General features: G+C 44.3%; 4 protein-coding genes across 5 annotated transcripts; 2 read left to right on the forward strand and 2 right to left on the reverse strand.

Annotated features, from left to right (window-relative positions):
- Window positions 1–13076: 13076 nt before the first annotated feature.
- Window positions 13077–36504, forward strand: LOC110534323 (sodium/hydrogen exchanger 9B2). 2 transcript variants are annotated; one of them, XM_090187172.1, is made up of 13 exons: window positions 13077–13515; window positions 22346–22678; window positions 25712–25892; window positions 26555–26725; window positions 28278–28420; window positions 28840–28967; window positions 30633–30808; window positions 31292–31398; window positions 31586–31735; window positions 32261–32369; window positions 32538–32674; window positions 33167–33350; window positions 34246–36504. In XM_090187172.1, exons 2-13 carry the CDS (start codon window positions 22577–22579, stop codon window positions 34302–34304), a joined length of 1647 nt encoding a protein of 548 aa, XP_090043298.1. In that variant the 5' UTR covers window positions 13077–13515; window positions 22346–22576; the 3' UTR covers window positions 34305–36504. The 2 variants fall into 2 exon arrangements, with proteins under 2 accessions (XP_090043298.1, XP_036789294.2); XM_036933399.2 differs by having other exon boundaries at window positions 13080–13515; window positions 22281–22678.
- A 2344-nt stretch (window positions 36505–38848) lies between these two features.
- Window positions 38849–43876, reverse strand: cisd2 (CDGSH iron sulfur domain 2). The gene is made up of 3 exons (XM_021619113.3): window positions 43162–43876; window positions 40498–40712; window positions 38849–39959 (listed from the first exon to the last, which is right to left on the reverse strand). The coding sequence occupies exons 1-3, from the start codon at window positions 43262–43264 to the stop codon at window positions 39870–39872; spliced, it is 408 nt and encodes a 135-aa protein (XP_021474788.1). The 5' UTR covers window positions 43265–43876; the 3' UTR covers window positions 38849–39869.
- Window positions 43877–46154: 2278 nt separating this feature from the next.
- On the forward strand, window positions 46155–66717 carry suclg1 (succinate-CoA ligase GDP/ADP-forming subunit alph). Its single transcript, NM_001160498.1, is given in 9 exon segments — window positions 46155–46195; window positions 49249–49349; window positions 51089–51205; window positions 51366–51578; window positions 51731–51788; window positions 53104–53187; window positions 56283–56434; window positions 62872–63060; window positions 66227–66717. Coding segments are annotated over 9 exon segments (975 nt in total). The 5' UTR covers window positions 46155–46161; the 3' UTR covers window positions 66254–66717.
- A 57527-nt stretch (window positions 66718–124244) lies between these two features.
- On the reverse strand, window positions 124245–128102 carry LOC110534325 (uncharacterized). Its single transcript, XM_090187173.1, has one exon. The coding sequence runs from the start codon at window positions 128100–128102 to the stop codon at window positions 127311–127313; it is 792 nt and encodes a 263-aa protein (XP_090043299.1). The 3' UTR covers window positions 124245–127310.
- Between the last annotated feature and the right edge of the window lie 16077 nt (window positions 128103–144179).

The following is a 144179-nucleotide window of genomic DNA, read 5'->3' on the forward strand; positions in this document are numbered from 1 at the left end:
CATAGGATTTATGAACTGATATACAAAACAACATTTGACGCATCAATCAGTGCTTTTCATTTTAAGATGTTATAGAACATTTGCACTGCAAACGTAATGCTCAGTATATGGTACATTCAACTGTCATCTCTGTGCAGACCTCCACGCAGAAACAGAATCAAAAGAGCATCTCGAATGGTACTGTCAATCTGTGGCTTGTTTTTGGAGTCAGGTCCAGGAATGGTTGTTATGTCATAATATCAGGTCGCATTTGGAACTGCAAACTGTAATGTTGGGGGATTTGAAGGACCACAGTCCTTCAATAGGAAATATCATGTTTTTTTGGTGGGGCAATTTTGGCAGAAATGTTGCAGATTGGGAGGTTCAAGTCCCTAGTGAGACAACATGATAGAATGGAGGGATGTATTTGAAGAGGAAACGGTAGAATGATTATTTACTGGGAAAGATGGGTTGATATGTGGCTGTGTGAAGGTATGACTGAATGATGACTGATATAACTGAATGTGGGAATGAATACATATACAAAGTATATGGTCCTCCAATCGGGTGTGAGGGTGGGAATGTGATTATTGTATGTTTTGTGTTTAGTTATTTATATTTAGTGTTTTGGTTTCACGCTGTGAGCACTGTGTGTGCTGGTCCTGGTGGCGCCCTGACGGCAGTATGGGTCAGGTGGGGACAAGGCACCCACTGACCAGAGCACCCAATGAGGGGAGCGGCCATTCGTATTGTCAGTATTATATTGTTGTTTTAATTAAAATTATATATATATATATATATATATATATATATATATATATATATATATATATATATATATATATAATTTCCCATCCACTCATGTTATTCTCTATGACATAATTGTCAGCTCAGTGTAACATTCTAAAATACAGAAGTAGGTTATTTCTTTCCCAGGAAACTGCACTCTGTGCACATTTGTATTGCTGCCCAGGACAAACACCATGTTCAACTATTCTTGGCCTACAATTTAAACCACAATTAGTTAATTAAATGAGGTGTTAGTGATGGCTGGAACAATACAATTACATTTGTCCATATTCTTTATCTCTTAAATTTGCTGACTTCAAATAGTTATCTTAACATTGCTTATTTTTTGGTGTACCATCTCACAATCTTGCAGGCAAAGGAATACCCAATCACTTGGCAGAGTATGGATGAGGATGCCCTTAAAAGACTGGGGAAGAGTTAGTGCATTGCGCCACAGTACAGGCAGACATGTATAGGGAAGATGTGGGATCTACGTTGATCAGGGTATCAATCTTTGGGACCGATCCCTTCTCATCTGAAGTAAACAGTATTTATGTTGCAATAGTTTATGTGTCGGGGGGCTAGGGTCAGTTTGTTATATCTGGAGTACTTCTTCTGTCTTATCTGGTGTCCTGTGTGAATTTAAGTATGCTCTCTCTAATTCTCTTTCTCTCTCTCGGAGGACCTGAGCCCTCGGACCATGCCTCAGGACTACCTGGCATGATGACTCCTTGCTGTCCCCAGTCCACCTGGCCGTGTTGCTGCTCCAGTTTCAACTGTTCTGCCTGCGGCTATGGAATCCTGACGTGTTCACCGGACGTGCTACCTGTCCCAGACCTATTATTTGACCATGCTGGTTATTTATGAACATTTGAACATTTTGGCCATGTTCTGTTATAATCTCCACCCGGCACAGCCAGAAGAGGACTGGCCACCCCTCATAGCCTGGTTCCTCTCTAGGTTTCTTCCTAGGTTTAGGCCTTTCTAGGGAGTTTTTCCTAGCCAACGTGCTTCAACACCTGCATTGCTTGCTGTTTGGGGTTTTAGGCTGGGTTTCTGTACAGCACTTTGAGACATCAGCTGATGTATGAAGGGCTATATAAATACATTTGATTTGATTTGACTAAACAGAGCAAGTGCACTTTGCTCAGCAGTATCCTGACATGTCAGTACTATTTGATAATGCACTAAACTACAAATATGGTCCTCTTCATGATGCCCTCTGATATCTTGTAAACACAACAGAGAGATCTGCTACTAGTTAGTGCTGCTGTGCGTTTTAGCAGTGATCTGTTTTATTTTTCTTTATTTTTGTAATGGAATGTATTTTATATACCTGTAATACATCTCCATACACAAACACCAAAGAGAGCATGCAACATTGAAAACATAACATTTTAGACAGTTTACAGAACCTAGAACTATATTTTACATATGACATAAACAATTCAGCACAGTTGACAATAATTAAAAGCAATCAACGGTGTGTGTGTGTGTGTGGGGGGGGGGGTCATCAAAACAAGGTTCATAGGACAGACGAGCATATCGGTACACTTCTGAGAGAGAGAGAGAGAGAGAGAGAGCGAGAGAGAGAACGAGAGAGAGAGAGAGAGAGAGAGAGAGAGAGAGAGAGACTGCAAACTGTATTGTTGGGGGATTTGAAGGACCACAGTCATTCAATAAGAAATATCATTGTGCTCTTGGGTAAAGTGTTTATTTTTGGGGCAATTGCAGCAGAAATGTTGCAAATGGGGAGGTTCAAGTCCCTAGTGAGACACATTGGTAGAATGGAGGGATATATTGGGATACAGTATATTGGAGGGAAATGGTAGAATGATGATTTACTGGGAAAGATGGGTTGCTAGTGGTTGTCTGAAGGTTTGATTGAATAAATGTGGGAATACATGCATACACAAATACACAGTATAACTGCTTGAGGTCCTCCAATCGGGTGTGAGGGTGGGAATGTGATTATTGTATGCTTTGTGTTTAGTTATTTATGTTTTGTGTGTTTTGGTTTCACACTGTGTGTGCTGGTCCTGGTGGCACCCTGCCAGCGTCTATGGGCGGGTGGGGACAAGCGTACCCAATGACCAGAGCACCCACAGTGGAGTGGCCATTCGTATTGTCTTTATATTGCATTGTATTATATTGTTGTCATTTTAATTTAAACTATATACAGTTTAAATATATACATTTCAGTCCACTCATGTTATTCTCTATCCCGCACTATTGTCGGCTCAGTGTAACATATGAAGTTCATTCTAAAATACAGAAGTTGGTGATTTCTGTCCCAGGAAACTGCACAAACGTGCACATTTGTATTACTGCCCAGGACAAACACAATGTTCAACTATTCTTGGCCTACAATTTAAACCACAATTAGTTAAATGAGGTGTTAGTGACATCTGGAACAAAAATATGACATTTGTCCATATTCTTTATCTCTTAAATTTGCTGACTTCAAATAGTTATCTTAACATTGCTTCTTTTTTGGTGTACCATCTCACAATCTCGCAGGCAAAGGAATACCCAATCACTTGGCAGAATATGGATGAGGATGCCCTTAAAAGACTGGGGAAGAGCTGGTGCCTTGCGCCACGGTACAGGCAGACATGTATAGGGAAGATGTGGGATCTACATTGACCAGGGTATAAATCTTTAGGAGTGATCCCTTCTCATCTGAAGAAAGCAGCAAGTGCTGAGCAGCACTTTGCTCAGCAGTATCCTGACATGTCAGTACAATTTGATAATGCACTAAACTTCAAAGATGGTCCTCTTCATCTTGTAAACGCAACAGAGAGATCTGCTGCTTGTTAGTGCTTAGCGTTTTATGAGTAATCGCACCTCTCTGATTCAGAGGGGTTGGGTTAAATGCAGAAGACACTGTCACGCCCTGACCTTAGTATTCTTACTTTTCTTTATTATTTTGGTTAGGTCAGGGTGTGACGAGGGTGATATATGTGTTTTTTAACCTGTCTAGGGGTTTTGTATGTTTATGGGGTTGATACTAGTCTAGGTGTTTTTATGTCTATGGTTGCCTAGATTGGTTCTTAATCAGAGGCAGCTGTTTATCGTTGTCTCTGATTGGGGATCCTATTTAGGTAGCCATATTCCTTGGGTATTTTGTGGGTTATTGTCTATGTATAGGGGCCTGTGTCAGCACCAGTGTTTATAGCTTCACATTCGTTTTGTTAGTTTAAGTCTTCTTCGTTTAATAAAGAGTATTCTCATCACGCTGCGCCTTGGTCTCCTCGTTACAACGAACGTGACAGAATACCCCAACAAAAAAGGACCAAGCAGTGTAAAAAGTAGGAGCAGCGTATGATGGAGCAGACAGCACGGACATGGGACGAAATACTGGACGGTAAAGGATCCTGGACGTGGGAGGAGATACTGTCAGGAGAGAATCGCCTACCATGGGGGCAAGTGGAGATAGCACTGGAGGAACGGCGATGATATAAGGGAACACGACTAGCACGGAAGCCCGAGAGGCAGCCCCAAGATTTGTTTTGGGGGGAAGCACACGAGGAGATTGGCTGAGTCAGGTAGGAGACCTAAGCCATCTCCTCGTGCTTACCGTGGGGAGCGTGAAACTGATCAGGCACAGTGTTATGCAGAGATGAGCATGGTGTCTCCAGTGCGCTATTCTTGCTCAGTGCGTTCTATTCCAGCTCCTCGCATTGGCCGGGCTAGAATGGGCATCCAGCCAGGAAGGAGGGTGCCGGCTTAGCGCTCCTGGTCTCCAGTATACGAGTCTGCACAGCCCAGTGCGTCCTGTGCCAGTGCCCTGCAGGGCAAAAATAAACATCCAGCCAGGACGGGTTGTGTCAGCTCTACACTCCAGGCCTCCAGTGCGCCTCCAGTGTCCAGTACTCCCGGTTCCTGCTCCTCGCACTCGACATGAGTTGCGTGTCCCCAGCTCGGTACCACCAGTGTCGGCACCACGCACCAGGCCTACAGTGCGCCTCGCCAGTCCAGAGCGTCTGGCGACAGTACCCAGTCCAGAGCGTCCGACGACAGTACCCAGTCCAGGGCGTCCGACGACAGTACCCAGTCCAGAGCGTCCAGCGACGGGCCACAGACCGGAATCTCCAACGACGGGCCAAAGACCGGAATCTCCAACGACGGGCCACAGACCGGAATCTCCAACGACGGGCCAAAGACCGGAATCTCCAACGACGGGCCACAGACCGGAACCTGCAACGACGGGCCACAGACCGGAACCTGCAACGACGGGCCACAGACCGGAACCTCCAACGACGGGCCACAGACCGGAACCTCCCACGACGGTCCCCAGCCCGGGGTCCCCAGCCCTCAGTGTAAAGAAGGGGGGCGGCGTCCAGAACCTAAGACGTCACCAAAGTTAGATGCCCACCCAGACCCTCCCATATAGGTTCAGGTTTGCAGCCGGGAGTCCGCACCTTTGGGGGGGGGGGGGCACTGTCACGCCCTGACCTTACTGATCTTAGTTTTCTTTATTATTTTGGTTAGGTCAGGGTGTGACGAGGATGATATACAGTGGGGCAAAAAAGTATTTAGTCACCCACCAATTGTGCAAGTTCTCCCACATAAAAAGATGAGAGGCCTGAAGAATTTTCATCATAGGCACACTTAAACTATGACAGACAAAATGAGAAAAAAATCCATAAAATCACATTGTAGGATTTTTTATGAATTTATTTGCAAATTATGGTGGAAAATAACTATTTGGTCACCTACAAACTAGCAAGATTTCTGGCTCTCACAGACCTGTTTTTAAGAGGCTCCTCTGTCCTCCACTCGTTACCTGTATTAATGGCACCTGTTTGAACTTGTTATCAGTATAAGAGACACCTGTCCACAACCTCAAACAGTCACACTCCAAACTCCACTATGGCCAAGACCAAAGAGCTGTCAAAGGACACCAGAAACAAAATTGTAGACCTGCACCAGGCTGGGAAGACTGAATCTGCAATAGGTAAGCAGCATGGTTTGAAGAAATCAACTGTGGGAGCAATTATTAGGAAATGGAAGACATACAAGACCACTGATAATCTCCCTCGATCTGGGGCTCCATGCAAGATCTCACCCCGTGGGGTCAAAATGATCACAAGAACGGTGAGCAAAAATCCCAGAACCACACGGGGGGACCTAGTGAATGACCTGCAGAGAGCTGGGACCAAAGTAACAAAGCATACCATCAGTAACACACTACGCCGCCAGGGACTCAAATTCTGCAGTGCCAGATGTGTCCCCCTGCTTAAGCCAGTATATGTCCAGGCCCGTTTGAAGTTTGCTAGAGAGCATTTGGATGATCCAGAAGCAGATTGGGAGAATGTTATATGGTCAGATAAAACCAAAATATAACTTTTTGGTAAAAACTCAACTCGTCGTGTTTGGAGGACAAAGAATGCTGAGTTGCATCCAAAGAACAGCATACCTACTGTGAAGCATGGGGGTGGAAACATCATACTTTGGGGCTGTTTTTCTGCAAAGGGACCAGGACGACTGATCCGTGTAAAGGAAAGAATGAATGGGGCCATATATCGTGAGATTTTGAGTGAAAACCTCCTTCCATCAGCAAGGGCATTGAAGATGAAACGTGGCTGGGTCTTTCAGCATGACAATGATCCCAAACACACCGCCCGGGCAACGAAGGAGTGGCTTCGTAAGAAGCATTTCAAGGTCCTGGAGTGGCCTAGCCAGTCTCCAGATCTCAACCCCATAGAAAATCTTTGGAGGGAGTTGAAAGTCTGTGTTGCCCAGCAACAGCCCCAAACCATCACTGCTCTAGAGGAGATCTGCATGGAGGAATTGGCCAAAATACCAGCAACAGTGTGTGAAAACCTTGTGAAGACTTACAGAAAACGTTTAACCTCTGTCATTGCCAACAAAGGGTATATAACAAAGTATTGAGATAAACTTTTGTTATTGACCAAATACTTATTTTCCACCATAATTTGCAAATAAATTCATTAAAAATCCTACAATGTGATTTTCTGGAGACTGGCTCCATTTTGTCGGTCTTAGTTGAAGTGTACCTATGATGAAAATTACAGGCCTCTCATCTTTTTAAGTGGGAGAACTTGTACAATTGGTGGCTGACTAAATACTTTTTTGCCCCACTGTACACCTTAGCCAAATACATTTCAAATCAGTTTTTCACAATTTCTGACATTTTAATCCTAGTAAAAATTCCCTGTCTAAGGTCAGTCAGGATCACAACTTTATTTTAAGAATGTGAAATGTCAGAATAATAGTAGAGAGAATGATTTATTTCAGCTTTTATTTCTTTCATCACATTCCCAGTGGGTCAGAAGTTTACATAAACTCAATTAGTATATGGTAGAATTGCCTTTAAATTGTTTAACTTGGGTCAAAAGTTTTGGGTAGCCTTCCACAAGCTTCCCACAATAAGTTAGGTGAATTTTGGCCCATTCCTCCTGACAGAGCTGGTGCAACTGAGTCAGATTTGTAGGCCTCCTTGCTCACAAACGCTTTTTCAATTCTGCCCACAAATTTTCCATATAATTGAGGTCAGGGCTTTGTGATGGCCACTCCAATACCTTGACTTTATTGTCCTTAAGCCATTTTGCCACAACTTTGGAAGTATGCTTGGGGTCATTGTCCATTTGGAAGACCCATTTGCGACCAAGCTTTAACTTTCTGACTGATGTCTTGAGATGTTGCTTCAACATATCCACATATTTCTCCGTACTCATGATGCCATCTATTTTGTGAAGCACACCAGTCCCTCCTGCAGCAAAGCACCTCCACAACATTATGCTGCAACCACCGTGGTTCACGGTTGGGATGGTGTTCTTCGGCTTGCAAGCATCCCCCTTTTCCTCCAAACATAATGATGGTCATTATGGCCAAACAGTCTCCTTCCTGAGCGGTATGACAGCTGCGTGGTCCCATGGTGATTATACTTGCGTACTATTGTTTGTACAGATTAACGTGGTACCTTCAGGCATTTGGAAATTGCTCCCAAGGATGAACCAGACTTATGGAGGTCTACATTGTTTTTCTGAGGTCTTGGCTGATTTCTTTTGATTTCCCCATGATGTCAAGCAAAGAGGCACTGAGTTTGAAGGTAGGCCTTGAAATACATCCACAGGAATACCACCAATTGACTCAAATGATGTCAATTAGCCCATCAGAAGCTTCTAAAGCCATGACATCATTTTCTGGAATTTTGCAAGATGTTTAAAGGCACAGTCAACTAAGTGTATGTAAACGTCTGACCCACTGGAATTGTGATACAGTATATTATAAGTGAAATAATCTGTCTGTAAACAATTGTTGGAAAAATCACTTGTGTCATGCACAAAGTAGATGTCCTAACCGACTTGCCAAAACTATAGTTTGTTAACAAGTGGAGTGGTTGAAAAACCTAAGTGTATGTAAACTTCCGACTTCAACTCTAGGTACGTACTTGTATGTACGTGGTTGCAACAGCATGATTTGCCAAGGCAGGATACTGCGAGTGCAGCCCTATCCAGACCTGGCAGTGGCTTCTGATTAAATTCAATTTTCACAGAACCGCTTGTTGCGATTTCGATTAAGCTCTCTTGTTCAGATATCGGTAAGTGGACTGGAGGCAGGGCATGAAAGGGATAATGAATCCAGTTGTTTGTGTCATCCGTTTCGGGAAATTACCTGCGTAATTGCGCACCCAACTCACTCAGGTGCTTCGCTATATCACATTTGACATTGTCTGTAATGATGAATGACCTGTGTGTTGTCCTTGTTAATGCAGACAGAGAAGAGCTCCAACTTCATAATCATAGCCTCAATTTTGCCCAGCACATTGAATATAGTTGCTCAGGTTCCCTGTAATCCTAGATTCAGTGTCACACCCTGGTCAAAGTATTTTGTGTTTATCTTTATTTATTTGGTCAGGCCAGGGTGTGGCATGGGTTTTTGTATGTGGTGTGTATGTGTGGGGATTGTAGCTAGTGGGGTGTTCTAGCTAAGTCTATGGCTGTCTGAAGTGGTTCTCAATCAGAGGCAGGTGTTTATCGTTGTCTCTGATTGGGAACCATATTTAGGCAGCCATATTCTTTGAGTTTGTCGTGGGTGATTGTCCTTAGTGTCCTGATGTCATTGTTCTGTGTTAGGATACACAAGTATAGGCTGTTTCGGGTTTTGTTAAGTTTATTGTTTTGGTAGTGTTTGTGTTTAGTGTGTTAATTCATTAAACATGGATTGCAATAGACACGCCGCATTTTGGTCCGACTCTCCTTCACATCAAGAATACCGTTACAGAATCACCCACCACAAAGGGACCAAGCAGCGTGTCAACAGGCAAGAACAGCCCAAAGTGGAGTACAGTATGGACTATACTTCTTGGGAGGAGATAGACAGGTGGGCGGTCGACCCAGGGAGAGTGCCGGAGCCCGCCTGGGATTCGATGGAGCAGTGCGCGGAAGGATATAGGAGAATGGAGTTTGCGAAGCAAGCAAGGCGGCGCGGACGGAGGCCCCATAGTCAGCCCCAAAAATTTCTTGGGGGGGGGCTCAGGGAGAGTGTGGCAGAGTCAGGAGCCAGACCTGAGCCAACTCTCCCTGTTTATCGTGAGGAGCCAAGGAGGAGACCAGAGCCGGTGTTGGAGGTGAGCGAAACAGAGACTGTGAAGGAGTTAATGGGGAAATTGGAGGAGAGAGAAATGAGGGAGTTGCTGTGTTGGTGTTTTAAACATGGAATTCGCCCGACGGAGCGTGTCGGGGATTTGATGGCACCTGGGTCAGCGCTCCATACTCGTCCTGAGGTGCGTGTTAGTCGGCTGGTTAAGATGGTGCCAGTCTCACGTACCAGGCCTCCTGTGCACCTCCCTAGCCTTGCACGTCCTGTGCCAGCACCGCTCTCAAGATCTCCAGTACGCCTTCACGGTCTAACCCATCCTGTGCCACCTCCACACCCCAGCCCTCCGGTAGCAGCTCCCCGCATCAGGCTTCCTGTGCGTGTTCTCGGCCCAGTACCACCAGTGCCAGCACCACGCATCAGGCCTACAGTGCGCCTCGCCTGTCCAGCGCTGTCGGAGCCCTCCTCCTCTCCAGCGCTGTCGGAGTCTCCCGCCTGTTTAGCGCTGTTAGAGCCTTCCTTCTCTACAGCGCTGCCGGAGACTCCCGCCTGTTCAGAACTGCCAGTTAGCATAGAGCTGCCAGTTAGCATAGAGCTGCCAGTTAGCATAGAGCTGCCAGTTAGCATAGAGCTGCCAGTTAGCATAGAGCTGCCAGTCTGCAAGGAGCTGCCAGTCTGCATAGAGCTGCCAGTCTGCAAGGAGCTGCCAGTCTGCAAGGAGCAGCCAGAGCTGCCTGTCTGCAGGATGCCGCCAAAGCTGCCAGTCTGCAAGGAGCCGCCAGAGCTGCCAGTCTGCAAGGAGCCGCCAGAGCTGCCAGTTAGCATGGAGCAGCCAGGGCCGCCAGTCAGCATGGAGCAGCCAGGGCCGCTAGTCAGCATGGAGCAACCAGGGCCGCCAGTCAGCATGGAGCAGCCAGGGCCGCCAGTCAGCATGGAGCAGCCAGTCAGCATGGAGCAGCCAGTCAGCATGGAGCAGCCAGAGCAGCCAGTCAGCATGGAGCAGCCAGAGCTGCCAGTCAGCATGGAGCAGCCAGTCAGCATGGAGCAGCCAGAGCTGCCAGTCATCATGGAGCTGCCAGTCATCATGGAGCAGCCAGTCAGCATGGAGCAGCCAGAGCTGCCAGTCGACCAGACTCTTCCAGATCTGCCAGTCGACCAGACTCTTCCAGATCTGCCAGTCGACCAGACTCTTCCAGATCTGCCAGTCGACCAGACTCTTCCAGATCCGCCAGTCGACCAGACTCTTCCAGATCCGCCAGTCGACCAGACTCTTCCAGATCCGCCAGTCGACCAGACTCTTCCAGATCTGCCAGTCGACCAGACTCTTCCAGATCTGCCAGTCGACCAGACTCTTCCAGATCTGCCAGTCGACCAGACTCTTCCAGATCTGCCAGTCGACCAGACTCTTCAAGATCTGCCAGTCGACCAGACTCTTCAAGATCTGCCAGTCGACCAGACTCTTCAAGATCTGCCAGTCGACCAGACTCTTCCAGATCTGCCAGTCGACCAGACTCTTCCAGATCTGCCAGTCAGCCAGGATCTGCCAGTCAGCCAGGATCTGCCGAAACCACCAGCCAGCCAGGTAGATTCATCAACCTGCCTGAGCTTCCTCTCACTCCTGAGCTTCCTCTCACTCCTGAGCTTCCCCTCAGTCCCGAGCTGCCTCAGTCCCGAGCTGCCCCTCAGTCCCGATCTGCTCCTCAGTCCAGTGGGGTTCTGGGTGAGGACTACTAGGCCATGGTCGGCGGCGAGGGTGGACTATCCAGGGACGCGAGGAGAAGGGACTAAGACATTGATTGAGTGGGGTCCATGTCCCGCGCCGGAGCCGCCACCATGGACAGACGCCCACCCGGACCCTCCCTATTGTTTTGAGGTGCGTTCGGGAGTCCGCACCTTAGGGGGGGGGTTCTGTCACACCCTGGTCAAAGTATTTTGTGTTTATCTTTATTTATTTGGTCAGGCCAGGGTGTGGCATGGGTTTTTGTATGTGGTGTGTATGTGTGGGGATTGTAGCTAGTGGGGTGTTCTAGCTAAGTCTATGGCTGTCTGAAGTGGTTCTCAATCAGAGGCAGGTGTTTATCGTTGTCTCTGATTGGGAACCATATTTAGGCAGCCATATTCTTTGAGTTTGTCGTGGGTGATTGTCCTTAGTGTCCTGATGTCATTGTTCTGTGTTAGGATACACAAGTATAGGCTGTTTCGGGTTTTGTTAAGTTTATTGTTTTGGTAGTGTTTGTGTTTAGTGTGTTAATTCATTAAACATGGATTGCAATAGACACGCCGCATTTTGGTCCGACTCTCCTTCACATCAAGAAAACCGTTACATTCAGATTATTCAGGTGAGAAAAAACATCACCCAGATAGGCCAGTCGTGTGAGAAACTCGTCATCATGCAAGCGGTCAGACAAATGAAAATTATGGGCAGTAATGAAAACTTTAAGCTTATCTCTCAATTTTTAAAAACTGTTAATACTTTGCCCCTTGATAACCAGCGCACTTCTGCATGTTGTAAAAGTGTTACATGGTCGCTACCCATGTCATTGCATAGTGCAGAAACTTCATGAGAGTTCAGGGGCCTTGCTTTAACAAAGTTGACCATTTTCACTGTAGTGTCCAAAACGTCTTTCAAGCTGTCAAGCAGCAAGAGCCTCTCGATGGATGCTGCAGTGTACCCAAGTGGCGTCGGTAGCAGCATTGTCCCAGCTATATCCGCGGCAGCAGGAAGAAAGAAGTCCTCCACAATAGTATGGGGCTTGCCTGTCCTAGCCACTCGGTAGCTCACCATATGAAATGCTTCTAGCCCATTCCTATTAAAGGTATCTGTTGCTATACATGTATTACTACTCAAAAGTCTTCTTAATTCTTGCTCAAAAAATTCCTGTGGCTTATTTTTCAAATTGGCATGTTTTGTTTGTAAATGTCTTCGCAGGAGTGAAGGTTTCATTGAGTTGTGAGATAGTACTTTTGCACATATAACACACTGTGGCTGAGGAAAGGCACTACTCCCAATATAAGTGAACCCCAAATCAATGTAGTTCTCATCATATTTGCGTCTCTTTAATGGTCCAACGTCCCTGTCTGTTGTTTGGTGCTTTCCCGGTAATGGGGAGTAGCTCTTCGGCTGCATCAGATTCACAACTGTCAATGTCCATGCTGGCTGGGCTAACAACAAATGTAGAATTGCTGATGCTAGCATTGGATGTGCTTGTGGAATCAGAACAACTTGTGTCGTCGTCAGGTGTAGTACTGCTGGTAGTAGCAGTACTACCAGTAGAGCTGGAATGTGTCTCTATGGACTTACTTTTTTTAATCATTTATCTATTTTCGAGCAAATGGAATGAGCAACATCTAAGTTTGGCTACATACGGACCGTTAGTGGAATTCCAACGAGAGAGTAATGGTTAATGTGATTGGATGTTAATTATTTAACTAGGCTACCTGTTTTTGACATTGTGTTGTTATTTCGCTGAACACTAGATAATAACATTTTCATTTTTGGCAGTGAAAGGAGGCTTCTGATGCGAGAAAGAAAACTCACCCAAATGTATAGCCTTGTTGGAAAATATAAATGGGACTGTTTGAAAATGTGAATATTTTTTATATTTTTTATTTAAAAAAAAAATGTGAATTTGGCGTACCCCAGTTTGGGAATACCTGGTTTAGCGTGACACATGGGCGTAAACTACGGCTGTACCCTACCCAGGGGCGTGGCCACATTTAGCCACGCCTCTCCGTGTGTATTTATCCAGTTTGTAGCCGCTGCTCTCCACGCCTTTCTGTTATTGAGTAACAATTTGTGGATGAGATTAGAAAACAATGTCATGCAGTGGAAATTCATATCCGTCTTCGATGTTAAATTCGGATTTTGATTGAACGAACAGTATACGGATCCGATCAATAGGTCCAACTACTATTGCTATGTATGTTTCTTTTTTTAAATTATGTACTTTTTTATTTTATTTTGTTGCTTAGCCTTGTAGCAGTCAAAATACTGAATTAAAAACGGTGTGTTACTGTAATAATACACACTGATCTCATGTGGATGGTCTTGTCATCCCTCCTGCCCATCATCACGTACTGTAGCAACTCCGTGCAGGAGTGGACGTCACTAATCCTGTGGAATCCGTTAGCCGGCACACACAGTTCATACAATGGGCATGGCAGTTATTGCGTTTTGAGGTGAGTGACAAGTCATTCTGACTACTTTATGGTGTGATTTATAAAACAACAGTTGGTAGCTATTTTGCTGAAGGTTTGCGCGCGGTAATTCAGTGCGTTTTTAGACCGCCGGGGCATAATAGTTAGCCATAGTGTTAAGTAGTTATGTTTTAAGCGTCTACGGGAATAAATACTTTTTAAAGGCCGTCGATATCAATCATGTGAATGTAAAGATACGATGAAGCCAACTAGCTAGTTTGTTGCTAATGCGCGAGACCATATGCCATAGGCTTGAGAATAACGTTAGCCAGCTAAAGTAGCTAGGTTCCAAAAGATGCCATATGGGCTCGCGTTAAACCTAGCATTGATTAGTGTTTTCTTCTTCAAAATTGGATTAACTAACGTCTGTCAGTGTAGTTTACTGGCATAAACAACGTCATATTTTTTGGGCGGTATTGGTTATAATTTTCACTATCCCGATGGCTGCTTTGCAATAATGTGTCTGTGTGGTAACTTTGCAGTTTGACGTCGAGACTCGAGGACGGTTACATGCACACAACAATAGTTCGGACATATAAAGTTTGTATGTGAAAACGATTTCTAAAACGTATACTTCCCGTTTGTTCGAGCTACCGGTGCTGGCACATGCGCATATCAATTACTGTGCTTGAACGCCAATTAAGCGTTAACGTGCCCTAATAATTCCAAAATTTGCTTAGAAAACCGGGTGTTTTAATCGGTGTATGCTTACTTCGATTTTGACGTTACGCCGATTTAAAATGGTCATGTAAACACTTAACGCCATACTCGGCCTTCTCCTATAATCTGTTGAATATCAAATTATTAGTGTTAATGAATGTATGAGCGCATGTTTATTTTGATTGGCGATTTTCTGCTTTATTTTTTAAAATCCCATCATGTAGCCTGATTTCAAATGTGTCCATGTAACGTTAAACGTTAAACCGCCAGGTCGCAATTGTAAATGAGAACTTGTTCTCAACTTGCCTACCTGGTTAAATAAAAATAAAATAAAAACAGGATTATTAGCAAACTCATTATTCCGGCAAAACATGTATACGTTTTAAACTAACTATTATATTAATCTGATGATCCACAATAATCGTACTATTGTGTAAATATAACCGTACTTGGTGAGGCAAGGTAACTCGCGTGAACTAACGTTATGGAATCACTTTCTATACTGAACAAAAATATAAACACAACATGTAAAGTGTTTCATGAGCTGAAATAAAGGATTCCGTAAATGTTCCATACAAACAAAACGCTTATTTCTCTAAAATGTTGTGAACAAATTTGTTTACGTCCCTGTCAGTGAACATTTCTCCTGATTTTTAAACAGCATGATCATTACACAAGTGCACCTTGTGCTGGGGACAATAAAAGGCCTCTGTGCAGTTTTGTCCCACAACACGATGCCACTGACGTCTCAAGTTTTGAGAGGGTGTGCAATTGCCATGCTGACTGTAGGAATATCCACCAGAGCTGTTGCCAGATAATTTAATGTTTGTTTCTCTAACGTAAGCCACCTCCAACATCGTTTTAGATAATTTGTCAGTACGTCCAACCGACCTCACAACCGCAGACCACGTGTAACCACGCCAGGCCAGGACCTCCACATCCAGATCCTTCACCTGTGGTTGCTTAGGTTTCTTTCTGTCTGTAATAAAGACCTTTTGTGGGGAAAAACTAATTTGGATTGCCTGGGCCTGTCTCCCCAGTGGGTGGATCTATGCCCTCCCAGGCCCACCCATGGCTGCGCCCATGCCCAGTCATGTGAACTCCATAGATTAGGGACTAATGAATTTATTTAAACTGACTGATTTCCTTCTATGAACTGTAACTCAGTCAAATCTTTGAAATGTTATATTTTAGTTCAATATAGCTAGCTAGCTTGGACCGGCTGTGGGAGCTAGCTATATATAGTCATATCTTATCTCCTGGCACGTATTCAAATACATCAGGACAACAAGCAAAAGAGCCAGCTCTTTATATTTGAAATAGCGCCACACTCAGCTCATAGCTACATTAAATGTAATCACATAATTGTTTTCATGAGACCGCGTGGTATTGAGAAACCTCACGAACAGGTGAAGAATCTTGGAAGTGTGTGACCACCATCTGTGCCACATCGTTCAGTGTGCACACCACTACGTTTGCAACATAGATGGTGGTATTCGCGCAAAACTGAAAGCATGACCCACCGCATTTCACCATGGGAATATGGCCGAATACAAACAGTGTAGTCATTCCCTCCGCAAGGCAAGCGAATTGTCAGTATAGAGACAAAGTGGAGTCGCAATTCAACAGCTCAGACACAAGACATATGTGGCAGGGTCTACAGGCAATCACGGACTACAAAATGAAACCCAGCCACATCACGGACACCGACGTCTTGCTTCCAGACAAACTACACACGTTCTTTGCCCGCTTTGAGAATAACACAGTGCCACCAATGCGGCCCGCTACAAAGGACTGTGGGCTCTCCTTCTCCGTGGCCGACATTTAAACGTGTTAACCTTCACAAGGCTGCAGGCCCAAACGGCATCCCTAGCCATGTCCTCAGAGCATGCGCAGACCAGCTGGCTGGTGTGTTTACAGACATATTCAATCTCTCCCTATCCCAGTCATGCTTCAATATTGCCACCATTGTCCCTGTACCCAAGAAGGCAAAGGTAACTGAACTAAATGACTATCGCCCCACAGCACTCACTTCTGTCATCGTGAAGTGCTTTGAAAGACTATTCAAGGATTATATAATCTCAAGCTTACCTGTCACCCTAGACCCACTTCAATTTCCATTTGAGTACCGCCCCAATAGGTCCACAGACGATTCAATCGCCTGCACACTGCCTTATCCCATCTGGACAAGAGGAATACCCATGTACAGTGCCTTGCGAAAGTATTCGGCCCCCTTGAACTTTGCAACCTTTTGCCACATTTCAGGCTTCAAACGTAAAGATATAAAACTGTATTTTTTTGTGAAGAATCGACAACAAGTGGGACACAATCATGAAGTGGAACGACATTTATTGGATATTTCAAACTTTTTTAACAAATCAAAAACTGAAAAATTGGGCGTGCAAAATTATTCAGCCCCTTTACTTTCAGTGCAGCAAACTCTCTCCAGAAGTTCAGTGAGGATCTCTGAATGATCCAATGTTGACCTAAATGACTAATGATGATAAATACATTCCACCTGTGTGTAATCAAGTCTCCGTATAAATGCACCTGCACTGTGATAGTCTCAGAGGTCCGTCAAAAGTGCAGAGAGCATCATGAAGAACAAGGAACACACCAGGCAGGTCCGAGATACTGTTGTGAAGAAGTTTAAAGCCGGATTTGGATACGAAAAGATTTCCCAAGCTTTAAACATCCCAAGGAGCACTGTGCAAGCGATAATATTGAAATGGAAGGAGTATCAGACCACTGCAAATCTACCAAGACCTGGCCGTCCCTCTAAACTTTCAGCTCATACAAGGAGAAGACTGATCAGAGATGCAGCAAAGAGGCCCATGATCACTCTGGATGAACTGCAGAGATCTACAGCTGAGGTGGGAGACTCTGTCCATAGTACAACAATCAGTCGTATATTGCACAAATCTGGCCTTTATGGAAGAATGGCAAGAAGAAAGCCATTTCTTAAAGATATCCATAAAAAGTGTCGTTTAAAGTTTGCCACAAGCCACCTGGGAGACACACCAAACATGTGGAAGAAGGTGCTCTGGTCAGATGAAACCAAAATTGAACTTTTTGGCAACAATGCAAAACGTTATGTTTGGCGTAAAAGCAACACAGCTCATCACCCTGAACACACCATCACCACTGTCAAACATGGTGGTGGCAGCATCATGGTTTGGGCCTGCTTTTTTTCAGCAGGGACAGGGAAGATGGTTAAAATTGATGGGAAGATGGATGGAGCCAAATACAGGACCATTCTGGAAGAAAACCTGATGGAGTCTGCAAAAGACCTGAGACTGGAACAGAGATTTGTCTTCCAACAAGACAATGATGCAAAACATAAAGCAAAATCTACAATGGAATGGTTCAAAAATAAACATATCCAGGTGTTTAGAATGGCCAAGTCAAAGTCCAGACCTGAATCCAATCGAGAATCTGTGGAAAGAACTGAAAACTGCTGTTCACAAATGCTCTCCATCCAACCTCACTGAGCTCGAGCTGTTTTGCAAGGAGGAATGGGAAAAAATTTCAGTCTCTCGATGTGCAAAACTGATAGAGACATACCCCAAGCGACTTACAGCTGTAATCGCAGCAAAAGGTGGCGCTACAAAGTATTAACTTAATTTTTCAGTTTTTGATTTTTTAAAAAAGTTTGAAATATCCAATAAATGTCGTTCCACTTCATGATTGTGTCCCACTTGTTGTTGATTCTTCACAAAAAAATACAGTTTTATATCTTTATGTTTGAAGCCTGAAATGTGGCAAAAGGTCGCAAAGTTCAAGGGGGCCGAATACTTTCGCAAGGCACTGTAAGAATGCTGTTCATTGACTACAGCTCAACACCATAGTACCCTCCAAGCTAATCATTAAGCTTGAAGCCCTGGGGTCTCTCAACACCACCGTGTGCAATTGGGTCCTAGACTTTCTGACAGGCCGCCCCAGGTTGTGAAGGTAGAAAACATCTCCACTTCGCTGATCTTCAACACTGGGGCCACACAAGGGTGCATGCTCAGCCCCCTTCTGTTCACCCATGACTGCGTGGCCATGCACGTCTCCAACTCAATCATCAAGTTTGTAGACGACACAACAGTGGTAGGCTTGATTACCAACAACGACGAGACGGCCTATAGGGAGGAGGTGAGGGCACTCGGAGTATGGTGTCAGGAAAACAACCTCTAAGTCAACGTCAACAAAGGAGAGGAAATGATCATGGACTTCAGGAAACGGCAGAGGGAGCACCCCCCTATCCACGTCGACAGGACAGCAGTGGAGGAGGTGAAAAGTTTTAAGTTCCTCGGCGTACACATCACGGACAAACTGAAATAGTCCACCTACACCTCAAGAGGCTGAAGAAATTTGGCTTGCCACCCAAAATCCTGACAAACTTTTACGGATACACAATCGAGAGCATCACCGCCTGGTACGGAAACTGCACCGCCCACAACCGCAGGGCTCTCCAGAGGGTAGTGCGGTCTGCACAACACATCACCGGGGGCAAACTACCTACCCTCCAAGACACCTACAGCACCCGATGTCACAGGAAGGGCAAAAAGATCATCAAGGACAACAACCACCCGAGCCACTGCCTGTTCACCCCGCTATCATCCAGAAGGCGAGGTCAGTACAGGTGCATCAAAGCTGGGATAGAGACAGAAGTTATATTTCAATCTCAAGGCCTTCCGACTGTTAAACAGCCACCACTAACACAGAGAGGCTGTTGCCTACATACAGACTTGAAATCATTGGCCACTCTAACAAATGGATCACTAGTCACTTTAATAATGTTTACATATCTTGCATTACTCATCTCATATGTTATAAAATACAGTATATACAGTGGGGCAAAAAAGTATTTAGTCAGCCACCAATTGTGCAAGTTCTCCCACTTAAAAAGATGAGAGAGGCCTGTAATTTTCATCATAGGTACACTTCAACTATGACAGACAAAATGAGAAAAATAATCCAGAAAATCACATTATAGGATTTTTAATGAATTTATTTGCAAATTATGGTGGAAAATAAGTATTTGGTCACCTACAAACAAGCAAGATTTCTGTCTCTCACAGACCTGTAACTTTTTCTTTAAGAGGCTCCTCTGTCCTCCACTTGTTACCTGTATCAATGGCACCTGTTTGAACTTGTTATCAGTATAAGAGACACCTGTCCACAACCTCAAACAGTCACACTCCAAACTGCACTGTGGCCAAGACCAAAGAGCTGTCAAAGGACACCAGAAACAAAATTGTAGACCTGCACCAGGCTGGGAAGACTGAATCTGCAATAGGTAAGCAGCTTGGTTTGAAAAAAATCAACTGTGGGAGCAATTATTAGGAAATGGAAGACATACAAGACCACTGATAATCTCCCTCGATCTGGGGCTCCACGCAAGATCTCACCCCATGGGGTCAAAATGATCACAAGGTGAGCAAAAATCCCAGAACCACACGGGGGGACATAGTGAATGACCTGCAGAGAGCTGGGACCAAAGTAACAAAGCCTACCATCAGTAACACACTACGCTGCCAGGGACTCAAATTCTGCAGTGCCAGACGTGTCCCCCTGCTTAAGCCAGTTCATGTCCAGGCCCGTCTGAAGTTTGCTAGAGAGCATTTGGATGATCCAGAAGAAGATTGGGAGAATGTCATATGGTCAGATGAAACCAAAATATAACTTTTTGGTAAAAACTCGTCGTGTTTGGAGGACAAAGAATGCTGAGTTGCATCCAAAGAGCACCATACCTACTGTGAAGCATGGGGGTGGAAACATCATGCTTTGGGGCAGTTTTTCTGCAAAGGGACCAGGACGACTGATCCGTGTAAAGGAAAGAATGAATGGGGCCATGTATTGGGAGATTTTGAGTGAAAACCTCCTTCCATCAGCAAGCGCATTGAAGATGAAACGTGGCTGGGTCTTTCAGCATGACAACGATCCCAAACACACCGCCCGGGCAACGAAAGAGTGGCTTCGTAAGAAGCATTTCAAGGTCCTGGAGTAGCCTAGCCAGTCTCCAGATCTCAACCCCATAGAAAATCTTTGGAGGGAGTTGAAAGTCCATGTTGCCCAGCAACAGCCTAAAAACATCACTGCTCTAGAGGAGATCTGCATGGAGGAATTGGTCAAAATACCAGCAACAGTGTGTGAAAACCTTGTGAAGACTTACAGAAAACGTTTGACCTCTGTCATTGCCAACAAAGGGTATATAACAAAGTATTGAGAAACTTTTGTTATTGACCAAATACTTATTTTCCACCATAATTGCAAATTTATAATTGCCAATAAATTCATTAAATATCCTACAATGTGATTTTCTGGATTTTTTTTTTCTTCTCATTTTGTCTGTCATAGTTGAAGTGCACCTATGATTAAAATTACAGGCCTCTCATCTTTTTAAGTGGGAGAACTTGCACAATTGGTGGCTGACTAAATACTTTTTTGCCCCACTGTACATATATCTATTGCATCTTGTCTATGCCGCTCATCCATATATTTATATGTATACATTCTTATTCCATTCCTTTTCTTAGATTTGTGTGTTAGGTAGTTGTTGTGGAATTGTTAGATATTACTTCGCTGTCGGAACTAGAAGCACAAGAATTTCGCTACACCCCCAATAACATCTGCTGACCATGTGTATGTGACCAATAAAAAAAAAAAAATTGAAAACAAAAATAAACTACAGGAATGGTGGAAGTTTAATGTGAAAGGCTCAGCGACATTAGGATTTTTAAAGTCCACCCAGTTTAACCCATCTTAAGGAAATCCACAATTAGTTGGCTAGTAGCTCACTGGCCAGGTAGTAGCCACTATCTACATTTTAATAATTTAATTAGCCTCCTAAATGCAGTGGTCAGTGGCTAAACTAACTATGAGTTGAACATATTTAACCTAGTTCGTTTTCATACATTGTTGCCATCATGTCTAACCAGGTGGCTATTTTAGGCTGTGAGTTTCTGAGTTTGGCGTCCACTGTTAGCTAACTGTTAACTAGCGAGATGGCTTCTGCCTGGCCCATGTGAGCCAGCATGCTACAATTCAATCAGTAGCTATCCTTCTAAATGTGGTGATCACTGGATAAACTAGCTATGAGTCTAACATTTTTGTGAAAACGAACTAGTAGACAGTTGTTGCCCATGGTGGAATCATATCTAACCAGCTGGCTCCTATGTGACATGTCTAGTATGTGCCCATGAGCTCCTGAGTCTAGACAGTCTAGCTAGCGTTGCTAGCTGAGCTGTTTTATAATAAAACGTCTGTGGTGACTCAAACCCTGTAGCTAGCTAACAAGCCCTCCTCGGCGACAATGTTATTGGGGTGCGGGAATATTAGATAACTGTCATTGAAGTTGGTCGTTACTACTGGTTTTAGGGTTGTCACTTGTCAACCAAGTTTTAGATAAGAGGGGAGAGAGATTGTCCGCCATTGTTTTGGTAAGGGCTCAAAGTGATGTCACGCCTTAAAATAAGGCTCAACTAATCACCCGATGGATAATAATTACTTTGGATCTGGTTATCCTATGAAAGGAAGTTCCGCGTGCGGGAAGGCTAGTCTACATGATGAGAATATTTGTATTTTTTGTCGAACGGCAGTCAAGTACCGATCATCATGTCACCAGAATAAGGCCCAGGATATGTATTGGAAAGCGGCATCAAGCACATCACCGTGCATTGTCGCCACCCTGTGAAGTTCAAAAAGATCCAACCATGTTGAACGAACAAATGATCTGTCGGCATTTATAAAATTGTACCGAAACTTCCTGTTTCCATCACAGCTGTCACGATTTATTTTTATTCAGTACGACTTTACTCGCATAAAAACTGGGTGGAACGTGTTTATATAAAGTAATCGAACTTCAGCTTGGTTCCGATTAAAATGGATACTGCTGTAATTGAAATGCCATTATATTGACTGCCTTTATCATAGGAGAAGGAGATTGGTGGCAATGTAGCTAATAACATAGTATGATTTCTATATGAAGTTAGAGGAAATTCTTAATTCATGCATTGATGCCCTTTATTCCCAGTCTCAGTCCATACTGATAGAAGAATGCTGAAATTTGAAAACCTCAGTCTTTATTGTCTGTTTTACAGTTACTGTTTACCTTCACCTTTGATTGCTCCTGCATTTGGCTGGTTTCCACCTCCTATCTCTACAGCCGTGTTTGCCTCAAATGCCTCTCTGGCCAATTCCACCAAGCAAACACTCACTCTCTCACTGCCTTTGACTGAGGAAGAGGTGACGACTCACTGAATGGGAGCTAGTGCTGGACAGTCAGACCTTGGGATACAACAGGAACAGAGCAGCAATGCACCGATGGCCAACCCTCCACCGCATTTGCTGTGAGGTTAGAGAAGTGAGGAGGAGAACGTGAACTGTACTAGATGCCATGATGGAGGACGACCAGCCCAAGTCGAAGCCACCTACATCTTCTCCCTTGCTGGACCTAGAACACAGTGACGGAGCCTTGCCAGTAACGAACCATGCAGAGGTATAGTATATATAGTGCTTTAGCCAAACTGCTAATAGATAGCCTTTACATCATTTAATGATACTGAGTCACTGAATCTATGAGAAATGGCTGACCGGAAGCTTTGGCATAATACTAGTTCCATACATTGATCTAGAATCAGTTTTGAAGGCATTAGTTTACATTTCCTATTGGCAGTGTACTGTGCACTCTTATTTGGCTTTATGCATTGATGGCGTCAATTATTTATGGGAAAAGAAAAGTAAAATCATTGCTGACGTTTTGTTAGGTCATTTGAAACATACCTCGAGATGTACCCTACCAGCAGATTTTCGCCAGCCTCTTTATTTCACAGAGTGTGGTATAAGTTGAAACAGCCTTTTTCATGACACTAACTGTTCTCATTGTGGCACACTCTTTGTAGTAAAAGTCTGTATCTACTCTTTATGATAAGCATGAGAACTATTACTTACTGGGAACACAGTAGTGTTTTGTTAGTATGACTAACCTCTTTGTCAACAATGAAGAACTACTTAACATAGGTGTGTCAAAGAAATGGAGGCAAAAAAGCCAGTAGCGTTGGCATTCGCTCCAATACTTCTTATTAGAGGTCGACCGATTAATCGGAATGGCCGATTTTAATTCGGGCCGATTTCAAGTTTTCATAAGAATTGGTATTTTTGGACACCAATTTGGCAGATATTTTTTTTTTCTCACTTTTATTTAATCTTTATTTAACTAGGCAAGTCAGTTAAGAACACATTCTTATTTTCAATGATGGTCTAGGAACGGTGGGTTAACTGCCTCGTTCAGAGGCAGAATGACAGATTTTTACCTTGTCAGCTCGGGGGATTCAATATTGCAACGTTGCGGTTAACTAGTCCAACGCTCTAACCACCTGCCTTTCATTGCACTCCACTGGGAGACTGCCTGTTACGCGAATGCAGTAAGCCAAGGTAAGTTACTAGCTAGCATTAAACTTATCTTATAAAAAACAATCAATCAATCATAATCACTAGTTAACTACACATGGTTGATGATATTATTAGTTTATCTAGCGTGTCCTGCGTTGCATATAATCGATGTGGTGCGTATCGTTGTTCCAATATGTACCTAACCATAAACATCAATGCCTTTCTTAAAATCAATACACAGAAGTATATATTTTTAAACCTGCATATTTAGCTGAAAGAAATCCAGGTTAGCAGGCATTATTAACCAGGTGAAATTGTGTCACTTCTCTTGCGTTCATTGCACACAGAGTCAGTGTATATGCATCAGTTTGGGCCGCCTAATTTGCCAGAATTTTACGTAATTATGACATAACATTGAAGGTTGTGCAATGTAACAGGAATATTTAGACTTGTGGATGCCACCCGTTAGATAAAATACAGAACGGTTCCGTATTTCACTGAAAAAATACGTCTTGTTTTCGAGATGATAGGTCATTAATATGCTCAAATCCAGAAACGAAGGTTCGTATTTCTGTGTGTTATCATGTTATAACTAAGTCTATGATTTGATAGAGCAGTCGGACTGAGCGATGGTATGCACCAGCAGGCTCGTAAGCATTCATTCAAACAGCACTTTCATGCGTTTGCCAGCAGCTGTTTATGACTTCAAGCCTATCAACTCCCAAGATTAGGCTGGTGTAACCAATGTGAAATGGCTAGCTAGTTAGCGGGGTGCGCGCTAATAGCGTTTCAAACGTCACTCGCTCTGAGACTTAAAGGAGTAGTTGTTCCCCTTGCTCTGCAAGGGCCGCGGCTTTTATGGAGCGATTGGTAACGCTGCTTCGAGGGTGGCTGTTGTCAATGTGTTCCTGGTTCGAGCCCAGGTAGGAGCGAGGAGAGGGACGGAAGCTATACTGTTACACTGGCAATACTAAAGTGCATATAAGAACATCCAATAGTCAAAGGTATATGAAATACAAATGGTATAGACAGAAATAGTCCTATAATAACTACAACTTAAAACTTCTTACCTGGGAATATTGAAGACTCATGTTAAAAGGAACCACCAGCTTTCATATGTTCTCATGTTCTGAGCAAGGAACTTAAACGTTAGCTTTCTTACATGGCACATATTGCACTTTTACTTCTCCCACACTTTGTTTTTGCATTATTTAAACCAAATTGAACATGTTTCATTAAATATTTGAGGCTAAATTGAATTTATTGATGTATTATATTAAGTTAAAATAAGTGTTCATTCAGTATTGTTGTAATTGTCATTATTACAAATAAATTTTTAAAAAAATCGTCCGATTAATCCGTATCAGCTTTGTTTGGTCCTCCAATAATCATTATCGGTGTTAAAATCATAATCGGTCGACCTCTACTGTAACTACTGTAACGGCTTTCTTCTATCTCCTCCTCGGACGAGGAGGTGTAGCAAGGATCGGACCAAAATGCGGCGTGTAGATTGCGATCCATGTTTATTAAACTGAAGCAACACGAATCTAAATACAAACACTACAAAACAATAAACGTAACGAAAACCGAAACAGCCTAATACTCGTGCACATAAACACGGACATCAGGACACTAAGGACAATCACCCACGAAACACCCAAAGAATATGGCTGCCTAAATATGGTTCCCAATCAGAGACAACGATAAACACCTGCCTCTGATTGAGAACCACTTCAGACAGCCATAGACTTCACTAGAACACCCCACTAAGCTACAAACCCAACACACCACATACAAAAACCCATGCCACACCCTGGCCTGACCAAATAAATGAAAATAAACACAAAATACTTCGACCAGGGCGTGACCTCTACTTCTTATCAACTTTCAATTGTTAGGCGAGGCTACCCTAAACAAGTTCCTGACACCACAATCATTCTCTCTTGAAAGATTGCAATAATTTCAACTCAACTAATAAACAAATATCCAATAGGGTGTTACTTTTTCAGAAGCTTTTATTGAAATGTCATTTTTGTAGTAAGAAAGTTGAATTAAAAAGTATGGCTACTGACACATTTTCATTTGGAGCTAAGACCCTTTTTCTCTACGTCTCTGCCCCCCTCCCCTGGGTGTGAACCAGATTCAGGTGGTGGTGAGCCGGAGCTCCACCCCCCAAGTCACGGAGGAGACCTACTTCATCCCCCGTAACCCGGTGGTGGATGCGGGCACCAACACCGACCCCCCGGTCATCTGCTGTGGCAGGCTCCGCCGGGAATGCCCCTGCCCGCCCCGAGGCCTCCTGTCCTCCCTCATCACCAAGGGTGGGCACCAGCATAGAAATAGGCCACTCTAATATTGTGTCTCTATGCTGGTGCCCATAGAAACTGAATTCTACTTCAATGGACACCAGAATAGAGATACAATATTTGCCTAATGAACCTTCATAACGCTACAATGTGCTGATAATGCCATTGTGGTCTGTGTTTTATTTAATTCCGGGCACCAGGGGGGGCTAATGCTACCGTAGAAATGTTACCTTGGTGACATTGCTATGGGTTCAGGGATTGGCATCTTGTAGTGTTTTGTGCTTGGGTGAGTGGAAAATGGAGAGAGCGGGTAATATGTTAGGATGGAGTTTGTAGAACCAGTGTGTGTGTCTGTGTGTGTCAATAAAGGGCACAAAGGTCCTCTAGAATTGCTGATTTTTATCCAGTGCATGCTGTTGAACAGTGCCACAGTTATACCCTGAGGCATTTATATAGCACAAATGGAGTAGATTTACAGATGGACTAAGGCACTACCCACTGTCCCTGATGTACTGAAATATACAAGTTAACATTTATGCTTAGTAGTAGACCTTTGAATCCATTATACCTTGCAAATCAAGTACAGCACATTTAATTTTATTTGGCAGGTGAAAGGCAAAAAACGAACAAACTGCTAACTGGCCACGTACTGACTTCTGACCTCTCCTCCCTCCCAGTCCTCATTGCGTTAGTGCTGTTTGGCGTGGTGTGGTCCATCACAGAGAAGGAGTGTCTGCCGGGGGGGAACCTGTTCGGCATCACCGTGCTCTTCATCTGTTCCGTCACCGGGGGAAAACTGGTGGGCCTCATACAGCTGCCCAAATTGCCTCCCTTTCCCCCGTTACTGGGTAGGTAATGCGAATGGAGAGAGAGAGTGTGCGTGTGTGTATATATATGTGTTTGTGTGTTGTAGGTGATAGGCTCTGTCTTGTCCGTGACCGCATGTGTATGTGCACTACAACAGGTTATCTTCTGTAACCTCTACCTCATTTCACTTGTTGAGAGTGAGACAATATGGCATCTTCAGGGTGTTGCGTGCCATACATGTTCCTTAGTAACAGTCAGAGACGCCATCTTTTTCTTTGTCTTTGATATGGGAGTGGCTGCCTGGCTGCTGGTAATATATATCTGCTGTTATCATAGATAGAACACACACACACACACACACACGACTACTTACTATAATAAGCCCACATTCAGATTAAACACACCCACTCACTATATTTAGCATGCATGCACTTGCTTGTCCCCTCACTACTGCTCTTTACTATACATGTCCAATGTGACTGTTTCAGCTGCATGTAACATGGTCAAACAGTCTTTTATTATTCTGTCTGGCTTTGCCAACACTGCTACTTCGTGTGTAGTACGTCATACATGTGTTACTACCATACCTAGACAGTGGCGTGAGTTTATATCCCACCTTATTCCATTTCTAACCAAATGAACAACCTTGTTGACTTAGACTGATAGGGAGTGAATTCAAATGTATTTGCATTTCTTAACATAATATAGAGACTTGGTTGAGACACGGCGCAGCTTTGACCAAAGTCTTGATGCCGGTAGCCACATGACAAGTCCTGTAGTTTGCATAGACCCCTATAATAAGACAGTGGCCACTCGTTCAGCCCACAAGTCAGACGTTTAGATTCACAACCTACTCCTCGCTTTCAACAGTCCAGAAAGGAGATGCCATCTTTGTTCGGATAGACACTACACTAACGATCAGAGGCCACTCCCATAGTTCAGTTCAGAAGTAAAGTCCTGATTGTTGGATGTACATCTTTGATAGTTATTGTCTCTCCAACCCCTGTTTTTCTTTTTGTAAACCCAGAGGAACTCTGTTTCCCAGTTCAAAGTCCCCGTTTCATTGTTTGAACTGAACAGACCTTTTTTGGCCTACGTTGCCTCAAATCCACACAACCCTGGCGTTGGCTAATGCCACTCTCTTACCAACTGAACCACACAGGACCACATTGATCTTTCTGACCTTCAAAAGGCAATTCAATTTCATACAGTAGATTAAAGACTCCAATGTTTGCATTATCCCTACTTGGAAACGTTTTTCCTTTACTCCCAAAAGACTCCTATGCCTAGAAGCTTTTGATATCTTAAACCAATTGATCTTCAACCTTTTTAATATTCAGTTCCATAAAAGGTGTATTTCTTGGCCAAACCATTGTGAAGATGGGAATAATATCTTAGCCTGAAGTTTTCTGTTTAACTCTTAAAAAAACATGGTTGTCTTCAGAACAACAGGAAGACATTGTCGTCCCGTCCCCCCCCCCCCCCCCTTTGCTGTGAGAAAGTCCAAAGAATAACACCATGGTTGTTAATAAAAGTATTACTTTATCATACTATTATATTAAAGTTATCATTGTTTTCTGTCATTCTCTACAGGTATGCTATTGACGGGCTTCCTGCTGCGTAATATCCCCGTGGTAACGGACGCCGTGTACATCGACTTCCGATGGTCTGCCTCCCTGAGGAACATTGCCCTCGCTGTCATCCTGGCCCGAGCAGGCCTGGGATTGGACGGCTCGGTATGTCAATCAAACACTCATCTCTCTCCATAGGCCGACGCTTTTAGTGTTTAGTACTTGTCTTTTATTATTTAAGTTCCTGTGTTAAAGGAAAAATCCCCTCAAACTATAAATGTGTATATCTTTTTAATTAGTTCACTGTTGATACAGTCCCAAAATGTTTTGCATTTCAGCAGTTAAGTTTTCATGACTTTCAGGAAGCAAAGTGTCACTTGCCACGTCGTCATGGCGCAAAGTACATCGTATGATGCAAAACTCATCATCATCATGATGTAGCAAGTGACACTTTGCTTCTTGAAAATCATATTTCTTCAAAACTTGATTGCAGACATGCAAAACATTTTGCGACTGTATCCACAATGGACTATTGCAATGTGGATTTTTCCTTTTAATTTGTGTGTGTATATGTGTGTTCCCAGGCTCTGAAGAAGCTGAGTATGGTGTGTGCGCGCGTGGGAATGGGACCCTGCATCATCGAGGCCTGCACCGTCGCCATCGTCTCCCACTTCCTCATGGGCTTGCCCTGGATCTGGGGATTCATCCTAGGGTAAACTCTCTTTCTCTGTCTCGTTTTATCTCTCTCGATCTCTCTTCGCTGTCTCTCTGTCGTCCTCTCTGAGCCTTCTACTTCTAAATCCCATTCAGTATTCTGTGGCCTCCCGATGCATTTGTAAAGCTAAAGGGCTACCTAACACCGCTTGCATTCCAATAAGACGGGTGTAGAGTATTTGGCAGCTGCCTCACCGTGAACACTTGAAGTATCCTTTATACCAGGGCTCTCCAATCCTGTTCCTGGAAAGCTACCGTCCTGTAGGAGTTCACTCCAACCCTAATCTAGTGCACCTGATTCTAATAATTAGCTCTAACCAGGTTAGTTCTAACTGGGGTTGGAGCAAAAACCGACAGGATGGTTAGCCCTCGATGAACAGGATTGGAGACCCCGCCTTTATACATTTTCATTTCATCCTGACACTTAGCCCTTTGCTCTCTTTCTTTCTCTCTCTCTCGCTCTCTCCCTCTCTTTTGTTATATCTCTGTCTTCTCTATTTCTCTCGTCCTCGCTCCTCTTGCTCTCTCTCTTGTCCAATCCACTTTTATGATCTCTCACTCTGATCTGTCCATCATTCTATTCATCCATCCCTCTAAATATACTACATGACCAAAAGTGTGTGGAAACCTGCTCGTCGAACATCTCATTCCAAAATCATGGTCATTAATATGGAGTTGGTCCCCCCTTTACTGCTATAATAGCCTCCACTCTTCTGGGAAGGCTTTCAACTTGAATTTGGAACAATGCTGCGGGGACTTGCTTCCATTCAGCCACGAGCATTAGTGAGGTTGGGCACTGATGAGCTTTACACCACACCAGCCGACGCTTGGGATTGCGCATGGTGATCTTAGGCTTGTGTGCAGCTACTCGGCCAAGGGAATTCATTTCATGAAGCTCCAGACGAACAGTTCTTGTGCTGATGACAGGTGATTTTTACACACTACGTGCTTCAGCACTTGGCAGTTCCGTACTGTGAGCTGGTGTGGCCTACCACTTCACGGCTGAGTCGTTGTTGCTCCTAGACATTGCCAACAGCACTTACAGTTGGCCGGGGCAGCTCTAGCAGGGCAGAAATGCGATGATCTGCCACGTTGATGATCTGCCACACTTCAGTAGGGCCATTCTACTGCCAATGTTTGTCTATGGAATATTGCATGGTTGTGTGCTTGATTTGATACACCTGTCAGAATTGGATGTGGCTGAAATTGCCAAATCCACTCATTTGAAAGGATGTCCACATATAGTGTATATCTCAAACTAATCCCTATTAGTAAAGCTGCATCATTAAACACTTTGTCTTTACTCATTTTATTCTCCCCTCCCCTGTCCCTTCTAGGTTTGATGTCTTCAATCAATCAAATGTGTTATTTTTATTTAGAGCCCTTTTTACATCAACAGTTGTCAAAGTGCTTTTACAGTAACCCAACCTTTGAAAGCATCTTCCACGGGCCCATATTATATGATGAACTCTCATAATGTGTCTCCTCTCCTGTAGGTTTGTACTGGCTATCTGCTAAATGGTCATATGATCATTATTCATATTACAGGTTGTTACTTCGGAGGTCGTTCTTCAGCCTGGCAACCCAAACTCACCCATTCTGGCAACCCAAACCTGATGAATATGATGATTAACCCTCACTTTGGCTCTCCCGTCTCTTGTAGATTTGTGCTGGGAGCCGTGTCCCCGGCCGTGGTGGTTCCCTCCATGCTGCTGCTGCAGAAGGACGGCTACGGCTTGGAGCAGGGCATCCCTACCCTCCTCATGGCCGCCGGCAGCTTCGACGACATCCTGGCCATCACCGGCTTCACCACCTGCATGGGCATGGCCTTCGCCACCGGTAGGGATCCAATTAGTCGGGAGCATGTTGATTTGTGCCTCTGCTCTGAGCCAATGATGAGAGGAGACCACTATGAAAAAAATAGAACTTTATTATCTGTTTTTGTTGCAACGTTACTAGAAATCTTCCTGCAATCCGTGCTGGATCCAATAGATGGCGCTCTCACACTTCGGGAATCAAACCTACAAACCATGTTGTTGCAAGCGCCATGCTTTACCAACTGAGCTTACACAGGACCATTTCGTATGAGCTATTACGGTGTCTTCCTCTGTATTGCATGATTTGTATTATTGACTTCCTGCTGCATACTGCTTCCCTAATGGCATCCCATTCCCTATAGAGTGAACTATTTTTGACCAGGGTCCACATAGGACTCTGGTCAAAAGTAGTGCACTCTATAAGTAACAGGGTAACATTTGGGACGATCCCATCTGTTTTGATATTAACTTCATATGTTTTGTTGTGCTGTGTCTCCCTCTGCAGGATCCATGTGGTACAACCTGCTGAGAGGTATACTGGAGGTGGGAGGGGGAATGGTAGCTGGGGTACTGCTGGGATTTCTGCTGCGCTACTTTCCCAGCAAAGACCAGGTAGGAATCTCCATCGAAAGCACTTAGCTTTTAGTCTAGGAGTAGGCCAGGTCTAGGAAACTAGCTTGTAGAGTTGACCTATAACGGAGCTCAGTTTTCTCAGTAATGTTAGTCCAGGGACATAGTCCTTGTTTGGGAAACTTTATTAATGCGTCCTTTCTTCCTTCTCTCGCTCTCTCTCCTGTAGGACAACGTTGTGATGAAGCGCGCATTCCTGCTGCTGGGCCTGTCGGTGTTTGCTGTGTTCGGCAGCAACGTGGCTGGCTTCCCCGGCTCCGGGGGCCTCTGCACCCTGGTCCTTGCCTTCCTGGCTGGCCTGGGCTGGAGAAGATCAAAGGTCAGTCAACGACCCCATCCCGTGCCGACCCCTCACTCAACCCTCCGTACCCTGCATCTTCTAGCTAGGCACTTACTCTCTCACCCAACACCCAAATGCCCCTCTAGCCCTTACCTCTAACACAGTGGACTAAACTAAAACATCAGATAGCAGCTGGACAGCTTGAACGTTCCAGTGTAGCACAAACTGTTGTCTTAAGACAGAGTGGGACCCTTCCAGTCAGTATACAGAGGCCCAATCCTAAATATACAGTAACAGAGTCACATCTGATATTGTCTCTTTGGGAGGCAGATTCTCTAGTAGAGAAACAAAGTTGTGAAGTCTTGGTGTTTGCTGAACTCTCTCTGTAGTCTGGTTTGTGTCTGGTAAGTGTTTTTTTTTGTTAAATGTTTTTGTTATCACTTGTCTTGATAGTGCTTCTCAAACCCTTCCATTTGACTACTTTCACAAATTGTGTTTGAAAACGTCAGTAATTTGAGAAACCGTAACGTGTGTGTCTGACTGACTCTGTGTGTTTGTGTGCAGGTCCCTGTGGAGGACATAGTGGGTATTGCCTGGGAAGTGTTCCAGCCACTGCTCTTTGGCCTGATCGGGGCTGAGATCCAAATCTCAGAGCTGGACAAAATCACTGTCGGTGAGAACACAAACACACGCATAAACACACAGTCAGTAAGAACACACACACCACATATACCTTTATACCCCGCTCTTTGGAGATCTTCTATCAGGTGTGTTTTCCTACTTTAACCTGAAAAAAATGTGTTTATCATTCTACCCGCTATTCCCTTCCCTGTCCCACCAGGCCTGGGCATAGGCTCTCTGGCCATTGGTCTGCTGGTGCGTGTTCTCTTCACCTTTGTCTGTGTGCTGTGTGCCGGCTTCAACTTCAAAGAGAAGCTCTTCATCGCTCTGGCCTGGTTACCCAAAGCCACCGTACAGGTACTTAACGTTAAACAGGAACCAAGGTGGCCTGGAGTGGTCTAAGCAGCTACCTGTGGAGCACACGTACGATTTACCTCTGCCAGCACGGGCTCAAATCCAGCTTACTGCTCTTTCAGCACTCTCCTACCTTTCATCTCTCTATTAAAAAAAAAACAAGAACAAGATTCTAAGGCTGAAATTTTCCTGACACAATAAAAGGTTTCAACAAGCAAAATAACCATAGCATTTGAAAATTGTAACTAACTTGTGATTGCAACACGTTTTTGTCTGTAACAATATTAGTATTGTGAGTAAAAATAAATAAATTGCACACTCTGGTGCTGCTCTGCATGGGAAGGGGAAGGGGTTGGGGAAAATCTGTCATATCATTCCCAACATTGGCGTTAAGTTTGACTTGAGCTTTCCAATAAGTTGTAGGTGCTTTAAATCACAATGTTGAGGGTAACGTGGCCAATGTGTCGATCTCCTCCCTTCCTCTTTTCTCCCTAGGCGGCCATCGGCTCCACAGCGCTGGACATGGCCCGCACCAAGGAGGATAAGGAGCTGGAGAAGTACGGCATGGACGTGCTGACAGTGGCCGTGCTCTCCATCCTGCTCACAGCCCCCATAGGGGCCCTGGTCATCGGACTCACAGGACCTCGCCTGCTGCGTAAACCAAAGAACCCTGACTGGGGTGAGAACGCAAACACATCGTCTGCATAAATGCACAGACCGAAGTGAACACACACAGAATGTGCAAACACATCGTCTGCATAAATGCACAGACCGAAGTGTACACACACAGAATGTGCAAACACATCGTCTGCATAAATGCACAGAACGAAGTGCACACACACACACACACACACACACACACACACAGTAATAGGAAGGGACTGCCTCACCATCTCAGTGTTTTTAAAATCGAAGCGCACACAAAAACCCACAACTACTACTAACCTTGCTTGAGTGACAGCTGTCATCCCCCACATGACATAAACGGTGACCTTATACAGCACATTATGGTTTTAACCTCCACTCCTATTATACACCATTGTGCTTTTTTGTTTTTAAACCAGCTTGTCATAGCTTTGTCCACACAGCATAGGGAAGGAAGCGTGTTTATGAAAAGCAGTGTCCCTTTATGACGGAGATGATCTTTATTTGGAAAACCTGGAATCCAAACTGTTATGCTTTTGTTTCAACATTGTTGACAGTGGTGAAACAGAGCTTATCAGTCAGAATCTCAGGCTAATAAAGAGAAGCCGTGGGTTGGAGAATGATTTGCATTGTGGCTTCAGGTAGTCTTTTGTTTCCTGCGTCATGCTTCGTCTCAGCCCTGTCACCAAACAATGGTGGCTTTTTTTGCTCTTCAGGTTTGCAGGGAGATTTTTTTTTATGACTACACTGTGTGTCCTGATGAAACGTGTTACCTGCCCATCGCTGTGTCTCAGACTACACTCAGAGACATTTTCCATGTTGACCATTTGGCCTATAGTCATATTTTGTTTATACTCCGAGGCACTTCAGTTACACACACGGTAAAAAAATAAATAATAATTTTCTACCCTTTTTCCTTGGATATGCAGAGCGGGAGCAAAGCGGAACTATGACCGAGTCCCCAATCACCTACGAGAGTACCCTCTGATACCAAATCAACGTCAGTGATGGGAACCAGGAAGAACACTTCACCAAGGAGGAAATTACATGGATGGATCATAGGGAAAATGGGGGCACTTCAAAGGTGCATCTAAATGGCATCCTATTCTAGTGTAAAAATGCCACCCTATTCCCTTGAAAGTGCTGTACTGTATTGAGAACAGGGTTCCTATGTCAGACTCTTGTGACACCCAGGATATTGCCTTTCGGACAGTGGGGTTTTCAGAGGGCCTTTGCCACTTCATCTGTCCTTGGTGTGTTTGACACCCTGCCATGTTTATTTATATCTCCCCTGAGGGTAGTTTTCAGGCCTCGAGCTACAGCTGCCACTCAACCAACAAGCCACGATATCCAAGCATTCTGCACTATACTGTAACGTTACGATACAATGGCTGAAAATTCAGTAATGCTACTACTAAAATTATACCCGATCATTAAAAGTGGTTCGAAGAGTGGAGCCACTGGAATTGAATGTGTTTGACATTGACCATCAGGCATATGTTGTGTTCATTATCACACAGTCGTACACTGTATGTACGCCCTCACAACATTTTTTGTTGTTGTTGTCCTTAGGCCTTATGCATCAATTTACCAGCTGTTGATGTTGTATTCTGTGTGAATGTAATGTATTTGATAAGTGTGTTGTACTGTGGTTTGATACAGGGAAAATATTATATTTAGCGATGGACGGTTGTTGCTAGCGTGCTAGCTAGACGCAGGACAAAGGCAAGCCAGTTTTATTTATTGTACGTTTCCATTTAAGCAATATTCAAATCATGTGTGCACTAAATGTGAACGTCACAAAAAAACATGAATAATATGGGCCCCTAGCTAAGATATATTTAAGACTCGTCTTTAATGCAAAATCAGTGTAGCTCAGATCATAGCATCACATTCCGAGCAATATAACTGTAAAATCAATGTTTTTCATTTCAAATGTTTTTCAATGTTTTTCATTTCAAATCATTTGTTTTTATTATTTTATTATTCAGTATTTATAGTTTTGATTCCATAAAGAGTTAATTATGCAGTTGATTTAGATTTTCATTTTTGTTACGTTTTGTATGGACTCTTGAAAGGGTCCCTTAGGTTTTTCAGTAGTAATTTGTGGTGTGAACCATGTAAAAGTCCTGTATAGCTTTTGAAACTTGAACTTCAAAAAGCTCAATGCCAATTTGATCTGTTACAAACTAATTCCATTAGCATGTAAACCGTAGGTCTAGCTCAGCCAGAATATTATACCCGGAAATTATATATTCACACCAGAAAGGATTTGATATTGAGAGAGACATGTCTGCACTGGCCTTTTAACGAAGGTGGTAGTCTTTTGACACTGTGTAAGAGAACATGAAGGACACCTTCCTAATATTGAGATGCATCCCTTCCTTTTTCCCCTCAGAACAGCCTCAATTTGTCTGGGCATGGACTCTACAAGGTGTCAAAGTGTTCTACAGGGATGCTGGCCCATGTTGACTCCAATGCTTCCTACAGTTGTATCAAGTTGGCTGGAATGTCCAGCACTCAAAAGACATTCTTGATACACGCGGGGAAACTGTTGAGTGTGGAAAAACCCATCAGCGTTGCAGTTCTTGACACAAACCGGTGCCATACACTTTTCAAAGGCAACTCACCCTCTGAATGGCACATAAAGTGCATTCAGAAAGTATTCAAACCCCTTACTTTCCCATATTATGTTATTTTACAGCCGTATAAAGTTGATTCAATCAAAAATCCTCAATCTACATACAACCCCATAATGATTGAAACGGGTTAAAACATTTTGCAAATTTATTAAAAATAGACTTATTTACGTAAGTATTCAGACCTGTAAGAATATTTTGAAGATAAATGTACAACACAGAGGACTAAAGGTCAAGAGGGAATTAACGATCAATGGAAATAGTGGGTTTTCTGTAATAGGGCATTAATGATCAATGGGTCAGAGACATGGGAGGAATTTGTCATCTATATGTTGTCTGAAACAGGGTACTTGTTATTTGGCCATTGGCCCAGTTTTATTGCAAGGAATTCTAATGTGTCAACCACAGGCTAGGGTTAGGTTATAAATTACATCCTGTCACTTGGTTCTGTAGAGAGAATCACTGAGGACAGGGGAGAATGAACATCTGCCTCTCAGCATAACATCTATGATTTGTCCTCTTTGAATAAACCTATTTTTCTCCGCCTGATTTGCTTTGGGGTCTGTGTTATTGAAGCGTAACATCAACTGCTAACAGACCCTTTGCTATGAGACTTGAGCTAAGGCGCATCCTGTTTCCATTGATCATGCTTGAGATGTTTCTACAACTTGGAGTCCACCTGTGGTAAATTCAATGAATTTGAAAGTGCATGTCAGAGCAAAAACCAAGCCATGAGGTCAAAGGAATTGTCCGTAGAGCTCCAAGACACAATTGTGTCGAGGCACAGATCTGCTGATGGGTACAAAAAATGTCTGCAGCATTGGCATTGAAGGTCCCCAAGAACAGTGGCCTCCATAATTTTTAAATTAAAGACGCTTGGAATCACCAAGACTCCTAGAGCTTGCCACCTAGCCATACTGAGCAATCGGGGGAGAAGGGCCTTGGTCAGGGTGGTGACCAAGAACCCGATGGTCCCTCTGACAGAGCTCCAGAGTTCCTCTGTGGAGATGGGAGAACCTTCCAGAAGGACAACCATCTCTGCAGCACTCCACCAATCAGGCCTTTATGGTAGAGTGGCCAGGCAGAAGCAACATCACAGTAAAAGGCACATGACAGCCCGCTTGGAGTTTTCCAAAAGAGACCTAAATAACTCTGACCATGAGAAACAAGATTATCTGGTCTGATGAAACCAAAATTGAACTCTTTGGCCTGAATGTCAGGCGTCACATCTGGCAGAAACCTTGCACCATCCCTACGGTGATGCATGGTGGTGGCAGCATCGTTCTGTGGGAGTGGCAGGGACTGGGAGACTAGTGAGAATTGAGGGAAAGATGAACAGAGCAAAGTACAGAGATCCTTGATGAAAACCTGCTCCAGAGTGCTCAGGACCTCAGACTGGGGTGAAGGTTCACCTTCCAACAGGACAATGACCCTAAGCACACAGCCAAGACAATGCAGGAGTGGCTTCAGGACAAGTCTCAATGTCCTTGAGTAGCCCAGCCAGAGCCCGGACTTGAACCTGATCGAACATCTCGGGAGAGACCTGAAAATAGTTATGCAGTAAAGCTCCCCATCCAACCTGACAAGACTTGAGAGGATCTGCAGAGAAGCATGGGAGAAACTCCCCGAATACAGGTGTGCCAAGCTTGTAGCGTCATACCCAAGAAAACTCGAGGCTGTAATCGCTACCAAAGATGCTTCAACAAATTACTGAGTAAAGGGTCTGAATAGTTATGTAAATATTGATATTTCAGTTTTATTTTGAATAAATGTGCAAATCTGAAAACCTGTTTTTGCTTTGTCATTTGGGGGTATTTTGTGTAGATTGGGGGGGGGTTAAATCAATTTTAGAATAAGGCTGTAACGTAACAAAATGTGGAGACTGAATACAAGGAGTCTAAATACCTTCCGATTGCACACAATCCACATCTCAAGGCTTAAAAATCCTTCTTTAACCTGTCTCCTCCCCTTTATCTACAGTACACTGATTGAAGTGGATTTAACAAGCGACATCAATAAGGGATCATAGCTTTCACCTGGTCAGTCTGTCATGGAAGGAGCAGGTGTCCTTAATGTTTGTTATTTTTCAGTAAAGGAGAGCCGCACACTCTAATATTTAAGTCCAACGTTGACAGACAAGCGGTCTTATACCCTGATGAAGACAGCTTGTCTGTCGAAACGTTGGACATAAATATTTTTGCATCCGAGCGGCTCTCCTTTATTTGAAGTGTTCTACTCCACTAGCCAGCACCTCGCCTAAATAGGTGTGTTTCTTTCACCTCTAGATTGTCCTTAATGTTAACACTCAGCGTAGAAGCTACATTTTATTTGACCTTTATTTAACTAGGCAAGTCAGTTAAGAACAAATTATTATATTCAACGATGGCCTAGGAACAGTGGGTCAACTGCCTGTTCAGGAGCAGAACGGCAGATTTGTTTTACCTTATCGGCTCAGGTATCCGATCTTGCAACCTTTCAGTTACTAGTCCAACGCTCTAACCACTAGGCTACCCTGCTGCCCCACACGTATTGTAGTCGCCATGTTTTTGTTGTGTGTTAGAGGTGAGCAAAGATCTTATCTTTAATGTGGTGATATTTTATTATATAAAAGGGTCAGATTTTCCTATCACCATCAGAAAGCACAGGTCGGGTCCTAGCGTCAATGTTTTGGAATGGAAAACAGATGCAAATAGTAACTGGTGCTGCACAGGTTATATGTTGGAGTATGAAAACACCACCCAATAGTTGTCAACATTTTTGTTCAGACAAACCCATGGAAAATATGTGTCAAATGATTGTAAATCACTTGTCTAAACAGTTCCCAAAACTTCAAGGCCTACCTGTTTCTTTCTTCTTGCCATTTGACAACACTAATTTTATGAAACAAAGTAACTCAGGTCAATTTTTTTTTATTTTTACAAAAGTACACAGGCGGGCACAGTTTGCCTAAATTCCAGTAAAACATGAAAAATACAGATCTATGTACTGTAATTGGTCATTAACGTAAGGATCAGTAACCAAAGGAGCAGATCCCTTCTTCAAATCTTATGTTGTTGAATTAATTAGGAAATATTTGCATGACATTGTCTGAATGCAAAGGAAATTGGACAACTGACATGTTTGATACTGTAAAGGCAAAAAAATGAATTACTTAAATATTTTGGTGTAGAAAAACAAGGGTTCATTGTTTCTTGAGGGGAGGAGTTTAGTGAAATTAAGATGTTCTGAAATGTCTTAAGATCTTCAGTTTTGAATATGAGGACACACAGTATAGTATGAACACAGAATTAAGGCATGTTTTATAAGGTTATGAACAAAGAGAAATGGCAGGGGGAACTCCTGTAAGTGTTTTTGCATGCAAGTGAAAGACTTCAAGCTTACAGTAGTTCAGACAGTAAATTTTTTCTTTCAACGTAACAAAATATACTACTACCCGAAATAGCAAGTTGCTAGCCTAATTGCAATCAATGTGGTCCCAATAGTTTGGAACCGAGCGGCGCTACCAAGGAGACCAAGGTTAACTGTTGTTTCTAACGAGAGAGTGAGAGATAACAGGACTGGAAAATGGCCACTGTACAAAAACTTGTCAGGAGACAATAAGAGGGAGTGGTGATAACATAAAACCTTTCAAACCTTCTCAGTTATTGCCCATTATTGGCAAGTTCAAATAAATAGGATTCACAAAAGTGTTGATGGTAAAGTCTTTGAGGAGTTAAGGCGTCACCAACATTTCTCCAGCATATCATTACCAAAAGCAAAGTATGCGCCACATTTTTTTTAACCCCAAAAAAAGACAAATTGGCAGAGTGCAAAAGGCCATGCCCTAAAATAGACAAAAAAATAAATGTATTTTTAAAAAGTAACTAAAGACAGAAGGGAATAAAGAAGACAACTCCCTTAGTGTTAAAGATGGATTATAATATCTTCTTCTTGAGTATGAGAGGCCCCACGTTGTCTCCAGTCAACTCGTTGTGCTTTATGTGTGATTTGTCACAAACAGGAAACTGCAACAGGAAACAACTTAATATTAGCTGATACACATAGTACGAGGAATTGCTTATAGATAGGCTAACTAGAGCCCCCCCCCCCCCCCCCCTGCATAGTTGACAATTTATTTAGTCTTATTGCTTCCCCTTGGCCTCAAAAGACTGTGAGAATGGAAAAAGAAACTGCTGACATCCGCATAAATTGCGGAGGTTAGAAGACCACTAGCCATAGCAATAAGTCTTTGCGTCTAACATGATCTAAAATCAATCTCAAGCCAACCCCCCCCCATCCAATTTCCTTGGCCCCAACGCATAAAGGCTGATCGGGGCCTGTATTCAAAAAGCGTCTCAGAGTAGAAATGCGATCTAGGATTAGGTTCCCCCTGTCCATATAGTCTTATTCATGATCTGTCTGGCAACATTGATCCTCAGCACTCCTACTGAGAGACTTTGTGAATATTTTTTATTTATTTAACTAGGCAATATGGGTGCCGAAATTACTAAGAAGGTGTAGTGTTAACAATAACCACTCTACTCTACTTCTAGTCCAATTTACCGTTTTGGAGCGCCAACAGCGGCAGTAGCAGACGTTTGTTCTATTCAAGTCCTCAATATCGATCTCGTTGACCACTTTGGGGTTCTCCTTCTGGATCTTCAGGTTGATCAGGCTGTCCTTCTGCTTCTTCTTCTTGGGCAGGAAGGGCCTGATGGTGAGGTAGCCCAGCAGGGCCAAGATTCCCAGGAGAGGCAGCAACCGGAGCCAGTCAGAGACTGGGAAGAAAACACACACAATCAGACACACACACACAGATGTTGGATCTCCTCAAATTGTTCCACCCCAGCGGTTCCCATAACATTCTGCCTGGGGTGTCCTGTATCAGTGTCCGATGCTATGACGCCTATGGCACCTTTGAGGGCTATGTATTTGAATCTCACGGCAATCAAATGAAATGGCTTTTGATTCAAAAGAAGGGTGCCTAATGGGAGAATGTTGATCTCATTATACGATTTATCTCTAATTCAAAAGGCAAATGTAAAAACACCATCAAATCCGAACAAAATAATAAAATAATTGAATGAGGCGCTCATCCTTGAAGCTGCTAGACTGAATTTGGCTGTACGGAGGCATCGTTTACACAGGCATCCAATTCTGATATTTTTTTCACCAATCACATCAGCTCTGAAAAAAATCTGATGTGAAAGATCGGATCTGATTGGTCAACAATTAGTGAAAAAATACCAGAATTAGTCTGCTTGTGTAAACACAGCCTTTTATATTTTTTCCACTATTTGGTCTTTTGACAGTCTAAACACAGCCATAGTGTCTTTAGATTCCTGCAGGGACATTTCACTTGACTCCCATCTTTTCCTGAGAGTGAAAACATTAAAATGACAAATATAATATAGGCCTGGAAAAAAACTCAGTACTTATGCTACCGACTTCAGGCAATTTATAACTTCAAAGCTACATAGCAATGAAATGAACTATAATTGAGCTTCCATTGCCATGCCAATTATTCCAGTCGCTTCATGTTCATGTATCTCCTATAGATTTGCTAGCGAAGACTTATTAAATCAATGTTTACAACGTCAATGATTCTCAGTATGGAGCACCTCAGGGCAATGGGAGAAACCATAATTTACCACTACTGCTTTCCAGACCTGGTTTCAAATCCTATTTGAATTAATTTCAAATATTGTCTGTGCTTGATTGAGCATGCCTGGCTTAATGGACGAATAGAATAGTCCCAAAACTGCATACCCCTCCCATCTGGCAATCCAGACAGAATAGGGGAAAACACTAAAAGCATTTGAAAGATTTGGAAATATTACTTGAAGCCGGGTCTGCTGCTTTCCTTAGCAAGGGGCATGTAATCTCCACACTCAAGGATATCTGGTATGAAGGCCCAACTCAGAACCCCAGCCACTAGTTTAGGGCTATTTTTAGGTCCCAAATCTGACACTTTCTACAGGGGTGCATTCAGCGTTCACCCCAAAGGTCAAACTTAAGCATTTCTTCAAGTTGTCAAAGCTTGAAACAACTAAGAGGTCTCATAGCTCATTTAAAGCCAACACTTACAGTGGGTTTGTCATAGTACTTAAATTCAAGGCATAACTTTTCAATGTTGTGCACTGACAGCTACTGTCGTCAGACCTTTTTTTTCTCTCACAACTACTCAGAAAAGCTAGTGTGTGAGCCTTGTTCAGGTGTAGGGTGAGAGGAATCTGTTCTCCATTGAGTAAGCATGCCGTCCTAGATATACACTGCTCTATGGGAATACTGTGAGAGCGTATTTAGGGTTTTGCAGCTAAGGCAAAGGAAAGGTTTGTAGACGCACTGTTTAGTGACATCAAATTATATTAGCAGCAGTTTCAAAAGGAACTTCTATAAAGTCTTGTTCGGTGAGTCTGATTAGCCTACATGTGAGTGGTCGGTAACGTCTTACTTGAAGCAGCTTCTCAAGTTTTATTGTCGTCTTATAAACATTTAGACCGCCAATAGGCCTATAGTTGGTTCCCTCTGTTTTTAGGTGACTTTCAGAAGCTAGACACTTTTGCTTCATTGACTGACTGGTCTCAATGTGCCTGCCTGCCATGAGAGCAAGAATCATCACTGCTAATAGCATATACTTTGCTCATGTCAAGCAATGAGCTCCATCAACTGAAGCTTGGAGATTGTTGCTTATGCACACAGGAGTATGTCAAACACACATCACTGTAGCCTGTATATCAAAGTATAAAAGCCTCAACTTGGATTTTAATTTGTACATCTATTTTGTTGTAGCCTCATGTTTCATATGCTTGGAATAACATGGCTTAGTTCCCTTCCATAGCCAAGAGAGGAAATGTGCTACATACAAACGAAACATTTGTTTGCCTACACCTACCGTACAGTACAGTACACTTTATACAATGTTTCCACTCTGAGTCTGATACGTTTGCTTGTACGGTTACAATGTATCTCAAAGTAGTGCACTGTTAAACTACCCTTCAATGTTCAATCAACTTGACTTGAGCCAAGTAAGGAACTTTATTCAATATGAAGTGGATTAGCACTTTAACAGCCACACAGAAAACCCCGACAATCTCTAATAAATTTGAAGAAAAAAAACACATTAAAACTGGCGAACTACTGTGGCTAATCTTGTAGGCGTGCATGCATGGGGACAAGCTTTTCAGTCTTTCCTGTTTTCACCATTGCAACATTGTAACCATTTACCTGTTAACCTCGCAAATCCTCCAATCGTTTCGGGAAGGGGGAGCTTCTTGAGGTAGGCTGGAAGCTGGATTTTTATGATCCTTGAAATCGTTTCTAAAACCATCTTGAATGAAACTATAGGCAGGTTTTAGTATGAGCTGGATATTTCCTGAGGTCCGTTTGCGTCATTACGCTATCTTAGAAGCTCAAGTCTTGACCGGTGCGTAAAAATTGTCCGTGCAATAGAAATAAATAGAGAAGACGCGTAGATGTGTTGGTGAATAGACGCAATTGCGGAAGATGACGCTAAAACATGTAGCCAATGAACGTTGGCAGAGTTGGTGTCATCTGATTGGACAGTTTATAATGGAGCAAATACATAGAAAGTAGCTAATTTAAGCAAACGTGTAATTACTAAGCAAACGTGTAAATGTTTGTATACTCATAATTTAACTCATAATAATAATTTGATTAGAACTTCAAGAGGAAATTAAACAGGCTGGGATGTATCTATTTGCATAGTCATCCAGTCTGTGTATTTGTGTGTGTGTGTGATGTGGGTAGTTGGCTACAAATGGGATCCACTTAAAGGTTTAGGGGCAGTTTAAAATCATATATCTATGTCTTAGGCATCGTTCATAATCTCAAATTATTTCAGTTTAAAAGATGGCCTTTTCTCTCTCCATAGGACACAATGGTTTGTCCTTGTCTCCTCTGTCATGCAATCTGTGGTGATCTAAAAACACAGAAGAGGTGAAGTCTTTGTGAATGATGATGTGTTCAGAGAATTTGCTTACGCCTGTCAAATTATTTCAACTCACCTTTGATGAATGGAAGGACTATTGAAATGCACAGAGGAAAAGCATGCATCCCGTTGTACTTTCCATATCCATTTGATATTTATTTCCTCATGAATCCCCCCCAAAATATAAACTTAACATGTTATGTGTTGGTCCCATGTTTCATAAGGTGAAATAAAATATCTCAGAAACTTTCCATAAGCACAGAAAAACTTATTTCTCCCAAATGCTGTGTAGCATATCAAAAAGCTGATTAAAGAGCATGATCATTGTGCTGGGGAAAATAAATGGCCACTGTAAAATCGACAGTTTTGTCACACAACTCAATGTCACAGATGTCTCAAGTTTTGAGGGATTGTGCAATTGGCATGCTGACTGCAGGAATGTCCACCAGAGCTGTTGCCAAAGAATTGGATGTTAATTTCTATACCATAAGACCCCTCCAACGTTGTTTTAGAGAGTTTGGCAGTATGTCCAAACCGCAGACTACATGTAACCACGCCAGCCCAAGGCATTCACACCCGGCTTCTTCACCTGCGGGATCGTCTGACACCAGCCACCCGGACAGCTGAGGAAACTGTTGGTTTGCACAACTGAAGAATTTCTGGACAAACTGTCAGAAACCGTCTCAGGGAAGCTCATCTGTGTGCTCTTCGCCCTCACCAGGGTCATGACCTGACTGCAGTTTGGCGTCGTAACCGACTTCAGTGGGCAAATGCTCACCTTTGATGGCCACTGGCACACTGGAGAAGTGTGCTCTGAATCCCAGTTTCAACTGTACCGGATAGATGGTGTCGTGTTGCGAGCGGTTTGCTGATTTCAACGTTGTGAACACAGTGCCCCATGGTGGCAGTGGGGTTATGGTATGGGCAGGCATAACCTATGGACAATAAACACAATTGCATTTTATTGATGGTAATTTGAATGCATGGAGATACCTTGATGAGATTCTAAGGCCCATTGTCATGCCATTCATCCGCCGCCATCATCTCATGTTTCAGCATGATAATAGACCCATGTCTCAAGGATCTGTAACAATTACTGGAAGCTGAAAAAAATTCAAATTTCTCCCATTTCCTGTATACTCACCAGACATGTCACCCATTGAGCATGTTTGGGATGTTCTGGATCGATGTGTACGACAGCATGTTCCACTCCCCGCCAATATCCAGCAACTTCACACAGCCATTGAAGAGGAGTGGGACAACATTTCATAGGCCACAATCAACAGCCTGATCAACTCTATGCGAAGGAGATGTTTCGCACTGCATGAAGCAAATGATGGTCACACCAGATACTGTCTGTTTTTTTTATCCATGTCCCTACCTTTATTTTCAAGGTGTCTGTGACCAACAGATGCATCTTGAGTATTCCCAGTTGTGGTCCTCTGTAGCTCAGTTGATAGAGCATGGCGCTTGCTATGCCAAGATAGTGGGTTTGATTCATGGGACCACCCATACTTAAAATGTATGCATGCATTTTACCTTTATTTAACTAGGCAGGTCAGTCAAGAACAAATTCTTATTTACAATGACGGCCTACCCCTGGCCAAACCAGGGGCGCTGCCCTATCGGACTCCCAATCCCAGCTGGATGTGATGCATTTGAACCAGGGACTGCAATGATACCTCTTGCACTGAGAGGCAGTTTTACTCGGGAGCCCATGACATGCATGACTGGAAGTCGCCTTGGGTAAAAACATCTGCTAAATGGCATTTATTAAATTATGTGAAATACATAGATTAGGGCATACTGAAATCATTTAAATTTCTTGATTTCCTGGTATGAACTATAACTCAGTAAAAAAATAGAAATTGTTGCATGTTGCTTTTACATTTTTGTTCACTCTAAGAATCACATTTCCATAGCAGGTTTTACCCTTGGGATTTCTATGATGGGCTTAACACGCACTCTAGTATATGAGGCATGCAGGCCTCATCCGAGTTCATGATGAAAGTGATTGAACTCCATTATCCAGAATTCTTTGCTGTTTAAAGCCAACCTTGAATATTTGCCTTGAGAAAATTCCATCTCACTGGTTGTACTAATTTTGTCAGAGACTTAAATAATTGGTATAATGACAACATATTTCATTGGTATATCGGTTGAACAAGTCCAAAAAATTTTGCAACACATTTTTTTAGTTGGGCATATTTATAGTCAGCCCTTTGCCTTCTACGTTTAGGTCCCTAGCCTCCGGTGTCATTGGTGAATGACCGGAGATGTCGCATAGTAGATTGTTTGCCCGGCTGCTTTGTAAGTAGAACAACATATGTGTTCTCCTTAAAAGTATTCAATGTTTAGTTTCTGGTAAATGAAGTGCTTCACGGAGCACGTTTTGCACGGGATTTGTTGGTTCTTGCTCATAGGGTAGCCATGGCACTCAGCCCTCGTACATCTATACTGGCTAACTCTTTTAGCATGCTGATAGCGCATCAATTTCCAGGCCACAGTCCGAATTACTGAACTTTGACCGTGCTTGTCCTTTAGGCTTTATATTTAGCATGTCAATTCTATAAACGAGAATTGGACATGTAGTTACCTATACTGTAACTGTCATGTAGTTGTTTTGGTAGCTTGGTAAGCTAATGCCACCTAACGTTAACGTTACTCCCCCGTTGTATTGTACGCTGCAACCAGCAAGTAAAGCTTTCCATTTGTGATTTACATCTCTTTATATGGAAGTAGCTACAGGGTATGTTGGTTGCAGTGTTGGGGGAAGCTACTAGTACTCTGAAAAGAGTTAACCAAGCTACCAATGATTTCACTCTGAAAGAAACAGCTTTAGTATACCTTAAATGTAAATGGTTTACTTAAATGGAGACTCATCTCCATCACCAGCTGTCAGAGCAGCTCTCACATCACTGCACCTGTACATATGATATCATAGATGATATGATATGTTAACAGTGTGTGATTTAGTGTAACAGTATAACTTTAGACCGTCCCCTCGCGCGAACCAGGCCTCTGCACAACAGTCACCCACGAAGCATCGTTACTCATCGCTCCACAAAAGCCGCGGCCCTTTGCGACCACTACTTCAAGACTCAGAGCAAGTAACGTCACCGATTGAAATGCGTACACATCCGTACATTCACATCCGTACATTAGCATATTAAACACAAAGCTGTTTAGAGTGGGAATTAGGCAGGTCTGATGTAGTGATGCCGAAAAATTAAGGAAATGATTGACTACTTAACCCATTTACTTTTCTTTTTGCTAAAAAAGTACTGCCACCTCTAACGTTACCTATATTTGAATTTAGTTCAACTAACGTTACCACCAAAATGTAGTTCAATTACTAGTTGAACTACATGTAGTTCACTACTCCAACACTGGTTGGTTGGTATGAAACGACTTAAGTCACCCATCCATTCCGTCTCTTCTCTTTACTCAATTGTTTTTAGCATTTCATTGCTCTACAATAGCAATAGGCTAAGGCAATGCCCCATTAACCGTTACCGGATAAGTAAGTTCATGTTTGGCACAGCACAGATAATTTTCGACTTAACTTGGCGATACGTTTGGCCGAATCGAGAACGAAGATGGTATCGTTAAGGTTGGTTTCAAATTCTGTGCTACGCCAAACAGCACCTATCCTGTAACGGCTAACGTAGTATCACATTAGTAGTATCACATAAGCCTGTTATAATCTGCTAGCTACACATTGACCAGCTCATAGAAATAGCATAGGTCAAAAGCTCATAGGGTTCTTGGCTAATTCTGTGGACCAGCTGCTCCTGAGCAGAAGCCTGAAAATAACCTTATCAATCAGTAGCCTATCAGATCCTATCAATGTTTTTTAAAATTTATTTTCTGCCTCAGTTTAGTTCAATGCTCAACACAAATGGAGGACAAACAACAACATGAAGTGTTAACCGTTAGCTAGCAAACGAACGTTACATGCAACCATGATGTTGCCCTCTGTTTAAGCAAGCCTTCATGGCCAAATAGCAGAATTTCCACTTCTGAGTCTCACAAATGTCTGTAGATTACTACACACATTCATGGTCATTTGTTTCATTTCCCTTATTTATAACTTGCCTTTTGTGAAATAATAATCTCACCATGACTGTCATACAGAACTGTACAGACTAATGCCATTCATAGGCTTATTTTGGCGGGTAGGAGCATTGTGCCAGTAACCCAAAGGTTGCTGGATCAAATTCCCGAGCTGACAAGGTAAAAAATCTGTCTTCCTGCCCCTGAGCAAGGCAGATATCCACACCTGGGGAACAGTAGGTTGTCGATTAAGGCAGTCCCCCACACCTCTGATTCAGAGGGGCTGGGTTACATTTTTTATTTTTATTTATTTATTTCACCTTTATTTAACCAGGTAGGCTAGTTGAGAACAAGTTCTCATTTGCAACTGCGACCTGGCCAAGATAAAGCATAGCAGTGTGAACAGACAACACAGAGTTACACATGGAGTAAACAATTAACAAGTCAATAACACAGTAGAAAAAAAGGAGAGTCTATATACATTGTGTGCAAAAGGCATGAGGAGGTAGGCGAATAATTACAATTTTGCAGATTAACACTGGAGTGATAAATGATCAGATGGTCATGTACAGGTAGAGATATTGGTGTGCAAAAGAGCAGAAAAGTAAATAAAAAAAAACAGTATGGGGATGAGGTAGGTAAAAATGGGTGGGCTATTTACCGATAGACTATGTACAGCTGCAGCGATCGGTTAGCTGCTCAGATAGCAGATGTTTGAAGTTGGTGAGCAATTCGTTCCAGTCACAGGCAGCAGAGAACTGGAACGAAAGGCGGCCAAATGAGGTGTTGGCTTTAGGGATGATCAGTGAGATACACCTGCTGGAGCGCGTGCTACGGGTGGGTGTTGCCATCGTGACCAGTGAGCTGAGATAAGGCGGAGCTTTACCTAGCATGGACTTGTAGATGACCTGGAGCCAGTGGTTCTGGCGACGAATATGTAGCGAAGACACATTTCAGTTAAATGCGTTCAGTTGTACAACTGACTAGGTATCCCCCTTTCCCTGCCTTTCAATATCAATCATGAGAGAAAAGAGCAAAAACACGCTATATAGACCACTATGCTTGGATAATGTATGTGTGTTTTACTGCTGACAGTTCTACTGTATGTTTTGGAACATAGGCCCAGAGCCTATCAGGTCTGTTTGATTTAAAGTAATCAGAGGCACATGTGACAACAGCTCAGGCAACAACACTGGACTGTCTCCTAGATGGCAATCCTTCTCCCTTTTCCATCATGACAATAGAGTTTTTTGGAAATGTCACCTGTGTGTGTGAAATGTCACCTCTCCTTCTGTCTCCGTTTGCAGTGCAGCAAAATGGAGTAAGGAGCTGTTATACTGCTTCAAGAAAGAACCTCTACATTGATAAAGACACCAAGGTCATTTGCCAAGGCTTCACAGGGAAGCAGGTATGTCGGCTACACAACACCTGGCCGACACCGGCTGCTGTCTGCATTCAACTGGGTTGTGTTCATTACGGCACTCAAAGGAAATCTTAACTTTTGCTACTGAAATTATTGAAAATTTGCATTTCCTATTGAACAAGTCCAGGTAGTCCCTCTGTCTGTCTGCTTTCATCCGTTTGGTGCCGAATGAACACAACCCTGATTGGGTTATTGTGTTTCACTGTCAATAGATAACCCAATCAGGGTTGTGTTTCACTGTCAACAGACATAGTTGACGATCTACCTACAGTAGCACAGTAGCTAGTTTATCTGCAACTGAGCACTTTATCCCCGGATAAATGACAGCATAATCTCGTTCCCCAATATTGTCTTAGGTGAGGATGGTAGGCCCAGTCAAAAGAAGAGTATCGGCATCATTGTCCAACAAGCGAACAACTCTCTCCTCTTCCACCTTGTAGGTTAATACCCCCCCCCCCCCAACAACTCTTCATCAACTTAATATAGGGTTATTAAATATAGTTCTTCTAATGAATAGTCATGCTAATTAGAAAGGGCTGAGCAATGACTCAAGTGTTGCTGCTGCTGCGCACTGACTTTCCTCCGTGGCTTGATAAGCAAACCATACTTCAAATTCATTGTCCGCTCATTAGTGGATGATCGCTAGGACCGCCACCACCGGAGAAAAGAGCAAAGTGAGCAGACGTTGCATTATAAATGAACAGAGGAAGAAAAAAGATGAGACTGGCGGAGGGAAGAAATATTGAAATGTAAAGATATCTGCGTTGCGAGGGGGGAAAAAAGTGCTGGCTCAGTCTTTCCTTTCTCTTTACTGCTGGTAATTATAGTTTTAACATTAGGGTCATTGATTTGGACGTGTCGTAGTTGGCCCTCGTAGCCACTTATCTATAGCGTTTCTAGACAGCCTCTGTAATTATTAACTGAGAAGGCTGATGGAACTTGGCAGGTTGAAAATTAATAATATTACGACACATTATTGGACTCTGTGTCCCTGAAAAAGTAAAGTTGGGACTGTGAGTGATTTAAAAAGAAAAAATGCTTTTTTATTGATGACCTCTTGAAATACAGAGACAAGGCCATTGATTATGGTCGTTTAGTGTGCCTGAGTTGGATTTAAACTGATTGTATGTGATGCCAACCTAAGCCCCTTTCACTTACAGGCGAATCCTAACTTACATTTAAGTAGAATTTTTACTTAATCATGCATTTAGGTCCATGGGAAACTAAGTGATAATTAGACAAAGTCTAATACTTGAATATCATTTACCAAATCTCCTCTCTGACAACCATTCACATAGTCCTTGATTTACCTGCTGTTGTACCTAGTTTTAATATGCTGGCAGTGTCCGTGTGCCCATCCATGTCAGCTTGATTCCCGTGCCCCCTCCCTCAGCGGGCACTGGGCACAATTCTGCCCCGTTGATTAATGGTGGATGGCAGGCCTGTTCTCCTCATTCCCTTATACCTGGCTTTAATGATATCTCAAGGTTTGCGATTGGTGCCGCAAGTGACCTGGACAACTCCCCGCTCCATCTATCACAGTCAGCCGCTACCTCCCATCCCCTTGGCCCTAATCCTTTGAACTGAAGGAACTCCACGATATTGCTTCCATCTTACAGATCTGCAATCAAACATTGAAGTGGGCTAAGGTCAAGTGAGAAACGACTGGGTGGATTGGGACTAGCTGATTCTCTCTGATTCTTCCTCCTTCTCTCCATCTCTAGGGGACGTTTCACAGCCAGCAGGCAATCGACTATGGCTCCCGGCTAGTCGGTGGCGTATCCCCCGGCAAGGGGGGGAGGACACACCTCGGCGTGCCCGTCTTCAACTCTGTCAAGGAGGTTAAATGTGTTCCGCTATTTCTTGTCTCTGGTCTTATTCAGCCCTAAGCGAGACCTGGTTCTCAACTGACTTCGCTTGGTTAAGAAATTGTTAATTAAATGCATACATTGATGAATAGCAAGCCCTAAATTCACCATGTCCCTCTGTCCGCACCTACAGGCGAGAGAGGGCACCGGGGCAGAGGCCACAGTGATCTACGTGCCCCCTCCGTTCGCGGGTGCCGCCATCATTGAGGCCATTGATGCTGGCATGCCCCTGGTGGTGTGCATCACAGAGGGCATCCCCCAGCAGGACATGGTCAAGGTCAAACACAAGCTGCTGCGCCAGAGCACCACCCGCCTGATCGGCCCCAACTGCCCTGGAGTTATTAATGTAAGAACACATATATATATATACACACACAAGCTGCTGCGCCAGGGCACTACGCGCCTCATCGGCAGACACTGCTCTAGAATGATCAACGTAAGAGGCTAGAACACACACACACACTTTTGGTATCAACTTTGTGTTTTCCTATTTTGCAGCCGGGAGAATGCAAAATCGGGATCATGCCGGGCCACATTCACAAGAAAGGAAGGATTGGTGAGATATTTTTGCCTGGCTCACTTGCATTCATCTCAGTGACTCATTGAATAAAATCCGCTTTTACTTGGCAGCAGTGTCATAATGTTGACAGACCAACGGCTTGTTCTGTTTCTTATGGAAAGTTACCAGTAGGTTAGAGATCCCACGATACATGCTTCAGTCTCCAAAATGACATGCGTGTAGTTGAATCGGGAGAAGGAGAAAGGACCTCTGCCCATGTGGCTATCCACGCTAGTTGCTTGGCGAGCGAACAAGCGGTTTATTTTCTTCACTGTCTCACGGCAGACAGTTTGTGAAGATGTCAGTGCTGCTGCCCTGTAGGCACTAGGCATCAGACGCAGCCATAGCAAATGTTTCTCCAGGTGCGTTGGAGGCTGGTGGGAGGAGCTATAGAAGGACTGGCTCATTGTAATGTCTGGAATGGAATTAATGGAACGCTATCAAACATATGGAAACCACATGTTTGACTCTGTTCCTTTTTATTCCATTCCAGTCATTACAATGAACCCATCCTCCTCTAGCTCCTCCCACCAGCCTGCACTGGTGTAGTGATGGAGTGACTGCTGGGGAGCTGCATCGCTGCACTGACATCCTCGACCACTTGCTGCTCATTGCAAAGGCATACAGTGTGCGTCCCTAATGGCACCCTATTCACTATAGTCTATGGGGCTCCAGTCAAACGTATTGCACTGTATAGTGTTGGGTTTGACATTTTGAACATTGAGATATTAAATAGATGATAGAGAAGAAGCCTTGAATAGAAAGAGTGGGAGAGAATGGGCTTTATGTCAGAAGTTAAGGGTTCTCTGTAGAAAGCCAGAAGGCTTTGACATGTGTTTGATGGAGAGCGACGTGTTGTTATAGGGAAGACAGATGGATATCTGTGGATTAGGTGAAGGAGGGGTTGAGGTGAGGGGTGAGGTCAGTTCCCCTTAAGGGAGTAATCATGGTTTAGTATCTGGTTACCTTCTTCCTGTTGGGCATAAACTAAGGTTTGGAGAGAGGGAGTGTCTTAAGTAGGATGTAAATAACTTTGATGGAGAGAAATGTTTTGCTGTCTGATTACAGCTGTACAGAACCTTTGGGAAGAATTAAACTTGGTTAAAGCATCTCTAGTGTCCGTGGGTTATTTACTCTGGACAAATAAGTACCTGGCAATAGGGTGCAATTTGGTCCGCACCCATACAGTATAAATACAGGTCCTTTCCCATACTTAAATGCATTCTTCCTCCTTACCACTCAAGAAGGGGAAAAGGGAAGGATGCTTGTTAAGAGAATTGGAACTTGTCCTCATTCTCTCCTTATCTTTCAGGGATTGTCTCAAGGTCGGGAACTCTCACATACGAAGCTGTGCACCAGACTACACAAGTTGGCCTGGGACAGTCTCTCTGCATCGGTACGTGGGACTAAACGTTATGATATAAAGATACTTCAAATTTATAAACCATCGATATACAACTTTGATGGGGTGGGGGCCACTAACACATCTGAACTGATAATGAGGGGCCTCAGTGGCTCGCGGGTCTGCGTACCCACCCATGCGGTCAAAGCCGGCCCTAGCCTTTTGAGAGCCCAAAGGAAAATTTCAGCAGAGAGAATATTCTGAAGTTTTAGAGTAATTTAATGCTATTCTACACTTTGCCATGAGATAAGTTTTTTTCTGCGGGACTACAAAAAGGTCTGCTAGTTGTCCACCCCTGGTATAGACAGAATACAGCGCCTTCTGACAGAATTCAGACCCCTCGACTTTTTGTTACGTCACAGCCTTATTCTAAAATTGATTAAATCCTTTTCCCCCCCTCATCAATCTATACACATTACCCCATAATGACAAAGCAAAAACAAGTTTGTATACATTCTTGTTAATTTATATATATATATATATAACTGATATCACATTTACATAAGAATTCAGACGCTTTACTCAGTACTTTGTTACAGCTTCTTTGGCAGCGATTACAGTATTGAGTCTTCTTTGGTATGACGCTACAAGCTTGGGGACACCTGTATTTGGGGAGTTTCTCCCATTCTTCTCTGCAGATCCTCTCAAGCTCTGTCAGGTTGGATGGGGAGCATTGCTGCACAGTTATTCTCAGGTCTCTCCTGAGATGTTTGATCGGGTTCAAGTCTGGGCTCTGGCTGGGCCACTTAAGGACGTTCAACGACTTATCCCAAAGCCACTCCTGCGTTGTCTTGGCTGTGTGCCTAGGGTCGTTGTCCTGTTGGAAGGTGAACCTTCGCCCCAGTCTGAGGTGCTGAGTGCTCTGCAGCAGGTTTTCATCAAAGATTTCTCTGTACTTTGCTCTTTCTCTTGATCCTGACTAGTCTCCCAGTCCCTGCCACTGAAAAACATCCCCACAGCATGATGCTGCCACCACCATGCTTCACCATAGGGATGGTGCCTGGTTTCCTCCAGACGTGACGCTTGGCATTCAGGCCAAAGGGTTCAATCTTGGTTTCATCAGACCAGAGACTCTTGTTTCTCATGGTTTGAGAGTCTAGGTGCCTTTTGGCAGACTCCAAGCAGGATGTCATGTGCGTTTTGCTGAGTTGCTGCTTCCGTCTGGCCACTAACATAAACGACTGGATTAGTAGACTGTTGCAGAGATGGTTGTCCTTCTGGAAGGTTCTCTCATCTCCACAAATGACTCTGGAGCTCTATCAGAGTGGCCATTGGGTTCTTGATCATCTCCCTGACCAAGGCCCTTCTCCCCTGATTGATCAGTTTGGCTGGGCGGCCAGCTCGAGGAAGAGTCTTGGTGGTTCCAAACTTCTTCCATTTAAGAATGCTGGAGGCCACTGTGTTCTTGGGGACCTTCAATGCTGCAAAAAATGTTGGTACCCCTCCCCAGATCTGTGCCTCGACACAATCCTTTCTCGGAGCTCTACGGACAATTCCTTCAACCTCATGGCTTGTTTTTTGCTCTGACATGCACTGTCAACTGTGGGACCTTATATAGACAAGTGTGTGCCTTTCCAAATCATGTCCAACAATTTAATTTACCACAAGTAGACTCGAATCAAGTTGTCAAAGCATCTCAAGGATGATCAATGAAATCAGGATGCACCTGAGCTCAATTTCGAGTCTCATAGCAAAGGGTATGAATAGTTATGTAAATAAGTGTTAAGGGATTTTTTATCAATAATGAATAATTATGTATACATTTCAATCAGGACTGACTAATCAGAATACCATTATGTTACTGTATAGATGTATGAATTTTCTTTTTATCCTAGTACTGAATATAATGTGTGTAATTACAATCAAGAAATAGAACAATGACTGTCTGTTCCTTGGTAGAAATGAATGAACTTATAGTCAGACTGGCTATAATGCCTATCTACACAGGCAGACCTTGGCTCGGTCGTAAATGATCTAAGTAGGGAGAGACGATGTGGGAAGGTCTATACAGCCTTTGTACTAGGGTGAAGAAGAGACGGGACAGTTCGAAAACTAATGACGACATTAGTCGTAAACTGTATCATGTTCAGTACTCTCGAGAATGAACGCTGCTGATTGATTTTGAGACTGGTCTCTGTCCATTTTATGCAAATAAGAGTCTTACAAATTCTTAGGAATTGACAGTGTCTAATTTTAATTGGGTATTAAAACATATAGGAATTTAATTCCTGTAACAATAAGGTATTGTTTTTTTTGTATTTCAAATACATTTTTAAAAACTTGGTTTTGCTTTGCCATTATTGGGTATTGTGTGTAGATTGCTGAGGATTTATTTTCTCTATCCATTTTAGAATAAGTCTAACGTAACACAATTTGGAAAAAGTCAAGGGGTCTGACTGAATACTTTCTGAAGACACTGTACACTAAGTTTACAAAACATTAGGAACGCCTGCTCTTTCCATGAGACTGACCAGGTGAAAGCTGTGATCCCTTGTTGAATGCTCCTTGTTAAATCCACTTCAACCAGTATAAATGAAGGGGAGGAGACAGGTTAAAGAAGGATTTTTAAGCCTTGAGACAATTGAGACTTGAGGGTGAATTGGCAAGACAAAATATTTAAGTACCTTTTGAACGGGGTATGATAGTAAGTACAAGGCGCACTGGTTTGTGTCAAGAACTGCAACACTGCTGGGTTGTTCATGCGCAACAGTTTCCTGTGAGTATCAAGAATGGCCCACCACCCAAAGGACATCCAGCCAACTTGACACAACTGTGGGAAGCATTGGAGTCAACATAGGCCAGCATCACTGTGGAATGCTTTCGACACCTTGTAGAGTCCATGCCCTGACGAATTGAGGCTGTTCTGAGGGCGAAAAAGAGTGCAACTCAATATTAGGAAAGCGCTCCTAATGTTTTGTACACTCAGTGTAGTTATTTTTAATGCGTACATAACACTTTCCTAGTGACATATTAAATCAAAAAGAAAAATGACAAGTACATTGTACTCTATGCCTACGGTCACATCTGACATCCATCTTATGGATATAAGCAGCGTAACTGTTCTAATGGTTTGTGTGGTTTTTGTTCAGGCATCGGTGGGGACCCCTTCAATGGGACAAATTTCATCGACTGCCTGGAGGTGTTCCTGCAGGACCCCAAGACTGACGGCATCATCCTGATCGGCGAGATCGGCGGCAACGCCGAGGAGAATGCTGCCGATTACCTCAAACAGCACAACTCTGTAAGAGGAGACAGACACACACATTAACATGCTACCAGACTGTTAACACTTTGTCAATGGTCCACCAGTGCTTTCGTGAATCATTCAGACCCTTTTGAAAAGATGAGTGGTTCTGTCAGGTACTCCCTTTCATCGCTTTGATTCTGCCCTCAGGAGGGCACACACTGAGCCCCCAGTTCCAAAACTTGTTTGCGAGTGGACACATTTCTACTATACTTCTGAGTACCAGAAGTCCTCACAAGAATGGTAAACTAACTACAATTCAGAGAAGTGAGGCATTTTGCCGGTCCTCACTTGTAAAAAGGCTATTTTATGGTTAGAATTAGTGTTAGGGAAAATAGGATTGTCAATAGGAAACAATTGTTGGTTCCCAAAAGTCCTCAAGTATAGTAAGACACTGTATTTCCACCTGCTAATGGACCTTGGGTTCTGGATAGGCTGAGGGTGTGAGCTAGAGTGCATGTACTTCCAGTGAGGGAGAGGGTTAGGGTTCATGGTGCAGAATACGGCACACACCTTTGATTGACACTTTCCAGGCAGATGTGGGAGAGACTGACGATTGGAGCATGGCTGGTGAATTATGCAAGGCTTGAAAAGTGTTTAAGTGCCTTTCAGCGACAGTTATTGCCAAGTGTGTGTGTTGCCCTCTAGATTTGTCAAGACACAGAATTTTGATTGAGCAAGGAGATTTTTGTGACGCGTATGTGTGCACACACTATGCGGTTTGTCTGTGTCAGGTGTTCGGCAGATAAATATGAATTTGATGTGCTTTCTGCTGCCCTAATGCATGCAAATCTCTCTCTCACCACCCTCTGTGTCGGGAGAACAACTCTTTGGCCAAGGCCAAAATGGCACCCTATTTTCCTAATAGTGTTCTTCTTTTGACCAGAGCCCTTTGGGCCCAGGTCAAAAGTAGTGCACTACATGGGGATTACAGTGCCAGTTGGGACGCAGCCTCTCTCCCTTCCTCATGTACAAACCGGCTCATCCAATTTGAGCGTGTAAGCCGCGGGTAGTTCTCAGAAAGTCGATTGGTGTTCAATGCTCCACACAGAGGCAGCAGTTTAACCAAAGCCTGAAATTGTTTCATCTGGGCTGCTGCTGTTCAACGTTGAGAAATGAAAACACTGAATGCAAAGCCAGCCCTAAATTGACGTTCCTCTCTTTAGATTCTCATTGAACAATTCCATGCATCAGACATTTTCTTTTCTAGGATTGCAAAATGTAGATAGCTTTCCCAAAATTCCCAGGTTTTTCAGAAAACGAAGTTATAACTAAGTTAACCATGTATTTGCCAAGTAAATTATATCCAGCTCAGGGCTCCATCTATGCATTTGGTTTGCTAGCTAAGTGGCTAGATGGCAAGATCCATATTGCCTAAAAAAATAAATAAAAATGTGCTTCAAAAATAAATACAAAATGTATTTATTTAGAAATAGAGCACTTCCAGTGTGCACTTCCAGTAATACGGTATGAAAATCTGAATACTGCCCAACCCTAACACAAATACTATTGTCAGTATTGAATTTTTGAATCTACAACATGCACACAAATACATTTATTTGACTCTAATTCGTCATAAGATCAGCTCGGCATATTTTCAATCGTACATGAAAAGTACAATACAATTACACTAGGGAATAGGGTGCCATTTGGGACTCTGATGAAAAGTAGAATACAATATCACATTGGTATGCCCTTACCAGTATAGATTGACATTTCAAAATGATCTCTTTCTGCACAGATGAAAAACCTTCAAACCCATCAATCTATTAGTTACAGCAGACACATCATCCTAGGCTGCATCCCAAATGGCACCCTATTTCGTATATAGTGCACTACTTTCAACCAAAGACCGGGCCATGGTCAAAAGTAGTGTGGTAGGGAGTAGGGTGCCATTTGGGACTGCCCCTTAATGAATTTCATCACACTGGACAGATTACAAATGAGGGTTTGGTGTGAAATATGCAGAGGACATGATCAATGAACGGTCAGGCAACATTACATGAATTGAACTTTATCTTCCTGGAAGAGATGTAGTAGATGTCCCCTGGGTGCATCCCAAATGTCACCCTATTCTCTGTATAGTGCACTACTTTTGACCAGGGCTCATAAGACTGGTCAAAAGTAGTGCATTATTTAGGGACTAGGGTGCATTTGAGACGTCGCCACTGTTAACGACGGCCTCGTATCGATTCCATTACGGAAGACAGGGCAGACAGCGGAGCTCTTGGTCTTAAATTGATTTTGAGTCAGTTGACATTTTGATACATAGACATAAGATAATGTCACTTAAGCCTTATGAACACGTTATTACATCTAGTAAATTCTTATAAGTTGTACAACATTTTACCTGCATGTTTTAAGTAATTTGTCTATAAATATTCTTTAAGGTTGGCAGAGGTTTGGTTGTGCTGGGTAAAGACTGTTGAAATAGGGTTGGTATAAAGCAGTGATCACCAACCTTTTCTGAGTTAAGATCATTTTCCCAGTCAAAAAGAAGGCAGAGATCTACTTCTCAGATTTAAAAAAAACCTTTATCATTCATTGGCCTGTCTACAGACATTTTTGGTGATCGACTAGAAATGTCTTGAAGATCGCGATCAGCCATTTGGTGAGCACTTGTACACGATTGAAGTTTAGGGGATGGAGATCAAATTGTCGAATCAGTCTTTATTAAAAGTGTAACACTTGACATAATGTGCCCAATACAAGGGATGGGATGGATTAAAGATAGACAATCAACTAATTTACAAAAGAGGAGCTTTAAAAGAGAGATCTATGCACCCAAAAGTTGCACTGATGTTTTTCATTTCGCAGAGCTAAAATTAGTACACACTTTAGAGGTCATTGCATGACCTACATATTAAAACTATTCCTCTAACTGTGGGCTGCTTTCCAACCTGTCTGTTTTAATATACTGAACAAAAAAAATGTGCAGTTGTCACACAACACAATGCCTCAGATGGCTCAAGTTTTCTTATGATTTTTCTTTAACACTTTTTCTCCCCATTTTGTGGTATCCAATTGGTAGTTAGTCTTGTTCCATTGTTGCGAAGGTCGAGAGCCATGTTGTCCGCCAAAAACACAACCCTGCCAAGCCGCACTGCTTCTTGACACACTGCTCACTTAACCCGGAAGCCAGCCGCACCAATGTGTCGGAGGAAACGCCGTACAACTGGTGACAGTGTTAGCGTGCATGCGCCCGGCCCGCCACAGGAGTCGCTAGAGTGCAATGGGACAAGGACATCCCGGCTGGCCAAATCCTCCCCTAACCCGGACGACGCTGGGCCAATTGTGCACCGTTTTCTGTTCTCGGCTGTCTGCGACAAAGCCCGGGAGGCAGATGTCTCAAGTTTTGAGGGAGTGTGCAATTGGCATGCTGACTACAGAAATGCCAAACAGAGCTGTTGCCAGAGAACTGAATGTTCATTTCTCTGCCACAAGCCGCCTTCAACGTCATTTTAGAGAATTTGGCAGTATGTCCAACCAGCAGACCACGTGTAACCACGCCTGTCCAGGACCTCCACATCTTGCTTCTTCACCTGTGGAATCGTCTGAGACTAGCCACCCGGACAGCTGATAAACTGGGTTTGCACAACCCAAAAATTTCTGCACAAACTACTGGAGAAGTTCTCTTCACTGATGAATCCCGTTTTCAACTGTACCGGGAAGATGGTGTCGTGTGGGCAAAGCGGTTTGCTGATGTCAACGTTGTGAACAGAGTGCCTCATTGTGGGGTTTTGGTATGAGCAGGCATAAACTACGGGTAACCAACACAATTGCATTTTATTTATGGTCATGTCGCGAGGATCTGTACACAATTCCTGGAAGCTGAACATTTTTCTGTTCTTCCATGGCCTGCATACTCGCCAGACATGTCACCCATTGAGCTTGTTTGGGTTGCTCTGGCTCGACTTGTACGACAGTGTGTTCCAGTTCCTGCCAATATCCAGCAACTTCGCACAGCCATTGAAGAGGAGTGGGACAACATTCAGGCCACAATCAACAGCCTGATCAACTCTATGAGAAGGAGAGGTGTCACACTGTATGAGGCAGAAGGTATCTGTGACCAACCGATGCAGATCTGTATTCTCAGTCATGTGAAATAGATTTTGGCTTAATTTATTTATTTCAGTTGACTGATTTCCTTATGAACTGTAACTGTAAAAAATGTGGAATTGTTGCATGTTGCATTTTTTTATATTTTTATTCTGTGTAAGTCACCTTTACAGAAGGTCTCATTCTCTTTTTTTCTTTTTGAGACTTCTAAATCCCACCTAGTATTATTCAGTCTCCATGCATTTGTAAAATGAAACGGCTAACTAAGACCGAACACCGTTGGGCCCATTCTTTCCAATGAGACAGGTGTAGAGTATTTGGCAGCTAACCCTCCGGGAACACTAAACGTATCCTTTAATCCTTTTTCATTTTATCCTCTGACTCTTAGCCCCTGCTCTTGCATTCTCTCTCTCTCCTAGGTGCTTTACGCATGACGCCAAGCCCTTGTAATTCACTAACACACTCCAATTGTTGTCTAGGAGGGCAGGGGAGTGATTTTAGAAAGAGGTGAGGCAGCAGACTCATTCACATCTAGTGTGTGAACAGGGGGCCTCGTACATTTTGTAATTGTCTGTTTGTCTTAATCTGACAAGATTGAGGCTCTACCCTCGAGCATACAGCAAGGCTTCCCCCTTTCGAAACAACCCCTGTCTCCTGCTCCTCCCCTCCTGTGGGGGAACAACCTTCTCCTCCTCTTCTCTCTCGTTCCATTACTAAAGTAATGCATCTCCCCGGTTAACAATGGAGGACAAAGGCGGTGGGAACATTCAAATGCTAATTCAGCTTCTCTTGTTATGCACCGACTTCTTCTCTGAGGGAAGACTAACATTAATTGACTAATTACAGCCTAACATGTTTAGGTAGATTTAAGTGTTGATGCACACGGGGATGGTTCATTTTGTCAAAGTTGTGAATTCATTAGGACGGGACAAGCGAGTGCCAGAACTGGAGTCATGAGGGCCTAGCTAGAGGAACGGCATTGGGCTTGCATTGATGAATCCAGGATCAGTTTTGACTTGTTGATCATAATGAATAAGATTGTATGGACAGGGACAGGCATTGTGAATAGAGATTCTGAAACTGAGGTGGCCATCCCTCCACCTGGAGAGCTACTGAATGTTCAGGCTTTTGCTCCAGCCCTGCTTCAGCTCGTCAAGGTCCTGAAAAGCAGCTGAGTAGTAGATTCAGGTGTGGAACAAAAGCCTGCAGGACGGCATGGCCACCCTCGATCTCACCCATTTTAAAGGGAAAAATGTTGGGCCACCTTACAAGAGGAAACATTCACCTCTAATAATTAGAATCCTCTCGGCACCTTTTTTTCCCTTGATTGCAGTCATAGTCCCCCGTTCAGTGAACATTTGCTTTCAGAGCCATCTCTTGTTAATACTGTACGTTGTTAGCCAGGTTTTTAAAAAAAAACTTTTTAAAATTGATTTTCTTGGCTGAGAGACGAGCGGATTGGCTGCTCTGCTTAAACAATTATCCAGTGTCTTCAAGCGTGTTGAAATGAATAGGCGTCGTCTTGCTGTACCTACCTGCCAGTTTCAGGAGCGCTCCATTTTGGAACGCCTGTACTGAAATGGTAGAAGTGAAGTAAAGCCATAGGCAGGAGGCCCACCTTCCCTGGCTTGTCGGCCAGTTTGTTTGACACGCCGTGTTAACGCCTCTGAAGGATACGGAATGAGGGAGAGAAAGAGGGCGCAAGAGAAAGATGGAGGGAGAGCCTTATCACAAGGCAAGTACCCGAGAAAGAACATCTGAAGAGAGGCCTGGATTGTGTTCATTTGGATTTTTTTTTTACCGAAATGGGTAGTTACGACAGTACCTGGTCTAATAGGAAACGCTCATTTTTCAAAATGTTTTCCTTCGCGTGCCCTAATGAACAAGCCCCACCCTTACGTCTTTCATCCCCAGTATGATGTTATTCCTGAGTGTGAAATATTAGCTCTCTCTCCCCTCCCGCCAGCACTGGAAGATTATCTCGAATGTTGAATTTAGCCATCCATCAGGACGAGCTGAGCGGACGGGGCCAGAGCTAATCAGTGTCCGTGTGACTAATTACCTGCTTCTGCAAGAATGAGATCATATGAAATGGCAGGGAGGGGTGTGTGTGTGGAGGGTGTATGTGTGCCCATCCATTGACTCTTTCACACACATCTGGACAGAGCATGTAATATCATATTGACATGAATGTGAATAAAACATTTACTTTACACTATCTGTTTTAATAATAATGTAAGATGGCTTCTAAGAATGCCTATTTAAGAGGGGCTGTTAACAGGAAGACATTTTGTCTGTTTTGCAGCGTCTATTCTGTTATTTGTCTGAGAATACAAGAGTGACTGGGGCTCTTTCTCCCCCCCCCCCCCCCCCAGGGAGCGAATGCCAAGCCTGTGGTGTCTTTCATCGCCGGGCTCACTGCCCCGCCGGGCCGTAGGATGGGTCACGCCGGTGCTATCATCGCAGGGGGCAAGGGCGGAGCCAAAGAGAAGATTGCCGCCCTACAGCAGGCGGGCGTTGTGGTCAGCATGTCCCCTGCCCAGCTGGGCAGCACCATGTTCAAGGTGAGACTAGAGATATGGATTAAAGAGCTCATCTCTCTTTTCCATGGTTCAAGAGCCCTCTAGCCAACTCTATGGGTGAGACCAGTAGAGAGAGAACATTTGTCATTCAGTGGTGCAACGGACCGTACCGTTCTAGCATCGCAGCTGGGGGAGGACGGCAAAAGGGTTACTTTAGTCCCACATCCCAACTCTGCCTCTTCCCTCAAATATACTAAAAAACTACGAACTAAACAGAGTTTACTGTTGGTTGAGTACGTTTTGAGTTTTTTTCTACTTGAGTCTGTTGATGTTTTCAGTGTTTGGGTCCCACAAGCAAGGTTGTGGGACTTGGGATTGAACTTTTTTTAATACGTAATAAACAAAAGGCAACAGCGAGGTGAAAGGGGGAAATTAATAACCATGGCTGTTGATGCCGGGGCGGGCAATTTAGCTCCGCTGCTGCTGCCTGTTTATTTCAATTTATCACCGGAGGACGGCAGTTTTAACAAGACGTTTAAAAAGTTAGTGTGTATTACACCCATTCATCATCTTATTCTTTCATTACGAGCGAGCACAGTGTGGCAAACCCGAACACACAGATATGGATTTGTGCGGTGGTAGCACTGTTTTGGTTTAATTCATAATCATTGCGCATAATGATGAAAAACTCTTTCCCGGCCTGTTAATTTCCCAGCCCATTGTGTTCATACGTCTCTGTTAATCTCATTGGCGGCTGCTGTAATCGGCGTAATAATACACACGACACACCAGAGCAAACAAAGAAAGTAGTGCCCGTGGGGGGGTAGTTTGGTTTGGTATAACATGCTCAGCTCTCAGTACAGTACAATGCCCAACCCTTTAGTGTTTGTGCTTGGTCAGTGAAGCTCCCCTTGTGTCCACACCTAGATTCAAGTATTTGTTGTCTTTCAAATACTGTAACTGCGCTAGATTAAGCTTGCTTGTCACCGATTAGAATAGATCCAAAAGTGCAAACTCCACTCCCCTAGCATTCCACGCAGACTCTGTCAAGCCCACATAAACCTCCATTCACCCATGTGTGCTGCTCTCTCCATTTTTCACTCTTTCTCATGGCCTCCCTTCTTGACAAAATGTCCCTGTCGCACACCAGCACTCTTCATCCCTCCCTCTCTCCTCTCCTTCATCCTGCCCTCATCTCTCATCTTGCTCCGCCTCTCCCCTTCTTTCTGTCTTGAGCACCTTTGACACTCTCCCCTCCTGACTATTTGTCACACACAAGGACGATCCTTCTTGCATCTCTCGCTCGCTCTCTCGCCCTCTTCAAATCAAATTTTATGTCACATGTTTTGTAAAAAAAAACTGGTGTAGACCAACATTGAAATTGTTACTTTACAGGCCCTTCCCAACAATGCATCAAAATATAGAAAAGTAAAATAGAAAAATAATGACACGAGGAATAAATCCACAATGAGAACTTGGCTATATACATGGGGTCCCGAGTCGATGTGCAGGGGTACGAGGTAATTGAGGCAGATCTGTACATATAGGTACGGATGACTAGGCAAGGGGGTCCCGAGTCGATGTGCAGGGGTACGAGGTAATTGAGGCAGATCTGTACATATAGGTACGGATGACTAGGCAAGGGAGTCCCGAGTCGATGTGCAGGGGTACGAGGTAATTGAGGCAGATCTGTACATATAGGTACGGATGACTAGGCAAGGGGGTCCCGAGTCGATGTGCAGGGGTACGAGGTAATTGAGGCAGATCTGTACATATAGGTACGGATGACTAGGCAAGGGGGTCCCGGGTCGATGTGCAGGGGTACGAGGTAATTGAGGCAGATCTGTACATATAGGTACGGATGACTAGGCAAGGGGGTCCCGAGTCGATGTGCAGGGGTACGAGGTAATTGAGGCAGATCTGTACATATAGGTACGGATGACTAGGCAAGGGGGTCCCGAGTCGATGTGCAGGGGTACGAGGTAATTGAGGCAGATCTGTACATATAGGTACGGATGACTAGGCAACAGGACGGGTAATAAGCAGTAGCAGCGTATGTGACGAGTCAAGCGTAAGTTTGAGTAGCTATTGGTAAACTATTTAGCAGTGGCTTGGGGTTAGGAGCTGATCAGGGTCCTGTCGGGACCAGACTTGGTGCATCAGTACCACTTGCGGTAGCAGACAGAACAGTCTGAGTGGACCATTTTTCCATCCTTTGCCTCCTTTCATCCATCAGAGAGTGCCTGATGCCTCGGGGCCACCATGAAGCCCTAACACAGCCCCGCTCAACCCTATGCGCTTTCTCCGCCAGCTCTCTCTTGCTCTCTCTCCTCTTTCTCAGAAAGTCAAGGGCCTGACCTTGATCAGCGCGTACAGATCCACTTAACCCATCCCTTAACACTCCTGAGCATTACATTACAGATGACACATGCACACCCCGCCAAGTTACTCTAGCACTGTGTCAAAGTTGAGTGTTGAGCCAAAGTAGATCTGTTCAACCACTTGGTGGCAGTAGACAACCAGGTATTTTAAAAGTACGGCCTTTTCCATTGTGCAGCAACATGCATCTGTTGTTGCAGACCTGATAAATGACATTTGCATAAAATAAGCTTTTTCCTCTGTGAAATTGGAAATTCTAGGAGGAAGGGAAGGAGAGTATTTGTTCTATCGCCCTTCCTGATATTTAGGAAATGGTGTATGTAAATGGTGACATCCCATGCGTGATGTTCTCCTTCATCCTTTTGGTTATGTGCTTTCACATATTTTTCACTGTCATGTCACATGCCTATGGATCTTGATGCTTTGGTGTGAATATACATGTTTTCTGTGTTTGGACTATTCCACACTGTATATGAGCCTTGCCTTAGCGCCTTATTCGGTGTGTAAGGTATTTATCTTTGCATCTGAAATAACAATTCTGAATTTATTTGTACTTCATTAATCCCCGATGAGAGAAATATATTGTCTACATCTCAAATGGCTCCCATTGGGCTCTGGTCAAAAGTAGTGCACTATGTAGGGAATGGGGGTGCCATTTGTGACGAAGACATTCCCCCAACCCCCGGGAAGAAAGGAAAGTGCGTTTTTGGGGACTACTAGCACCCATCATCCCCCACCCCCTGTAGCTTCCAGATGTAAACAAACTGTGTGAATCCACATGAATAAATAATCTCTCTTTCCCCCCTCTGTTCTGTCCCTCTCTCCACAGGAGTTTGAGAAGAGGAAGATGTTGTAAACGGCGAGAGGCAACACCCCCATCTCCCCTAACGAAGCCGAGCACCCTGATTTTGAGGTCGCACTGCCCTCCAGCGTCCCACAACTTGCAAACCTGCCCTCTCCTGCAGTTCAGTTAAAACTACCATACGCACTCTCACTACGCAGTATTTTTAATTTCAGCTATGAATTCATACCTTTACACGAGAGTAATTATATCAGTATGTCTTGATGGTGTCTTTTTCAAAACATGATAACATACTTGTCGTAGACTTAAATAAAAGTGTCCTTTAGAGGACAGTTATTGCCATCCGTTATGGTAGCTTTTGATGTGTCTATCTTAGTTTGACAATTGAAGGATGCCATGGTAACTGAGGTGGTCTGGTGTCTGTCTTTCTACCACTCTCCTACTGTAACCAAGTATTCTATTAAAATGTCTGTTCTCACTGGCTATACATCTGAATAAGAAAATATTTCTCAAACACAGTTTTGGTTGTGGGTTCATTTTTATGCTGGTCTCTCGCTCTTTTGCGCGCACACACAGGTTGGCATGACGGTGTGAACGTGTTATTGGTTTTATGAGGTATGGATGGTTCTGCTAAGCTTTACAGTGTAAAAGCATTACATACAATGTGTTTGGAAATGGTATGTAATACTAAACTATATTTGGAAGATGTTTTTCTTTTGTTCCAATATGAAAAGGTCTCCACTGAACTGAATTCATCCAATCACACTCCCCCGTCATGCAGTGTCACTCCCTGGTGAGGCCAATTAGGAGGCAGTGTATATACAATCCAGGAATTTCAGGTGCTATAATAGAGCTCACATGTCACCCAATACAGGATTTGCATTTGCACACTTATTCTCTTTGCCTCATTGGAAAGGGAAAGTGTGTAGGAGGGCTTTTCTTGGTCCTAAAGTATAATTGCATTGCTTCATTACATAATGACAAAATGTTGAAACTGTATACCAGATGAAAATGTTAATTCCTTCTCAATTCACATTTCATAACTCAGCTCTTGGAGCTGTGGTTTAAGGGATGAATACTAAGGCTGTGTTTACAGAAGCAGCCCAATTCTGATTAACCCCTCCCCCAACTAATTAGTTTTTTGACCAATCATATCAGATCTTTTGAGATTTTCCGTTTAGTCAAAAGACCAATCAATGGAGGGGTTTATGGGCTTGTTTGACAGTGCAGGTGCCTACAAATCCCCTTGCATCATAACTACTCATTATTTGTAGATCAGCCTGGGTAAGCATTCACCATAGTAGTATTGTGTGAATCAGGCATTACATTTTGATCATCACAGCCTCAGTCAATTGGCCCACTTGTAGGCGACATTCAATTAATGAATTGTGTACCTTGTCCAGACTAGTAGAGTGTACAGTAACCTTCAGAAAGTATTCATACCCCTTGACTTATTCCACATTTTGTGTTTCAGCCTGAATTCAAAATTGATTAAATATTTATTTTTTTGCCCATCAACATACAATATCCCATAATGACAAAGTGAAAACATGTTTTTAGAAACTTTAACAAATGTATTGAAAATGAAATACAGATCTCATTTACATAAGTATTCACACCCTTTTGCTATGCCACTTCAAATTGAGCCCAGGTGCAACAAAATGTGATCATACTTAAGATGTCACTACAACTTGATTGGCTTCCACCTGTGGCCAATTCAGCCCAAACCCAGTGCATGCTTTGCAGGCACATGAGAAGGAAAGCGAATGGAGAGGACTGTAGGGAAGATGCTCTCAAAATCTTGGCTCCTGGAGGAGACACTTTTCGGAGTTGGGCAGGATGATTATGAGATGGGAGTTGCATTGGGATGCCACTGGGCTGCAAGTGAAGTCTGGAGAAAAGGAGTGTTGGGACAGGGACGCAGAAAGGTGGATTTCTGAGGAATGGGGGAGGAAGAAAATAATTAGGAAAGCAGAGATTGGATTTCAATTTGAGAAAGGTGATCAACATGGAGTTAGGAGTGCAAACAGTGAGCAAGAACAGGTTCTGGAGGTGAAGGAGTAAGTGAGGAGCTCGGAACTCAATGGGCATGAAGGAGAATCTGGTCCAGTAGGAGTGATATTTTTGGAGAATGTGGCTCCTTTCTGTAGATCCATTTGTGGTTTCAGGGTGGGTGAGAAAGGAGTTAGGTGCTGTTGAAACAGTGAAGGTTTGTTTGTGTTTCTTCTGACCAGAGGGAGTGGGCACAAGGTGTCACGCAACTTGTCAAGATCGGTTTCTTGCTTTGCTCTTAGGACACAATTGTAAGGAGTTTTTTAAACTGATTTTACCTTTATTTAACTAGGCAAGTCAGTTGAGAACAAATTCTTATTTTCAATGACGGCCTAGGAACAGTGGGTTAACTACCTTGTAACTACCTTGTAGTTAACCCACTGAACAACAGATCTTGGGGATCTTGGGGATTCGAACTTGCAACCTTTCGGTTACTAGCCCAATGCTCTAACCACTAGGCTACCCTGCCGCCCGAGTGGTTAGAGCTAAGTGTGGAGCTGGAGCAGTTGAAGATTCCTGGTGTTTGTGATACCTGCTGTTTGGTGCGACGCAGATCCGGTGGTGTCAGTCCTTTTTGAGCCAGTCTTTACCTGACAAGGTCATGTTAGTATATATCAGTTATCCTGTTAGCTTTTGTGCCGAATCCATTGCTCTGTTTCAGGTGCAAAGTTTATGGTCATGTCGCAGCAGTGTGTAGGAGGGAGATTCCAAGAAGTGGGAAGTGTGCAGGAGGGCATGGGATAGAGGATTGTGTAGTTTCTGTGGATAAAGTTGTCAACTGTAGGGGTGCTCATGTTGCTGGGGGATGGGAAGTGAGGGATCCTGAGAGGACACCTGTGAGTAGGCCTGTGAGAGAGGCAGGTTGAAGTGGTCAAAGTAGTGCAGGTTTCATTTGTTGAGGCAGTGAAGAAAGTGGAGGAGGATGGGTCATGGGTGAGGGATCCTGAGAGGACACCTGTGAGTAGTAGATCTGTGACAGCACAGAGGGATAGGCCTGTAATATTTGTGTTGTGGAGAAATGACCAGGCAGGAGACGGGAGTACAGTTAGTTTTGTTTAGTCAAAACCTCTCGTGCTCTACAGCCCCCGGCCCAATGGTGTGCATGTGCATTTCCTATTAGGTGTAGTAACATAACACTGCCGTAAAACATTACTGCTTAGTAACAGCATAGTAACTAATATAAACCGATGTAGATCACAGATACTACATATCCAACGCATGATATATGCTTCAGTAAGGTTGGCTTCTTAGAAATGGTTATCAACTGTGCTACAGAAATGGAATGGAAATCACAGAAAATGGATGTCATGGTGGCAGCTGCAGAGAAGTTATGAGGTTTGACTTCAGAAGAGTTACAGGGTGTGTTGAGTGGTGGTCCGTCCTCCCAGGCCGATGGCATGGTGCAGGAGCGGACAGGGTTCAAGTTGTGGATGAGGTATTGGGTTTTTAAGGAGTGTAGTTAGTTGGTATGGTCATAAAAATACATGTTTATTTTAGTTTTCCTATTTTGTATAACAAAGTGTAATAGATTTATACTATAGTTTAGTTTGGGGTGGTAATGTAACATATTGGATGCCAACCACTGTTAAACTCTGCCGAATAAGAAATGCATTTCAGACTGGTCTTGACCGGGCACCGAGGTAGATTGGCTGACTGAATTTGAAGTGGAGGTAGTACAGGGCTTAGTATGTCTTTCTGGGAGGATAAAAATACATTTTGGTTTGGAAAAGTTGAATATTTTCAGAAGCAGTCGGGTAATTGGTTAAGGGAAGAGCATTGGAGGGAAGAGAGAGGGGGTTGAAAATGATGGGTTTGAATCTCTTGAAGTAAGCAATAACAAGGGAGACTGTATGTTGAGGAAGATTGGTGTCAAGTTCTAACAGAGTGAGCCGGAGACCAGTATGAGTTCTGGAGGGGTGAAATGGAAAGGGGGAAAAGGTGTTGTGAATAGCTCGGAGCCCTAGCCTTGCATTGATGGACATGTCTATGATAAAGATACATTTGGTCATGTGGGAGTAAGACTTTTGAAGAGGGTGGAACCAGGGCTTTTGGCTGATCCATGGGTGGTTTCAGGTTGAGTGCAGATCAAATCAAATGTATTTATACAGCCCTCCTTACATCAGCTGATATCTCAAAGTGCTGTATAGAAACCCAGCCTAAAACCCCTAACAGCAAGCAATGCAGGTGTAGAAGAGGAGAAGAAGTGGACTTGTGATGTTTGTTCAGATCAGAGGGTGCAGGCGCTCTGTGCGACCCAACTTGGGGAAAGATATGTATCTTGCTTTGTGGTTCGGCACAGGGCACCATTTGAAATAAGTGATTTCTGGGGTAGCATTATGTGTGGAGGTGGAGCAGTTGAAGATGGTGGAAGTAACAAACACCAGGAGTTTGGTGCGACGCAGACCCAGTGAAACAGAGGTGACTCAGTCTGTTGGTTTGAGCTTTGATTGAGTATTTACCTGACAAAGTCATGTTAGGATATACAGTGGGGCAAAAACGTATTTAGTCAGCCACCAATTGTGCAAGTTCTCCCACTTAAAAAGATGAGGCCTGTAATTTTCATCATAGGTACACTTCAACTATGACAGACAAAATGAGAAAAACAAATCCAGAAAATCACATTGTAGGATTTTTAATGAATTTATTTGCAAATGATGGTGGAAAATAAGTATTTGGTCAATAACAAAAGTTTATCTCAATACTTTGTTATATACCCTTTGTTGGCAATGACAGAGGTCAAACGTTTTCTGTAAGTCTTCACAAGGTTTTCACACACTGTTGCTGGTATTGTGGCCCATTCCTCCATGCAGATCTCCTCTAGAGCGGTGATGTTTTGGGGCTGTTGCTGGGAAACATGGACTTTCAGCTCCCTCCAAAGATTTTCTATGGGGTTGAGATCTGGAGACTGGCTAGGCCACTCCAGGACCTTGAAATGCTTCGCTCCTTGGTTGCCCGGGCGGTGTGTTTGGGATCATTGTCATGCTGAAAGACCCAGCCACGTTTCATCTTCAATGCCCTTGCTGATGGAAGGAGGTTTTCACTCAAAATCTCACAATACATGGCCCCATTCATTCTTTCCTTTACACGGATCAGTCGTCCTGGTCCCTTTGCAGAAAAACAGCCCCAAAGCATGATGTTTCCACCCCCATGCTTCACAGTAGGTATGGTGTTCTTTGGATGCAACTCAGCATTCTTTGTCCTCCAAACACGACGAGTTGAGTTTTTACCAAGAAGTTATATTTTGGTTTCATCTGACCATATGACATTCTCCCAATCTTCTTCTGGATCATCCAAATGCTCTCTAGCAAACTTCAGATGGGCCTGGACATGTACTGGCTTAAGCAAGGGCACACGTCTGGCACTGCAGGATTTGAGTCCCTGGCGGCGTAGTGTGTTCCTGATGGTAGGCTTTGTTACTTTGGTCCCAGCTCTCTGCAGGTCATTCACATTACAGGCCTCTCACCTTTTTAAGTGGGAGAACTTGGTGGCTGACTGGTGGCTGACTAAATACTGACTAAATACTTTTTTGCCCCACTGTACGTTTCAGTAAAGTTGGCTTCTTAGCGTTGATTGCAATGGTTATAACGCAGAGATGGAACGTATAGTCACAGAAAATATATGTTGTGGTGGCAGCTTCAGAGCAGTACTTTGGGGTACGAGATTTGACTTCAGAAGAGATACAGCGTGTGTTGAGTGGTAGTGTCCTGTTCTATCATGCCGTTGGCCTGGGGTAGGAACACAGGGGTAAAAGTAGTGGAATAAGGGGATGGGTTTTAATGAGTATAGGGTTAGTTGGTAGTGTAATTAAACAAAGATGTGTGTGTATATATATATATATATATATATATATATATATATATATATATATATATATATATATAATTATTTAAAATAAAATTGTAACGGCGTTCTTCGTTTGTTGAAAGAGAGGCGGACCAAAGCGCAGCGTGGTGGTTGTTCATTGTATTTATTGACGACACTATACATGAACAAACTAACGGAAAAAAACAAGAAACGTGAGAACTCAAAACAGCCCTGTCTGGTGCAAACACAAAAACAGGAACAATCACCCACAAACACACAGTGAAACCCAGGCTACCTAAATATGGTTCCCAATCAGAGACAATGACGAACACCTGCCTCTGATTGAGAACCATATCAGGCCGAACATAGAACTAGACCAAAACATAGAAAAACAAACAGACTGCCCACCCAACTCACGCCCTGACCATACTAAATAAATACAAAAACAAAGGAAATAGAGGTCAGAACGTGACAGTACCCCCCCCCCCAAAGGTGCGGACTCCGGCCGCAAAACCTTGACCTATAGGGGAGGGTCTGGGTGGGCGTCTGTCCGCGGTGGCGGCTCTGGCGCGGGACGCGGACCCCACTTCGCCATTGTCTCAGTCCGCCTTATTGTCCGCCTCCGTGGCTTACTCACCATGCCCACCCCTCTCAATGACCCCACTGGACAGAGGGGCTGCTTGGGACAGAGGGGCAGCTTCTCGGGACAGAGGGACAGCTGCTCGGGACAGAGGGACAGCTGCTCGGGACAGAGGGACAGCTGCTCGGGACAGAGGGACAGCTGCTCGGGACAGAGGGACAGCTGCTCGGGACAGAGGGACAGCTGCTCGGGGCGGAGGGACAGCTGCTCCGGGCGGAGGGGCTCTAGCGGCCCCTGGCTGACTGGCGGCACTGGCGGCCCCTGGCTGACTGGCGGCCCCTGGCCGACTGGCGGCACTGGCGGCCCCTGGTTGACTGGCGGCGCTGGCGCTGGGCTGACTGGCGGCACTGGTGGCCCCTGGTTGACTGGCGGCACTGGCGGCCCCTGGCTGACTGGCGGCACTGGCGGCCCCTGGCTGACTGGCGGCACTGGCGGCCCCTGGCTGACGGGCGGCATTGGCGGCTCCTGGCAGACGGGCGGCACTGGCGGCGCTGGGCAGACGGGCGGCACTGGCGGCGCTGGGCAGACGGGCGGCACTGGCGGCGCTGGGCAGACGGGCGGCACTGGCGGCGCTGGGCAGACGGGCGGCGCTGGCGGCGCTGGGCAGACGGGCGGCGCTGGCGGCGCTGGGCAGACGGGAAGCTCCGATGGCGCCGGGCAGACGCGAAGCTCTGGCAGAGGCGCCGGGCAGACGGGAAGCTCCGGCAGAGGCGCCGGACAGGCGGGAGGCTCCGGCAGAGGCGCCGGACAGGCGGGAGGCTCCGGCAGAGGCGCCGGACAGGCGGGAGGCTCCGGCAGAGGCGCCGGACAGGCGGGAGGCTCCGGCAGCGGCGCCGGACAGGCGGGAGGCTCCGGCAGAGGCGCCGGACAGGCGGGAGGCTCCGGCAGAGGCGCCGGACAGGCGGGAGGCTCCGGCAGAGGCGCCGGACAGGCGGGAGGCTCCGGCAGAGGCGCCGGACAGGCGGGAGGCTCCGGCAGAGCTGGAGAGGAGGAAGGCTCTGGACGGATGGGCCGGAGAGACAGCCTGGTACGGGGAGCTGCCACCGGAGGGCTGGGGTGTGGAGGTGGTGACGGATAGACCGGGCCGTGCAGGCGCACTGGAGCTCTTGAGCACCGAGCCTGCCCAACCTTACCCGGTTGAATGGTCCCGGTCGCCCTGCCAGTGCGGCGAGGTGGAATAGCCCGCACTGGGCTATGCAGGCGAACCGGGGACACCGTGCGCAAGGCTGGTGCCATGTAAGCCGGCCCAAGGAGACGCACTGGAGACCAGATGCGTAGAGCCGGCTTCATGGCACTTGGCTCGATGCCCACTCTAGCCCGGCCGATACGCGGAGCTGGAATGTACCGCACCGGGCTGTGCACCCGCACTGGGGACACCGTGCGCTCCACAGCATAACACGGTGCCTGCCCGGTCTCTCTAGCCCCCCGGTAACCACAGGAAGTTGGCTCAGGTCTCCTACCTGGCGTAGCCATACTCCCTGTTAGCCCCCCCCCAAGAAATTTTTGGGGCTGACTCCCGGGCTTCCATCCACGACGCCGCGCTGCCTCCTCGTACCAGCGCCTCTCCGCTTTCGCCGCCTCCCGTTCTTCCTTGGGGCGGCGATATTCTCCTGGCTGAGCCCAAGGTCCTTTACCGTCTAATTCGTCCTCCCATGTCCATACCTCCTCGCGCTGCTCCTGCTGCTGCTTTCTCCTTTGCCCATTACCACACCGCTTGGTCCTGTTGTGGTGGGTGATTCTGTAACGGCGTTCTTCGTTTGTTGAAAGAGAGGCGGACCAAAGCGCAGCGTGGTGGTTGTTCATTGTATTTATTGACGACACTATACATGAACAAACTAACGGAAAAAAACAAGAAACGTGAGAACTCAAAACAGCCCTGTCTGGTGCAAACACAAAAACAGGAACAATCACCCACAAACACACAGTGAAACCCAGGCTACCTAAATATGGTTCCCAATCAGAGACAATGACGAACACCTGCCTCTGATTGAGAACCATATCAGGCCGAACATAGAACTAGACCAAAACATAGAAAAACAAACATAGACTGCCCACCCAACTCACGCCCTGACCATACTAAATAAATACAAAAACAAAGGAAATAGAGGTCAGAACGTGACAAAAATAAAAATCCTTCTTCCCCTTTCCCATTTTGTATCAAAGTGTAATGGATCTATACTTGAGTTCAGTTGGGGGCAGTTGGGGGCTGTAATGCAACAAGCATTTCTCAACAGCATTTACTAAAGCACCTTATACCACCCACCACTGTGACCTGTATGCTCTAGTCGGCTGGCCCTCGCTACATATTTGTCGCCAGACCCACTGGCTCCAGGTCATCTACAAGTCCATGCTAGGTAAAGCTCCGCCTTATCTCAGTTCACTGGGCACGATGGCAACACCCATCCGTAGCATGCGTTCCAGCAGGTGTATCTCACTGATCATCCCTAAAGCCAACACCTCATTTGGCCGCCTTTCCTTCCAGTTCTCTGCTGCCTATGACTGGAACGAATTGCAAAAATCGTTGAAGTTGGAGACTTTTATCTCCCTCACCAACTTTAAACATCTGCTATCTGAGCAGCTAACCGATCGCTGCAGCTGTACATAGTCTATCGGTAAATAGCCACCCAATTTACCTACCTCATCCCCATACTGTTTTTATTTATTTACTTTTCTGCTCTTTTGCACACCAGTATCTCTACCTGCACATGACCATCTGATCATTTATCACTCCAGTGTTAATCTGCTAAATTGCAATTATTTGCACATAATGTATATAGACTCTTTTTTTTCTACTGTGTTATTATTATTGTTTATTGTTTACTCCATGTGTAACTCTGTGTTGTTGTCTGTTCACACTGCTATGCTTTATCTTGGCCAGGTCGCAGTTGTAAATGAGAACTTGTTCTCAACTAGCCTACCTGGTTAAATAAAGGTGAAATACATAAAAAAAAAAAAAATGCCAACCACCATTAAACCTTGCTGAAGAAGTGCAAGTCAGAAACTATTCCATGAAGTCCAAGGAAATGTCTGTAGAACTCAGATAATTGTAATGAGGCCTTCAGAAAGTATTAACACCCCTTGACTTATTCCACATTCTGTTGTGTTACAGCCTGAATATAAAACAGATTACGTTTAGATTGTTTTTGTCACTGGCCTACACACAATACCACATAATGTCAAGATTGTTTACAAATTAATTAAGAATGAAAATCTGAAATGTCTTGAGTCAATAAGTATTCAACCCCTTTGTTGTGAGAAGCCTAAATATGTCCAGGAGTAAATATGTGCTTAACAAGTCACATAACACGTTTAATGGGTTCACTCTGTGTGCAATAAGTGTTTTAACCCCCCTAGAGTTGTCAATCTGAGTAACATCATTTAAAAAAAATCCCCATTTAAAATCCATCAGTTTAAGCTTGTGATTTAGTTTAAACTACAGATATGATTGCATTGGATGCATCTTACTCCACCTCTGATGTCGCACTTGAAAGGTGGCAGAGCTAGAACGGTGTTTGTCAGACCATGAGACATCCTGAAGATCGGTCTTCTCCCGAAAACGTCTGTAGTGTCAGAACGGTTTGACCTACAAAACTATTGACCCACAAACTATATGGAAAGGGGAGACTCTGACGAACACGATGGTGTTCTCCGTTTTGCTCTACGACCCCCGCAAGTGTCAAGGGACTCATCTTAAGGTAACCAGCTCCGGTTTGGAAAAAATGATGGAAGTACAGTGCATTCGGAAAGTATCAAGACCCCTTCACTTTTTCCAAATGTTGTTACATAATAATACTGCCTTCTTGTTTGGTACACCCACTGGAACAGGTTTCCATGCCAATTGTTTTTGACACAAACTTGTGTTAATATATTTATTTGTATGTGGCTGTCAGTGTCATATAGTTTGATACTTGTATCAGCGAAGAACAGTACATAATACTAAGGTCAACCATAGACACTGCAGCACAAAGCTCAGTGACGGCAGTTTACTGTCCTTTTCCTTGGTTTCACTTTAACTTTTTGTAGTTACTGCAAACATGACCCCCCCACCCACCCACCAAATTTTCTCCATGCAACAATTTATGAAAAAAAAGTCAATAACAAATGTTGGACCAAATGCAGTTACTGCTATTTCTCTTGGTAGGGCAGTATACTGGACATCCGTGTAGTTTTTGTCTTCAACCCGTAAGTGGCCAAGACGTATTATGTATACATTGTTAGCAATTACTTTATAATCTGCATTAAAGAAATTACCATAATACAAATTGCCTGTGGAATTTCAATTTTATTGGTTTTGGGGTTCAGGAGTTTCTACTTGTTATTCTCCTTCTACTAACTGTTGCCAAGTGAGCACACAGCCACAGCCAAGCTTTTTATCTCGCTGCGCATATAATGAGACAGGCGTGAGGAACGGCCGCCACCCTCCGAGCGACAGCTTCGATCGCGGAGGTCAGAAAGTGTACGTGCATCGCACTGTGCCGGTGTGACAGGCGATGAGGCAAAAATAGCCTCAGGTTTCTACCTCGCTGACTCTTTCCTATTTTGTTGAAGCACTCTTTTCTTTTGAAATTGCCAACTTTAAAGAAATACATCGTACATTCTCTGCACGCATGCACACCCAGGAGCGGCGTTAGAGGTCCTGGCCCGCACTGCCGTACCTCCTTGCCTGTCCAAATAAAATATTGAAATATTGATCATCATGCCCCGTGCAGAGGCGCGCGGACAGAAAGACGCGTCGAGCTCAGATAAAGCCCCTCTGTCTAAGTATGTGCAGAGCATGTAGATTATGTTGTCTGGATAAGAATAGTATGGCATGCCATACTATTTATGTCCAGACAGAATCGGACACATGGCCTACATATAGTAACACAGAGGGGCGCAGTTTTGCTCGCTCGGGTGCTTTCTCTGGTTAGATATTTTCAGCAGAGAGGAAGAGGGGAAACCAGAGTGTTCACGCGCCAAAATCTGTCCAGAATAGACCCAATAGATTTCTATGGGCTGAATATGCAGACCAAAGCTTGTTGCCTGCCTTCCCGTCTTTAGGACAACTACTCCCATTGTTAGGGTGGAGACATGAGTATCTCGTAATTACATTTAAGTAATTTAGCAGATACTCTTATCCATAGTTACTAACCATTTGTGAATTCATCTTAAAATAGCTAGTTGAGACAACACATTACAAATGTATTAAGTATATTTTCACTCAACATATTGTAATGAAACGGCAGGGAGCAGGTCTCGAACGCTCGACGTTCTAGCCCGAGGTCCGGCGCGCTATCGACTGTGCCGCAAAATCATGCCCAGGGTCGTTACACTATGTATGAGCAAAGTCCGTGCTAGTGGGACAATAGAAGTGCCTGTTACAAATAAAACAATTGGGGGAAGTTGGTCCTTGGGGCACCAGATCTCTGGTTTCAGCCACTTTGGAATGGAAAGTTGTCAGTGTACTGTTCAGATGCTGTTTTCCCGCCAAAATTACATAATTACTCCTGTCTAAATAAAATAATTCTAAATACTTCACCAGAGAGCATGACTTAGCCACAGATGATCATTTAGCTTCTTCATTTTTTTGCTCTGGATTGTTTCAAATCACAAGTGCCCAGGCCTATGCCTATTTGGGAAGCCTGCAATTTGGGCAGCACATGTGGCAATAGGCCTGACTGATTATTGAGTTGTGGCTGTCAGTGAAAAGCATCTAAAATATGTGTGAGGATAATTTGTCTTGAGTAGAATTTAAAATGTTGAGTGGGGAGGAGTGTGTGGCAAAGATATGTAGCATCTCTCTCCAGAATGCATGCACTCAGCCAATTCATTGTGTGAATTGTTTGCCTTATGATTGTTTTTTAAAATATGTTTTTAATAAATTCCCCATTACATATGTCACCAGTAGGCCTAGTAAATGTTAGATCATTTGGTTGCATAAATTATGTTAATGCATGTATTAATTTCAGCTACAGTCACTTGCAATTCTCATTCTCTGAGTGGAAACATTGTTTGCATAATTCATAATCTGCTACATTTGTGAGAAACAAGTTTTGGTTAATTTCATAACCAGCATTTACGAATGTATTAATTGTCTTTGGGTCAGAAGGGTTGCTGGATCAAATCCCTCGAGTTGACAAGGTAAAAATTGGTCGTTCTGCCCCTGATCAAGGCAGTTAACCCACTGTTCCACGGGCGCGCGGAAGACGTGGATGTTATACAGCGGTAAAGTGCCGTTTAGGCCGCCCATTGTGACTCGATTTGGGCGTGCTGGCAGCATATTCAATTGTGCGTCAATAATTTAGGATAGCAAGTTTGTATGAAGGTCTGGTTATTAAATGAGTACATAGTTCAATAGTAATATCCTCTAAAACGCTCTGGTGACAAACAAAATTTGCTGCCCTGTTTCCAATTGTCCACATGGCTGGGAGAACCTATAAAACCGATATATTATTAGCTAACTAGCTACAGTGCAGGCTAACTCAAATGAGCTAGCTAGTTGGCTCGCTAGCTATCTAGCCAACTTCACATACTGTATAGATGGCTAAGTGAATGAAATATCACCATCTACCTAACTTCATATTAGCTAGCTATCTTAAAAATGTATTTATCACTGTAAAAAAACAAACTCCAAATCCATTTGTAGGTAGCTAGCTAACAGCCACGGAGGAGGGTGATAGTATAGTAGACCCAACTGTCAGTGAGAGAGCAGGCTATTCTGGATAGGGCAGGTACTTTTGTGTAGCTCCTGTCCCTAGAAGTGAGGATGGAGATAATGGTAACATAATATTTAGTGCAGTGTAATTTGTTTTCTGTCCTCAGATAAAGAGAGCCATGAAACCGGTCTACATATGAAGAGGTCCCGATGAAGAGCAGTGGTTCTCAGTCCTGGTCCTGGGGACTCAAAGGGGTGCACATTTTTGTTTTTGCCTTAGCACTGCACAGCTGATACAAATGATCAATTCATCATCAAGCTTCAAGTGGTATTTCTGTATTCATTTGTGATGCTATCCTTGATATGATCCTGTTATTGTTACATGCTACACATGCACATAAACTCAGCAAAAAAAAGAAAGTCCTCTCACTGTCAACTGCGTTTATTTTCAAACTTAACATGTGTAAATATTTGTATGAGCTTAACAATATTCAACAACTGAGACATAAACTGAAAAAATTCCACAGACATGTGACTAACAGAAATGGAATAATGTGTCCCTGGACAAAAGGGGGGCAAAATCAAAGTAACAGTCAGTATCTGGTGTGGCCACCAGCTGCATTAAGTACTGCAGTGCATCTCCTCCTCATGGACTGCACCAGATTTGCCTGTTCTTGCTGTGAGATGTTACCCCACTCTTCCACCAAAGGCACCAGCAAATTCCCTGACATTTCTGGGTGGAATGGCCCTAGCCCTCACCCTCCGATCCAACAGGTCCCAGTCGTGCTAAATGGTATTGAGATCCGGGCTCTTCGCTGGCCATGGCAGAACACCGACATTTCTGTCTTGCAAGGAATCACACACAGAACGAGCAGTATGGCTGGTGGCATTGTTATGCTGGAGGGTCATGTCAGGATGAGCCTGCAGGAAGGGTACCACATGAGGGAAGAGGATGTCTTCCCTGTAAAGCACAGCTTTGAGATTGCCTGCAATGACAACAAGCTCAGTCCGATGATGCTGTGACACCGCCCTAGACCATGACGGACCCTCCACCTCCAAGTCGATCCCGCTCCAAAGTACAGGCCTCGGTGTAACGTTCACTCCTTCGACGATAAACGCGAATCCGACCATCACCCCTGGTGAGACAAAACTGTGACTCGTCAGTGAAGAGCACTTTTTGCCAGTCCTGTCTGGTCCAGCGACAGTGGGTTTGTGCCCATAGGCGACATTGTTGCTGGTGATGTTTGGTGAGGACCTGCCTAACAACAGGCCTACAAGCCCTCAATCCAGCCTCTCTCAGCCTATTGTGGACAGTCTGAGCACTGATAGAGGGATTGTGCGTTCCTGGTGTAACTCAGGCAGTTGTTGTTGCCATCCTGTACCTGTCCCGCAGGTGTGACGTTCGACTGTACTGATCCTGTGCAGGTGTTGTTACACGTGGTCTGCCACTGCGAGGACGATCAGCTGTCCGTCCTATCTCTCTGTAGCGCTGTCTTAGGTGTCTCACAGTATGGACATTGCAATTTATTGCCCTGGCCACATCTGCAGTCCTCATGCCTCCCTGCAGCATGCCTAAAGCACTTCACACAGATGAGCAGGGACCCTGGGCATCTTTCTTTTGGTGTTTTTTAGAGTCAGTAGAAAGGCCTCTTTAGTGTCCTAAGTTTTCGTAACTGTGACCTTATTTGCCTACCGTCTGTAAGCTGTTAGTGTCTTAACGACCGTTTCACACCTGTATGTTCATTAATTGTTTTTGGTTCATTGAACAAGCATGGGAAACAGTGTTTAAACCCTTTACCATGAAGATCTGTGAAGTTATTTGGATTTTTAAGAATTTTCTTTGAAAGACAGGGTCCTGAAAAAGGGATGTTTATGTGTGCCCATGCATCTATCAATCCAAAATTATCATGATTTGTTATCAGGGATATTATACTTTAGTAATCCACAATGACCTGGTGATGTTAAAGTCTAATAATTACATTGTCTTCCATATTCCTACAGATACCTTGTAACTGGAGATTCCTTCAAAACGATTGCCTACAGTTAACGTGTAGGGCACTGCAAGGTTGGGTGATCAGGGCCATCTGGGATGGGATCCCGTAGCACACGCTCCAGCAGGTATATTTCACTGGCCTCCTTTGGCCGCCTTCCCTTCCAGTTCTCTGCTGCCAATTACTGGAACGAACTGCAAAAATCACTGAAAATGCAGACTCATATCTCCCTCACTAACTTTAAGCACCAGCTGTCAGAACATCTCACAGATCACTGCATCTGTAAATAGCCCATCCAACTACTGAATCCCCATACTGTATTTATTTATTTATCTTGCTCCTTTGCACCCCAGTATCTCTACTTGCACATACATATTTTGAACATCTATCACTCCAGTGTTTATTTGTTATATTGTAATTACTTCGCCACCGTGGCCTGTTTCTTGCCTTACCTCCCTTATCTTACCTAATTTTCACACACTGTATATATACTTTTCTACTGTATTATTGACTGTATGTTTGTTTATTCCATGTGTAACTCTGTGTTGTTGTTTGTGTCACACTGCTTTGCTTTATCTTGGCCAGGTCGCAGTTGTAAATGAGAACTTGTTCTCAACTAGCCTACCTGGTTAAATAAAGGTGAAACAAATAAAAAAACATTGAAATGCAGATAGAGATGCAGTAGTCACAGAGTTCATGATCCAAGGTCAGTTTTGCATTTCACCTCTTTCTCCCTCGGTTTTTATAATGCACAACAGATGTGCATTGAAGTACAGATTGAACTGGTATTTATAATATTACAATTATATTTATGCATGTATTTAGAACACTTTGATAATGAACTTCTTTCAATAAAGTGTTTCACATTCTCTACTGGTTGAAATTAAGTCTCATTTGATGAAATACTACACCTTATCCTGTGTTTATCAGATCAATGCAGATGAAGGGCAATTGATGTTGCGATGAACTGGTTTTAGAGTATTTACATGATGCATAGAAAGTGTACTGTACAGTTTTTAAAAATTATTTTTCTGTATATAGGAATTACAAATCAGCCTTTAACTAGTTAAATCCTGTTTCTAGTCTATTCGTTAGAATTTGTAACCATTGATGTCCCAGGACCAAAATTGTAATACATACATGCAAACACAGTGTCATTCCAAAGACTGGAATTTGATACTCCTGGTATTGGATATGACTGAAAAATAGTCTAAAAAGACATTCATACCTGTACTGCCCCTTTATTTGCCAAGGTAGAGTACATGATCAGTGAATATATTAAATGTACAGGCTACAATGTGGGGATCTCATGCATAGTAATAACTACATGTATATACGACTTGCATCCTTGGTGTTACCGATATGAAATGGCTAGCTAGTTAGCGGGGTGCGCGCTAATAGCGTTTCAATCAGTGATGTCACTTGCTCTGAGACCTTGAAGTAGTTGTTCCCCTTGGCTTTGTGGAGGCTTTTGTGGCGTGATGGGTAACGATGCTTCGTGGGAGGCAGTTGTTGATGTGTGCAGAGGGTCCCAGTTTCAAGCCCAGGTAGGGATGAGGAGAGGGACGGAAGCTATACTGTTACATTGGCACAAAACTATATTATATTCTACTCAATCCATGGGCTTCATTAATGTCATTTAGACTGTTTTGAAGTTGATACAACTGGCTATGATAGCTGAGGTTCATAGCTAGGTTCTGAACTAATATGTATACCAAATGTTTGGGTCCATACGCAGATTGGCTAGATAGCTAGCTACACATCCATAGGCATACAGGTATTTTTTATAATCCAATGCACAATAAGCAAGAACATACGTTATTTCATCTATCTGCATTTCACGGCAAATATCAGCAAGGCAACCTTACAAAATTGTACATTCAAATTCCAGTAAATGCTTTAGCTAGCTAGATTCTTTACATCCACTGTTTCACTTGACGACAACCTGGTTTGCTGGTAAATTAACTTTATGATTAAAAAAATATGTGTAATCGTTTGTCTCTACATTAACTAACATATTCCTGTCAACTTGACATTTTTTGCATGATTCGTTATGACGTTATAATCACTTACATTTGCTTCCATCCTAGTATTTTTGTCAGACATCTTTGCTGAAGAACGTCTCCAGCCTTGGGTCGCATATTGTCAAATTTGTCATGGGAACCACTCGATATGATTGGTCGCCTCTGCCGATTTGCATAAAGTTGGGAAAAGTTTATATTTTTCACTGCCTTCCACGCCACCTTCGCACCACCCAAAGGTCCCCCGCCCTCTACACCGCTTTCCTTCCATTGAAATGAATGGGAAGCGGTGTTTCACCACGCGGCATCCTGTGCTAGTGTATCATGGCAGCCTCCCGCACCTCTCTGATTCAGAGGGGTTGGGTTAAATGCGGAAGGCATTCAGTTGTACAACTGACTAGGTATCCCTCCCTTTCCCAATGTGTCTGGTTTCTCTGTCCTGATAACATCCGCCTGAGCTCGCATAGAAGTAGGCCTACCTGGCCTGCTGTGTAAATAGCCCATTTGGGATATTTGATTTCTGATTATCTTATCTCACCGCATCCACCACTAATAAGCTGAGTTGATTTTTTTTTTTTTTACATCCATTGTGAATTATAAAAGTTCCTCACAGTATTAGAAAAATATTTTCAACACACTCCAGGTCTTGCTAATCACCAAGTCTTGATGTGAAAGAACCAAATATCATGATCTGATGATCCCATATATCCAGCGGCAGCATCCCAATGAAAAACAGCTGTCTGTCCCATGCTCACTGGTGCAGGAAAGTCTGAGGGCCCGGAATTAGATAGTTGATACAATGTTGCAAGTTCGCTAGCTACAGCTTCAGGCCTGACCCAATTGACAGATTTTTAATATTTGTTATTATCATTTATTGAACTAGGCAAGTCAGTTAAGAACAAATTCTTATTTACAATGTCGGTCCTACACCGGACTCCCGATCACGGCCCGTTGTGATACAGCCTGGGATCGAACCGGTCTGTAGTGATGCCTCTAGCACTGAGATGCAGTGCCTTAGACCTCACTAGAGGTAGACAGATGAATGTGATTGAAAGAACCTGAATTTTCATCGGGATATTTTCTACTGTTTTTACTTAGTTGAGGATGGTATATAGGTCTACTGCTGGTTCTCTCACATTAGTTGAATAGAACTTTTAGATTTGTATCATTTTAATGATGTGACAATAATTTTGAGAAATGAAAACATTATTATTCAAATATAAAAATAATCATAGCTGGCACGCAGATCAGTAGAAACAGTAGGATAAATTGTAAGCTTCCCCAAACTTGAAACTCATGAGCCACCTATGGTCTTTGCAATTACACCCATTTAAAAAAATAGGAGGTCCCATGAAACACATTGGAGGACCCGTGAAAAAACATGCCATATTCAACTGATTCATTCTGGCGCTGGCCCTGCACACATTATGAGCCTGTCCTCCCTGATTTCACCTTGCACCAGCCTTCACTGGATCCTGCACTCTTGAGCTAATTGCACACACCTGTTTGTTTGAAAGGACCTGGATGGACCTGTTGAACTGTAAAACAAATTCTTTGAATTTTTGAAAACGGTGGATGGGAGGAGGAGAGACACGTTCTCGGTTGAACTGTGTAAGGAGGCGACTAGAAACTAATGAGATCGATTGTTTGGCCACAAGTGAGAGTTTGATATCGTTGAATCTTGTTTTGCTATTGCAGAAATGTGGTAAGAGGTTAATGGGAAATGGAGGTGAATAGTGCGGATGAAATGTAGAAAAAGTTGGCGACGCAACAGCTGTGCTGGAATGAGAACAATATGGGTGTCAGTTCTGACAGTATGGAGGATGAGTGTCAAGGGCCAGAATGGTCGGTAGTGGAAGAAGAGATCATGATATAGAAAGCAGTGGATCGTCTGGTAAAGAAAGCCTAAAGAAGGCCAAGGTAGGAAGCAGGAGTAGTGATGTGTTGGAGGGGAAAGTGGTGATAGTGTTTGATGACACCACAGGGTGTAAATGAGGCCCTATCTAACTAACTAATGCCTTAGAGAAAGAGGCAGGTGAAATGAAATTAGCTTGGTTCATTGGAGCTGGTAGATTGCTAATATTGTGTGGTAGCCAGGCTAAGCAAGGGTAGATTTTGAAAATGGGAAGAAGATTAAAAGACATGTCCCTGGTGCTTATGCTAGGTTAAGGGGAGTCATCACTGGTGTCCCAATATCTATGTCCACAGATGATATTAAAGAAAATGTGAAGGGAGTGATTGAAGCCAAAAGGTTGATCAGTAGGAAAGAGGGTCAAAGAAGTGAAAGCTAATCAGTGATGCTGAGGTTTGAGAAAGTCCTGCCGGGAAAAGATTCCTCAGTTTCAATGTTAGAGAATTTGTCCCATATGCGCTGCAGTGTTTAAAATAACAAATAATGGGACATTTGGACATTTGATTTGGCATGTTTTTTCATGGGTCCTCCAATGTGTTTCACCGGACCTCCTATTTTTTAAATGGGTGTAATTGCAAAGACCATAGGTGGCTTGTGAGTTTCAAGTTCGGGGAAGTTTACAATTTATCCTACTGTTTCTACCAATCTGCTTGTCAGTTATGATTATTTTTACATGCAAATTTGAATAATAACGTTTACAGACCCCGGTTCGATCCCAGGCTGTATCACAACCGGAGTCCCATAGGGTGGCGCACAATTGGCCTAGCATCGTCCGGTTTAGGGGAGAGTCTGGCAGGGGTAGGCCCGTCATTGTAAAATAATCAGTCAACTAGGTCAGGCTTGAAGCTGTCGCTAGCGAACTTGCAACATTGTATCAACCTAGCTTATTCCTGGCCCTCAGACCTTCCTGCAACAGTGAGCTTGGGACAGACAGCTGATATAAAAATAATTTTAAGGATGTTTCCACTGGATATATGGGATCATGAGATCATGATATTTTGCTCTTTCAAAATCGAGGCTTGGTGATTAGCATGAGGTGAAGAAAAAATGACAGAAGCTCAGCTTATTAGTGGTGGACGTGGTGAGTTACTCAGCCTTGTCTCAGGATGGTAAGTTGGTGGTTGAAGATATACCTCTAGTGGTGTGGGGGCCCTCCTTTGGCATAGTGGCTGGGGTTATATCCTACCTGGTTGGACCTGTCCGGGGGTATCGTCGGATGGGGGCACAGTGTCTCCCGACCCCTCCTGTCTCAGCCTCCAGTATTTATGCTGTAATAGTTTGTTGGGGGGCTAGGGTCAGTCTGTTATGTCTGGAGTATTTTTACTGTCTTATCCAGTGTCCTGTGTGAATTTAAGTATGCTCCCTCCCCTCCCGGAGGACCTGAGCCCTGGGACCATGCCTCAGGACTACCTGGCCGGATGACTCCTTGCTGTCCCCAGTCCACCTGGGCATGCTGCTGCTCCAGTTTCAACTGTTCTGCCTGCGGCTATGGAACCCTGACCTGTTCACGTGCTACCTTGTCCCGGACCTGCTGTTTTCGACTCTCTCTTTACCGCACCTGCTGTCTCTAATTCTGAATGATCGGCTATGTAAAGCCAACTGACATTTACTCCTGAGGTGTTGACCTGTTGCACCCTCTACAACTACTGTGATTATTATTATTATTATTCATCTATGAACGTTTGAATATCTTGGCCATGTACTGATATAATCTCAACCCTGCACAGCCAGAAGAGAACTGGCCACCCCTCAGAGCCTGATTCCTCTCTAGGTTTCTTCCTAGGTTCCTGCCTTTCTAGGGAGTTTTTCCTAGCCACCTCACTTCTATAGTGCCTTGCGAAAGTATTCGGCCCCCTTGAACTTTGCGACCTTTTGCCACATTTCAGGCTTCAAACATAAAGATATAAAACTGTATTTTTTTGTGAAGAATCAACAACAAGTGGGACACAATCATGAAGTGGAACGACATTTATTGGATATTTCAAACTTTTTTAACAAATCAAAAACTGAAAAATTGGGCGTGCAAAATGATTCAGCCCCCTTAAGTTAATACTTTGTAGCGCCACCTTTTGCTGCGATTACAGCTGTAAGTCGCTTGGGGTATGTCTCTATCAGTTTTGCACATCGAGAGACTGAAATGTTTTCCCATTCCTCCTTGCAAAACAGCTCGAGCTCAGTGAGGTTGGATGGAGAGCATTTGTGAACAGCAGTTTTCAGTTCTTTCCACAGATTCTCGATTGGATTCAGGTCTGGACTTTGACTTGGCCATTCTAACACCTGGATATGTTTATTTTTGAACCATTCCATTGTAGATTTTGCTTTATGTTTTGGATCATTGTCTTGTTGGAAGACAAATCTCTGTCCCAGTCTCAGGTCTTTTGCAGACTCCATCAGGTTTTCTTCCAGAATGGTCCTGTATTTGGCTCCATCCATCTTCCCATCAATTTTAACCATCTTCCCTGTCCCTGCCGAAGAAAAGCAGGCCCAAACCATGATGCTGCCACCACCATGTTTGACAGTGGGGATGGTGTGTTCAGCTGTGTTGCTTTTACGCCAAACATAACGTTTTGCATTGTTGACAAAAAGTTCAATTTTGGTTTCATCTGACCAGAGCACCTTCTTCCACATGTTTGGTGTGTCTCCCAGGTGGCTTGTGGCAAACTTTAAACAACACTTTTTATGGATATCTTTAAGAAATGGCTTTCTTCTTGCCACTCTTCCATAAAGGCCAGATTTGTGCAATATACGACTGATTGTTGTCCTATGGACAGAGTCTCCCACCTCAGCTGTAGATCTCTGCAGTTCATCCAGAGTGATCATGGGCCTCTTGGCTGCATCTCTGATCAGTCTTCTCCTTGTATGAGCTGAAAGTTTAGAGGGACGGCCAGGTCTTGGTAGATTTGCAGGGGTCTGATACTCCTTCCATTTCAATATTATCACTTGCACAGTGCTCCTTGGGATGTTTAAAGCTTGGGAAATCTTTTTGTATCCAAATCCGGCTTTAAACTTCTTCACAACAGTATCTCGGACCTGCCTGGTGTGTTCCTTGTTCTTCATGGTGCTCTCTGCGCTTTTAACGGACCTCTGAGACTATCACAGTGCAGGTGCATTTATACAGAGACTTGATTACACACAGGTGGATTGTATTTATCATCATTAGTCATTTAGGTCAACATTGGATCATTCAGAGATCCTCACTGAACTTCTGGAGAGAGTTTGCTGCACTGAAAGTAAAGGGGCTGAATAATTTTGCACGCCCAATTTTTCAGTTTTTGATTTGTTAAAAAAGTTTGAAATATCCAATAAATGTCGTTCCACTTCATGATTGTGTCCCACTTGTTGTTGATTCTTCACAAAAAAATACAGTTTTATATCTTTATGTTTGAAGCCTGAAATGTGGCATAAGGTCGCAAAGTTCAAGGGGGCCAAATACTTTCGCAAGGCACTGTACATCTGCATTGCCTGCTCTTTGGGGTTTTAGGCTGGGTTTCTGTATAGCACTTTGCGACATCGGCTGATGTAAGAAGGGCATTATAAATGCATTTGATTGATGGATGTAGTTTCTCAGTGTGAAGGAAAGAAAATATGTGCCAAGTGTGGAGGAGCACATGATTACAGTGAATGTGGAGGCAATGTGAAGGTTAAGTGCTGTAATTCTGGGGGAGAACACAGTGCAGCATGTTGGTGGATGCCAGGTACAGAGAGAGGCTAGAGCCGCTCAGAGATATAGGATCAGTAGTGATGAATTGTATGCAGAGGCCATAAAACAGATTGGTAGAACTACAGTGCAGAAAGATGGATCTTACATGGGGATGTACCTGTAGTAAGTGGACCTACTGTCGGGGCTGGTGCTTCTGATAGTCCTGGCATGGTTTTGAGGCCTGTTCAGAAATCTTGTGCCTATGAATGTGCAGGGTCAAAGGACACTTTGATCATGAATAAGGTTGACTCAATAGATTTTATTGGTACGACTTGGGTTGTGGAAAGAAAAAATGCCAGGTTGAAGGTTATTCTGGAGATATTCGGGGGCAACACATGTTACTGTTGAGATATAGATCAATTTTAATGGGGGTGGATAGGAGTTTAGGGATTTATTTGGTTTGGAATTATATTTTCATGGTAGTACAGAATTGGGCAGATCATGATTGATCGTGCAATCCAGCACAGTAGGTGGCGGCATGCACTTAAACGATTGTTTGCGGACCGCCATGATATCAGATTCTTCTATGTATACTTTTCTTGGATAACGTAAGCAGAGTATATTGCAAAAGTATATTATTTTAGGTAGGTTGCAACTGATTTGAAAATCTTCTAATTAGCATTAGCTTCACCATCATCTGTCATGTGCATGCAACTGGAGAGCCTAACAACGTCTCATTCTTTTAATTTAGTTCTAACCTAGTGTAACGGGATTCTTCTTGGGATGGAGAGACAGACCAAAATGCAGGGTGGTTGAAGTTCATGTTTTTTAATAGGAAAACTAAACATGAACATAATACAAAACAATAAACGTGGAAAACCCAAAACAGCCCTATCTGGTGCAACAAACACAAAGACAGGAAACAATCACCCACAAAACCCAACACCAAACAGGCTACCTAAATATGGTTCCCAATCAGAGACAATGACTAACACCTGCCTCTGATTGAGAACCATATCAGGCCAAACACAGAAACAGACAAACTAGACACACAACATAGAATTCCCACTCAGATCACACCCTGACCAAACAAAACATAGAAACATACAAAGCAAACTATGGTCAGGGTGTGACAGTACCCCCCCCCCCCCCCCCCCCCCCCCCCCCCCCGCCCAAGGTGCGGACTCCGGCCGCAAAACCTGAACCTATTGGGGAGGGTCTGGGTGGGCATCTGTCCGCGGTGGCGGCTCTGGTGCTGGACGTGGCCCCCACTTCACCATAGTCTTAGTCCGACTTATTGTCCGCTTCCGTGGCCTCCTAACCACGGCAACCCTTCTAAATGACCCCACTCGACTGAGGGGCAGCTCGGGACAGAGGGGCAGCTCGGGAAAGAGGGGCAGCTCGGGACAGAGGGGCAGCTCGGGACAGAGGGGCAGCTCGGGACAGAGGGGCAGCTCGGGACAGAGGAGCAGCTCGGGACAGAGGAGCAGCTCCATACTGGCTGACGACTCTGGCAGATCCTGTCTGACTGCTGGCTCTGACGGACACTGGCTGAATGGCGGCTCTGGCGGATCCTGGCTGAATGGCGGCACTGGCGGATCCTGGCTGACTGGCGGCACTGGCGGATCCTGGCAGACTGGCGGCACTGGCGGATCCTGGCAGACTGGCTTCACTGGCGGATCCTGGCGGAACTGGCGGCTCCTGGCAGACTGGCGGAACTGGCGGCTCCTGGCAGACTGGCGGCACTGGCGGCTCCTTGCAGACTGGCGGCACTGGCGGCTCCTTGCAGACTGGCGGCACTGGCGGCTCCTTGCAGACTGGCGGCACTGGCGGCTCCTTGCAGACTGGCGGCACTGGCGGCTCCTTGCAGACTGGCGGCACTGGCGGCTCCTTGCAGACTGGCGGCACTGGCGGCTCCTTGCAGACTGGCGGCACTGGCGGCTCCTTGCAGACTGGCGGCACTGGCGGCTCCTTGCAGACTGGCGGCACTGGCGGCTCCTTGCAGACTGGCGGCTCTGGCGGCTCCTTGCAGACTGGCGGCTCTGGCGGCTCCTTGCAGACTGGCGGCTCTGGCGGCTCCTTGCAGACTGGCGGCTCTGGCGGCTCCTTGCAGACTGGCGGCTCTGGCGGCTCCTTGCAGACTGGCGGCTCTGGCGGCTCCTCTTGAAGAGTGGCGGTTCTGGCGGCTCCTTGAAGAGTGGCGGTTCTGGCGGCTCCTTGAAGACTGGGGGCTCTGGTGGCTCTTGCAGACGGTTGGCTCTGATGGCGCTGGGCAGACTGGAGATTCCGGCAGTGCTGGAGAGGAGGAAAGCTCCGGCAGCGCTGGACAGTCGGGAGACTCCGGCAGCGCTGGACAGGCGGGAGACTCCGGCAGCGCTGGAGAGGAGGAAAGCTCTGGTAACGCTGGACAGGCGGGAGCACCTGTAGGGATGAGATGGAGAGACAGCCTGGTGCGGGGGGCTGCCACCGGAGGGCTGATGCGTGGAGGTGGTACCGGATAGACCGGACCGTGCAGGCGCACTGGAGCTCTTGAGCACCGAGCCTGCCCAACCTTACCTGGTTGAATGCTCCCGGTCGCCCTGCCAGTGCGGCGAGGTGGAATAGCCCGCACTGGGCTATGCAGGTGAACCGGGGACACCGCTGACTCTCGGGCTTCCATCCGCGCCGCCGTGCTGCCTCTTCATACCAGCGCATCTCTGCCTTCGCCGCCTCCAGCTCTTCTTTGGGGCGGCGATATTCTCCTGGCTGTGCCCAGGGTCCTTTTCCGTCCAAGATTTCCTCCCAAGTCCAGAAATCTTGATTTCGCTGCTGCTGCTGCCGCTGCCTGTCACCACGCCGCTTGGTCCTGTTGTGGTGGGTGATTCTGTAACGGGATTCTTCCTGGGAAGGAGAGGCAAAATGGGAAGGAGAGCCAAAATGCAGCGTGGTTGAAGTTCATGTTTTTTAATAGGAAAACTAAACATGAACATAATACAAAACAATAAACGTGGAAAACCCAAAACAGCCCTATCTGGTGCAACAAACACAAAGACAGGAAACAATCACCCACAAAACCCAACACCAAACAGGCTACCTAAATATGGTTCCCAATCAGAGACAATGACTAACACCTGCCTCTGATTGAGAACCATATCAGGCCAAACACAGAAACAGACAAACTAGACACACAACATAGAATTCCCACTCAGATCACACCCTGACCAAACAAAACATAGAAACATACAAATCAAACTATGGTCAGGGTGTGACACCTAGGCAAATAAGAACATTTACAATGTAAATTGCAGTTATGTTTTAAAAAATGTGCCCTAAATTAATTCAGCCATTTATCTATGGCAATTGAAGATTGCACGGCCCATATCACATAGGGCAATTGGCCCAGCGTCGGCTGGGGTAGGCCTTCATTGTAAATAAAATGTTCTTGTTGTTTTTATTACTTAAAAGTATCAGTGTTAAATCTGCTAATGTCTTGCTGATGTTATTGATAAGATGAAGGAAAAGAGAACAGTCATTTGGCTAGGCAAAGGCAAAGTATGTGTTTGGTGCTTCATGGGCATGTTTTTATTAAACATGACGTAAATGAATAAAATACTCATGTCCTGTATATTATGATGCAAGAAGGCTGAAAGATACAGTTCATCAACAGGCCGGCCTAGGTTTTACACCTAGGGTGTTCTTCCATTACTTGTTTCTCTTTTGTTCCTATTTGAAATGAACTGCACCCAGGAAACCACTTTGTCAGTTGGTATCCCAATGTGCTCAATAATTTGAAGGTAGTCTCTTTAGACTTCTTACAGCAGCTGTCTGCATGCAGAGCGCTTTGAGTCTGGCGAGAGATTATTTCCAACGTGACTTTTCAACCATAAATGAATTAAATGACAATTGGGTTGTTGAGTTAAGTGCAGTTGCATGAAGTGCAGCTTGGAAGATATCTTATTCAAATAGCTGCTATTTCAAAAAGGAATCATCGATTGTAATTTGAACATTTCTAGTGATGAAACAAACCTGATAACATATTCGTGCTATGTTCAGAGTGAGTTAGGATCACCTATGAGTTGGGATCACTACCTAGGTACTGCTGCTGTGAAGTTCTATGAGGGACTTTTCAGAAGGTCTGTTGTTCGAAGCCTCTGCAGCCAGTCAGAGCAGCAGAATGTGTTCCATTCAACATCCAGGTGAATTCCTGAAATGTGTGCTATCTCTACGGGGCCTGTCCATCTTCATGAATACAGTCATCGTGATTGAGACCCACCCATGGACCGACCTCGAGGCATGGACTTCATTACCTGTCGAGTGGACACTCTTCGACTCCATTGGAAAGACACACACTGAGCGGCAATATTTAGAAAAATATATAACTCCCCCCTCCTCCCCAAACTCCTTTAAACAGACGGCCCCTCATGAACTCGACGGATTGCCCTCGCAAGTGCTCTCCGCACACAATACTACACCTAATGAGTAATGTATGCAAAAAATATGCAGTCGGAATGTGCCAGGAAGTGCCTTGCATGCAAATAAGGTCCCAAATCATTCATTAAAGGCTTCAGCTATTAAAATCGGTCTGATTTGCTTTCTCTCTTACTGTTCCGAGAGCCGCAGCCTGGCGGTATTTAGCTAAATGCCCAGAGTGTATTCCAGGGGATCTTGTATAATGAGGAGAATGTTGACGGGATGCTAGGTGGGTGGTTAACTCTGACGGTTTGCTTCTCAAACACAACAGTAACAATAACGCAGAGGTGCCATGCCAATCAATCATACAAGACTTTCATTTGGGTCTTCCTGGTAATAATCTTCCTGGTCACATACAGGTGGTGTTTTAGTTGAGTGTCATCCCATGACCCCCAAATGGTAATTAGCTGGTTGTAAAAGGAACCATACAATTACCAGACTATATGTTTTTCTGATTGCTCTATGCTCCCTCTTGTATGTATGGCTATTATGTATGGCCCAAAGTGGCAGAGATTACTCTTAATTGCTTTGACAGTCTTGACTGTACCTGACAGCGCAACAAGGTATGATTGTCACACGCTCCATGAATGAATACATATGAGAGAGGTAGAGCGAGAGAGTCAGAGAGGTGTTGAGTGGGGTAACTCAAGGGAGGTGTATGGGAGAGAGTGAGAGAATGTGAGAAAACAGAGGCCTTGACAATATGCAATTTGCATGAGGTAGTATTGTTTTAATGGAGCCACTGTCTCTCAGAATTACCCTGGGAATGGGAAAAAAGAGTGGGGTATGAAAAATACTAGAGGAGCTCGGCTCTCCTTTTTCAAGACAGTTTAAGATTATTTCTTCTTGCAATGGGGAAAGGTTTCATTTTTCACCCTTGCTCGGATGCTAGTGTTGACTACAGAGCAAGACTTCCTCAGAGAACAAGCTATTGTTTTTCTTGTCTGTGACACCTTGCTAGAACAAATGTTCAGAACCGTTTAAAAGAGAGGAATCTAGTACTTATGCTCCTATAACAGGTGGTTTGAAATGCATTTGTTTCCTTTTCCTACACTAGTTAAAGCTTGTAGGCCTATGATGTATTTGGAAAATGACAACCATAAGTGTTGTCTAGTGGCGGTCGGTACCATTTCAGATGAGGGAGGACAATGTTTTTTTCATGAACATGGCCTTATTTAAATTACAGCGTATTGGATGACTTATTCATATTCCATTCACCCAGTTCAACGTAACAGCGGTAGGTTTAGGCTACTATATGATACTCAAATTGTCCCTATACCCATCATGAGGTTGCTACAACCTAGCCTATTCATTAGTTTATAACGTAGGTCGAGAGACACATTTCATGTGACAGACAGTGACACATGGACAGACGGTGACATTCAGTACCGCCTTGCACACTCTTGCCTGCATCTACCTGATAGTGGGTGTAATCATTAGTCCAACAGTTGCAAACGAAAGTTTCTATTGGACAAATTCATGTATGTTTATCCCCATTTTGTTCCATTTGCTTCTATTTAAGTACTTTTTTTAAACAGAATCGGCAGAATGAATACACCCCTGATCCCGCGTAAACACAGTTCACAGTTTCATAGCAGCCACGTTGTATTCCTTTTTGCATTTATGTTATGCGCTCTCCTCCTTTCACCTCTTCCATTTTGCTTGTGGACTTCAATGCACAGCACATCAGCTGTATATGACCAGGTGAAAAAGGTGACCAAGCCAAACCGCTACACACAGCCACATCGTTGTCACCATATTAGCTAAAGTAACGTCATAGTCAGTATAGCTAATAGAACGTACGCGTTAGTAAACCCGCTACAATCATGCAGTAACGTTACAGTGTATAGTCAGTAAGCATTTACACAGACTGGCCTCGGTGGCAATACATTTGTCAAACTTACCTTGACTTTGAAGAGTTCCAGTGTTGTGTTGGATATTCATAGCTAGTTAGCTAACATAGCATCCCTCTGTTTGAGCAGGGTGTTTCAGTAGGCTAAACTAGCTATCTAAATAAGTTAAATTGAAAGTGAGAAAAAAATGACTCTATTTCCATCTTGCTTCTCCTTCATTAAGGAAGAAATTCCTTTGTTCAAAACTGTTTAAGTATTTTATTTCTCTCTCTTTGAGTCAACTACTCACCACATTTTATGCACTGCACTGCAGTGCTAGCTAGCTATAGCTTATGCTTTCAGTACTAGACAAATTAGCTGATCCTTTGAGTGGACATGTCAGTTCATGCTGCAAGAGCTCTGATAGATTGGAGGACGTCCTCCGGAAGCTCTCATAATTACTCTTGAGAACCAAAAGCCTCTTAGGTTTTGTATTGAAGTCAATATACTCAGGATGGAAGGTCGCTGTCCTCCGGCTATACCAGGGTGCTACAATACAGAGTACTTTTGAGGCTACTGTAGACCTGCACCCAAAATAGGGTGTTTTAATCAATTATTTGGTGACGTGATTATATTAAGTACAGTTTTATCTAAAAACTTTTTAAATGTTTTAAAATGACATTTTTTTATGAAATTCACTGAGGAGGATGGTCCTCTCCTTCCTCCTCTGAGGAGCCTCCACTGGTGTAGTCACTTTTGTTTTTGGTTTTACCGTTTCGGATTTCACAGAATCCGATGATAGATGTGCATAGTTCCCCCACATTCTACCATGATTTGTTTTTTTACAATTATATATTGACATTATGTAACATTGAAAGAAATGTGTGTTTCTGTAGCACAAGGCAGCTTGATGTACAAGTCCCATGCCATTACAAAAAGGAAAGTTGCATGAAAGTTATGTCTCGTTATCATCTAATCATTAGACCCTTCTTTCTAAACGGTGCATGGGGGCCTGTGGAGTTGTTTTCCAACACTTCTCCTTAGTAGAATGTGTAATGATTGCTGGGGAACGGCTGTCCCGCTGTGCAATGATGTCCAAACCACCTGGTGATGAGTGCACTCCTTGGAACCTCTCCCAGTGTGTATGCGTGTGCGCCATTCTGTTGTGTGTATGTACTAGTGGGGATTCTGACACTGACATTCTCAGGAATGGGTTGCCATAGAAATACATTTCTAGCAGTTGATACTGCACAAATAGGCATTAGGATACAACTAAGGGTACAATTTAATGCAATCGTTTGTAAATATTTATTCAGCTCAAGGTTGAATAACTTTGTACATGTATACATTTCCCCAAGGTTAGATAAAAACACACTTCCGCTTTGCTGAGGTAAAAAGGTGTCTCACTGCTGGCTTAAATAAGCCCCTCTCCCAAAAAGAGCAGTTCCATCTTAATATCGAACCAAGTGGCGGGCCTGTCTGTTTTTCAAATTCATTACTAGGCCTTTAACCTAGAGTATGTTGACCTATTGGTCTTTTATTGCTCTAGTGGATGGTCTTTTGGCAAAGTTGAGGCTAATACAGGAAGCAACGTAATCCATATTTTGTTCACCAAGGCCTAGGGCTGTCAGACTTGAGAATAGCCATTAAGCTCCTCTTCGCAGCAGGTGCCTAGCTCTCACTTTGTTCCCATCACTCAAACTCAGTGGGTCTGCAACTCTACTCAAAAGTGACCAGAGAAAGATAATGATCCTTTGAGAGTTCATGGAGGATCATCTTCTGAGAAGATGCCTGATCTGCCCAGTCTATTAAAGGGTTCACAGAGCAAGGAACTGCACCTGCTGTCTGTAGATTGATCCAACCTGTGATTCATACTGTACCCCCCTGTGGAGCCTAGGTGGTTCACGTTGGCTCTGTCCCAAATGGCACCCTATTCCCATATGAGGACGTTTAATGACGGGCTCTGGTCAAAAGTAGTGCACTATATAGGGAATAGGAAGTCCATTTGGGATGCACCCCATGTGGCTCACCGGCTCTTTGATGGTGATAAAGGGGAAGGAGGGAGGAACATCTGCGATTCCCCTCGTAGGCCCTTCCTGGCTCCCCTGCAGTCTGGTATATCTCATCAAAAGACAAATGATCTCAGCCGTTGGATCCCTCGAAACATGGATTCATCCTTCCAGTGCATTTGGTCTAGTGAGCAGCTTCACAGGTCTGGAGGACCACTTCACAGTGCCTCAGTGTGTTAGTTTTTACTGCAGTTTGTGATGGTTAAGAACATTTTTGTGATGGTTTTGCAATGATACACAGAGATCAACTATTTTATTTCATGGTACCGTGCCTTGCAAAAACAGCTTATGGTCACGACTTTCTTCACCATCAGCAGAGCGAAGGAGCAGACGAAATTCGGCACTGACGAATCTCTGGCTGATGTAATCGCACGCAAAGGACGTTTCCCGTCTCCTCTCGTAAGTACGGCGGACTTTCCTCTTAGAGAAAGTAAATGGCCCAGGCACGGTTGAACGTCTTGCAAGGTGGAATTACGTCAATGTTTTATCAACAACACCATAAACACCACGAGACAAGCCAGCAAGAGCAACCCTCAACTCCCCTCAAGGAGAGTGTCCATCTTTATTCCTCCACCTGTCTCTCCTCACCCCCTTGTCTGGCGGCTCTAATATTATCCCAGAGTTTTGAGCCAGCGTAGTTGTTGATTTAAAGCAGCTTCATTTATCATTGTCGTGGCAACTCGCGAGAGCTTTGAGGGGAGAAGGAGGGAGAAAAGGAGCGGGAGGGAGGGGAGCGAGGGGGAGAGAGAGAAGAAAAGAGACAATCTTTTTATTATAAACTGTTTACTATCAGTCATTCATCCATGTCGAGTCCATCACTCATTCTCACTTGGTGATCTCCCGATCGCATCAGATATGAAATAGAGATGAACACTTGTTTTTCTGCTCGTCCCCCTCGAAAATACGTAATAATTCAAATGAATTTATTCCAACACTGTCTCTCTTTGGTGTGGAGAAAGGGAGAAACCCATACATTTCAATTGAATTGAATCACACTTGTTTTTCCAAGGATACGAAAATTGTAAGAACGTTTGGATGCGTTTCGGTTATGTTCTCCCCAGTATAATGATTGTTGTCCCTAGAGAAATAATAACCGCTGTGTTCATCTTTATGGCTGTAGTTGTTACACTAGTTGTATTGTTTTTTATAGTAAAAGAAGGAGTTATAATTGTATGTTTGTGTAAGGCTAGTTGGTACACTGTGATTGAGTCACAACTTTAGGTATTGTAGTGATAGTTGTTACACTATAGACATATTGGCTTTATAGTTGTGCAGTGAGCGTTGGTACACTGTAGTCGTTGGTGTATAGTCACAGCACTTATTTGAATAACACAAGCATCCATTCAATGCATTTTGTCCTCTCAGCTGAAAAGACATCATTTATTCATACACCAGTGGTGCTCATTGAGGCGTGGGACACAAATCCCTCAACCCCCCCCAGACCAAATATTTATTTTTCCAATTCTGTCCCTCAAACTTCTTCTTCCTCAGAGATAGTTTACCCTCGAGGCAGCAGACATATGTATCTCTTTCTTTCAAACGTTTAAAACATTTTGTTTTTACATCCCTCAACGTTTTGTTGTTATGTTGCTTCTCAGAATCTATTGGCACCGCTTGCATATGAAAGGCATTCTGGTTTGCTTCCAGTGTTTGATACTGATCTGTTCAGACAGTACACAGAGTTGTGATGCTTGTTGGTTTGGCATCTAAATTGTCATTGTGGGATTCATTAATATACTCTTCGGGTGGGGCAGTTTAAGAGAATACTTGTAGAGCAGTTTGGTTCAATAGCCAGTTACCCAAATAAACCAACTTAAAAAAAGGACCAATCAAATTCTTGGAATTGACTGAACAACTTTGGGATTGTTGTTCTTTGGATTCTCATCAGAATCATCGATTGGGATCGACAATCCAAATCTCATCTTTTGTAATCTTTCTCGTTAGACTTGGCTTTCTTTTGTCCATACCTGCACTCTCTCTCTACCAACTCTCCCTCTCCTCGAATCACAGTCCTTCTGCAGTGTGGGCCCAGTACCCACCTTAATGCATGGAATGCATGTGCCACAGGAGCATGACAACTCTGCCCACAATGCTCTGAGAAATTGAAACTTTATTTGAGTCTGTCCCTGATGGGTTACTTTGGAATTAATTGAAATATAAATGCTGCGACGGTGAATTTTCAACCATTTCAAATTGACAAGAGCATGACTTCTACTAACTACAAACTGAATTTTTTAAAATTTCAAATGCCATGCCATGGTGAGTTTACAAGTATTACAAAGTTCACTTCAAAATAAGGTCAATCTTGATATGCCATTATGTCTTTCACTATGAGTTGATAAGGAAGAAGGCTAGATTTCATCCCAGTCTATAGAATATCAAATTGGGTGCTAATACCGAGGACAATATTGGAAATGTGTTTTATCACTTTCATGTGTCATCCTCTGGGGTTCTTTGTACTTTTAAATTGCTTTTAACTGTGAAACATTTTTTTACCCAAATATATAAAAAGGTAAAGTATTTATAATTTATACTCAATGTGGATCCCATGTTTTTTTTGTGTGTGTGTGTGTGTGTATATTTATATATACAGTGGGGCAAAAAAGTATTTAGTCAGCCACCAATTGTGCAAGTTCTCCCACTTAAAAAGATGAGAGAGGCCTGAATAATTTTCATCATAGGAACACTTAAACTATGACAGACAAAAGGAGAAAATAAATCCAGAAAATCACATTGTAGGATTTTTAATGAATTTATTTGCAAATTATGGTGGAAAATAAGTATTTGGTCACCTACAAACAAGCAAGATTTCTGGCTCTCACAGACCTGTAACTTCTTCTTTAAGAGGCTCCTCTGTCCTCCACTCGTTACCTGTATTAATGGCACCTGTTTGAACTTGTTATCAGTATAAAAGACACCTGTCCACAAACTCAAACAGTCACACTCCAAACTCCACTATGGCCAAGACCAAAGAGCTGTCAAAGGACACCAGAAACAAAATCGTAGACCTGCACCAGGCTGGGAAGACTGAAACTGCAATAGGTAAACAGCTTGACTTGAATAAATCAACTGTGGAAGCAATTATTAGGAAATGGAAGACATACAAGACCACTGATAATCTCCCTCGATCTGGGGCTCCACGCAAGATCTCAGCCCGTGGGGTCAAAATGATCACAAGAACGGTGAGCAAAAATCCCAGAACCACACGGGGGGACCTAGTGAATGACCTGCAGAGAGCTGGGACCAAAGTAACAAAGCCTACCATCAGTAACACACTACGCCGCCAGGGACTCAAATCCTGTAGTGCCAGACGTGTCCCCCTGCTTAAGCCAGTACATGTCCAGGCCCATCTGAAGTTTGCTAGAGAGCATTTGGATGATCCAGAAGAAGATTGGGAGAATGTCATATGGTCAGATGAAACCAAAATATAACTTTTTGGTAAAAACTCGTCGTGTTTGGAGGACAAAAAATGCTGAGTTGCATCCAAAGACCACCATACCGACTGTGAAGCATGGGGGTGGAAACATCATGCTTTGGGACTGTTTTTCTGCAAAGGGACCAGGACGACTGATCCGTGTAAAGGAAAGAATGACTGGGGCCATGTATCGTGAGATTTTGAGTGAAAACCTCCTTCCATCATCAAGGGCATTGAAGATGAAACGTGGCTGGGTCGGTCAACATGACAATAATCCCAAACACACCGCCCGGGCAACGAAGGAGTGGCTTCGTAAGAATCATTTCAAGGTCCCGGAGTCCTGGTCCTGGCCAGTCTCCAGATCTCAACCCCATAGAAAATCTTTGGACGGAGTTGAAAGTCCGTGTTGCCCAGCAACAGCCCCAAAACATCACTGCTCTAGTGGAGATCTGCATGGAGGAATGGGCCAAAATACCAGCAACAGTGTGTGAAAACCTAGTGAACACTTACAGAAAACGTTTGACCTCTGTCATTGCCAACAAAGGGTATATAACAAAGTATTGAGATAAACTTTTGATATTGACCAAATACTTATTTTCCACCATAATTTGCAAATAAATTCATTAAAAATCCTACAATGTGATTTTCTGGATTTTGTTTTCTAATTTTGCAGAGTGACACATCTCCTTCGCATAGAATTGATCAGGCTGTTGACTGTTGTCCCACTCCCATTCAATGGCTGTGCAAAGTTGCTGGATATTGGCAGGAACTGGAACACGCTGTCGTACATGTCATGGGGCCATGCATTATCATGCAGGACAATCGGCTTCAGGCTCTCCTCACTGTATCTCTGTGTATTCAAATTGCCATTGATAAACTCTGTTCACAACGTTGATATCAGCAAACCGTTTGGCCACACGACGCCATACACACGGTCTGTCATCAGCCTGGTACAGTTGAAACTGGATTCATCTGTGAAGAGCACACTTCTCTTGCGTGCCAGTGGCCATCAAAGGTGAACATTTGCCTACTGAAGTTGGTTACGACGTGGAACTGCAGTCAGGTCAAGACCCTGGTGAGGATGACGAGCACGCAGATGAGCGTCCCTGAGACGCTTGTGCCAAAATTTGTGCAGTTGTGCAAACCCACAGTTGCATCAGCTGTCCGGGTGGCTGGTCTCAGACGATCCCGCCGGTGAAGAAGCCAGATGTGGAGGTCCTGGGCTGGTGTAGTTACACGTGGTCTGCGGTTGTGAGGCCAGTTAGATGCACTGCCAAATTCTCTAAAACAACATTGGAGGTGGGTTATGGTAGATTCTTTGGCAACAGCTCTGGTGGACATTCCCGTAGTCAGCATGCCAATTGCACAATCCCTCAAAACTTGAGACATCTGTGGCATTGGGATGTGTGACAAAGCGGCACATTTTAGAGTGGCCGTTTATTGTCCCCAGCACAAGGTGCACCTTTGTAATGATCATGCTGTTTAATCAGCTTCTTGATATGCCACGCCTTTCGGCTGGACTGATTATCTTGGCAAAATAGAAATGCACACTAACAGGGATGTAAACTAATTTGTGCACAACATTTTGAGAGAAATACGATTTTTGACTGTATGATAAATGAAACATGGGACCAACACTTTGCATTTACATTTTTGTTCAGTGTAGTTCGTACATTAGTCCTCAGATCATTTCAACGTTTTAGGAACCGTTTAACAATGAACTATCTAGACTCCCACAACGGAGGATTCGTTTTCTTTACTTCTGAACATTGACTTCAAAAGACCAACTTGGATTCCCTGTTGCATTTCTGTTATGGATGGTGCCATTACCTACATTTACCTGTTTGTTTTTTGTTTGTAGCCTCTCCTCTGCAAAGTCTAATATTCCTCCTGTGTACCAGCGCTGACCCAGCAGCACGATGAGTCTGCTGTAAATAGAATACCACCGGTGTCCCCCTGTGAGCTTGTCGAGATTAAAAACAAAAGAGATGGATATCATTTTGAGGCAAGGTTACAGAAGTACTCGCTTGTGCAAAGACATCATTCGTCTGAAAGCCCGACGCCTTTGTGCCTTTGATTGCTGTTTGTTAGACTTCATGTCTTCCTCGCAGACTCTGAGTATTTGCGGATTGAGTCTCTTAACACTGTTTTGGTTACTACATGATTGCATATGTGTTACTTCATAGTTTTTAATGTCTTCACTATTATTCTACAATGTGGAAAATAGTAAAAAAAAAGAAAAAAAAAGGAAGAAAAAAACATGAATGAGTAGGTATGTCCAAACTTTTGACAGGTACTGTATATGTCAGCTAGAAATGGATTAGTATGCCAGCTGAGCATTTCATGATGATGTCAGCTAATGCCTTCTGCCCACTCATTGACTGACATGGTGTCGGTGTTGAATGGAAGACAAGACTATCTATAGCGGCGCTGCATAACGATGGCGACCCCCATGCACTTACCACGCAATGTCTTGTTTGCTAAGTTCTCTGTACTGTACATTGCTCCCCTTTTACTCTTCTTTTTTAATTTGGTCATTAGCACAGTAAACACGATCCCAATTCTAGCTCCAAAATGCCGGCAATTTGAAAGAAAACGAACATTTAGATTGTGCTGATTTATTGGCATGTTGAACCAATATGTTGCACACCATAGTTTAAAAACTCAGTGGCTAGTGGTAAAACAATGACGTCATATCTGAATTCCAACATCTTTATGCACCTTCGCCATTGGTCTGCCAGAGGGAGTGTTTACTTCTAGGAACGGCTGTCATTCAATATGAGCATGAAGAAAAAAACACCTGGACCCGTATCCACAAATCATCTCAGAAATGGTCCTCGGAAACCTGTTTTTAAGACAGAAAAACTCCCAGCTCCGAGTAGGTTTTTGGATGATGTTTAACACTGCCCAGACAAACTGAGCCATGAGTAAAAATCAACTTATACAGTCTCAACTGGTAATCATAACAGTTTGATGTACTGTAAATGAAAAATGGTGATGACGCTCATTGGTATTGTTGCAAAAGATGGGGAATAACTAATCGCGATGAGGCATCGCCTGTTTTTATCTGTATGGGGACACTTCAGACAACCATGGTGAATGTGACCACATGAAATGTTTTATTTAATTTCTGACACAATCACTTTGCCTACTCTTAATTATTACCTGATATGTTGGCATGCATAGCCTTTTTTTTCTCCTAACAATTCAGATGGTTGTTAAAAGCTGAATTCGGACAATATTACCGTTATAACAACACACTCGACACTTCCCACAGTTGTCTAACAACTCTAAATCACGTTTGCACAGTAGGAATCGAGTAACATGCCGATAATGTTGTGTACAACGTTAGAACTTTCAATCATTTTCATCGAACACAATCAAAGTTAACATAGGCCCTAAATGCTTTCATTTAACATAGGCCCTAAATGCTTTCATTTAGCATAGGCCCTAAATGCTTTCAATTGCTCATCTTACAGGCATGCACAATTTAGGCATTTTTTAAAAACAATATGGTGTTGCACTCCAAAGGGATATCTGTAGGTAATCAAATTTTATATATATAGTATTTATATATATAGTATATGTGTATATATATTTACGGGGGGCTCCCGAGTGGCGCAGTGGTCTAAGGCACTGCATGGCAGTGCTAGCTGTGCCACATTAGGACAGTTCATAAGGTCTCCTAAATATCTCTGTTGACTAGGTGAGACTCTTAGGACTGACGAGGCTTCATACATAGTTTTGATTTTCACCCAGAAGAATAGGAGTAAAATGTATCTTCTCAGCACCAATTTCCTACTCTTAGGTGCCTTGTGGATACGGCCCCAGTGCCCAGTTTGAATACTCATAAAGGGCATCCTTTTTCCCTTCTTGAAAGTAGCCTTATCACGGACTAATCATCTGTTGTGACTGGATTGGTGTAAGGAAGCTTCCCATTGTCTTTGCTTTCGCCTATTGAAATGTCAGATGGTCAGTTACTTCAAGGAAGGATGCATTTTGAGAGTATTTTCGAACAGGGCCCTGGCCTATTACTTAATCTTGTATCCATACAAGTCAAATTCTAGTATTCTATCTATGTATGAGATGGCAACGATAGAAGACTAGAGTTGGCTACATAACACACAGTATGTAGACGAGGCTAAGACAGCGGCAGTACAGCCTTTTCTCTGATGAATAAAGAGCAGGCCTATCCCGTAAGTGGCTGCTGCTGCAAAGCTTCAAAACTTGCCGGGAGGCATAACCCTTAGTGCTGGGGCAAAGCAGTGCGAACTGGAGTGATGAAGACAAGTGTTTTTTTTTTGTTGCTTCAGACTCTGCGAGGCATCGTAACCTAAAGGAAATAAAAGAGTGGGAAGGGGGGGGGTGGGCAAGGACATGAATTGTGAATGACAGATTTGGTAGAGAAGAAGAAAAGTCTAGCTACTTTTTTTTTTGACAGTGATAATACTCCACAGTTAGATTGGGGAGGACGCAGCTAGGGATGTTTTGAAGACAACTTGTCAGACTTCTTTTTTCAAGTAAAGAAAAAACAGAACTTGCATGTACTGTAAGGCTGACTGTTCCTCAGTGGAATTGTTCTGAAACTTCGGCTATGCCAACATAGTATAACTTGTTGAATAGTGCTGTGACTGGGTTGCAAATGAAATTCAGGCATCTGGCACATTTTATGCTGAAATGCTGATCAATGTGCATTGTGCCTGTCAAATAACCATTACATTACCTTGGACTGTGAGAGGGATAGTGAAAAAGTAGTGAATTGAATTTCAAACGTACAGTAAATCTTATGCTGCCCAGTCGTCTCTCACCATATTAGCTTTGTAGCTTGCAGTTTTCCATGTACAGTACTATAGTTGTTTCGAGTGTTATTGCTTTCAAACAGGTAGATGTGAGCGCCTTGCTACATTTTTATTGTGCAATGTATTTGACTGCTTTTGAGCCTTACTTCTTATATTCAGATCACACACCGTTGGATTCAGAACTGCAAATGAGAACTATATTAAATCTCTGGTCTGTTCCCGAGCGAAGACAGGCAGCTACATAAATATGGTGGGTTAAACTACCCAGGCAACATTTTGAGAGGTATTAGTCTGAAGAATGCTGAATTTATATCAGTTAATTACTGCTCCTGAGCAATCAGAAAGCAAATGCAGTTCAAGACGGGGCCTCACTGTACTGTATATCTACGAGGATTACTTCTCCTCCCCACAGTTGCTAAGTGCTGTTGGAGAACTGCCTGGATCTTAAATCATTTTGCGGTGTTTTTTTCAGATCAATAACTCCCAACTTTGGAGGGATGGAGCTTGGTGTCTATTGGATTGATGCTTCTTCCCAGGGCAGGCGAACCCTCTCAGTAAATACATCTGCATTCACGCAGCTCTCTGTTCAATCACAGAGCTTTGGCTCCAGCATTACAAGATAGCCTCGCTTGGAACACCCACAGGGAGTTATTGGCATATCCTGCAAAGGAAGAGTCTTACTGACTGCTCGAGAGCCTTCATCGGGCATTGCAAATTGGCAAGGGGTGTCGGTCTATTGGTGTCTAGATGTTTCATGTTAAAATGAGGATAATGTTTAAAGAGTGCCTTTTTTTGTGTCCCCATCGACCTCATTAAGAGTAATTAAGTCGCCCCAGAAGTTGCAAACAAAACTAAAATGGATGAATTGTATGAGATTTTAAAACTCTCCTCCACTCTAGAAGAACTGCTTAGCATTACACAGTAGCATCCATTGGAAGTTTGTTTTTTTAGGAAATCTTTGAAATTGTATAAGCTGCCAGTAGGTATCACAGATCTATGCCTGTGTAATACCTATCCTGTAGTACAAAATATGTATACCTGACTTGATGTCACTACCCTATAAATACATATTCTGATGGTCCTTAGTATAAAGTGGGACTGTTGAGTGTTTTCATTCCAAATCCTCACACATTACACAATAGGGTTGTTTGCCCAATATTGTCTGACCCAACACCCTCTAAATGTTGTCGACTGCATGCATTATCATGATATAGGCCTGGCATTTTCTTGTTATGTGTGGATGTTGAGGCCATAGTCTTTATATTGACCTACTGTACACATGACTCATTTCCATGTATATGTAGCCTCTAATAGCTTTGTCCCAATTAGATTATATTTGCCTTACCTCTTAACCCCTAAATCCTGATACCTAATTATTTAGAGACTTTTACCTCTTCACCGACAGGGCCTCTCTAGGCTTTTATCCCTCCAGATAGTCCCCTACTCTGTTTTCACCCGAGCAGACAACTAACCAATGGATTTCTATCAAAATATAAACAGAATGCTGTTAAAATTAGCAATAACACGTTTATGTCCTCAGCTTGTTTTATGACCGCGCTTGCTGGCTTCGGGCTCGTCCGCTCTCAATCTTGCCAAAAATAGAAGTTACACTGTCATTTGCTTGAAACGACATCGGCAAGCACTTAAAAAGAGGAATATTAAAAAGTGTGTTTTAATCAATGGCTGTGATGGGGAAAGGATGGCGACGGGGATGGGGACGGTGTTATGATTGCGCATCCTGGTGACGTGTCATGAATCACCGGCCCCTCCTTCCACATAACTAATTGAGGGGTCCGCCACGTCGTTTCTTTGTCTTCATTTTGCCCGCGTCATCCTAATGGTCACACACACACACCCTCTAAATGTGTGCCTTCAGCATTGCAGCCCCCCTAAACTGTCATTATCGGGTCATCCACGCCGCAATGCCACCTCTCTACGTCGCCATTAAACACAACACAAAAATGTAATCTTTGCATTTCTTTGCCATCATATAATTCAAAACATCAAAAAGAAGTGGCTTTAGGTGTACTCCAAATAATGTGTTTCATCTCTCCCTCAATCACCTTCCATTCAAAGCCATAATAACATAGTCACATTCCAGTCATATTTCTCCGGCAAAAGCGGACCCTCTTTGACATTGAATTATACTGTGACAACGCCAGTGAATGACAGTGTCCTTGAGTTTGACAGGAACCATCTGTATATTAGTTTTGCCTGTGGTCCTGTCTATTCAGAGTGTCTTTAAAGACCAACCACCTCATCGTCCTCCACTCAGGCGTCTGCTCATCTGCTGTGAGGTGATTGGTAGTTCTCCTATCGCTGCTCTTTGGGCTCTTTGGTGTGTGTGTGTGTGTGTGTGTGTGTGTGTGTGTGTGTGTGTGTGTGTGTGTGTGTGTGTGTGTGTGTGTGTGTGTGATCGTGTGTGTGTTTTTGTTGTTGTTGAGAGCATCGAGTGTGTTTTGGGGTGTCTGTGCGTGGTTAGCTGAATGCATTGATTAAGCAGGACCTGGACTAAATTGAGTTAGGACTGGAGCAGATGTTTGTATATTAAACTCTGGGGCTCGAAGGCACTCTGGCACGGCACACCACGCTGCTACTCTCTCTAAGTACTGGCAGATTAAGGCGTTCATAATGAATGCATCTTAGAAGCTCTCTTCCAGACCCAGGATACGTCCCAAATGGCCATTGTCGCCCAGGTGGTGTAGTGTGCGATATAGGTGGTGTAGTGTGCCTGAGCTAGTGTGTTCCAAATATATATAGAGCCCTATGGGCCCTGGTCAAAAGTAGTGCACTGTATAGGGAATAGGGTGCATTTTGGATGGTATATGGTATGGTATAGCTGTCAACATGGCTCCTACAGCCCAGCCCCACAGGTTGGTGCATATGGGGAGAAGCTCACAACATCCTCAATGACTTTTATATGTAAAACCCCAGACTCCCGGCCACCCCATTTTACAGCAGAACCTTTGGTATGATGAGAAGCACATTTATAATATCACAGCATAATCAAGGATAGTTTAAGTCTCAAGCCTCTCAAGGCAACCTTGCGGTGAGAGCGATGACGAGCTCCTAGGAAGGGCCCCCGCCGAAGATTAGGATGAGTTTTATTTAGTTGCGAGATTGATCAGCTTGAACTTTTTCCTGACAGTAATTATGTCGGCTCTCTCTCTCTGTTCCTCCCTCTCTTCTTGCCCTCTCTCTCAGGGCCCTGTCTGAAATCTACAGCTGGCCACATTACCACCTCTACGGATGGCAGGTCTCCCTGAGGTGATTCTTCTCTGAGCGCCCTGGCTCTCACACTCTCTATGCCCTCAAACCAAATACTATTTGAACACTGTTCTGAGTTCCTCAGTATCATCCCTGGCCCCATAGGTGAACCAGGGTCCCAGGTACGTGTGTGTCCCTTCGTCACCCCCTATACTCTTCTCTTTCCCATCACCACCTGTGTGTGTAGTTTTAGTACCTGGTCCCGCCCCCTCTGGGCCTGACCTCTGTAAATCTCTGGAAGTTTATTTCCCCAAGTGCACTCAACCCCCACCGACGCCTCGCCAATTAGTCTCACACCGCCTTGAGCGTATACCAAGGATGCGGGCGCGTGCGTGTGTGTGTGCGCGAGAGGGAGTGAGTTCAAGAGGGATAGAGACTGTGCTAGAGTTTGCGTGTAATGTTGTGCCGACTGCACGCAGCTATAAACATTTGGCCCGTGCAAATCAACATTTGAAATATTTATTCATACAGTCGCTTCCTGGAACACATTCATTTTAAGTCTAGCCCACTGTCGGTGTTACGTCATCATTTTCATTTGCTGTTCCTTTTCGGGGCAGAAATGCATGAACGTGTGCTAAAGGAATGCTTACTTTCCCTGTATCCAATTCCGTGTTTGGTGCATGGGTGGATGCACCGGTGGCATTGTCTCCCAACGGGATAAAATGTTATTTCTCTCCAGAAATGTATTTTGGTTCTTTCATGCTTGAAAAGGATTTAGCTCCGTTAGCCAAGTGGCTCAGCGCCGTTCTCTGAGAAAGACATTTCAAAACTCTGGGCACACATGCAGAGAAGTTAACTCCCGTTTTCTGTGTGTGTGTGTGTGTGTGTGTGTGTGTGTGTGGTGTGTTGGAGCATTCAGTTTGGGTGAGTGTGGTGTTTGAAACTCGATACAGTGAGTACAAGTTATGCAATGTGTAAAAAAGTATTTTTAGGAAGTGTGTGTGTGTGTGTGTGCTCGTGTGTGTGAGGGATTTGTATGAGCTTAATAGAAAATGATTCCAATAAAAGTGTTACCCAGTGAAATGCTACTTGAGTATAAGTCAAAAATAAATCTACAGTGGCAAGAAAAAGTATGTGAACCCTTTGGAAACACAGTCTGCTTAAACTAATACACAAACAATTTTACATTTTCATGTCTTTATTGAACACACTGCGTAAACATTCACAGTGCAGGGTGGAAAAAATATTGAACCCCTTATATAGTATTTATTAACTGGTTGACCCTCCTTTGGCAGCAATAACCTCAACCAAATGCTCTCTGTAGTTGCGGATCAGACCTGCAAAACAGTCAGGAGGAATTTTGGACCATTCCACTTTACAAAACCGTTTCAGTTCAGCAATATTTGTAACGGTTTTCTTCTGGTGAAAGAGAGGCGGACAAAAATGCAGTGTGGTTAGTTTTGTACATCTTTAATAAAGATGAAAATACAACAATCCACAAAACAAGAAACGTGAAAAAAACGAAACAGTCTTATCTGGTGCCACAAACACAAAGACAGGAACAATCACCCACAAAACCCAACACAAAACAGTCTACCTAAATATGGTTCCCAATCAGAGAAAATGACTAACACCTGCCTCTGATTGAGAACCATATCAGGCCAAACATAGAAATAGACAAACCAGACACACAACATAGAATGCCCACCCAGCTCACGTCCTGACCAACACTAAAACAAGGAAATCACACAAGAACGATGGTCAGAACGTGACAGTACCCCCCCTCCAAGGTGCGGACCCCGACCGCACAACCTAAACCTATAGGGGAGGGTCTGGGTGGGCATTTGTCCGCGGTGGCGGCTCTGACACTGGACGTGGACCCCACTCCATAATTGTCTTAGTCCACCTCCTTAGCGTCCCTTGAGTGGCGACCCTCGCCGCTAACCTTGGCCTAGGAACCCTAACAACGGGCCCCACTGGACTGAGGGGCAGCTCGGGACTGAGGGGCAGCTCGGGACTGAGGGGCAGCTCGGGACTGAGGGGCAGCTCAGGACTGAGAGGAAGCTCAGGCAGGTTGATGGATCTGGCAGATCCTGGCTGGCTGGTGGTTCCGGCAGATGCTGGCTGACTGGCGGTTCCGGCAGATGCTGGCTGACTGGCGGTTCCGGCAGATGCTGGCTGACTGGCGGCTCCGGCGGATCCTGGCGGCACTGGCGGCTCCTGGCTGACTGGCGGCTCCTTGCAGACTGGCGGCACTGGCGGCTCCTTGCAGACTGGCGGCACTGGCGGCGCTGGGCCGACTGGCGGAACTGGCGGCGCTGGGCTGAGGGGTGGCTCAGGCAACTCTGGGCTGAGGGGCTCTGGCGCCTCTGGGCTGAGGGGCTCTGGCGCCTCAGACTCCGGCAGCGCCGGACAGGTGGGAGACTCCGGCGGCGCTGGACAGGCGGGAGGCTCCGGCGGCGCTGGACAGGCGGGAGGCTCCGGCGGCGCCGGAGAGGAGGAAGGCTCCGGCGGTGCCGGAGAGGAGGAAGGCTCCGGCGGTGCCGGAGAGGAGGAAGGCTCTGGCAGCGCTGGACTGAGGGGCTCTGGCGCCTCTGGACTGAGGGGCTCTGGCGCCTCTGGACTGAGGGGCTCTGGCGCCTCTGGACTGAGGGGCTCTGGCGCCTCTGGACTGATTGGCGGAAACTCTGGTAGCGCCGGACAGGCGCGAGCACCTGTGTTGATGGGACGGAGAGACAGCCTGGTGCGGGGTGCCGGCACTGGTGGTACCGGGCTGGCGACACACACACCTCTGGGTGAATGCCTTGCATACTACGCCAAATCAACTGCTCTCTCTCTTCACACTCCCCCAATTCTATTAACACCTCCTCGAGTGTCTCCTCATCTCCCATCCGTTCACTCTCCTCCATTCTGTCCAATAAGTCCTCGACCCTCTCAGACTCAGCCCTCAGCTTCGCCGATAGCTCCGATAACGTCCATGGCTCCATACGGTAAACAGGGGGAGTTGGCTCAGGTCTGGCTCCTGACTCTGCCACACTCTCCCTGTGCCCCCCCCCAAGAAATGTTTGGGGCTGCTTCTCGGGCTTCCAGCCGCTCTGCCGTGCTAACTCCTCATAATGCCGCCTTTCTGTTTTCGCTGCCTCCAGCTCGGCTTTGGGGCGGCAATATTCCCCTGGCTCTGCCCAGGGTCCTTTCCCGTCAAGGATCTCCTCCCAAGTCCATTTCTCCAAATAGTGCAGCCTCTCCCACTGCTGCTGCTGCTGCTGCCTCTGTTGCTTCTCCTGCTGCTGCTTTTGCTGCTGCTGCCTTTGCTCCTGCTGCACCTGTCGCTTCTCCTGCTGCTGCTGCCTCTGTATACCACGCCGCTTGGTCCTTGTTTGGTGGGTGATTCTGTAACGGTTTTCTTCTGGTGAAAGAGAGGCGGACCAAAATGCAGCGTGGTTAGTTTTGTACATCTTTAATAAAGACGAAAATACAACAATCCACAAAACGTGAAAAAAACGAAACAGTCCTAACTGGTGCCACAAACACAAAGACAGGAACTATTTCCTGCTTATTATTTATTAACCATCATTTTTTCACTTTAATAAAAAAAAATCTTGATTACTTTATTTAATTCCAAATCCCCTTCTCATCTGACAAAATCACAATTTTAGTAGTTCTTCAAAGTAAATAAGGCATACTTTTATGACTGCTGAATACCAACTATCAATCACTAAGATCATGTATTTTCAGCTAGATACCTTGCAAAGCAACCCCACACTTTATTTTAATTTAACCCATATTTTACCAGGTAAGTTAAATGAGAACACATTCTCATTTACAGCAACAACATGGGGAATAGTTACAAGGGAGTCTGTCCTCACTATGTCAATCCTAGTGGAGTCATTTGGGGGATGAATGAGCCAAATGTACACTCGGGAAGATTAGGTGACCATGATGATGTGAGGGCCAGATTGGGAATTTAGCCAGGACACCGGGGTTAACACCTCTTCTCTTAGTGCCATGGGTTCTTTAATTACCACAGAGAGTCAGCACACCCGTTTAATGTCCCATCCAAAAGACAGCACCCTACACACAGCAATGTCCCCAATCAGTGCCCTGGGATATTTTTTTTAGACCAGAGGAAAGGGTGCCTCCTAGTGGCCCTCCAACATAATTTCCAGCAGCATCTGGTCTCCCATCCAGGGACCAACCAGCACCAACCCTGCTTAGCTTCAGAAACAATTCAGCAATGAGATTCTGTAGCTGGTGGTATTTTCAGGCTTGTGAAGCAACTGCTTTCTATCCCTCTTGATCATGCAGTCTCTCTTCTCTCAGTCTCGGTGTCTGCTCCGCACAGACTGGAAAAGTTTAAGCGGACGCGCAATGGATTATGGTTATTGTAGTTAATTACCACGGTTTCTGCACTAAACTAGAATACTGGCCTGTTGGAAACTAAAACTCCCTAATACATCGCACAGTTCAGGTTTCATCTGATTTATCTGTAGAGAAACTGAACATCGACCTCACAGAAAACCCCCGAACTAAATGGAATTCAAATAATTGACCAATTTAGTTGTTTAAAGAAACGAAAAATAACCAACATTCCGGTTAATTGCTCAGCACTAGTAGGATAACACGAAGTTGTTTCTATTTTTGGATATGCACAGTGTATAAGTGCATATTATTATTGCATATGGGCGAGGTTAAAGGTTAATCTGTTTATTAGCTAGTACCAGGCAATTAGATGCTGAGTTGTACAGCATCAAACTCCTAGAAGAATGTCCCTTTCCTTTGCACCCCCCCACCCCACACACACACACTCATCGCCTTTGCATTGAATAACCTGACATTTATGTATATTAGACAATCTTGCAGTGTGACTAGAAGAGAGGGGGAAAGTTGAATTAATATTAATGATTGTGATGACCTGCCTGTTCCACCTCTCCCCGGCAATTCATTTGATTCTATTTGTTTGGAACGAGGGCTGGGACGAGAGACTGGAGAGAGACTGGAGACGTGGCACTTTGAAGAGACAACTCCTTCCGACGAGGAGTCCTTTGATGCCGCTCGCGCCCTTTGAAATAATTATGAATCTGAAAAGAGAAAGAGAGAGAGAGTGGGGGGGGGGGGAAGAAGAGCGAGCAAGGGAAACAACAGCAGTGTTATTTCTCAAAGACAAGGACAGCAAAGACATAATGAACCTCAGATCTCTGTTTTCTATCAGAAAGAAGAGAATGAAGTCTGAAGGCGGGGTTGGGTTGGGTTTAGTTCTAACTCTACCCTCGATAGTTTAACAGACAGCGGAGAGAGATACAAGTATAGTCAAAGAAAACAGCAGTCCTTTTAAAACAGAAAAACACTGTCACAATTAGATGTACATATAAGAAATGAAAGCTAATATTTCTACATGTAACCCAATCTCTACATACTACGAGTGTGTCCCAAATGCCACCCTGTTCCCTATATAGTGCACTACTTTTGACCAGGGCCCAAAGGGGTCGCTTGCCACTGCCATCTGTTGTACGTCACACATTGACGTTTTTTTGTGGAGATCCAGCACTTCATAGCCACTCAAAGTAACAACGTTTGTGATGACCCATAAAGCTTTAGCTGATAATCCATTTGATTGGATCCCCTTTCAAGGTATATGGTCTCTCGCCTTTGAAAACCAAGTCTGCATATCTAATGGAACCCAATGGGCCCTAGTAGTGCAAAAGTAGTGCACAATGTAGGGAATAGTGTGTAATTTGGGATCAGACCAAATATCACTGACTCTCCCCATAAAAAAAGAATCAGCATTTCCCTTTTCATCCAGAGTACACTTTCCACAAACCCCCAAACAGTCCTTTTGTTTAAGAGTTGGGACCATTATGGATGGATTCTGACTCCTAAACTTGAAATATTGAGTGCCATAGTCTGGTTTCTACACCAGAAGTTAATGGTTATCTGTAGGAGGAATATATATGGTGGAGGCAATTATAAGGTTGGAATGTATTGAGTAAAGGAAAGGCCATCACAGGGTTGCAGGCACTACCTCTGAGGGTTTAGAGCTTGAGGTAGTCACCTCATACAAGTACTCTGGCGTATGGCTAGACATATCAAAGCTGCAGGCTAAAGTTGCATCTAGACTTGGTTTCCTCTGTTGTAATCGCTCCTCATTCACCCCAGCTGCCAAACTAACCCTGATCCAGATGACCATCCTACCCATACTAGATTATGGAGACATAATTTATAGATCGGCAGGTAAGGTTGCTCTCGAGCGGCTAGATGTTCTTTTACCATTCGAGGAACAGTGGGCAGAACGACAGATTTTTACCTTGTCAGCTCAGGGATTCGATCTTCCAACCTTTCGGTTACTAGTCCAGCGCTCTAACTAGGCTACCTGCCACCCCCGCTTAACTTCCTGCCTAGCAATAAAGTTAGAGAGACGGAGGATACTTCACCCCAAAAATTGGTGGTGTATATATGCTTATGCTGGTGGCAAAATGTCTTTGTCCGTTTCAGCTGTTCGATCCTTGGCTTGAGCTTTTATAGTTGTTTACTCTTATTTAGAACCTAACAGTACAGTACATGTAGCAGCTGTTGCAGCTAGGTCTGAAATAATTGAAGGTATGACATTGCAATTATCTGCTGACAAGAATGATCAGGGACCATCTATCATGTGCTCTTTATCAATCCAATCCCTTTTCAAGCCTGTTATTTTTCTCTCCCAAGGCTCTGGCTCTGTTTATCCAACAGCTGTTTTGTTGCTATCCCAATATACCATTAACAATGATGGCTTTCCTCACGATCCTGTGCAGATTAAGTCCCAATCCACAGAAGGGTCTAGAATTACGTCGGAGCGCAGGTGCCACCGTTCTTACTCATTTATAAACTGTGTATTTGTAGAGTTTAACTCATCATCAAAAATATGATTTATGTTTTTGGTCCATTACCGTTGCCTGGCTACCCAGACTCCTTGCACTGGCTAAACGCTACACCACTCCCACGGACGTTAGTTTCTTCTCCTCAGCGAGGCTGGATCAGAGTACAAAGCCAGACCCTTGACCGACTGCGAACACATTCGGGGTCATCTATTTGGTTCAGAAACCAATGAGTTGGGCCAGAGCCAGAACGGTTTAAACATGTGTCATTGTCTTTGATACTCTGATTGGTTAGAGATGATCCAATCGATGATGACCTTGTTTTGTAAAATTCCTCTCGTGCCCCTCTGCTGTCATTGAAGTCATTTGTGGTGGTCTCAGACTAAAGTATGTAGTGAATGAGGAGCAAAATAAACAGCGGAGCGAAATAATTTAGTGTGAGTCGTCGGGATACTATTACTGCTAATGGGAATGCAATTATAAGAGAAGATTCCCCCTGTTTCTAGAACAAACAGCAGCTCCAAACACGCAGATGTACTAACAAGTTCTTTGCTATTGTTATCTGCTTATTGCATATTGTACACATCTTCCTCTCCTTTAGCTACAGTATGAAACCCTTATTTGTTATTAGGCACATTACACTGACTTGTGTGAGCTGTATCGCATTACGACATAACATAGTGGCTTTTTGGACCTTGGGGGGGGGGGAAGTTTGAGTACTGAGTGATTGATCATTGCTGTACTGTGAGGGGGCTCAGTCAAGACAGATTCAGAGGAAATGGCTCCATTTTCCAATGTTAGATATTTGGATGTAGTCCTTAGAACATTAAAGTCCTGGGGCCGGTTGTACCTGTTGGTCGTAAGTGGGTCGTAACTCAATGTCCCACATGAGATGCGCAACCTGGGTGTAGCCTTCTATGAGCCACGCCTAGGTGTAGAGTCTACGCCTAGTAGGGAACAGGTGTAGGCTGTTAGTCCCAAATAATCATTATCATACTGATAGAAAATGAATCACTTGTTCATATTTCACAACCTCTGCAGGCTTTTGGAGTTGCCTATGTGCAAGTCATTAGTACAATAATACTCTTGATTTAGGCAACATTATAGCATCCTACATGTTTCTAAATCAGTGATAGATGTGCAAACGAACAGATGAGCGTTCACCTCCACTTATTTATCCAGCCAGAGATGAATTATCCATGTTTACAGATGGAGATTCAGTGAAACAAAAGTTTCTGTGCGAGAAATAAATATTCCAAACGAAGTCTGGGACAGTTGTGGGATGCGATAGATCCCATGTTAATACGGCCACAAGCACCAAGAAAACTTTTTTACGCAATGTGGCTGACGCGACAGATCAGAACGTTTAGCTTAAAATGTTGATAAACTATTAGGTGTAAAGTACTTAAGTAAAATCACTTTAAATTACTACTTAATTTGTTTTTTGCGGTTTCTGTACATTTCGTTACTATTTAAATGTTTTTCTACTTTTACTTCACGACATTCCGAAAGAAAATTCTGTACTTTTTACCCCATACATTATCCGCGACACCGAAAGCTACTCGTTACATTTTGAAAGGAAAATGGTCCAATTCACACACTTATGAAGATAACATCCCTGGTCATACCTACTGCCTCTGATCCGGTGGACTCAAAAAAAACACATATTCCCATTTGTAAATTATGTCTGAGTGTCTGCGAATGTAGCGAAATGCTTGTGCTTCTAGTTCCCGGCGATGCGGTAATATCTAACAAGTAATCTAACAAAATCACAACAACTACCTTATACACACAAATGTAAAGGGTTGAATAAGAATATGTCATATAGGCATATGGATGAGCGATGGCCGTGCGGCAGAGGCAAGATGCAGTAGATGGTATAGAAAACAGTGGCTTGCAAAAGTATTCACCCCCTTGGCATTTTTCCTATTTTGTTGCCGTACAACCTGGAATTAAAATGAATTTTTTTGGGGGGTTGTATCATTTGATTTACACAACATGCCTACCACATTGAAGATGCAAAATATTTTTTTATTGTGAAACAAACAAGAAATAAGTCAAAAAAATGAAAACTTGAGCGTGCATAACTATTCACCCCTATTCAATACTTTGTAGAGCCAACTTTTTGCAGAAATTACAGCTGCAAGTCTCTTGGGGTATGTCTCTATAAGCTTGGCACATCTAGCCACTGGGAGGCAAAACTGCCCCGGCTCCTTCAAGTTGGATGGGTTCCGCTGGTGTACAGCAATCTTTAAGTCATACCACAGATTCTCAATTGGATTGAGGTCTGTGTAATATGGGATGACGCTGGAGAGACGATGCGGGTACGGGGAGTAAAACATTTAATATAGAACGGACGTGGAACGTAACAGCGTCAGCAAACAGGTAACACAGACAAAAACACTAGAGTGGGAGCAGACGTAGCAGTCTGGGCTTTGACTAGGCCATTCCAAGACATTTAAATGTTTTCCCTTAAACCACTCGAGTGTTGCTTTGGCAGTATGCTTAGGGTCATTGTCCTGCTGGAAGGTGAACCTCTGTCCCAGTCTCAAATCTCTGAAGTCTGAAACAGGTTTCCCTCAAGAATTTCCCTGTATTTCGCACCAGAAAAACTGTTTTTCAATCTCAAGGCCATCAGACTGCTAAAAAGCAATCACTAACTCAGAGAGGCTGCTGCCTTCATCAATCAATCAATCAAATGTATTTATAAAGCCCTTCTTACATCAGCTGATGTCACAAACTGCTATACAGAAACCCAGAAACCCCGTCGTAATGAGGATCGGACCAAAACGCAGCGTGGTAAGTGTTCATGAGTCTTTATTAACCAAAACACTTGAACAAAATAACAAAGTGAAAAAAACGAAACAGTTCTGTAAGGTGCATAAACTATATAGAAAACAACAAAACACAGGTGGGAAAAAGGTTGCCTAAGTATGATTCCCAATCAGAGACAACGATAGACAGCTGCCTCTAATTGGAAACCACACTTGGCCAAAAACATAGAAATAACTAAACTAGAAAGCCCACCCTAGTCACACCCTGGACTAACCAAAATAGAGAATAAAAGCCTCTCTATGGCCAGGGTGAGACACCCAGCCTAAAACCCCAAACATAGACTCACTAGTCACTTTAAACAATGCCACATTAATAATGTTTACATATCTTACATCACTCATTTCATATGTACTATATGTTACAGGGAAAATCTATAGGCAGAAGTAATGACATGTACGTTTCAGGATTGATAAGGTACAGACCCCAAAGCAAACCTGAGGGCAGCCAGTGTGAGTGCATTTTTGTTCTCCAACCATGTCTCATCAAACGTTTTAAATATTATCCAGCAAAGGCCAGGGCCAACCAGATCTAAACTCAGCAAAAAAAGAAACTTCCTCTCACTGTCAACTGCGTTTCTTTTCAAACAGACCTCGGCATTACGCTTATTCCTTCGACGATAAACGCAGATCCGACCATCACCCCAGGTGAGACAAAACCACGACTCATCAGTGAAGAGCACTTTTTGCCAGTCCTGTCTGGTCCAACGATGGTGGGTTTGTGACCATTGTTACTTTGTTGCCGGTGATGTCTGGTGAGGACCTGCCTTACAACAGGCCGGACAGTCTGAGCACTGATGGAGAGATTGTGCGTTCCTGGTGTAACTCAGGCAGTTGTTGTTGCCATCCTGTACCTGTCCCGCAGGTGTGATGTTCGGATGTACCGTGCAGGTGTCCGTCCTGTCTCCCTGTAGCGCTGTCTTAGGCGTCTCACAGTACGGACATTGTAATTTATTGCCCTGGCCACATCTGCAGTCCTCATGCCTCCTTGCAGCATGCCTAAGGCACGTTCACGCAGATGAGCAGGGACCCCGGGCATCTTTCTTTTGGTGTTTTTCAGAGTCAGTAGAAAGGCCTCTTTAGTGTCCTAAATGTTCATAACAGTGACCTTAATTGCCTACCGTCTGTAAGCTGTTAGTGTCTTAGCGACTGTTCCACAGGTACATGTTCATTATTTGTTTATGCTTCATTAAAACAAGCTTGGGAAACAGTTTTAAATCCTTTACAATGAAGATCTGTGAAGTTATTTGGATTTTTATGAATTATCTTTGAAAGACAGGGTCCTGAAAAAGGGACGTTTAATATTGGGAGGGACACCCACACTATAAAAATGGGAAATGCCACCAAACCTAATATACACTTATAGCTAGGCAGATAACTGGTGGTTTTTTTCTCTCTTATTTATCTATCAAAAAAATGGACTTAATATTTCTCTCTCTACCTAAGTAATGAGGAAGGCAAATAGTAATTATTACTTTTTCATATGGCCTTTTCTTCAGTAAAGTATCTCTTTTGCAGTGATGGACCACCCTAATCATTTTCATTCATGTAAAACCCATGGTTTGAAAGACGGTGATGCAATTTTATTTATTTTTTTACGAAGAAAGGGGAGGAGAGGAGGAAAGGCAGCGCTTGAGAAAAGCAATTTATTTAGTTGATTTAAAGTTTCGTAGTGCATTTAATTATGTCTCAGTGAATAATTCCTTTGTTTCTCCCCCCAATACTGTTGCTTCCAGTTGCCACGGCGCCTGCCCGTTGATTGACGTGTGGAGAGATCTAAGCGAACGCGCCCCAGTTAGCGCTGATTGACACCTCTCAGGTGTGCTTTACCCCACAATCAGAGGCAGTGTGGGGCCGGGCGGGAAAAAACAGGGGAGCTTTACTATTGATGGGCGTAAGCGCGCCAGTGGGAAGATTAGAGATGGGTGTCAGAGCTCCGCAACACCCAGAGAATAGCTTCTTGATTACACTTGAAATCAGCTTGCAAATCATGGGATCCTCGTTTTTTCTCCATTCTCTCCTCCTCCTCTTCTTTTATCATAGGCCTTTTCTCAATTGGATTTGCTCAACTCCTGCATTCTCTCTCCTTCATCCTCTCTCACCTTCTTTTGAAAAAGGTCGAATTGCGCGTCATCAGGCAATATATGTTTACAGAGTGGTATACCAAAATAAATGTATAAAGTGATAAAAACTCATTTAGCAAGTTGTGCAAGACATTGTATAGATAAAAGGATAAGTAACATATTGCTTTTAATTGTTTGCATGCTTTCTCCTTCAAGAAAATAATAGCTGATTCAAAGGGGGGGTGGCAGATTTCAAAACTGATTTCCTTGAAGGACTCGGGTAGGATACACTTGTGCTTCCTCGCCAAAAGGAGGCTGTCAAAAAGGGGAGGACCATCTTCCCTTTGCCTACTAACGAATTGACACTCTCCTCGACCACTTGTTGGTTTCCGCGTCATGGAGAAGAGAGGATGGAGGACAGACTTTTGCCCAAGTGAGAAAGGCCTTAGTGTCTGCATCAGTCTGGCAGTGGAATGATGGAGGGGAGCAGAGGGTGGGGGGGGGGGGGGGGGGGCAGTGCTAAGTACACAGAGAGGGAGATGGGAAATGCAGATGGGTGGTGAGGGGGGAATCATTGGGAGATGTCGCTCCACTTCACCGTCACTCGATGTGGCTAATGTGTTTCTTGTGTCACTCTGTAGGAGAGGAGTTGCGGCGTACAAGAGGGCTCGGCTGTCATAACAGGGGTACATTTTCATAGAAGTGCTGCAAGTCTGTGACTGTGCCATTGAAACCAAGAGGCCAATTGTTTTGTGCGGGTCCAACTCCTTATCTCCCCTTGACTCCACATCAATGCCAGAATTCCAGTCGTTGTTTTCAAGTACTTGTTTGTTCATGCCATTTAAAAAAAAAAACTCCTTCGCCTTTGTGTTGACTTTGCTCTCTCTCTCCTCCCCTGAATGTGATTACCGACGGCTCCTTGAGAGCCCATCACCGTAGATGCCACCATCCATCTGGACGTGTGATCCATTAACGACGTACGCTGTCTGCGGGGATGGAGTCTGTTATAATATCAGACAGAACTTTGCTGAAGTCGGCACCATCATATTTCAAATCAACGGTCTAGAGTGTTGAGAGAGGGACAAGCAGCAGCAGGAAGAGATACTTAGATTAGAGGTTTATTTTGTGTGTTCCTTTGTTTCTGTCAGGAGCAGGCGGCAGGCTGATGGATGTGTTATCTCACTGACTGTCTGTCTGGTTGATCCCCCACTTACAGCCTGTAGCCCCGGGCTGCTTGTGACCTGTCACTGAGGGCTGATCTGAATGACAAAACTGTACTTATGTTACAGGCCTCAGTACAGAGAGTCACTGTGTATAAAGAGTCACTGTGAGAGACCCCCTACCCCCCTCCATCTGGCACGCAGGCTTGAGCAAATGCTCGATGAGGCGGTGATTACACGTCCTCTGCTCATCTTAGCAGAGCGGCAAGAAGTTAACTTTAATGTGTTTTCATAAGGTTGACTGGAGGTAGATCAAATCAGAGGAAAGACAACCACCTTGTCGCTCAACTTGCTGGCGGCATCAGCGCCGGCCTCCCATCAAAGTGGGATTACCGATGTAAATCTGGCTAATTGACATGTGGATACAGGCCATGATTTAAGGCTTCCACTTCGTGGGATGACGCTCCCCGCTCAGTGAACACTACATTACCTACATGTACATATTACCTCAATTACCCCAACTAATCGGTGCCCCCGCACATTGACTCTGTACCGGTACCCCCTGTATATAGCCTCCACATTGACTCTGTTCCCGGTACCCCCTGTATATAGCCTCCACATTGACTCTGTACCGGTACCCCCTGTATATAGCCTCCACATTGACTCTGTACCGGTACCCCCTGTATATAGCCTCCACGTTGACTCTGTACCGGTACCCCCTGTATATAGCCTCCACGTTGACTCTGTACCGGTACCCCCTGTATATAGCCTCCACGTTGACTCTGTACCGGTACCCTCTGTATATAGCCTCCACATTGACTCTGTACCGGTACCCCCTGTATATAGCCTCCACATTGACTCTGTACCGGTACCCCCAGTATATAGCCTCCACATTGACTCTGTACCGGTACCCCCTGTATATAGCCTCCACATTGACTCTGTACCAGTACCCCCTGTATATAGCCTCCACATTGACTCTGTACTGGTACCCCCTGTATATAGCCTCCACGTTGACTCTGTACCGGTACCCCCTGTATATAGCCTCCACATTGACTCTGTACCGGTACCCCCTGTATATAGCCTCCACATTGACTCTGTACCGGTACCCCCTGTATATAGCCTCCACGTTGACTCTGTACCGGTACCCCCTGTATATAGCCTCCACGTTGACTCTGTACCGGTACCCCCTGTATATAGCCTCCACGTTGACTCTGTACCGGTACCCCCTGTATATAGCCTCCACATTGACTCTGTACCGGTACCCTCTGTATATAGCCTCCACATTGACTCTGTACCGGTACCCCCTGTATATAGCCTCACTATTGTTATTTTACTGCTGCTCTTTAATTCCTTGTTACTTTTATTTTTTACTTATCGTTTTTTTTACAGAACACTTATTTTTCTTAAAACTGTATTGTTGGTTAAGGGCCTGTAAGTAAGCATTTCACTGTAAGGTCTATTGTATCCGGCGCATGTGACAAGTACAATTTGATTAACTGTTAGTTCGTCCTTAACTCAGTCCGAATGTCAAAAGCTACCAATGCCAGGGTCACGCAGCAATTGTCTGATGATGGAAAAGGGGGTGGGTGAAATATGCTGGGAATTGTAGGTAACCTTGTGCAAGGCTGAGGCGTTAATAACTCAAACGAGTTCTTTGCGCTGCGTCGGGTTGTTTGATTGATCTCTGATTGATAACTGCTGAATCTCTGTGAGTCTTGAAATGACACTGCAGCGTCATAGTCCCCCATAAACACATAACCAACTTGGAACAACAATGACTTGGGTGCATATCATATCCCAGGTCAGAGGGGCCGGCTCCGTTTTTCTTTGTAAGCTGATTGTTCTGGGTCTTGTATGTAACATTACGAGACCTTGGGACTATAAGGTTCTGTGATATTGAGCATGAAAGTTTTCACATTTCAGAACATTTTGGTAGTGAATTTTTCTTTCATAACCCAGGTCCTCACCTTAAAGGTACCAAAAGTGCAGACTATTTTTTAGGTGGGTGCAATCTGGGTTCAGCTATAAGGCACTATCTGCCACAGAATGTTACAATTATTTCGATAGAAAAGTATAGACATTCAGTGACTTAAATAAGAGTATACCATTCTTTCTAATCACATCATCAAATATATTAGTTCATGTTCCTCACACATTTGTTAAAGTGATTATCCTATATCCTATGGAAAGCTTAGCTCTGGATAAGTAAACTGCTATATTTTTGTGGTCTCTGACACCGAAAGTCAGTAAACTACTTGCTAGTTAACAATAAAATGTGGTAAGTTTGTAAATTTAGTGAAGTACCCCTTCCATGGAGGTTTTCATATGGATAAAGAACAAGACAAAAGCAGCAACGCCTCTCCTAGGGCCTTAACATGCTCTAAGCCACCTGTATTTAAAGAGCTTACATTATGGCCATTCTTCTGGAAAAGTGGTGAAGAAAATCTAAGTAATGTAAAAAGAGGACCAGAACCTATGATAGGAATAACCAATATATGGTTCTATCTGCAAAATATAGTTTGGATAATTATTTTTTTTCAAGTCTCAGATCTCATATCACTAAAAGTTGTCTTCCTCTTTCGTGACTCAATAAGTAACCTCAATAACCTTACATACAATTATTTTTGACAATCCAGAATTGTGTAATTGGATGGCAGATGGGACCTTAAGAGTTTACATTTTTTTCATTGTAAATGTACTTATTTATTTTTTTATCTGACATATCTCACATGTAAAGGATCATAAAAAGAGCAACTCCATTCAATAACATTTTTTTTTTTTACCAACATTTCAAATAGAATGTCAGATAGAACCGAAGATCAAGATTAATTATTATAAAAATCGCCTCAGTGGTGGAAAAAGTACCCGAGAAAAAAAGTAAAGATACATTAATATGAAATGACTCAAGTGAAAGTCACCCAGTAAAATACTACTTGAGTAAAAGTCTAAAAGTATTTGGTTTTAAATATACTTAAGTATCAAAAGTAAATGTAATTGTAAAATGTACTTTAGAATCAAAAGTATAAATAATTTCAAATTCCTTATCTTAAGCAAACGAGATGGAACAATTGTTAGTGTTTTTAAAATTTGCAGATAGCCAGGGGCACACTCCAACACTCAGACAACATTCAGGAACAAAGCATTTATGTTTAGTGAGTCCCCAGATAGGTAGAGGTAGTAGAGATGACCAGGGATGTTCTCTTAATAAGTGCGTGAATCGGACAATTTCTGTCCTGCTAAGTATTCAAAATGCAACGAGTACTGTTGGGTGTCAGGGAAAATGTACGGAGGAAAAAGTACATCGTTTTCTTTAGGAATGTAGTGAAGTAAAAGTAAAAGTTGTCAAATATACAGTTGAAGTCAGAAGTTTAGATACACCTTAGCCAAATACATTTAAACTCAGTTTTTCACAATTCCTGACATTTACTCCTACTAAAAAATCCCTGTCTTAGGTCAGTTAGGACTTTACTTTATTTTAAGAATGTGAAATGTCAGAATAATAGTAGAGAGAATTATTTATTTCAGCTTTTATTTCTTTCATCCTTCAAAGTGCCTCTTTGCTTGACATCATGGGAAAATCGAAATAAATCTGCCAAGACCTCAGAAAAAAATGGTAGACCTCCACAAGTCTCGTTCATCCTTGGGAACAATTTCCAAACGCCTGAAGGTACCACATTCATCTGTACAAACGATAGTATGCAAGAATAAACACCATGGGACCACGCAGCCGTCATACCGCTCAGGAAGGAGATGTGTTCTGTCTCCTAGAGATGAATGTACTTTGGTGCGATAAGTGCAAATCAATCCCAGAACAACAGCAAAGGACCTTGTGCAGATGCTGGAGGAAACAGGTGCAAACATTTCTATATACAGAGTAAAACAAGTTCTATATCGACATAACCTGAAAGGACACTCAGCAAGGAAGAAGCCACGGCTCCAAAACCGCCATAAAAAAGCCAGATTACGGTTTGCAACTGCACATGGGGACAAAGATCGTACTTTTTGGAGAAATGTCCTCTGGTCTGTTGAAACAAAAATATAAATATTTGGCCATAATGACCATCGTTATGTTGGAGGAAAATGGGGGAGGCTTGAAAGCCGAAGAACACCATCCCAACCGTGAAGCACGGGGTGGCAGCATCATGTTGTGGGGGTGCTTTGTTGCAAGAGAGCCTGGTGCACTTCACAAAATAGATGGCATCATGAGTACGGAAAATTAGGTGGATATATTGAAGCTACATCTCAAGACATCAGTCAGGAAGTTAAAGCTTGGCCGCAAATGGGTCTTCCAAATGGACAACCCCAAGCACACTTCCAAAGTTGTGGCAAAATGGCTTAAGGACAACAAAGTCAAGGTATTGAAGTGGCCATCACAAAGACTTGACCTCAAACCTATCGAAAACGCGTGGGCAGAACTGAAAAAGCGTGTGCGAGCAAGTAGGCTTATAAACCTGACTAGTTACACCAGCTCTGTCAGGAGGAATGGGCCAAAATTCACCCAACTTATTGTGGGAGGCTTGTGGAAGGCTACCCGAAACATTTGACCCAAGTTAAACAATGTAAAGGTTATGCTACCAAATAATATTTGAGTGTATGTAAACTTCTGACCCACTGGGAATGTGATGAAAGAAATAAAAGCTGAAATAAATCATTCTCTCTGCTATTATTCTGACATTTCAAATTCTTAAAATCAAGTGGTGATCCTAACTGACCTTAGACAGGGAATTTTTACTAGGATTAAATGTCAGGAATTGTGAAAAAGAGAAGCTTGAGAGAAGCTCAATCCAAAATACATGGGCAGCCCGCTAATGCCCATTGACAGCCTGTCAATAAACCACATTCAATTTCACATTTTTGGGATGAACAACATTAGCGGGCTGCCCATGGGCCGAGAGCGATGCTTAAAATACCAGTTGTTTGGCAGTTAAGGATTGTAAAGTGGTTCAAGACCGCAATGCATATCGCCATGGAGAAACTTGCACAATGAATTCTAGGAATCAAGTCTGCTTTAGATTTTGCTGCAAAAGTGCCTTATTACCTGCTCAGCCAATTTGAACATATTGTTTTGACTTGACTAGATCATAAAGGAACAATTGTCCAGACTGAGGCTTGAGTTTACGAATTGACGGTTTAGTAACCCAACTTTACACAGGCTACTGTTTGGCCGTAGCCCACTACAAATAAATGAAGGATACCCCACAAACCAACCCTGGACTTCTCTTGTGAAGCCCAGACGTAAGAGAGAGAACAATGGCTAAACCTGGCCTTAACTCACAATGCTCCATCCCCCTGCCCAACCCCCCTCCACGCCACTCCGCCAACCGCCAGGATGCCCGGCATCAGAACATTCCAGCCATTCCCGTCATTGGCAGATAGCAGGTTGATTGGCATGTCGGACACTGCGAACACTGGTAAGTACAACACAACCCACTAATAGCCTAACACATAACAGACAGCTGTCTGTGCGGGTTGCTACACACCCCCCCCACCACAAAGTCCCTCGTCTGCGTGGCCGTGATGGTCGCAGAGTGTCCAGATGTGAAACAGGGGGCTCCATCCGTGGCAGGGGGCTGCCCCTCTGGGACCCAGGGGATGAAGGAAGGGATATGGGGGACAAGGAAGCGGGAATGGGGAATACAGTCCGTGGCTCCGGGGAACCACGCGGTGACACAGGGAGAGAGACAGGGGGAGTGGGCTGTCTGGAGCCTTGTCTGCGGCACCTGGGGGTGGGTGCCTGGAGACGGTCATTGCCAGAGAGGGGAATTGTGGGTTTGGGGAGAAGAGGCCCCTCTGTATGGGGCTAACCTGTCCCTGTGCAGTGCCACCTTTCTCCCCCTGGGAGGAAGCTGCACCCGGTGAACAACCTCCCCTACCCTCTCCATGACGCTGCAGGGTCCCACCCAGTGACTGTCCAACTTGGGGCATCTGCCTTTCTTTCTCAGGGAGCTGTAGACCCAAACCAGCTCCCCAGCCACAAAGTGCCTTCCCCGGGTGTGCACGTCGTAGTTCCTTTTCTGCCTCACACCTGCAGCTGCTCTCTGGCGAAGATGTGGGCTGTCTCCAGGCGGTCCTGGAGTCTCCGGGCATACTCCGGCTCCAAAAGAACATGGGCTATCCAGGGGCCGACCAAAAGCCATCTCCGCAGGGGAGCGGATCTCTCTCCCCAGCATGAGGAGAGCAGGCGTGCAGGAGGTGGAGTCTTGGACAGCGGAGCGGCATGCCATGAGGACCATAGGCAGGTGCTTGTCCCAGTCACACTGGTGTTTGGTAGAGACGATGGCCAGCTGCTGTCCAAGCGTTTTGTTGAAGCGCTCCACAAGGCCATCACTTTGAGGATGGAGAGGAGTAGTGCGGGTCTTGTGCATACCCAACCTCTCACACATGGTGGTTTGAGGCTGTAGTTTCTGCCTTGGTCGCTGTGGATGGACTCCGCAGCTCCAAACTTGCTGAACATCCCCGCTGTCAGGGCGTCGACAATGGTCTCTGCCTCCTGTGGTGGGGAACGGCCCAACTACATCCACTCCCACCCTCTCCATGGGAGCCCCCACTGGGAACTGTTGGCGCTGAGCATGAGAGCGGCCTGGGAGGCCCTTTCTCGCTGTGCAGTGGTTGCAGCGGCGACAAAGGTCCTCCACATCCCTCTTGTGCTGCCCCCAGTAAAATCTCTGACGGAGGCGGAGTGTTTTTGTGACCCCAAAGTGTCCAGTCCCCACCCCCCCATGAGTACTCTGGAGCACAGCCTCCCGCAGTACTTTTGGGACCACCACCTGCCACCTCTCCTCTCCTGTAGCTGACTCCTTCCATGCCCGCTATAGCACGCCATCAGTCAGCCGCAGCCTCTCAAACTTTGACCAAAACCATTTGGTCGCGAGTGAGAGCGCTGTCACCCCTTTCCCATGGTGGCCTCACCTGCGTCTCTACCCACTGTAGCACTGGCTGTAGGTCTGTGACCCGTCCCTGCTGCTGCCCCCATTCAGCCACGTTGACAGTCTGCAGCTCACAGCAGACAGGCCCACTCGCCCGACACACTGTGGCACAGACCCCCTCTGCACACAGCTCTGTCTCCCGTCCCTCTCTCCGCTCACAGCAGCGGCAGCCATCAGTACAGGGCCGACGGGATATGGCGTCGGCGTTGGAGTGGCGTGCCCCTGCCCTGTGCACCACTGTGAAGTCATACGGCTGAAGCTCCTCCAACCAGCGAGCCACCTGCCCCTCTGGCTCTCTGAACGACATGAGCCACTGGAGAGCAGAGTGGTCAGTCCTTACAGTAAAGGGCAGGCCACCCAGGTAGTACTTGAAGTGTTTTACGGAAGCCACAACAGCCAAGAGCTCCCGCCGGGTGACACAGTAGCGGCGCTCATGTTTGTCAAATGTTTTGCTGAAGCATGCCACCACTCTCTCCCCCTCTGGCCCCACCTGGGCCAGCACCCCACCCATGCCCACATTGCTCGTGTCTGTGTCCAGGATAAAGGGCAAGGTGAGGTCAGGGGGGGGACGAGCACGGGGGCCTCGATCAGTGCACGTTTGAGGGTGTTGAAGGCCTCGTCACACTCCACAGTCCAAGTGAAGGCCTTGTCCTTCGGCAGCAGGCGGTTCAGGGAAGCAGTGACGCTTGAGAAGCCACATACAAACCTCCTGTAGTACGAGGCCAGGCCCAGGAAGCTCTTCAGCTGAAGCTAGGGGTGGGCCAGTCTCGGACAGCCCTCACCTTGTCCTCCATGGTGCTGATCCCCTCCTTACCCACTTTGTGGCCCAAGAAGGACACCTTTCTCCTCATGAAGTGGCACTTCTCGGGGGGTGGAGCTTCAGACCTGCGGCAGCCACCCGCTCCAGCACACGCCGAAGCGCCACCAGGGCTGACTTGAAGGAGCTGCCATGGGCCAGGATGTCATCGAGGTATACCAGACACTGCTGTCAGAGGATGCCATCCAGCACCCCGTCCATCAAACGCTCAAACGTAGCTAGAGCATTGCACAGGCCGAAGCACAGGACCTTGAACTGCCAGCGTCCTCTGTTAGTGGAGAACGCAGTTTTGGCTCTGGCCTCTGGGGAGAGGGGTATCTGCCAGTAGCCACTGCGGAGATCTAGTGAGGAGAACCAGGCGGACCCCCTAACCAGGTTCAGCGACTCATCGATAGGTGGTATCGGGTCTGAGTCCTTCCTGGTTACCTCATTCAGCCGCCTGTAGTCCGCACAGAACCTCAGCTTGCCCCCCTTCTTAGGAACCATGACGACTGGCGCCGCCCAGGGGCTGTCTGAGGGCTCGATGAAGTCTGCCCCCTGCATCTCCAACACAGCCTTGTCTGCCGCCTCCTGGCGTGCCAGCGGGATATGGCGGGGACGCATCTTGATGGGTCGAGCATCACCTGTGTCGATCTCATGCTGCACCAGATGAGTCTGACCCACCTGAGTGACCTTCCTCACTCAGCGCAAAGCTGTCTCTGAATTCAAACAGCAACTGCCACAACCGTTCCTGCTGCCAACACAGTTCCTCCCCCATATCTCCCTCACTGCAATGTCCTCTCCTCTCCCATCTGGGGTAGCTGGGCTGGGGGGGTGTGGCCCGGACTCACGGAAAGATGTGTCGTGGAGGTAACTGGGGGAATGTAACATACAGCCATAGGTGACAGAGGGGCTGGGGAAAAGTCACACACAGATGTGGGGGAGGGGGAGGAGAGGGCAGGCATGAGTCTCTGCTGCTTTAACTGTTGGAGTAAAGGGTTTGTTGGGTTGAGTGAATGTGACATTAGGGGGGGGGCATGGTGACTGCTGGCCCTCCCTGGAAGCTCAGTGTGCCCCCATTTAGGTCTAACTGGCAGCCTGTCCTCCTAAGAAAGTCCAACCCCAGGATACAAGGGCCTGCACAGCCGCCACCCACACAGGATGACGCACAGTCCCTGCCCCCTACTGTCAGAGTCATTATTCTCTTCCCTTTCATGGGTGCCAGCTCACGTGTGACTGTGCGGAGCTGCATAGTTGTGGGCTCACACTGAGTCCAACCAGGCACAATATCCGGCCTCACCAGAGTTACTGTGGACCCAGTGTCCACCAGGGCAGAGCAGGGCACCCCCTCCACCACAACAACAGGCTCCAGCCACTTGCCCTGGTCTGCTTCTGGGGGAAGTGGAGCCTTGCTTCCCCGTCTGTGCCGGTGGGCTCCTCCTGAAGAAGATGTTGTTTGGGATAGAAAGCAAGGGGTCCGCACTACCCGGTCTATGCAGACCCCGAGCCGTTTCCCTGAGCTCTGGGGGACATGGGGCAATTTCGGCACAGATGGTCTGGCTGGCCACAACCCCAGCAGACCCTGGGACCAGGGCGTGTGTTTCGTGTCGCCTGTAGCGACACAGCACGAATGAGTTCTGTCATTTCAGCCACCCATGCAGGCTTTTCCGGCTCTGGGCTGCTCTGCCCCACAGCGCGCACAGAGGGTCTGTCTCCCTACACCCTCACCAAAGCCCCAGCTGAAGCCCCAGCCCACACCAGCTCCCTCTCCAAGGCTATCTGCAATGACTCAGGATGAGCCAGCTGGATCTGTATGCGCAGCTCCGTAGGAGAGGGCGCCTGTATGAACTGGTCCCGTGCTAGCTCACTCTGCACGGAGGGGGGCATGCTCACATGCCCGCCGAGACAGACTCTCAATGTCATTAGCTAGTACCCGTAGAGGCTCTCCAGGCTGCCTGCGTCTATTACTCAGTTCGGAGCGCAGTGGCCCGGGCTGTACACTCTGTCCATAGCGCCTCCTCAGTGCTCCCACTAAAGCACCATAGTCATGTCTGTCCTCGGGGCTAATCAATATCAAACAGGCCAGAGCATCATCCGTGAGGCGTAAAGCCAACTGCAGTGCCCTTTCTTCATTCGACCACCCCCTACAGTTCCAACTGAGCATGAAAAGCTTCCCAATCCGCCTTACCGGAATACTTCGGGGTCTTATTAACAGATACGGACGCAGCCGGGAACTGGGCGCCGCCATGTTTGTTTACATCCTGAGCCCCAGATTCCTCGTCCCGCCGTGTCGACGTCACCCCTTCGGTCCGCCCACCAGAATCCGCGCGAAGCACAGTCGACGAAGGACTCAGCATGCCCGCTTCAGCCATCACTCTAACGTCCTCCCTCAAGCGGCCTCTGGGATCCGAGGCCCTGGCGAGCTCCTCAGCCAGATCAGCTACCTAGCTGGCTAACTTTTAAAAACGTTTTTACTTCTGACACCAATGTAATGACCTGACTAGATCATAAAGGAACACTTGTCCAGACTGAGGCTTGAGTTTACGAATTGACGGTTTATTAACCCAACTTTACACAGGCTACTGTTTGGCCGTAGCCCACGCCAAATAAATGAAGGATACCCCACAAACCAACCTTTACCTTCTCTTGTGAAGCACAGACGTAAGAGAGAGAACAATGGCTAAACATGGCCTTAACTTCCAATGCTCCATCCCCCCTCCACGGCACTTCGCCAACCGCCAGGATGCCCGGCATCAGAACATTACCAGCATACACGTGATTGGCAGATAGCAGGTTGATTGGCATGCCGGACACCGCGAACACTGGTAAGTACAACACAACCCACTAATAGCCTAACACATAACACACAGATGTGTGTGCGGGTCGCTATAATATCATGGTTTTAATTTGGTGGGTTTTCTGACCAGAGACTGGTTTGCCATTGTACGGTGACTTGCTGTGACAATTAGCATGGATGTTATCAGGGGCTGAGCTGAAATGCTCTGTGTGCTGTGGCATAACTACTACAAAGACTGTACTGTACAGTACAACTGTGCCCGAGCACCTGCCCCTTTGCCCTCCCGCTCGTCAATTGTTATCTTAGGTGGTGGTATATTGTATACAGTTTTTGTGGTTGTTACCCTCAAGTTGTCGTGACGTTGCCAAGATTGCCAGCCCCCATCGCATTTGCTGGTTAGTCGCGCATGTTTGTCTACTGTGTACCGAGCTCCCGCTCGTTTGCTCCATTTTCCCAGTCTGCCCTGTATGGAGATTGCATGCGCCTGGTGTGTGTGTGTGGGTGTGTGTGGGTGGCAAGGTACCTAGTTTAAATATCAGCACTACTGCCACAGCAGCTGCAGGCATAACATTTGATTAACACTTCACAACACTTGATTTTCATAATCCATATTCGTTCTGGTTTGCTGAGCCTACACCCAGCAGAGAGAGGCAGAAAGACAGAGAGGAGCGGCTGCATCTTTGACTCTCGGGAGTTGCACATGTGTCAGGGCAGCAGCAGCACAGGCAGTCTAGACTCTAGCTAACCACCATGTACTAAAATATCCACACAAGCCACCTGCCCCCTGAAAGGTTTGTGCACAGTCCTGATGAGCACTATAGAACATTACCTGTTTAAACTGGCCAAGACCTTCTAAATATGACAATAATATTACACTTGCCTGTCATCCATTTTACAAACAAAAACGTGTAGCAATAAAGTACAGAGGTCTCAACAGTCCTCCCCCAGCTCCAACTTTTATCTGTTTAGTTTTTGTAATCTTCTTTCTCTACTTTCTGAATTTCTGATTTGCATTCAAGGAGGAGAGCAAATAAAACAAAGTGGAGAAAAAGCAGTGGAGAACAGAGAGAGAGAGAGAGAGCTCACCTGAGACACTGCCTTGTTTTATTTATGAAGGCTCTGCCAGCTCACGATGGAGACAAATTACCTTTTAACAATGTGAAATAGAATTTTGTTTACAAGGCTACGCTTCCCCTTGGTTTTTCGAATGAGATTTCTCACAGCCTCCCCATTTATATCGCAGATCCTTATCATCTCAATCTTTCAAAACCAATCAGTTTGAAGAAAGGGATGGGGAAGAAGGAGAATGAATCTGTGTCCATAAAATTGAGCCATTAGGTATATTTATGAATTCCATGCCCCAGCCCAATGCCAGTCCATTTCCTTCACGTAGTTTATTTGCATGTGGGGCTATTTGTCCACGGCTTTATTTAAAGTCTAAATTCTTGGCCGCAATTAAATCATTTGCTGATATAGGTAAAGTTCTCTGTAGGTTCAGTGAGAATGTTTTAAGCTGTATCGGAGGTGTTAAAGGACACAACTTGTCCTTACAATACAGCATAACCACTTTGAGTATAGTCTTCAACTTTTTTTACCAGGCCGAACTGGAATATTTGTGGCCTTTATCCGGCATCTGGACAGGGAAAAAAGGGTAAGAGGAGCAGAGCCCGCAGCAATTTTGGTAGTCTCGGTAGTCGGGACAGCAAATCCCCAAACTACATCACAAACATACCCCAATATGAAATAAACCTTCCACCCACTCCTACCGTGGCCTTGGTTTTCAAACCTCACTACCCCTGGATACCTGCACGTGACATTTAGGAGTAGCAAAGTTCCATTTTTATAGCACAAAAGCACATAGTCTCATTTGCAGTCAAAGCGAGACAAAGTGTTATTTTATTAGCTGAAATAACAGGTGTTCTGATATGCCTTTTTTTGCAGAATACTGTCAAAAGCACCTCTCTGCACTGTAAATCCTCGATTCCATTATTTGGTGCTCTCAACCATAGTTTGTACATTAAAGTGATGGATGTCAAATGTAAAACTCCAAGGTTCCCTTTTGTTGTCTTCCCCTTCTGCCTTCCCTCTGCATACGCTACCTCTTCCAGATCAGCATGGATCTTTTAAATACTCAGTACCTGTCTTGTTGTGCTTGCAGCCTACATTTTCTCTATGTAATCCAAAATAGAATGTTGGTGAAAGTTTTTAGTCTTGTTGTCCTACTTCTAACAGCCCAAGACACTGACTACAGGTCATGGGTTTTAGGCCAGCAGCTTGCCTTGTCCCTCCCTGGCACAGATCTCCTATGTGGGGCGGCCGCAGCGATTGGACAGCCAGGGGCTAATCTTACACCCTCGCTCTGTGAGATGTTTTGCCCTTTTGCCCTTTCGCTTCTTTTCACACCTCTGAGTCCCTCAGATGCCCCAGAGCTGAGTTGACAGACACTTGAGAGTCTACCGGGGTCCAACTGGAGTGTCTCAGTGGTCCAGGGCAGGCTGGGCAGCCGGAGCCCCCAGGCATTCCCACAGGAGCTTTCAGTGGGGAAGAAGTAGAACTCTTCACATCTTCTCCTGTTCTGCCCAGTCACGACGAAACCTCGTGGCGAAACCTCTCCCTTGCCCAGTCCACCGCCGCCATGTTTGTTTGCGCTATCTCTTTAACCTGTTCTCTGTCAGCTGGTTCACTCAGGGTCAGTTTTTTGAGAGAGAAAATGGACAAATGGAATCTCGGCCATATCATGTAAGATTGACGGGATTCTCACGGCACTAGGGCTCCCTTGAAAAAGAAATTCACTTGGTTAAATAAATGACAAGAAAGAAGAACAAATCACCATAACCATAATAAACACTTTAAAAAATAATTGACCGTAAATATTTTTGATAAAAGGCATCTGGGGACAATGTGGATTCAACAGGCATCGATTCTTCGACTGGTCTTTTTTCCTGTCTTTCTGAGTACGGAGAAAGCACGCTGTGTTTCACCATAGCTGTGGGGTATTGTGCTCACTGTAGTGTAGCCAAACTCACTGTGCTGAATAGAAGATCTGAGATGGGAGAGAGGTAGCAAAAAGAATAGAGCCCCCCGTCCCTCATGTAATACATTATTGCTGATGTACAATCTGAAAACGTGGGTTTTTCATTTTCATTCCCTACCACTCGAATCAGCAGGGAGGAGAGGTGACAGAAGTATTTTGGGGCTGTCAAATCTTGCTGAGAAAATATGGCATGTTACCTCTCATGTTACCCTCTCCACTATGATTGATATGTTGTTGACCTGTACTGCTCCCACCCTCTCTCGCTAGTCCACACACACACACATGTGGAGAATATCCAGAGCCCAAGGATATATGCGGGTAATTCCAAATAAAGGAAACACCAGTATAAAGTGTCTTTAATAACCATCACAAACCCCCAGAACAGCTTCGAGGGATTCTAGTGTCCGGAACTCTAGGACTGATTCCAGGAGAAATTGCATCATCTGGTGTTTTGTTGATGGTGGTGGAAAACGCTGTCTCAGGCGCAGCTCCAGAATCTCCCATAAGTGTACAATTAGGTTGAGATCTGGTGACTGAGATGGTTTACATCGGTTTTTATGCTCATCAAACCATTCAGTGACCCCTTGTGCCCTGTGGATGGGGGAATTGTCATCCACTCCCATCAGGATATAAATTAATCATCATAGGTTGCCGATTTTCTCAGAATGGCTGTTTATTTACTGCCATTTACCGTTTACTAAGGGGTTGAAGTGGACCTAACCCATGCCAGGAAAATGAGAGCCGCCAGATCTCACATACCTGTAGATGAACCACTAACTAATTATGTTGTTTTGACATGTTCCTACCTAGAGGTTATTGAAATACGATATCGCCAGATGAATTCTTCTACTAATAGCGCTCAATGAAATGCAGCTGTTGAGGAAAATAACAATTGAGTAAAATATGGCACGTGGGTACATTTTCTCGACATCCCACATTATTTGAAAACAATTCAACAGACTGTAATTGATATGTGTAAGCAGCTTCTGGAGTCAGAACATTATAACACTCGTTTTGATTTAAAACGGGCTAAAAGAGATACAACCTTGTCTGTAGCGTTGCTCATTTTGTTGGTAAAGATATTTTCATATTCACACTGGTTTATCTTGCCTGTACAGTATTTGGAATAATACTTTTCATTTTATCAGCATAGATGAGCAAAGTCTAGGTGTTTGTCCCAAATGGCACCCTATTTCTTATTTAGTGCATTACTTTATCGGAAATAGGGTGCCTCTGGGACTGGCCCTAGACTCTTCCCTAAAGTATATCCATGATATCAGCCTAACTTCTGTACCATTCTATGTTGCCATGCCACCCAGCTAAGATTGAATTGCTATAAAAGTCTTCTGACACACCATATATTCCCATGTACATTAGTGGCACTTGACATGGTTACCATGGAAATACTCCCATCTCCCCTGCTTTTCATTATCAGAATCACAATCTGTCATAGTTCACATCATCTCAGGAGGAATGGAAACACATAAAACTATCTTCAGTGCCATTTGTCATGCTCTGACATATAACCGAGGGAACGAGAGGAACTGGTGTGTACTTTAAGCTGGTACAGTGTGGATTCAGTTTGGAAATAGCAGAGAGGGAGCTGTTTGTATCTGTTTTCTGCTACCTCTTACCTAACATGACCGCATGTGTGTTAGGCTATTTATAGTACTTTCTACTGTTATATGGATGGATGAAGAAAAAAAACGATAGTGCATCTGAAGAGATTTCATCTTGCGAAATGAAACGTGAATCTATGGATTGATAGATGTATATGAACAGTATATGTTCATTTGTGGAACTCTCTCTAGAGGTGCTGGACCATCGTGTGCGTTTCTAACACCTTTCAACTGTGTTGTTCCCATTAACCACCCTCTCCCAGAAAACGGTCTGCCTGCCCGCTTTCACTGACTTTTCTTTCTTCACCAGATATGAAAATAAATCATTTTCGACTGAATTACTTACGGTATTCCTAACCTCTCTCTACTCACTTCAACATTCCCACCCTTTTCCCCCACACCAAATCATGTATCAGATTTCATTCCTCCTTCATTCCTCCGGCGGATCCCTTAGATCCCTGCCACCTGCTCATCTCCCTGCCCGTCCTCGAAGCTCGGTGAGGGGGGGGGTCACTCTGGGTAAACAAGAGACTCTAATGGGAGGGAGGTATATCGCTCCCTCCCTCGCAGCTGCCTCCTAGCGCACTCAGTACAGCTGCTCTGGAGAGAGAGTGGAAAGGAAGAGGGGAAGAACTAGACAAACCGGTTAACAGAGGAGGGGATTGATGGAGGGGACTAGCTATACAGTAGTCAGCTAGGAAGCATAAGAGGGAAACAGGCTAATGTCCCCTCCCTCTTCCCTCTCCTCCCATCGCTCTCTGCCCCCATCTCTCTTGCCACCCCTATTCACCTCTCTCTGCTTTGATTGGTTGCACCCTGTAATGCATTAGCAAGCCACATGGGACTTGCTGTGGCTCAAACTACTAGATGTCAAACTGTAGGTTAGCTGAGGTTTGTTTTCTTCCCACAGTGGGTTAGATGAGGATTATGTAAGGTCCTCGGTTCACTTCCTCAATCTTCTCTTACCTTTCAGGTGTGGGCAAAGCAATTCATTGCAGACCTTGAACCAAATAGTATTTATCATTTTTATATATATTTTTTTTCAACTATTTTTTTTCAACTTTTTTTCAACTGCGCTCGATAGAGCTCACCTTTTGCAAATGGAACCAACAAAGTAGTCCCAAAAGTGCAAACCCCACCCATCTAAGCATTCTGGGCATGCAGGCTCAATCCACCACTCAAAGTATTTCAAAGAAAATATACTTTTTTAAACCAAGGTCTGGTTCATTTGGGACATGAAACAACTGAGTGCATGAAGAATCGTTGAGTAACTATCAACTCCAGCTAAATGAATCTCCACCACCATGAGATGGCTGTGTTAGTTAGGCACAATGATAACAATAAGCATTCATGTAAAGTCTGATGATGATGATATGAAACTTGATTGTGAGCAATTATAAACAGTGTTGTGTCGGCAGGTGGCAAAAGGTGCCTTCCGCATTTAACCCAACCCCTCTGAATCAGAGAGGTCCGATGGGCTGCCTTAATCGACATCCACATCCACGCCTTAATCGACATCTACATTATCCAACCTCTCTCTGTACCCAAAACACACACACACACACACAGTCATGTTTGCCGCTATCAACCAGCGGTTGCCCGCGATGGTTCCTGGAATGAATTGCTCATTAACAATGAATTGCTGGAGGCACATTGCATTATTGAAGGGTCAATAAGACGTAGGCTCCTCCTCCGCTATCTTCTCGCCGTAGAAGAGGGACTGTGTGTTGAAAGAACAGCTTTTACAGTGAGCTCTGCTGCCTCGCCTCATTGATCTATGATCCATAGCTGGAGGAAACATTGACGTTCTAATTCCTCATGAGGCAATGATAGGGATAGATCACTTGTTTGCTGCTTGTCTATTCTATTCACCCACCAGAATACCAGTAAAGCCCATGTGGCAGGGCATTTCACCATCAAGTAGAATGTAGCGATAACGTAGTGGATAACTGATCAAATTGACGATGCAAATTATAACTATATTGTGGAAATATGTGGAAATGTATATAAAAACACTGGAAAAAAATGTTTGTAACTGCATTGGGCCTAAAGCCTTTTGCACTCGTACCCGTATACCTCAGGACGGCGGGCCCTATTGATAGAGGGCCGTAGTAGGGTGCTCACATAGTGGGCATGAATATTAGGAGTACCGGTAAATGTATTTAGAACCATATTTTTACTTTTGGGTTACCAGGTGCCTATTTTCAATCACCAGTTGCACAGAGGTATACGGGTTGAAAATGACAGATTTAGGCACTGATAAGAGCCTAAATAGTAACGCAGTGGCTATACAGTAACATGCTATAATTAAGCAATAAGGCCCGAGGGGGTGAGGAATATGGCCAACATAGCATAGCTTCGCATAGTGCCTAAGAACATCCCTTAGCCATGGTATATTGGCCATATACCACAAACCCCAGAGATGACTCATTACTATTATAAACTGGTTACCAACATAAGTAGAACTGTAAGCTAGTATCTTTGCGTCATACCTGTGGTATATTGTCTGATATACACACAACTGAAAATCTGTTTCTTCCAATCAGCATCCAGGACACAAAAACTACCCAGTTTATGACATTATGTATACATTTTCTACGATAACGATCACTTCTCTGATCTTGTCAGATATGAATAACCCATCTATCTGTGAGTACTTCCACCACAGCCTACTCACCCAAGTTGGTAGTTACCACATCAGTATTTCTCCCCTATCAATGTCCTGCTGAGCGCCTGCAATATTGAATTACCGCACACACTAAGCCATGTGCAGCGTAGCTAAACTACAGAATGATCCAACCAACCATTTGAAGATTGAACAGTATCCAATGAATGTTCAGACCAGCAAGCAAGTGGCAGCAAACCATGAACACTATAGCAGCTAGTAGCCCTGCGGGGAGGTAGAGAAGGAGGGATGGAGGGAGAAGAGAGAAATGGGGATCAAGTAAGGGACGTTCCCTCTATTCTCAAAGTCATTCCTCATTCTCCTTCCCTCCCGGGTCTTCCTCAACGGAGCCTACAGATAAAGAGTAATCACCTAGATAAGGCTAATGGACACAGTAATGAGAGGGAGGAACAGATTTTTTCCCTTTTATAAATTGTACATTGTGTACAGTTGAAGTCGGAAGTTTACATACACCTCAGCCAAATATATTTAATCCTAGTAACAATTCCCTCTCTTAGGTCAGTTTAGGATCACCACTTAATTTTAAGAATGTGAAATGTCAGAATAATAGTAGAGGGTGATTTATTTCATCACATTCCCAGTGGGTCAGAAGTTTACATACATCAATCATTAAGTATTTGGGAGTAAGGCCTTTAAATTGATTAACTTGGGTCAAACATTTTGGGTTGCCTTCCACAAGCTTCCCACAATAAGTTGGGTGAATTTTGGCCCATTCCTCCTGACAGAGCTGGTGTAACTGAGTCAGGTTTGTAGACCTTCTTGCTCGCACACGCTTTTTCAGTTCTGCTCACAGATTTTCTATAGGATTAAGGTCAGGGCTTTGTGATGGCCACTCCAATACCTTGCCTTTGTTGTCCTTAAGCCATTTTGCAACAACTTTGGAAGTGTGCTTAGGGTAATTGTCCATTTGGAAGACCCATTTGCAACCAAGCTTTAACTGATGTCTTGAGATGTAGCTTCAATATATCCACCTAATTTTCCACACTCATGATGCCATCTATTTTGTGAAGTGCACCAGTCCCTCCAGTAGCAAAGCACACCCACAACATGATGCTGCCACCCCTGTGCCTCATGGTTGGGATTGTGTTCTTCGGCTCGCACGCCTCCCCTTTCTCCTCCAAACATAAGGATGGTCATTATGGCCAAACAGTTCTATTTTTGTTTCATCAAACCAGAATACTTTTCTCCAAAAAGTACAATCTTTGTCCCCATGTGCAGTTGCAAACAGTAGTCTGGCTTTTTTTATGGCGAATTTGGAGCAGTGGCTTCTTCCTTGCTGAGCTGCCTTTCAGGTTATGTCGATATAGGCCCCAGGGTGTTTATACTTGCGTACTATTGTTTGTACAGATGAACGTGGTACCTCCAGGTGTTTAGAAATTGCTCCCAAGGATGAACCAGACTTGTGGAGGTTTACAATTTTTGCTGATTTCTTTAGATTTTTCCATGATGTCAAGCAAATATGCACTGAATTTGAAGGTAGGCCTTGAAATACATCCACAGGTACACCTCCAATTGACTCAAATTATGTCAATTCGCCTATCAGAGGTTTCTAAAGCCATGACATAATTTTCTGGAATTTTCTAAGCTGTTTAAAGGCACAGTCAACTTAGTGTATGTAAACTTCCGACCCACTGGAATTGTGATACAGTGAATTAAGTGAAGTGAAATATTCTGTCTATAAACAATTGTTGGAAAAAATACTTGTGTCATGCACAAAGTAGATGTCCTAACCAACTTGCCAGAACTATAGTTTGTTAACAAGAAATGTGTGGAGTGGTTGAAAAACGAGTTTTAATGACCCCAACCTGAGTGTATGTAAACTTCTGACATCAACTGTATCTGCTGGTCATTACCTTTCTGTCTGTCCGTCACTCCTTCTTTAGTTGAATAAGGCATATTGAATGAAGTGTCAAGTTTTTCTGTAGTTTTGCAGTCTTAAAGTGTCATTGCACTTTCAAATCAAAGTTTTCCAGATGTTTTCTGACCTCCAAGTAGTCTAATGACAGGAGGAAACCACATCCTACGATGTCATGGGAAGTGGTTCTGTTTTGACATTCCTTTTTCTTTTGAGATCTGAAAACATCTGACAAACTTTTCATTTTTGAGTGAAATGTTCCTTAGTGAAAAACTTTTGTGTCTGGTGTGAAAATGCTCTTTGCTGCTATAAGAACATAACCTTAAGAACAACTCTTTGGCTTAGTCCAAATTCTTTTAATGATGGTAAATTATGAGAAACGTCCAATCCTGGCTGTATTTGATTGCGATTTGTTTGCGCGCTTCTTGAAATGGTGTCTGCAAAACTCTCATTTACAGCGTAACCACAAAACCTTTCCTCCAGCTAGTTGTCGAAGGAAGTTACGATAAGGGGTAAAAAAAATTATAAAGTTATTGCGAATAAGCACATTAAAGAGCACGAAAACTGATATTTTCCCTTCTATAAATGGTATGTTGTGTATCTGCTGATCAAATTACCTTTGTCTGTCCAATGTTCCCCAAGCATTTTTGACATTTTATTTAACTAGGCAGGTCAATTAAGAACAAATTCTTATTTACAAGGAAGGCCTAGTAGGCCTCCCCTAACCCGGACAATGCTGGGCCAATTGTGCGCCGCCCTAAGGGACTCCCGATCACGGCCGGTTATGATACAGCCCGGGATCAAACCATTGTCTGCTGTGAGATGCAGTGCCTTAGACCGCTGCACCACTCGGGAGCCTGTAGTTGAATTAGGTATGTTGAATGAAATGTCAATTTAAGAATTATTGTCTCCATACATTTGCAGTCTTTAAGTGGAAGACTATTTGTGTCTAGTGTGATGCTACGATACTCTTTGGTAGAAGATCATTTCACATAAGGCTTTGCCAAAATGCAGTGCACCATGTAGGGAATAGGGTGTCATTTGGGATGCACACGATAACTTTCAGCACAATTCTTAATCCACGCATTCATCGAAATTCAAGGCCTCTACCTTTATAATGCTGGTAAATTATGATAAACTTCCTGGCTGTTTGAAATAGTGTCTGTAAAACTCTTGTTTACCTTAATCCCATGACCTTGCCTTCAGCTAGTAGTCAAAGGATATTACGATAAGGGGTCAATCCTCTATGGAGTTTGTAAACATAAATACACTTCCCACCTACAGGATGCTTGGCTGCTCCCGCTGAGGGGAATGCAAAATTAAGCAAGATGGCTTAGCGAGAACACCTGCCGAGTTGGGCAAGGGAAGGAGCTGAGGAAGAAGTAGCCCTGGGGTGCTCTGTAACACCCATCCAAATTTCATTAGAGACCAAAGGGACCTTCATTGACTTGAATTAGTTTTTCAGGACTTGTGCCAGTGTAGAATTTAGTAGACTATGGTTGCGTCCCAAATTGCACCCTACTCCCTACATAGTATACTACTTTTGATCAGAGCTCTATGCAAGCTACCAGAGTGGGTAGCTGTAGGATAGCAGTACAATTTTCCATTGGATACCATCGTTATATCCCTAGAATTTCTGGTGGAATGTGTTTTTCCATGTGTTGTTTTTGAAGTCATTAAAGCAGAGATCCACAATAGGTACAACAGAAACTACTGGCCGCCAGTGGTGTAAAGTACTTAAGTAAAAATACTTGAAAGTACTACTTAAGTCATTTTTTTGGGGATCTGTACTTTACTTTACTCTTAATTTGTAAATGATGTCTGAGTGTTGGAGTGTGCCCCTGGCTACCCGTAAATTGCTTAATATAAGGAACGTGAAATGATTTATACTTTTTGATACTTAAGAATATTTCAAACCAAATACTATTACACTTTTACTCAAGTAGTATTTTACTGGTTGACTTTCACTTTTACGTGAGTCCTTTTCTAGTAAGGTATATTTACTTTTACTCAAGTATGACAACTGGGTACTTTTTCCAACACTGTTGTCTGCCCCAGGAGCATTTGTTATTGTTTTTGTTTTGAGGAAATGAGCATCCAGCATGATTTTGAAGCTGTTCAGGATACGGAAGTCCTGCCAAAGCGTCATCTTAGTTTAATGAGACCCAAACTAGGATCAGCAGCAGCATAGCAAGTCCTCAATTTCCCCCTCAACCTCCCGCCATGCAAATCAACCATGTTTCTTTCACTTTCATATCCGCCTCACAAACACAAACGAGAGCCTAACGATTCACAGGGTCACTGAGGAACACCAAAACAATCATTGGATGTTGGTGTTTGATTAGTTACACACACACACGCACACACACACACACACACACACACACACACACACACACACACACACACACACATACTAGAGTAACACAAAGAGTGCATAGCCAGGGGCCATGCTCCACAACTTGAAAACACACACACACACACACACTCCTATGATCCTTCCTGGCTTATGCTGTCACTGCTACCCTGTTGGCTGGAGCCACAGGCTCTTTAGCTATGTCTCAATGGGGCCTGGCACTAGATGGAGACATTCATCTAAAGACTGAGATAGGGAGAAGGAGTGAGAAGAGAAAAGAGTGCATAAACAGTATGACAAGGCGCAAACCTGTCAATTTGGCTGTCTGCATCGAGAGACTGGTTCCTGCTTTTGTAGCTGTCTCCCTTGTAATCAAATCAAAAAATTAAATCAAATTTGATTGACCACCTTTACTCCACACACAGAAATGCATACAAAGCTCTCCTTAGCCATCCATTTTTCAAATCTGACCATAAATCTATCCTCCTCATTCCTGCTAATAAGCAAAAATTAAAGCAGGAGGCACCAGTAACTCGGTCCATTA

The sequence above is a fragment of the Oncorhynchus mykiss genome, chromosome 10 (genome assembly GCF_057628025.1).
Source record: "Oncorhynchus mykiss isolate SJ-2025 chromosome 10, ASM5762802v1, whole genome shotgun sequence".
NCBI classification, from domain to species: Eukaryota; Metazoa; Chordata; class Actinopteri; order Salmoniformes; family Salmonidae; genus Oncorhynchus; species Oncorhynchus mykiss.

Coding starts and splice junctions, on each gene's coding strand:
- LOC110534323 (XM_090187172.1), top strand. CDS start 22,577: ATGATGGAGGACGACCAGCCCAAGTCGAAGCCACCTACATCTTCTCCC. Junction 22,679..25,711: donor CAGTAACGAACCATGCAGAG/GTATAGTATATA, acceptor GGTGTGAACCAG/ATTCAGGTGGTGGTGAGCCG. Junction 30,809..31,291: donor GGGCATGGCCTTCGCCACCG/GTAGGGATCCAA, acceptor CTCCCTCTGCAG/GATCCATGTGGTACAACCTG.
- cisd2 (XM_021619113.3), bottom strand. CDS start 43,264: ATGGTTTTAGAAACGATTTCAAGGATCATAAAAATCCAGCTTCCAGCC. Junction 40,713..43,161: donor AGGATTTGCGAGGTTAACAG/GTAAATGGTTAC, acceptor TTTTCTTCCCAG/TCTCTGACTGGCTCCGGTTG. Junction 39,960..40,497: donor GCTGTTGGCGCTCCAAAACG/GTAAATTGGACT, acceptor TTCCTGTTGCAG/TTTCCTGTTTGTGACAAATC.
- LOC110534325 (XM_090187173.1), bottom strand. CDS start 128,102: ATGGAGAGGGTGGGAGTGGATGTAGTTGGGCCGTTCCCCACCACAGGA.